The 121,896-nt window shown below is 45.0% G+C and overlaps 1 protein-coding gene across 3 annotated transcripts; it reads right to left on the reverse strand.

Annotated features, from left to right (window-relative positions):
• Positions 1-55,674: 55,674 nt before the first annotated feature.
• Positions 55,675-119,829, reverse strand: NCAPG2 (non-SMC condensin II complex subunit G2). 3 transcript variants are annotated; one of them, XM_026479236.4, is made up of 30 exons: positions 119,724-119,829; positions 119,178-119,397; positions 118,249-118,313; positions 117,851-117,970; positions 112,726-112,914; positions 112,258-112,372; positions 110,363-110,517; positions 108,373-108,507; positions 105,700-105,794; positions 104,105-104,174; positions 101,455-101,541; positions 97,804-97,899; positions 96,654-96,779; positions 90,558-90,737; positions 88,939-89,091; positions 84,467-84,689; positions 84,139-84,236; positions 80,643-80,816; positions 78,339-78,409; positions 76,982-77,135; positions 76,092-76,265; positions 74,584-74,700; positions 74,356-74,496; positions 73,814-73,913; positions 69,056-69,243; positions 67,703-67,843; positions 64,768-64,871; positions 63,834-63,934; positions 62,607-62,706; positions 55,675-56,076 (listed from the first exon to the last, which is right to left on the reverse strand). In XM_026479236.4, the coding sequence occupies exons 4-30, from the start codon at positions 117,926-117,928 to the stop codon at positions 56,025-56,027; spliced, it is 3,417 nt and encodes a 1,138-aa protein (XP_026335021.2). In that variant the 5' UTR covers positions 117,929-117,970; positions 118,249-118,313; positions 119,178-119,397; positions 119,724-119,829; the 3' UTR covers positions 55,675-56,024. The 3 variants fall into 3 exon arrangements, with proteins under 3 accessions (XP_026335021.2, XP_057160380.1, XP_048069031.1); XM_057304397.1 differs by lacking the exon at positions 74,356-74,496 and having other exon boundaries at positions 119,724-119,810; XM_048213074.2 differs by lacking the exons at positions 118,249-118,313; positions 119,178-119,397; positions 119,724-119,829 and adding an exon at positions 117,085-117,216 and having other exon boundaries at positions 117,851-117,940.
• Between the last annotated feature and the right edge of the window lie 2,067 nt (positions 119,830-121,896).

Here is a 121,896-nt window from a genome sequence, read left to right on the forward strand (position 1 = left end):
TGCTAAAGCATGCCACAACTGAGAATCAAAACAGGCTGCAATGCTCATAAAAGGAGGAAGTGTTAGAGTGGGGGAGGGGCACCCAACTTCAGGGAAACAGAAAAAGACAGCAGAACGCAAAGACAGCCAAGCTTCACTCATGTGCATGGATGGCACTTACACAGAATTTGAGATTAACTCAGAACTGCTGTTAAATCAGTTTATGAAGCAAACCGGTCTAAACTACCTTAGATCACAAACACTGCTTTATTACAAGAATTCATTTACAAGCTACCAATTAATGTGCCAATTATTAACATTTACATATACTTCAAATAACAGAGCAAAGAAAGGAGACAAAAAAAATGTGTCTATCTGGCTTTAGTTAAATTCTTCAAAAAAAATGAAACAACAAATTTTCTAGGTTTTTCATCATTTCCAAAAAACCAGCACCCTTATTTTTGTATTTCTTACTGATTTCTCACTCTTATCTGGGGACATCATAAAGCTACGCACATACCAGCTGGGCACGTGGTCTTACTATTCTGCTGTGCGTCACCTGTGGGTGAGAATGAACCAAAACACAAACCAGGGCTCTGCCCGCAGCCACTCAGGTTAGCTGGCGAGGAAGAGCAGCACGCACCCTGCCACGCTCCAAGCTTCATGCTCAGCCCCAAAACCTCAGACTGCTGGGAATCCTGCATACCTTATTTTTCTTCTCCTAATATTAATTTTTTTCTGCTTGTCAAATGTTAATGATGAAAAACTTCAAAATTATGTTTTATACAATACTAATACATGTTGATAGCAAATCTGCACCTTTAGGTTCTATTCGTGAAGAAGGGCTCCTTTTCCATTTATCAGCGTTTTGCTGTGGAATTCCAGAAGTCTCTATGAAAAGAAGAGCCAGACCATTGTTGAAAATCAAAACTTATCGATCCCTGAGGTCTAAAGGGCACTGCCCAGGGAGAGACCTACAGTGGATAAGGGGTGTGCCCCCCTGTATGCCCCCACATGACCACCCCCTCCCCAGACAATGAGTACTGTGGACTGGAGGAAAGGTATGAGGAAACACCATAAAACCACATTTTCAAACTGTTCATTTGAAGGAAGAAAAGGTTCTTCTGCTTTATGTGGAATTTAAGAAACAAAACAAAGGATCAGAGGGGAAGACAGGAAAAAATAAAACAAGACGAAATCAGAGAGGGAGACAAATCATAAAATCATAGGAAACAAACTAAGGGTTGATGGAGGGGAGGGGGTGGGGGGATGGGATAACTGGGTGATGGGCATTAAGGAGGGCAGGTGATGTAATGAGCATGGGGTGTTATATAAGACTGATCAATCACTGACCTCTACCTCTGAAACCAATAATACATTATATGTTAATTAATCGAATTTAAATTTTTAAAAAAGCAGTGGTCTGTTCAATCCATTCATTTTTCAAACAAGAAAACTGAGACCCAGAGGGATGAGGGTGTAGCTGAGGTCCCCGACCAACACTTCCACGTCAGCCGTGCTCACCAGGCACAGTCCTCTCCCACCCTCACATCCACAGAAGCTAATTGGGAAAATGGGTGAAGAAATAGACAGCGAGGGGAAGGCAGTCCTAGCTCAGTGGCCCATGCACCTCAGTGGCCCATGCACCATCACCACTCAAACATACCTCTCTCGTCATAGCTTTGACTTCCTAAACTCTCGAAAAGGTCTGCATGTGACACATGGCACAATTTTTTTGTTTTTCATTTCCCTTTTTATGGTAATTGAAAACACCCTGATACGTAATGAAAAAACAGGATAAGGGTAACTGCATCATCTGCATCCAAGATGGCAGAAAATTTTAAATTATAATATTGGCACTTTGGGACATGAAGATATAAACACGAGCCTACATCAAGTGCTGCATTATCCAAAACCACATTTTATTTGTGTATGAGGCCTAACTGCAAATGCAATGCCTCAAATACTCAGACCCTGCTCACAGGCCACGCCAAGCCCCATTCAGGGTGCCCGGCACACAGTAGAGGGAGGGGACAAATCCTTCATGTGTTGAATCTGTAAGTGACCTCAGAGTTCATCAGAGGAAAGCATTGGGATACCCCCCAGTGTAAGTCTTTGATGTCCTTTGCCCAATCCTTAACTTGAAAACCCAATTTTACTTCCTATCTAATAGCTTACCCATCCTTTGCCAAAAGCACAATCAAGTGTGCGGGCTGTCCCAGGCAGGGCTGACTTATCTGGACCGCTCCTCAATAGCCTCTGAATGTCCCTAAGAGAGGAGCACAGCCCTCCACACACACACGGTACTCATTACTAAACACCAGAACCCATGATCACCAAACTCGGTGCACGCCTTTCCCAGAAAGCACTCCAAGTTCCAAGACCTCAGAGAAGGGTCTGGGGCTAAGGTGCACTGTCCCCTTCAGGTAGGGATAAAGGCAAGGGGCAGCACTGGAGGGTTTGCTATGACCCTGGCATTTAAAGAGTGAGCTGTGATGGGGCGCCTGGGTAGCGCAGTCGTTAAAGCGTCTGCCTTCGGCTCAGGGCGTGATCCCGGCGTACCGGGATCGAGTCCCACATCAGGCTCCTCCGCTGGGAGCCTGCTTCTTCCTCTCCCACTCCCCCTGCTGTGTTCCCTCTCTCGCTGGCTGTCTCTCTGTCACAAAAATAAATAAATTTTAAAAAAATAAAAATAAAAAAAAAAATAAAGAGTGAGCTGTGCAGATTTCACGCCGGAGCTCCCCATTCCCCCACAAAACCTGCCCAGAATAATAACCCCAGATGAGGACACGCCATGCTGCCTCAGCGGCCCATTCAAAATGTGCAGAGCCCTCCCACATCTCCCGTGAAGCTTGGTTAATGCCATTGGTCAGAAAGCCCATGTCCACCAAACGCTTGGCCATTATCAATCACCACTGGAGTCAGGAGCTTTCTCATTATCTAGTCAGCTTTTTTTTGGAATGCGATAGGTCCCCTTTTCAAGCTTTTACTTAATTTTTTAAAATTTATCTCACCACCATCCTTTTAAAGAATTAAACAGGTGTGCCTGTTGGCTCTATCAGTTAAGCATCTGCCTTGGGCTCAGGTCATGATCCCAGGGTCCTGGATCTCCCTCTGCCTGCCACTCCCCTGCTTGTGCTCGAGCTCTCTCTCTCTGTCAAATAAATACATAAATTTTTTTAAAAAATAAATAATTAAACAGGGATAGTTTAACTCCCGAAATCCCAGTACTTAACCCTCTATCCAGCTGAGTCGCAACACAGAACAGTTAGACAAGCAAAAACATGTAAAAAGTACATTAAGTCAGCTGGCTGTTTGAGGAGCTACCATTCTGCTTCCTGTCTGGTTTTCATCACTTCACACGGACACCACCAAGAGGATCCTTCCAGGGGCATGACGAGCAGGTGGCACATGTGGTTCCAGCAGCAGCAGCCTTTCCAAGCTCATGCCACAACCACTGAGTCAACACCCAACTGAAACCAATGATGGTCCAAAGAGTGGGGCACAGCCATTGGCTAATTCCATGTCAGTGTTTCATCGAACACTTCACCTATCCCCCAAAATAATTTGTCAGACCACATGTAAAGTCCAGTAAGATTTCTCAATCCCTTACAGAAACTCTACTTTCAAGTAAAACTTCATGGCGTCATTTCTTTCTCTTTTCTACACCCTTCCCAGGATTGATATGGTCACTTTTCCATTCCCAGATTGGCATCTGCGGGGCCATCTTAAAATATCATCCATGGAACTGCTTACTAACCCTTTGTGCCAGTGAACAAAGAGGTGTGGTAACATGAGACCCTTGAGTGGGGAAATAAGAGGCCCACAATGAAGGAGTGACCAGCAAATTCTCTACTGCTCCAGAACCACTGGGACCCTGGCAACTTACTATGTTCCTTTTTCCTTTAAGACTCAAATTTTACAAGATCTAATTTAGCAATAATTGCCTACAAGGGCTGAAGACCAAATTTGGGTGAACTGGGACCCACTAGACAAAGGAGCAGGACTTGGAGGCTGGACCCTGCCCTCCACACCCTCATTGTGGGGGACCATTTGTCCTTCTTTGTGCAGCTGGACACACTTCTCGCATATAGGGCTCAGTTCTGGCTTGAGGCCAATTCAGTGAATTCTTCCTCACAAACTCAAAGGTAATTCCCATGTCCAGGGGTGGGGACTTTGCCCAAAGAGAAGCACAAGTCCAGTTTCTTTGCAATGCTTCCTTGGATCAGCCTGTATAAACCATGGAATCTGTTGAGGTGGTTTTGTTTGTTTGTTTGTTTGTTTTTGCTTTGGCTACCAGGAAGATCAGAGCTCACTTCAACATCAAGACACAACTGTGTCACCAATGTTAAGAAAGCATTTCCATTGTAACTGAAACATCTGCACTCCAGGCCTTTGCCAAAATGTTCAACCTTGAGCAGCTGGCAACTGAACTCCAGACGACCAGCTTGCTGACAGTGATCTTTCGGCCCACTGACTAGTTCCAGTCTGCGATGTGCTCTACATTATTTTCTTTACTCTTCCCAGCCTTACAGGGTAGGCCCTGCAGTCCCTATTTTCCTTTTGAGGAAACTGAGACTCAGAAATGTAGCTTAAAGGGGGTATGTCAACCACACGCGCCAGGAGGAATTCCAGGTCCTATCCTAACATCCAGCAGATCTCAAGGGTGCTACACCTAGAGCCTCTCCCCTTCAACCTGGGAGAGTCCCTCCAACAAGAGGACAGCACTGTAGCTGGAGACTAACACCCAACCTACCTCATGTTTTAAGGAGGACTTTCAGATGGCAAAGGAGCGTATGGACAAGAAATGAAGGATCTGGAAACTGGCTGTGTTTCCTCTGGGAAAGAAGAAAGGAGTCATGGTCATTTAATTCACCCTTTTGGGTGAAAGGTATCAAGGACCTGGCTTCAGTTCAACATATAGAGAACTTTCTAGCATTTTGACATTTCCACCTGTCCCAGAGATGGGAGGTCCCTGCAGCATGATCTTTGAGCACAGACTCTGACCTTGTAATAAATTGTTGCCAGCAACACATAAATGCCTTTGCAGGTGAGTCCAGCTAGCTGCCTTCCATGCTGCACGCTAGCGGTCACTGGACAGACAGCCTCTGTCCCCTGAGTAATAATAAATGCATTATCTCCAATGTACTTAGAAGGCCAACTGGAGAGGAAAGCAACTGGATGGAACAACCCTCGATAGAAACCCCAGCCATTGGCCCCACCCAGAGGCCCAGCTGCCCTCCATGCCAGCAGCCAGCAGGCAGGAGGGCTCGCATGTGTCTTCTAATGTTGGGGCCACCAGCATCACACAATCACTGCCCAGGGTGGTTTCTACAGCGGGTGTGAATAAGGAGGGTATTTACTGGCTGGGTAGGAAGGTAGACCAGGTGTCTCCAGTCTCCTCACCTCACAGGTAACAGAATCCAGAGGAAGTGTGGGAGGGTACACAGCTAAGTAGCCCCCAGAAATTCATGGTGCTACCCTCCTGCCTGCTTTTCCCGTCTGCAGAGCCCATAGTCCGTCCCCAAAGGCTTCTTCCTTCTATACACCACTCACTAGCATGGGAAGTCAATCCCATGGCATTTAGTTCTGTGCAGAGAAAGTCAGCATTCTTTCTACTACTTGACTTATTATTGTTTACTTTTCTTGGAGATCAGCACCCCTTAAAATCACTCCTGTGATCTTCTAATAGGTCAGGCAGACAGCTGATTCATGTTGGAAATACGAGGACCCTTTAATGAAAAGAACTCCTAGGAAAAGTTGAGTGTGTGGCTGTATGCCAACATTCTCCGTCTGGCTTCTGAAGCTGCCTCAAATGTCTTACGCAGCAGCATTGCTCCACCCACAGTAGTTTGGAGACATTTTTTAAGGACCATACATCAAGACTAATCAAAATGCCCTGGAAAAGCCAAGATTCCTAGGCATGACATTGCCCATCCAGGACATACCTTGCCCACCCATAGCACTGGGTACCCAGGAGCGGGTGAAAAGCCTAGCAGGGAGGTGCCATGAACCCAGAAGCCCCCAGGCTGAGGGCCTCTCTAAACCCAGACCAGGTCAACTGCCCTGGCCACCACCGAGGAGGCAACAAGAGTGAATAGGCTGAACCAGGAGGGGGAGATTTAGAGACTACAGATAAAAGACTAGTATCCAAGATCTACAAAGAACTTCTCAAACTCAATACACGGGAAACAAATAATCAAATAAAAAAATGGGCAGAAGATATGAACAGACACTTTTCCAATGAAGACATACAAATGGCTAACAGACACATGAAAAAAATGTTCAAAATCATTAGCCAGCAGGGAAATTCAAATCAAAACCACACTGAGATACCACCTTACACCAGTTAGAATGGCAAAAATAGACAAGGCAGGAAACAACAAATATTGGAGAGGATGTGGAGAAAGGGGATCCTTCCAACACTGTTGGTGGGAATGCAAGTTGGTACAGCCACTCTGGAAAACAGTGTGGAGGGCCCTTAAAAAGTTAAAAATTGAGCTACCCTATGATCCAGCCATTACACTACTGGGTATTTACCCCAAAGATACAGATGTAGTGAAGAGAAGGGCCATATGCACCCCAATGTTCATAGCAGCATTGTCCACAATAGCTAAATCGTGGAAGGAGCCTAGATGCCCTTCAACAGATGACTGGATTAAGAAGACGTGGTCTATATATACAATGGAATATTACTCAGCTATCAGAAAGAACGAATTCTCAACATTTGCAGCAACATGGACGGGACTGGAGGAGATAATGCTAAGTGAAATAAGTCAAGCAGAGAAAGACAATTATCATATGGTTTCACTCATTTATGGAACATAAGACCTAGGAAGATCGGTACAAGAAGGAAGGGAAGAATGAAGGGGGTAAACAGAAGGGGGAATGAACCATGAGAGACTATGGACTCTGGGAAACAAACTGAGGGCTTCAGAGGGGAGGGGGGTGGGGGAATGGGATAGACCGGTGATGGGTATTAAGAAGGGCACATATTACATGGTGCACTGGGTGTCATACGCAAATAATGAATCATGGAACATTACATCAAAAACTAGGGATGTACTGTATGCTGACTAACATAACATAATAAAAAATCATTATTAAAAAAAAATAGAGACTATATCATAAGAATGAAACTCAGCAAACACCAGAACCTGAGGTCTGTACTAATAGCATCTTCCAGGAAAGACCTTGCAGGACCGTCTGCCCTGATTCCTCCTCAAGGCAGCAAAGCCCCGTTCACTCAGAGAAGGACCAGCCCTCTGCCACAGAGCCACTCTCTGATGTGGAGTGCAGCAGAAAGCTGGCACCCAGGAGAGAGGCCTGGGGACAGAGTCTAAGGCTAATCAGTAAGTTCTCTTCACCCAACACAAGGACAAGCATGCACGAAAAGGACCTGGGATACCACAGGAGAGAAGGGAATACTGGGTAAATAATGCTTGCATGGATGATTCAGGCTTTTTTTTTTTAATGAAAGACAGAATCTTATTTTTGGAACCAAAGCTGACATGAACCTCCCACGGTGAGTCACGGGGGGGTGATTTCTCCCACCACAGTTTGGTAGCAAGTGAACTCCCAGGCAACAACTGAAGGCCTGTCCCAGTCAACCCGAGAGGTCAGCCAGACCCAGTGCCCAGCTAGGATGGAGCAAAGGAGGGTACTGTGCCAACCTGTGGCTGCCTCAGTGCGAACTGTGTCTCCGCAGCATCCAGGCAACAGCAGCCAACACCAATCCTGGACATCTCTGCCCAGGCCTCTCCCCTGTTGAAGAGCCTATGGAGTGGGTGTTCTTGTCCCTACATAAAAATCTATTTTTAAGGGGTGTCTGGGTGGCTCAGTCGGTTAAGCATCTGCCTTCAGTTCAGGTCATGATCTCAGGGTCCTGGGATTGAGTCCCAAATTGGGCTACCTACTGAGCAGGGAGCCTGCTTCTCCCTCACCCTCTGTCTGCTGCTCCCCTTGCTTGGGCACACTCTCTCTCTCCCTCTCTGCCAAATAAATAAAACCTTTAAAATAATCTATTTTTAAGTCATGTGTGCACTCGAAGGCAGAAACACAAAACGGAACACTTGTCCCTCCTCCTCCAGGAGATTTCTCTCTGTGGATCCAATTCCTCTGTAAATAATGCAAAGGCAGTGGCTTCACAAAAGGCCAACAGATCTATAAGACGCCAAGGGAAGGAAACCCAGAGGGCACAAAATATGGGCCTATATCAGTTACAACAACAGCACTGAGCCAAATCTAAGACTAGCAAGGGCCAGGCAGCTGGGAATGGGGCCTAGGCAAGCACTTCCTGGCCTGGTCCCCACAGTCAAGCCCCCAACCCAGGACACTCACTGTGCAGGCCAGGAGAAGGTCTGCTACTACTCATCCAAACTGACATGGAGCTCATATGCTATCAAAGGATTCTGATGAGACCAGGGCCATAAGGCTGTAATTAAAAATGAACAAGATAGTGGTGCCTGGGCAAACAATCAGTTGAGCGTCTGACTCTTGGTTTTGGCTCAGGTTGTGATCTCAGGGCCCTGATTTCTGGGCTGTGAGATCAAGCCCCACGTCGGGCCCCATGCTCAGCAGAGCCTACTTGAGATTCTTTCTCCCTCTGCCCATCCTGCTTGTACGTGCTCGCCTGCTTCCTCTCACTCGTTCTCTCTCTCAGATATACACATTTTTTAAAAAAGTAAACAAAGGAAGCATCTGCTCATGGTTCCTCAGCTCCCGGAGGCTGACCTCAACACACCGTAGATTCAGGCCACTCCCTGCTCCTGCTCGTCTGCACCCCACAGACCCCCAGAGAGGCCCCCCGCCACCAGGTAACACAGACCCCACCCCTTTCAGCTCAGCTGCTGAGGCTCTAATGTTATCCTGAGGAAGCCAGTCCCGAGGAAACCAGTACCAACCATGGTATCTCAGCATTCCCCATGGAAAGTGCCTCTGTAATCCCATTCCCCTCCATGGAATCTCCTGAAGACAATGCAGGTGGGCCCCAAGCAAGCTCCGTCTCCACGCCTCGTCTCCTCTAAACACACACCCACCACTTGTGGATAAGCTGCCCCATGGACAAGCTGCTGTTCTCCCACATGTTGGGGGAGGAGGAAGAGGAAAGAGGAGGGGTAAGGGAGGGGTGCCTGGGTGGCTCAGTCATTAAGCGTCTGCCTTTGGTTCAGGGCGTGATCCCAGAATCCTGGTATCGAGCCCCGCATTGTCTCCTCTTCTTCCTCTCCCACTCCCCCTGCTTGTGTTCTTTCTCTCGCTGGCTGTCTCTCTGTCAAATAAATAAATAAAATCTTAAAAAAAAAAAAAAAAGAGGAGGGGTAAGGGAGACAGAGAAAGGGGAGGGGAGGGGAGGAGGCCCACACAGCAGGGTGAGGTGGGAAAGCAGTATAAGCACAGACTATGGCCATGGGCAGACCTGATCAGGTCCCAACTCTGCTGCTGTTTCCTCATCTGTACAAATGAATTTATTGTGAAAATAACACAAAACTGTCCATAGAGCTTTTAAGATTGCTATAAATGTTAGTTACTATTATTGTGTGGATTTCAAAGTGTATTTCTATAACATGCCCTTAACTAAGTAGCCGGTTTAGTTTGACTCTGTGCTTGTTTAAAGAGATTTAATCATCTCGGGGCACCTGGATGGCAGTCGGTTAAGCACCCGACTCTTGGTTTCCACTCAGGTCCCGACAATCTCAAGCTCATGAGATCAAGTCCTGCGTCAGGTCAGCATGGAGTCTGCTTCAGATTCTCTCTCTCAAATAAATAAATAAATCTTTAAAATAGAGAAAGAGAGAGAGAGAGAGATTTAATCCTTTCTCTTAATTCTAGCCTGATGGCATGGCAGGCTGATTCGAACCAAAACTGAGAGCCTAAAGCTCTGAAGTGCTTCCATCTCTGGTCCAGAAGGAATGTGAGCCCTGAACAAAGGCTGAAGGTTGGGATTTTCTTCCCCTGCCTGCCCTCAATCCAGGAGCTCCAACAAGCCAGCTCCACTGAGAAGGCTGAGAGCCAGGTGATTCTAGGATCACCTTCCACTCACAGGCCTTCCCTTGGAACCCTCCGTATCCCCAAGGCTTTGGAGCTGCAGCCAAAGCCCAGGGTACCAAGTACTCCAAGTGAATGCAATTCTTTTTGGGGAACTGTTGATGAAAACTGGACACAGCATCTCCTAAGATGGGCTGTTTCTGAGCCCAAAATGAAGCACACCCCTCAGTTTAACAAACACCCCCTCTACCATCAGGAAATAAAATCCCAGATAATCCACAATCGTGCTGCAGAGTAAGAAAAGTCAGATTCAGCCAGAGGACTCTGCCCACCCCCACACTAAACTCTCAGGACACAAAAATCAGAATCTGCCTCAACAATGAAAGTTAAGAATAAAAGAGAGCTATGGCGGGGAGTTCAATATAAGTCATTTTTAATAGCTCTTTATTCCAGAGCAACTGAAACCAGGAGATAACAAAAAAGCCTGATGAACAGAGGTTACTCCTGAATTTGGGAGGGGTGAACTAAGGACAGACAAGATGCAGAACAATAAAATCCAGCGGGGTCAGGGAAACCAGGCTTCCTGAGGCTGGGGACTGCATCTGCTGCCTTTGGTGTCCAAGTGCCCAGCCAAGCCCAGAATGCAGGAGTGGGCCCATAAACATGGGTGTTTCAAAGATAATTCCAGTTTTCTTTTCGTTTTTATTCTCTTCCAAAGAACTTATGATGGGATGAAACTGTGGTCCTTCCCTGGAAAGCGGAACCCTCGGCCCTACTTCTCCATGCACATGCTCTGTTCTAGCTCTATGGGAAGCTACTCGATCAGTGGGCTCTTCGGACCATCCACCCCTACAGAACCAGTGTTAGCATTCCAAGAGCTGTGCAAGCCTTAGCATCAGGCAAATCACATAAAAGAAGCAAACAGGGCTGAGTTGCTTTTCCCACATTTTCTATGGATGAAAACTTCATCAGTTTGTTCTCTGGGTGAGGCACTAATCTCCCACCCCGCCCCCGGCCGCCACCCTGGCCTCACGACTGTCCATCTGGCAAACCCCCTCTGAAATAACTCCTACAGGACGGTCACGCTCCTACAGGAGCACTAACGCTCCATTCTTGGACTTAAAGCTAATATGTTTGATCACCTTTAACCAAGATACCCCACTCAGCCTGGTCCCTCATCTGCAGATGCTGAGGCCCAAGGGCACAGCCTTCCAGCCTTAGCCTTTGTCGCTAGTGAGCAGCCCTGGAGAGTGTCCGAGCAGCAAATGCCATCCAGTGGGTCCCAGAGACAAGGTTCAGCATGGGCACCCAGAGGGCCATCTCCACCGATGTTTACAGGCACCAAAAACAAGTAGGTCGGTCTGAACCAAGGGAGCCTGTTAAAGCACAGCTGCCAGAAAAAGGCCCTGAAGGCAAGGGGAGGAGCCCTGTCCACAATTCAACACGGAGAGGAGCAGGTCCTTCTCCCTCAGGCCAGTCCAGAGCGGATTCCCAACCCTCTCTACACATCAATACAAGAAAAAAGCAATTCTGGAACCCTATGAAGGGGTCTCCACTTCCATGGGCAGAAGGCTCCCAGTGCATAATCAAAGACACCAGGCCCAGGAGAAGGAAGAGGACACCTTCTCCTGCACTGCTCATTAATCTTCACAGCAAACGGGGATTTCCTTACTGTATTCACATGAGGAGCCTCATGCTGAGATCAGTCAATAGATCAGAGCAGCCTGGGTCCCAAGGCCCAGGATAGCTCAAACCCAGACTCTTGATGCCACCCACAGGTCCAGGAGGGCAGAGGTCACAGAGGGCTGAGGGGCTGGCTCTGCCAGAACCACCCATGAGAGTAGGTCTAGTTCTGAGAGAAGATTTTTCTCTCACAATTTCTTTGTTCTTCCTTAACCCATTTAAAAAGAAAAGTTATACATTCTACATTAAAAACGAATTTTTAGAGGCACCTGGGTGGCACAGTTGGTTAAGCGTCTGCCTTAGGCTCAGGTCATGATGCCAGGCTCCTGGGACTGAGTCCGGAGGCTGGCCTCCTTCTCAGCAGGGAGCCTGCTTCTCCCTCTGCCTGCGCGACCCTGCCTTGCGTGCGCTCTCGCTCAAATAAATAAATAAAATCTTTCTTAAAATACTAATTTTTGTTGTTCTCATTACACAGTGTTTTCTTAAAATAATGAGAAGTAGGGGCACCTGGCTGGCTCAGTTGGTAGAGCATTGCAGCTCTTAATCTCAGGGTCATGAGTTCAAACCCCACATTGGGGGTAGAGTTTACTTAAAATAAATAAAGAACTTTAATAAATAAATAACTAAAATAAGGAGAAGTAAAAAGAAAAAACAAAACGCACCCCCAAGTCCTGCTCATATACAGATATATATATAACACCGTGAATGTATATAATTTTTTTAGCCCAGAATTGGGTCAGATGTCTTTTTTTGAGACCTGGTTTTTTCCCCTCTTCAGAATTACATAATCCCACCATTCAGGCCAATAAATGGCCGAAGAGGACTCCATTATGTAGGTATATCCATTTATTTACCCGATTCTCTCTTGTTGAACATTCATTTCCAATGAAAACAATGACTGGTCTATCATATGAAGGAAACCAAACAACTGCACAATACGTGTACAGAAAGGAAACAGTCTTGCTGACTTAGCACCTAACTGGAAATCATTTTAGGAACGTGGCCCAGCATGCAACTAAGGGAATGCCTGGCCCTCCATGACATGCTGTGTCAGACCCTCACCACCAAGAACTCCCTCTGCGACCCATACCAGGCTCCAATCACCCCACGTCCCCATGTTCTCCCCCAATTCAGGAACAGCAGCAGAGAAGGAATATGGACCAACTAACCCCCTGCTATGATCCTAGGTCCCCAGAACTCCACAAGGCCCGGAAGTAAAGGAGGACTCTACAAGGACATCTAAGCAGTGGGGATATGTTATAAAACTGAATTCTACTTGCTGCTTTCTTTCCATTTACATATTTTAATTTTGTATTGTGTTAAGGAGCAAAAACCACAAAATTTACCATCTTAACCATTTTTAAGTGCGCAGTTAGTTCAGCAGTGTTAACTATGTGCACGTTGTTGTGTAACAGATCTCCAGAACTTTTCCATCTTGCAAACATGAAACTCTGTCCCCATTAAACACTAGCTCCCCATCCCCCTCCCTCAGCCCCCAGTGCCCACCCTCTACTTTCTGTCTCTATGAATCCGACAACTCTAGCGACCTCATAATAAGTGGATTCATATAATATTTGTTCTTTTGCGCCGGCTTATCTCAGCATAGTGTTCTCAAGGTTCATCTATGTTCCAGTAGATGGGAGACCTTCCTTCCTTTTTAAGGCTGAGTAATAGTCCATTGTTTGTACAGACCACATCATTTGTGCAGAATTGCCAATTCATCCATCAGCGGACACTCGGGTTGCATGCACATTTTAGCTCCTGTGAATAATGCTGCTGTGAGTTCGGATGTACAATATCCTGGTTTCAGTGCTTCAGGGTATAGACCCAGAGGTACGCATGCGCTGAGTTTTACACTGTGTGGTTTCTGATGATGCATGAGACACGCAGAGTAACAAGTAAATGTTCTGACCTAGCCAGGGGACAAAATAAAGGTGTTTTTTCCTAATTAATTGTTAGATGAAAGTGGAACTGATATTTACTGTGAACCAACTAAGAGCAGAACTCTCAGCTTAACAGATGAGAACAGTGGACCTTGCTCACAGCACGCTTGGGATGGGGCATTTCATCCAATCCTCAGAGCGATCCTTTGATGCAGGTATAGCCAGCCACTTGCCTGGCGTTCATATGAGGAAACCTACCATACGCAGCAGTAGAGAGAACAGAGCTCTTTATATTAATTCATCAATCAGCCTTTGAGAACAGAAACTGACAGGCACAAACCGCGTCATCCCTGAAGGCAGAGTTGAAAATATCTGGTTTGCCAAAAAAATGAATGGAAAGCTGAACCAAATGTCCTTAAGTCAGCTGACCTAACTTTTGCACCCTTCCAAGGGGCAAACAACTACCACAGTAACTCAATTTGCATTACAATAGAAATCTTGCCCACAATTGTGTTCCTTCAGGTGTGACTGGGCATTGATTAATTACCTCGATGTTTGGTTCATCCATGTCAAGAAGGCTCACTGATCCTGGCACACACGAGGCATTCCATAAATAGAAGCTCTGTGTATGGCTGGGTCTGGAGTCAGGAGCCCTAGGTTCGAATTTTAAATTCCCCCAGCCCTGCAAACTTGACTAAGTCAATAAATCTCAAAAATTCAGAAAGATTAAGGGGATTAGGGCAGGCGTAATTATTCCTGTAGTTCCTTGAAGTCAGAACAGGCGAATGGTTCTAGAAGTAACAACCCCAACAATTCCGATTAACATAAGGATAAGGATATCTTCCCAAGTATAAATCTGCAACACCTATTGCTACAGAAAAGCAAATGCCTCGGGTCTAAGAGGTAAAGACCTGCCTGGAAAACTGGTCCCTGGCAGCTATTCGGGGAGCGGATTCTCCACACAGCCTTGTTTTGTAACGTGGGAAACGCACAGCCTCCATGGGCAACCTCCAAAATCTGTACAATCAACTTTTTAAAGAAAAGACCAAGCAGTCTTACACACATACCAGCAGGTTTTAGTGTTATTTCATTTTTTCTTTTAAAGCAAGTTGAAACATTTTCCTGATCCCCAAATAACAAGGGTTTTAATGCTTAGTTTATTGGTTCTAACACTGATTAGACCTCACTTTATAAGTGTGTCCCCAGAAATGCAGACTTGAGGGTCCAAACTTGAACCAGAAACTGCATTTTAAAACGTTCCCCTCCAACTCAACCGTATCTCAGTTTGAGAATCCCCATGCAAGACAAGACACTCTCAAGGGGCAGACAGACATTTCTGAAATCATCAGCGTCCCTGAGGCCACTGCTCCACTGAAACTCCACAGTGTGGCTGAGCACGGTCACAAGAAAGCAGCCTGAGGGAAGCTCACAGACCAAAGACCCTTCAGGTATGTTTCAACAGGGGCGAGACCACTGACCTCTGATCTCCCTCTCCCTGGTGCCAGGTGGATAAGCAAACAGGCCGATGGATACATGTCTTCAGAGATTTCGTGACCCCTGGGACAAGTCTTCCGAGTTGGGGAGACGGGCATATAGCCCCACATCCACCTTTCCTTTGCTTGAGAAGTGACTGTGAAATCAACAGCAACGACAGCAGCTACGAAATCCAGGTGGGTGCAGCGACACCCAGGGCCTGTCTGCATTACGACAACTCCTCCGTCTCCCACAAATAAAGTCAGCGATACGTTAAAGCTCCTGATTATTAACAGTCCGTTTAGCACTTAAAAGCAGCACTGCTGACCCTCAAACAGACACCCTGAGCACTTGGTCTGGAGCCCGAGGAGGAACGTGTTGAGTAATACACCATGAGAGTGAAGCTCTTCAATTACCGCTGGCCTTAATAATTCAGGAAGTGCATCTCCTGTTGTACCACCAACCCCACGGGTTACATGGAGCTGGAAGGCTCGCAGCAGGCAATTCAGGATCGATGATGTGATGAACACTGCCAGGAGCCCATGCCAAAACAGAATGGAACCAGGCTCAAAATCCCATATGTGGACGGAAGTGGGTTAACTAAATACCAAGCCAAAGACATAAAAAGCCTTCTTTATACTGAGTACAGGTCCTTCAAAAAAGAATGTTTCCCTGATCCTTCCCAGCACCAGCAGACAGCAGAGGCTGGAAGCTCAGTCTTTCCCACATCAAATGCCCCCAGGGAAAGAGCGGTCTTCCCGGCTGCAGAGGACTGCCCACCACGGTCCAATCCTCATGCACAGAGAGCCCGTGCTGCCTTGTGCAGACGAAGAAGGCAGCCACCGCACACAGGGACCTGACAGGTGAAATCCTTGCCACCAGAGCAGGACCGCAAACTCACAGCTGAAGACCTAGGGGTGGGAGGGGAGTACCCTGAGGTGGAAAAGTCTTCTTAGACAAAGCAGAAGCCCTATGATTGATGTGCAGCATTAACTATTCACCAATTGCCTTTTCTTGAAGTTTGACAGAGGAAAGACCAAAATGGAATGGACACAAGGTGGACCAGGAAGAACCAAAACACAACAAAATACAAGTCTGTTCATACGGCAGTTTGCAAATTGACCGTGATGTTTCATAATTTGAAGTCCGGGTGAGGCAGTGCCAACACCCAGCTGGTACAAGCTGAGAAAACAACTAGGCTGTAAAACCCTGGAAATACGACTTGATTACAACAAATATTTCTCCCAAACAGAGCTAATTACACAGTATTCAGCTGCTCCTGGCAGCTCGAATAAGAACGCTGGACGTGCATTCCTGATGCCAACATCTGGACATCCTTGTAGGCTCAGGCCACACCCCTTCTGCAAGCCCCAAGGTCTGAGACAGGTAAGTGGTGTGGCTTCAGGAGAGGAGGGGGCCCCAAGACCTCACAGGGGACTCCATAGGCCCAATCTCACCCACCTTCATCTTATCCGCTAATAAACTTTGAAAAGATGGTGGGGTCTTTGATAAGATTCCTGTTTTTAAATAAATGGCCCTTCTTATTTACAGGATCCAGTATATATTTTTAAAACCTGCCAGTGGGTTTACACATGCATATTTATTATGGTGGTTAAGAGCTCAGGGTCTGAAGCCAGTGTCTGAGTGTGTGAAACACACATCACAGTAGCTCCTACCTCATAGGGCACTGTGAGGGTTAAATGAGAAAAAGTGAACAAAGGGCACAGGGAAGTGCCAGGCACAGAACCAGCTCTCAATGGGAGTTAACTGTCACTCTAAGTATTATTAACCAAATCTCTGGAGACCATTCCACCTCATTCTTTTTAACAACTGCAACACTCTACGGTATGAATACCATACACTTAACCAGTCTCTTGTTACAAAACATTAAATTGTTCTTAGTATTATAACAAAAAAAAAAGCAGCAATGAAGTTCCTGACACAAACACACGTGAAAAGGATTTTCACACGTGTGTAAGTAGACTGTAGGGCAAATCCCTAGAAGTGGAATTTCCCGTCATAGAGTGGTGTATTTTGTGATGAATACAATCAATCACCCTGTAAGAGGTTAAGGTGACTCCACTCCCACCAAGAAGGCATGAGATTGGGGCCACTCCATGCCCTCGCCACTCACCCCAGTGCTCCATGAGGCCTGGAGACAACACATGAACACAAATGGCCTTCAGCCTCAGGGTGGCACACCCCAGGGAGCCAGGTGGTGGGTGCCTGCCAGTCTCCTACCCCCAGCCCTGATCCCAGCTGTCCCCAAGTACCCCTGGGAGCACCTGCCTTAGTCCCCTCATCTCCCCCTGAAACCCCATCTCTGTTTAGACCATTTTGCTGTAGCTTCACCTGGCACACATTTGTTTATAGGGCAGGTAAGAGACTGATGGGTAAGGCCTAGCAGAGTGCCTGGCTCAACCGGCAAAGAAGGGGTCTTTCAGGCCCAGGAATAGCTCCCTGGCATAAATCAGTCAGGAGCATGAAGGAGGATGAAGGCCTTGCTAGAACAAAGAGAAGTACATGCAAGCCTAAGAATTAGGCCATGGGACATACAGGGACCCAAGGCGGCCCTTTACGTGCATGCTTTCTCCTTAATGGGATCTGCATTCATGAGAAGCTATAGGGAGACCCTTGGTGCAGACCCTGCTCTCTATGCTGCCTTTATACAAATCATACACAGCTCCAGGAAAGCTGAGGTGTCTTGGAAAACCATATTGTGGGGAGAGGGGCAAGGATAGGGTAAACAAGCATGAGGTTTCTCCTTTATAAAACCATGAGACCCCCAGGACAAAAGGTAGCCCAGCTGCATCAGGGTCTGAGTATCGGGATCCAACTGTATTTGCAGCAGAGCTGCAGTTCACAGGGGCAATATTTGTGGCTACCTGCCACCGACTGTCAGAACAGAGCTGAGTAAGCAACTTTCAAATGAGCCATATGTAAGGGGAGTGTTGCAGATGGCCAAGACCCATCCTGAGGGGGGACACAGAGCCGCCCCTGCCCAAACCGCACAGGCCATCGGGCTCCATCTGGTCCAGCACTAAGTGGCTGGGATCACATAGCTTCCCTTGGAATTCCAGGGTGGTGAGGAACCCCCCAGTTGACATCAACCCCCCCCCCGTGGGAAATGCAGCCTCAGCTGACAAAGTAGAACCCACTGGGAGCAGACCCGTGGGTAGTGGAGGGCCAGGATGCCCCTGTCGTGTCATTCTTCACGTAATGAACCGAAACACTCTGACTCGAGCCTCACAACAAGTGTCCCCCTCACACATGAGGGGGCTGCAGCATGGAGGTGCTAAGGGACTTCCCACGTCACCAGACTCTGGGCCCACTCACTAACCACAGTTCCGTCCTCTTAAGTCATTTTCTTTGTCTTGGCCATTTCCCCCCACCCCTTATAAAACCTCTCCCTGAGATTATGAATGGTTTTGATGACACTGCAGATCAATTATTTGTCTTGTCCGCAAACATCAGAAGGTCCTCTTAGTCCCTGAGCACTTCGAGAACCGCAGTCGGAGAAGCACTGCAGACCCCTCTCTAGGCCAGCGGCAAAACCCCCGCCCCCCACCCTCCCTGCACTCTGGCCAGCACGGACACGTAACTCCAAAATGCCTGACATACCTGTGTGCCGACTTTAAAAGTGAGGGGGGCCTGGACTGCTGCAACTAGGGTCCTTTCTGAGCTTTGAGGTTTCCTTCCTTTAAGCATCTCCAAAAAAGAGGATTTTCATCTTCTTCACCATTTCATCTGGTGGGAGGAGGGTGGGAACAGCCCCCACAGGAGGTGTCACACCTGTCCTCCTCAATTTAGCTGTCCTGGTTTTCACAGGTTACCTGACAGTCCTGTCACCATGGCAGGTCCAATGGCAAACGCTAACACCACAGAAATGATAAAAAACCAAAGGAAGCTAAATGGCTTTCCTCCACCTGAATGAAGGAAATGTATCTTGCACTGTGCTTCCCTGGGTATTTATGGGTTTATTCCAATCTTTTCTAGGCCAGAAAATTCCTGAGCTCACGACAGGCCGTCCTGTCACCATGACAAACAGGCTGGCTGAGACCGGGCTGTGCCTGCGATTGCGTTTTCCACCCTCCAAACAGAATATATTAGACGTTACGCAGGCAGCATTTATTTTAGGAAGGCTTTTCATTATGGCGACGTAAAATGTCAAGGCTGAGACTCAGCGGGCTCTCTCCAGACCTGCAGGCTCCCTCGTTATCTGACAAATGCACAAGCTCCTGCCACGTGATGAGTGAGCGGGCCCAACCCTCCAAGCAGGCAACCCAGCATCTAAGTTAATGAACCACTGGGAAATGCTGGAGGAGGGAGGACTCTGACATGGACATAGCCCTCCAGGACAGAGGCAAGAGGCATCAGGCTGCAAGCAGTCAAACAGTGAAGAGCAGGGAAACGTCAGGGTGCTCTGGGGGAGGGGGGCGGGGGGGAGTCCGCAGTGGGTCCTGGCCCAGAACACAGGCACCGTGCCCTATCCCAGACATGCAGGACAGAGGTGCAGATCATGCTGGAGGAAGAAACGACTGGCATGCTGCTAGCTATGTCCAGTGCCGTACTAAGGCATGCATTAGAAAAGGTGACTCATTTATTAAAAACTAGTGTTTACAGGGGCACCTGGGTGGCTCAGTCGTTAAGCGTCTGCCTTCGGCTCAGGGCGTGATCCCGGAGTTCTGGGATCGAGCCCCACGTCAGGCTCTTCTGCTGGGAGCCTGCCTCTTCCTCTCCCACTCCCCCTGCTTGTGTTCCCTCTCTCACTGGCTCTCTCTCTCTCTGTCGAAAAAATAAATAAATAAATAAATAAATAAATAAATAAATAAATAAAAGCTAGTGTTTATAAACTGCATACCTATTAATATATTTAGTTCAGCCTCCTTAATTTATAGATGGGGAAAAATGAGGCCCAGAGAAGTAGATAATTTGGTCATTCATAATATAATGAACCCCCTTACTTTTTTCTCGTTACTCCCAGAGAAGGTAGAAACATTAAGTGATTCCTTCTGGGGGTGTTGGTTTGGGAGAAAAACCAACAACTTTTAGACTGCATTTCCTTTTTCCAACACACCGAGGAAATGTGCAGGGAAACAAGGTCTTCAAATACTGGTGTCAATCATACACCTGGTTTATATTGCACAAAATTGTGATATTTACCACAAGTACTCTAAACATGTTCCTGGAGCAGACATCACTCACCTATCACACTTCATAGAAATAGTCCTTCAACATGATGACTACAGTTAACACTGATGCATACTGTGTGTGCGTGTGTGTGTGTGTGTGTGTGTATATATATTTTGTTTTTTGAGAGAGAGAGAGAGCGTGCACACAGGGCAGGAGGGGTGGCAGAAAGGGAAAAGGAAATCTTTTTTTCTTTTTTTTTGTTAAGATTTTATTTATTTGAGGGGCGCCTGGGTAGCGCAGCCGTTAGGCATCTGCCTTCGGCTCAGGATGTGATCCCGGCGTTGCGGGATCGAGTCCCACATCGGGCTCCTCCGCTGGGAGCCTGCTTCTTTCCCTCCCACTTCCCCTGCTGTGTTCTCTCTCTCGCTGGCTGTCTCTATGTCACATAAATAAATAAAATCTTAAAAAAAAAAAAAAGATTTTATATATTTGAAAGAGAGAGCATGAACCAGGAGAGGGGCAGAAGGAGAAGCAGGCTCCCCACTGAGCAGGGAGTCCACCACAGGACTCAATTCCAGGACCCTGGGATCATGACCTGAGCCAAAGGCAGACACTTAACTGACTGAGCCACCCAGGCGCCCCCGCATGTATATTTAAAAGTTGCTAAGACAGTAAATCCTAAAAGTTCTCGACACGAGGGAAAAACATTTCTTTTTCTTTTTCCTTTCTTTGGTATCTGATGAGATTACGGGTGTTTTTTTTCGTTTTGTTTTGTTTTTTTAAAGATTTTATTTATTTATTCAACAGGATAGAGACAGCCAGCGAGAGAGGGAACACAAGCAGGGGGAGTGGGAGAGGAAGAAGCAGGCTCCCAGCGGAACAGGGAGCCTGATGCGGGGCTCGATCCCACAACGCTGGGATCACGCCCTGAGCCGAAGGCAGACGCTTAACGACTGAGCCACCCAGGTGCCCCGAGATTACGGATGTTAACTAAACTTAACGTGATTATCAACTCACAATGTATGCTAAGTCATGCTGTACAATACCTTAGACTTACACAGTACTGTATGTTAACTGTATTTCAATAAAACTGAAAGAAAAAAATATTCCATAAAATAGTGGTTTCTATCTTTTTTAAATTTCATAGACAAGTAACCATGCTTGTTTGATTGTTTTTAATCACAGGGGAACCTCTAGAAAGTTGCCAAATCTTTAGGTTTCCAATTTAAAATGCTTAAAAAAACCCCACACCTACCACCTGCTATCGACAGTCACTACCTGGGGCGCCTGGCCGGCTCGGCTGGCAGAGCGTGTGACTCCTCATCTCAGGGTTGTGTTCAAGCCCCACACTGGGTGTAGAGATTATTAAAAATAAAGCCTTTTAAAAAGAAAAACAAAACAATCACTAACTAATTAATAAATAAAATCTCGGTATTTTAAAAAGTCTTTAAAAGTGAGTGACTCTGAACTGATGGGAAGGAGCCACTCACCATCGTGCAGCGTCAGGGCCGCCACACCTGCTCCAGCCTCACCAGGTGACCAGGTTTGGTCCTCCGGGCAGCTCAGTGCAAATAATCCACATGGCTACACACCCCAAAGGCACTACACTGACCTTCGGGTTACAAACAAGGCTTTCTAAGGGAGTGTGCACTGAATACACCCAGAACCAGATCATTGCTGAATAACCTAGAAAGAAATCAAGTTTGGGCCTCCACAAACCCAGGGCAACTCCAGACACACTATGCTCCACTTCCTTGTTGCTCAGGGACCTAATGCAAATTTCATCACTGCAAGTTGGGGCAGAGAGCCAGACAGAGGACAGGGCGGAAAGCCTGGGGTACGGAATTGTGTGTGTATCCACCTAACCTCACTTCCCACAAAGAAGATGCCGGGCTGTTCACGATAAAAAGGACAAACGCAATCAATCACCCTGTCCAGGAGACGGAGGAACAGTAAAGGCTCATGCAATGCAAACCCATCTGTTACCCTCCCTGCTGGAAGAGCCATAGCCTCACCACGGAAAGTCAAGAGAACATCTTTTCCAAAGCCTCCCAGGGCACCGGCTGCCCTTTTTGCTCACCAACAGCACAGCTATCCTGTGCCATTGCCATGACCACCACTATCGCCCCCTATGTTCCTTCCTCATTTTCCTGAGCATCCGAGTATACCAGCAACAAGAACATACTCTTCGTCTAACTTCTAACCCCTCTACTGCCGCTTTACGCCTCGGCCCCGTCTGAAAATGCTGAGCACCCGACCCGCACACAGGGAAGGCTGGGACAAAACTGGGGGGAAAGCCCTGCTTCAAAAGATGGAAAAGGATATGACTCAGAGTGATGTTTCCTTCCTGTCCTTGGGTTAGAAAGAGTGTATGATGAGTCCAGTTTCCAAGGCCTTCACTCATCATAATGCAGGTGCCCCTGGGGGTGCCTAGGTGGCTCAGTTGGTTAAGTGTCTGCCTTCGACTTGGGTCATGATCTCAGGGTCCTGGGATCGAGCCCCGCATTGGGCTCCCTGCTCACCCGGGAGCCTGTTTCTCCTTCTCCCTCTGCCCCTCCCCCTCACTCACGCTCGTGCGCCCACTCTCTCTCAAATAAATACATAAAATCTTAAAAAAAAAAAAAAAAAAAGCAGGTGGCCCTGTTCTTCCCTCCTTTCCCCCTTCGCCCTGTGGCTTCGCCCACTTCAGGTCCCAGGACTCATGCCCCTCCACCAGGTCTTAGGGAAGGGGTGCTGCCCCCACACGTGGGACCCACATATCAGAAACACAGGGAACCTTTGGAGCAATGAACACAGGGTCTCTGAGTCAAACTGAAGTCACCAAGGAGGAAAATCGTGACTCTGGGCCCCAAATCCAGTACAGATTCAGGTGTCACCCTCACTCACTCACAGCCTGGACCCCAGGCCCAGAAGGTCATGACTCAGCCAGCGTCACAAGTTGTTCTGTGCAGTCAGGACAACGGCTGAGCCCTCACACCCCTGCCACATAGCCAAGCACGCCAAATCTAGACAAGAGTTCTTCCTTCTCACTCTCATTTTTGTTCCATGAACACTTCACCTTCTGCTTTTTCTAGCTGTTAATTCAGGACATAGCCCAGAGAAGAAGCCAAAGGTCATCAATTCCAAAACCAAGCCATGCAGACCACAGAGCAGAGAAGGATAATAACCCCACAGGCCCTTCAACTCATCCACAACTTGCAAAGTATCTAAAGATGATAGGTACTTTTAGCCCTTCAATGCTGATCTATGAAACACCTTATAAACTGGTAGACTGAGGTCAACTGTAGTTTGTGGTTGAGGAAACAACTCATAGCACTGAACCTAAGATGTTTTTGTATCTTTTTAGGATAGCAGCCACCCCATGCAAAGCCCCACAGGACCCAGACAGAAAGTCACAAGCACTATGAACAAGGAGGAGGTGGGGGAGGAAGGCCAGGACATAAGACCCTTCGCCTGCTGCCCTGGAGCCAGCATATTCCCAAGCATCTCGTGTGGTGTGTTTTCAAGCTGGACCTGACACTCCACCCAATGAGTCTCCAATTTTTAATCAGTTCCCTGTTTCATTTCATTTTATTCTGTTTGTGTTTGTTTTGTTTATTTTTGCACGTTGTTATTGTGTAATAAGACCCATATCTGTCAGCACATCTAATGGAAAGCAACTATTTCTTAAGGATCCCAAAAGGTAAAAAGCCGGCTTCATAGGTGCTACTTCCATTTCCTGGCAAGAATTAGGAAGCACAATGAAATAAACATGGAATAAAAATATAGATTTTACTTTCCAAAATCTCACACAGATAAAAGAGCTTCCCAACCCAAGAACAGTGTATCTGGCATTGAAGAGTCTCTAGAGTTAAATAAATTAATTTTAAAATTGTTATTGCAGAATAAGCACTGGGAATGCACAAGAAAGGTCCTACTGGGCTTCTGGAGGCAAGGAAGGTTCTGGAAGTCAGGGAAGGTTTGGGAAGGTTTGGGAGGGCAGAGTAAGTTCTAGATGACAAAGAAGGTTCTGGAGGGCAGGGAGATGTGAAAAGACAGAAATTTTTCTGGAGGCAGAGAAGGTTCTGGCGGGAGGAAACACAGGGAAGGTTTTGGAGGCAGGGAAGGTTCTGGAAGGCAGCAACACTGTCTTGTTCACGTGTGCATATCCAGTGTCCAGCACAGTGCCTGGTGCATAGTAGGTACTCAATCCATGGTACTAACCAGAGGTTTCCCTACCTGCCTAATTTTATAGGTCAGTGGGAAACTGGTACTCTTTATTCACAGTGAAAATGAAGAATCCGGACAAAGAATAAGTATCTCAATTTCCCTCAAAATGTCATTTAGTTTGGTCCTGGTCATCAATGTGAGAAACCGTGGAGCTACCTCAGAACTCTAACGATGCCACCCTCTTCCAAAGAAGACTGGCTCTTGCTTCTCCCTGGTGGCTGAGGATCCAAGGACCCCTAATCGCCTGATCCAACCAGAAACTATGATGATTCACAGCTGGGTCTTTGTCCCTGGGAGGAGGCCTGTCCTGTCTCTGTGGAACCATTTCTCCCAGTGTGCAGCCCACTGGGGTCCCAAGTCTCATCTGGGAGGCAAACCAGGGACCCCCTGCAGTCCCTCCCCAGAACTGGTTGACACCCTGGTCTTTCCTCTCTTGGGTCTCAGCCCAACAACTCTTCACACTGATCCTTCTTGTATTTCCTACTTTTTGTCCAGATTCTCTTGTGTTCTCAGTGGGTTAATCGAACGACTCAGTCCACCACTACTGGACACAGAACTTTATCCAGGATCTTTGGCATTGAAATGGCTTTCGAATTTGTTCTCCAGCAAAGCTGGAGCTGATAGTGAAATGGCAGCTTCTACGTGGACACGAGAGTGTGATATATGTCATTCAGCTCACTGACAGCTGCTACTACAGCAAGCTCACCAATACGAATTTGTATTTTCTGAATGATCTACATTTTATTCCCACTGAATAAAGTAAATCTCACCCCCAACACTGTCTAGGCTGAAGAATTGTCATTAACCCATTTGGAAATGTTCTTAGACTGAGAATCTAAATTTTAAAGGGTTGTTCTAGAGGTTAGAGGGAGGCACGATGAATACTAGCAAGAAAATCTGACGCTTACAGCACAGAAATGTATTTCTTGCCCTCATCTTACTTTTATAAAGTTAACAACAGGAATGAATACTGTTCCTGGTACAGATACCTCAACTGAGAATCAACATTCCTTTGTACTTCATTAAAGTTTTATGCTGACCACCAGAGAAATGGGTGGCTCAGTGGTTAAGCGTCCGACTTTGGCTCAGGTCATGATCTCAGGGTCCTGGGATCAAGCCCCGTGTCAGGGCTCCACGCTCAGCAGGGAGTCTACTTGTCCCTCTCCCTCCGCCCCTCTCCCCAGTCATGCCACTCACTGTCTCTCAAATAAATAAAATCTTTAAAAAAAAGAAAAAGAAAAAAAAATCAGCTTTTACTGCTGATGAGGCCAGATACAGCTAATAAATTTTCAAGATAAGATTATGTTATTTGTGATTACAGTCAGTTTTCAGTATTGCTTTTGAAAACAGAGTCCAACCCTAAAGTAACCGGAAGGGACTCTGGAAGTATAACTAGGCCACGTTCCTGACTCTAGCAAGGGCTCACCACACTCTTCATGTTCATTCTTCCCTTGAAGACTTTCAGACCAAGAGACTACCCCCAGAGCCCTGACATCCCTAGATCTGAACATCCTCACTTAGTATTTACAAATTGCTGAACCAGGAAAACTTTTCCAGCTCTGTAAGTCTGTAATTGTTTTATTTATTCAGCAAAAATTACTGAGTATATATACTGGGATATGCCCATACTTACACTCACAACTAAATATACCTGATACATGGGCAAACTCTGCAGCCTCAGGAGGCCCTGGCAAATGGCCCACTGAGTTCTGGTGAAGGAAGGATGAACGACCCTCTGCTGGTTGTCATGAGGCACCGCAGCCCATTGCAATGCATTGTGCCTGGTGATGTGATTTATGGACTAGATGACCCATTGTAACTAACACAATATGAGCCAGAGATCTGAAAGGATCCTTGCAAAGAAATCATGCATTGTTAACAACCACAAAAACAAAGAAAATGGAGGTGAGCGCTGATACTTCTCTTAGCGGGAACTGTCCTTCAGACACATTCTGAGTTCAAAGACATAGCAATTTAATTAGACCCAACAAGAAGGTGGCTAAAAACATCATAAATCATCCTTCAGACTTTTCCAAATATGGATTTACATATATTATCATCAATAGTAGACATTGTTCTAACTGTATTTTGTGACCTGAGATAGTAGATGATAGCTTGAAGCCATTAAGATTAAAGACATTTGAAAACTAAGCATCTGAAACATTATTAATAATAATTTTGATGAGTACAGAGGAGTTTTTTAATTTTGTCATACTCTTTTTTTTAAGATTTATTTATTTTAGAGAGAGAGTGTGTGCACGAGCAGGAGGGGCAGAGGGAAAGGGTCTTCAAGCAGACTCACTGCTGGGCATGGAGCCTGACCCGGCTCACAACCCATGAAACAGAGTCAGATGCTTAACGCCTAAGCCACCCAGACACCTCTACAGAGACGTTTTCATACCTGCAACAATAGCTTAATGACTAGTTAATAATTACTTTAACGATTATTAATCTCTCATTCTTTTAAATTTGTTTTTTTAACTTGTTTTATAATAATCATTAGTTCAATACAGCATATGTATAATTTGTAAATAAGTGTATGTGTCTGTGTGTGTGTGTGTGTATCTGGTAATAACTGTACATTTCTATTGGGCATGCCATCAAACCTGTAGACCCCACTGGGGAGAGGTGGAGAGGAGAGCATGTGCCTGGGGGACAGGTGTGGCGTAGAGGGCGTGCGCCTCCTCCATGACGTTTGGGGAGGTTTCCAACCGAACAGTGACAGGATCAGATTTTCATGGCAGTCACTGCCTGAACTGGAGAAAGGCTTGGAGGAGGGCAAGACTTCTATTACAATTTGTTCTGCCATATTTCAGCCAAGCTCTTCCTCTTCCACACAGGAGCACATGGCCGGCAGCTGCCTCCCACGACTACATTTACATCAGGTCTTCTGGTTTCGCGTGGCTGACATGAGGGCCAGTTCTCTGCAGACGGTTCTCTGGGGTGGGGACATCTGTGCCCTGCAGGACGTTCAGCAGCATCCCTGCCTCCACTCTGTAGGGCCCAGTAGCAGACCTGCCACCCCAGCTGCGTCAACCAAAAGACAGTGGAGACCACTGCTGGGAACCACTGGGTTACATGAACGAACCAACCACCGGCTTCTCCTCCAGGCTGCAAGTTAAAACCACCCTCTGTCCTTTCTTCAGAGAGGGTATTCTCCCTTCCATTAGTCATTTATTTTACACAGCAAAGCAGCATCTTTTGAAACTCTGGAGAAAGTACTACAACATTAGGAACACGATAACAATATATCCAGACCTGGGGAGAATCTTCCAAAATGAAGTTTTGATTTTGGAGTTAGTACCCATTTCATTACAATCTTTGCGAGACATGTTATTTTATGTAATATTGCCTCTAGCAGTCTGGAACATTCTTTTTTCCATAGTGCTTAACTTTAAATTTACCCTGGATATCTGGTGTTCTTTCAGAGTTTCTATGAAAAACATTTAATCATTAAACAAACACTATATATTCTTCAAAAGCATTTAGACCAAAAATATCACTTTTTAACATCACTAATAGACTTCTTCATTAATGTACTGATATTGTCCTAAAATGGGTTTAATATCTATATTTCAGTCCTTCAAAACCTTTGAAAAATAAGAACAGGCATATCTATATAAATATCCAAATTTTCAGCTTGGTTGCACATTTTTATCTTCTCAGAATAGCACTAAATCAAGATGTTCTTTCAGAAGTACATCTTACTTCCCAAAGAGACAAAATACATATAACCAAGCAAAATCTAATTTCATTGCTAACATTCGGTACTCTTTTTGTCCCTTATAAATGTCTCATGTTTTTTACTAGTAATTATTCATTCCCAGACTGTTCTTTTGATATTGCCTTGGTCCATCCCCCTAGACATTTGCTTTCCATATGTGAATTCCATAAGATGGTTTTCAGCAACCAGCAATGCAATTTACACATTTCTAGTTACTTGATCTGCACGTATGCACTCCATCCTCTGTGACAACAGTAAATTAAAATCTAAGCTCACTTATATGTGAGGAAGAGACAACTATTAAAAATTGTCATAGAAATTAGAAAATAAGTAGATCTCGCTTCTTAGGGGACTAAACTAAAAATCTAATGTGTATTCTGAAAAATAATTTTTCCATTTAAAAAGGTTTATTGGGGTGCCTGGGTGGCACAGTCAGGTAAATGCATGACTTGGTTAGGGCTCAGGTGGTGATCTGGGGTTGTGAGATCGAGCCCTGTATCAGGCTCTACACTCAGCGTGAAATCTGCTGAAGATTCTCTCTCCCTCTCCCTCTGCTCCTCCTGCTCACACACATACACGCTCGCGCTCTCTCTCTCTCTAAAATAAATAAATAAATCTTTTAAAAAAATACAAAGGTTTCTCTATTCAACGGTCAAAATGCTTAGACTCTCAGCAATTAAAAATTCACGTAAAAGAGTATTCTCTGGGTCTCGAACATCCACACTTACTACGCCCTCCTGAAGTACTTGCTTCTTGCCGCAAACAAAACGAAAGCAAACCGGAGACCCAAGGCCTGGTGTGATCACTCACAAGAAGACATGCTCAGTGAACACGTGGAGTAACCAGCAGGCTGGGCACAGCCTGGGCACAGGGCCATTGTGCCCAAGCACCCTGCCAGACTCCTGCCAGAAGACGCATTTCAGCCCAAACCTGGCTCTGCAAATAATGAAAGTCTCAGCACAATTTTGCTTCTGACATCATAGTTTCTCCATTCCAACTCAGCTCTGTTACAAAGCCTTTTTTTAAAGCATATTCCAGGCCACAGGAATAGAAATAGATATTAACAGATACTAGGGGCTCAGAACATGGGGGTTCTTGCTGGGCAAGCCCCAGAGCACGTTCCCCACAGCACAAGGGCTTCAAGTGGGGATGCCGCATCTCCCCTGTCTGCCTACCTCCCACCAGCACCTCCGCTTACCTCATCCCACAGGTATTTCTGCCAGGTTTTTTCTGGGGAATCGTGTGCTGCAGACCCAAGCCACACACTACAGAAGTTCACCAACAGTAACAAAACACAAGAGCACCATCCCTTATACATGGGCATAAAAGCTGGTGGTCAAGACGGAAACAGAGTCAGGGCAAGGTGGAAGCACACATGGCTCAGCTCCTGACCCTCCCCACTATCCCACAAACAGCCCAGGGGCCTGCAGAACCCAGGGAACCTCACAAACACTGGAAGAGCAAAGGGAGAGCTTGTCCTTGTCTTTTCTCTGAGAGAGAGGCTGCTGGGAAGAGACAGGTAAACTACGGGGAGCAAACAATGGAATGACGCACAGACCCAGAGGCCACGGATCCTCCCTGAGGAATAAGACACAGCCCCAAGCAGGTCAGAGAATGCACAGGATTCTAACACACCAAACTGCCAGGCTGCCCTTCTCTCCCTGCCTTGCCACAGGCCAGCCAAACACTGAGCCCACAAGAATCGCTCCCTCCAACTGCAGCTCAGAGGCAGGCAACAGACCACAGAGTGACCAAGCTCCGGGAGAGCAGAAGAGCGGCCCGCAGAGGCGCACTGACAAGCAGAAAGAGACAAACTGTACTGACTGCTGGATGCCAACAAAGGGAAGGGTCTAGAGGTCAGGGCCCTCCCTGCAGAGGGGGACTTGGTCCTGGCAGGCCCACACCCCGAGCCCCAATCAGAAAGTCTGAGCCCAGGGCCCACAGAGACAGATGCTAACGGAGTCAGAGCTCCAGGAGGCACTTAGCCTCCCACTCTGACCCCACCGTCATGGCCACCGCAGCCTCTTCTGAAAGGGCACAGTGGCACAGCCTGTGCGTGCTCCCACAGCCCCAGGTCCTCAGCTACACGGCACAGAACGCGGTGGACCTGGGAGCCCCTCGTGGGGGTTAGAGCATGCTTTCCTCGCTCAGCCCTCGCTCCGCTCGAATAGAGGCCTCAGGATGCAGAGGGCGCGCTTCGTGTCACGCCCTCACAGTGGGTGCTGTCTTCTGTATTAGGCTGCGGAAGGCAGACGTGCACAGCACTGTGGGACCCCAGGTGCAGTCAGAGCTGTGAGTGACCCTCAGAGCTTTTACCAGAGGTGAGTCCTCTGGTCTCTATCGTCAGGTATTTTTCATGCCTCAGTCACAAAGACAAAAGTCCAGACACCTAGGAACAGTGAAACCTAGACATGTCAAATATACTGAAAAAGTGCTCTGATTTTTGCATTTATCAAGTATTATATAATACTTCAAAAGAAAATGTTTAGTGTACCTGAAAAAGAGTATGTACTCTTTTTCTTATACCTTCCACTCAAACATGTAAGAAATGTATATAACTATTATTCAAGCACAATTTCTTCTATACAAGGGCTTGAAGCTCTTTGAAGGCATGATGTGAAATACGTTCCAGATGGTGCTATCACCATTAGTCATTCTCATTAGAACATAATTAGGTCTGCATCCTAACTGTGTATAACTATTTTTTAATATGTTTATTAAAAAACATAAATGATATTACTATTTAAAATGTAATGGTGGGGCACCTGGGCGGCTCAGTCGGTTAAGCGTCCAACTCTTGATTTCAGCTCAGGACATGATCTCAGGGCTTGAGATCAAGCCCCAAGTTCAGTGGGGAGTCTGCTTGAGATTCTCTCCCTCTGCCTCTCTCCCGTCCCACACCCCATGTGCACACGCGCACGCACACACACACACTCTCTCTTTCTCTCTCTCTAAAATAAATAAATCTTTTTTAAAAAATAAAATGTACTGGTAAGGCTTTAAAAAATCTCAATAGTCAATTCAGCTGAAACTTGGATTCACCGAAGAACTAGTATTTTCAACAATAACAATATTCCAACCTGTCTGGCCACCAAACTCCAACATTAAGTGGAAAAAAATGGAGCTCCCAGGAATAGTAACAACCAGGACTGCCATTACCAAGGACTCTCCACCATCTCATATAATCCTCTCAAATGAAGAATTTGGTATTTTGCTCATGGTATAAATTCAGAGAAATTACAGGTGAAGTCCTTTCATTTCCCTTGATTTTTTCCCCTTGACTTCTGAGTGTAAGTGCAAACTGTAAAGATTACCAAATTGGGAAGATAAGGCAATCTTTCAGTCTGTCAACATGCTGCATGGAAACACTCACTATCTTTTGCCATTTAATTTGTGTTCTAGACCCATATCCACCCATTCCCCACCATGCTTTCAGAAATAACCTACAGTATTTGTTTCTTTCCGTGTTTATTGTTTCATGGAATCAAAGACCAAAACACACTGGTGAAGCAGGTAGAGAACATGGGAAGACTTGGTCACAAGGATGGATACCCGTCCCTTGGGACACACCCTGGTATTTCCCACATGGGCTTATAATCACATCTGTGTGCTGCTCATATAACACTTAAATCAGATGGAAGACGAGTGACCTTAACCTAGACCTCTTTTCAAGCAGAAGCAGACAAAGAGATTCAAGAAGTCCTGAAGTATGTTTTGGTAAAAGCAGATGTGCCTTTGCAGGACAAAACATGCCTTGAGGTGAGAAGGTGGGTAGATAGAGAGTGGCCCATGCAGCTTCCTCGCCCAGTTTCCCACTCCCAGCCCACCACTAAGAAAGAAGCTCTCACCAGTATGCCTCAGCCGCTGCCATTAAAATACCAGCTATTTCGGAGAATATACAAATCACTGAATTGGCTTCAGGCCCTACCACAGGTTAATTACTGCTTTGAGCTGGATTAAAGCCACGGCCCCAAATGGAAAAAGCATCAGCCTCCCATGGCCAGTTTTACTGGCTGCTCTGTCCATTTACAAGTTGACTATATTTCACTGTTGGAATCAGAACTGACTTGCACCATTAATATAAAGTCCTTTTCCTGGGGTGCCTGGGTGGCTTAGTCGGTTAAGCATCTGCCTTAGGCTCAGGTCATGATCTTAGGGTCCTGGAATCGAGCCCAAGGTCAGGCTCCCTGCTCAGCAGGGAGTCTGCTTCTCCCTCTCCCTTTGCCTCTCCACCTGCTCATGCGTGCACTCTCTCTCTCTCAGATAAATAAATAAAATCTTTTAATTAATTAATTAAAGTCCTTTTCCCTTTGGAAACCAGGTCAGCCTTCCTCCTGAAAATTCCTTCCACCAAACAAACCATTTCCAAACATCTTTTGTACTGTATGTAGGACATTGCCTCAGAAGCCAAAATGGGCCTTCAGAACACACAGTGACACAGAATGCCCATGTCATGGGAGGGAAAGTTTCATTCTTCCTCTACCACATGCCTCAGAAAATAATGAGAGACTAAAATGAGCCATCCCTTTGCTTGTTTGCCACTCTAAATGTCAAGCTTAGATGAAATCTACTCTTAAAATTTTCTAATGAGAATAATTCCTCCTTCATCCCTTACTCTGAAGTAGGCTTTTTCTTGTGACAGGTCTGAAACGAGAGCTAGCTTCTCTGATGTTTGTATTACCACATTTAAAAAACCTGATGGAAGCACAGAAGCATTCTGAACAGTGTTTATGAACACATTAAGCCGTGAACTCTACGGTGGCACCTGCATTCCTGCCATGAGGGAAGGTTAAAATGTCCAAAAACACAGTATCCATTTCCAAACATCAAGATTCACTCAGAGAGGCTAACCAGATAATTGAATCTGACACCAGAACAAGGCCCAAGTCAGAAAATCAACACACACCCCCTCCCCCGCCACCTCAGACCAAAGAGCATTTTCAGATTCTCTCTCAAACAGGCCCATCAAGCTAGTGGTTCTGAAGCTCCTTAGGGAAAGGCAATCTGACAAGTGAAAATCACCTCTGTCCCTATAATAGTAAGAGGCAGACACCGCTGTTCTTGTGGAGTTAGAGACATGTTCTTAGGGGGCACAGGTTCCTCCTGCTGGGACCTTCTGCTGGCACCCTAAGGAGCTATCCCCGCGCCTCATCCTGGGGTCGCCTGCTAGAGAGAAAAGGAAACTCCGAAGACCAGAGAACTAGGACCCAATCCCGGCACCAAGTATCTTACTGTACTCTTCCTAACCACTCTAAGCCTCAGTCTTTCCATCCGTAAAAAGGGAGCTATAAATTCTCACCCATCAAGGTGTTTCTAGGGAGTACACGTAACTGCATGTAGAGGGTTCCAGAGGCTCAGAGTAGTCTGTCACTACAAAGGGAGAGCACAGGGCAATGTTGGGGGGAAGGAACTTCCATGAGCTGTCATCAGAAGCTATATCTAGAATGATACATCAGAACAAAAAACTCAGTTTCACCATATGATCACTTTTAATTAAATTTAAAAAGAGAAAATGCCCCAATCTATTTTATAACTATCCCCCTCCTGCCCGTTCAACTGCCCTCACAGAAACCATTACTAGTCCCATTGTACTGAAAGGGAGTGTCCTTGCATTTTCTGAACCATAATCGTAGGACTGAGGGAACAGATAAATGAGAGAAATAAAATGCCCTGTTATCCGCCTCCACACTGGGAGTTAACACCAAGAGATCGCCACAAAACCCTGAAGAGCTTCCTTATTTCTTCACATCATACACACAAAGACCATTTTAAACACAGATTGGCCCTGATGTTTCACACATCAGCACCTCTAGTCCAAAGTTCAGGGCCTTACACTTAGGGGAGTCATCGGCTTCTCAGCGCTGAGGCCAACTAACAAACAAAAAAGTCACCTAACATGTGAACATAAGTGTTTCCAGGAGAACCGCACCCCTCTTCACTTCCTGCCCTAAATATTTAAATAGTGGTCGTGGCAGACTTGCTGGAGATAGCACAAATTAAAAAAAAACTTCCTTCTTCCTTCAACAAACTGTTTCCAGCCAGCAGAAGAGTGCACTGATTATTTTCTGCTTCTTGAGTTTTCTGTCCCCCTATCAACCAAGATTAAAAAATAAGTCCAGCTGGGTCCATATTCATGAAGGTCAATTTAGACTAATGTGGAAACAGCTGCCAGGTGCTTTTATGCAGAGCAGAGACTTATCTGCTACGAATTCAGCTGTTTGCTTTCTCAGGAAATGGAACATCTTGTCAGTAGAGATAAGACAGGTTCCTGGTTAACTGAGCCTCACTGGGCCTGCATCCACTGGGATAGATCTGGATTCAAATTCTTTCTGCCCATTTCTTAAAGGTTTTTGGTTTTTGGTTTTTGCCTCTCCACACACAAAGAATGCTTAAACTAACAGTATTTACACAAACCTAAGCATATCTTAAATATATGCCACCCAAAGCCAAAGGGTTATTTTTAGTTTGGGTCACATTAATTACGTTTACAAACACAAAAAATTCATAAGGAATTTTTAAATTCTAAGGTAATCTCCAAGAGCTCATGGTAACAGAAACCTTTCTTAATAAGATCATGTATAAGGATGGCTCAGCTAACCCCATCCCTCTTTCAAACTTCTCCTCTTCCTCACCCCATATTCCTAACTTTTAAAAATTAAAACGTGGGTGAATAGCTGCATTCACAAGTAAGGTAATACTGCCTGCCTGGAAAAAAGAGAAGAATGAGAACAAAATTAACTCAGAATGCAGCAGTTATTATCACATAAAAGAAACAATAACTGCCCTAGAGCTCATTGAAACATCACTCTGGGTGATCACCCTGGTTGCACGTCTCATCTAACTGCGGATTCACCATACTGCTACTGCCCTTCTGCGTGGAAAGCCAGGGACTCAGCAAGTCTGCATATTTCATGGTCTACAGAAATGCCTGCACGCATGCCATGATGGGACCCAACACCACCACAGAGGAAAGTAGAAAGCAGACTACCAAAAATGTAGCACCCCTCCTCCACCTACTTGGTGGGCACCACTGATGATGATCTTGGTAACCAGGTGCAGAAACAGATCAGCTTTTAAAGGAAGAGCTGCAAGATGCTGAGATGCACAGCTGAGCTTAGCACGGAGAGGAAGCCATCTCAAAACCTCTTTTATTCCCCACACATTCCTTCCGAGTCTGACACGTTTAACGGCAGTCTCTGGACACAGGAGATAGCAGCACCACAGTTCCACCCAGTGCATCTGGTTTCGTGGATGAACCCGCCGTCTGTCACCTCCCTTCCACAGAAGCCCGAGGTTTTCCATGCACCCCAATCCTTCTGCATGGGGACGTCGGCACCAGACTCAGAAAGAGCCAGAGCAGGGGGGAAGAGACAAGCAAAGAAAGACTCACAGCCTGAAAGGAGGTAGCAGGGTTTTTGCTCCAGGGGAGGGGCAGGCTGCTCATTACCGTACACCCAACAAAATCAAGGGCTATGGACCCTAAGAAGCAAAGATGGATGTGTGCTTCTGTGGCAGAAAGGATGCTCTGATTTAAAAATAAACAATCATGCTATCTAGTTCCCAAGCAAGGGACTCCTGCTCCTGGCTCCTCTCTCCTCAGCTCTGAGTGGCTCACCGGTGAATGAAAAATATGTGTGGACAAATCAGGAGACAAAAACAAGGGAGAAAAAGAAACATTCACCTGTCTCAAAGCTAGAAGCACTGGCTAGCTTTGACTCTGGATTCTCTAAGCAACATTTGCAGGAAAGGTTGATTCTGTCTTTTGGCAAATGAGATTCTTATTTCTTTAGCAAGAGAAAGGTCTTTTATATGATTGCTCTTAAATGTGGGGGCTGTTCGAGCAGGTTCACAAACTGGCTTCCCTATAACTAAAAAAATGGCTCAAAGACAAACACCTTGCATTCAAATCAGACTTATATGGTACTGGGCACCTGAACAAAAGGTTGTCCTGAAATCACAGAGAAAGGCAGAGGGAGGGAGCAAAGGAGCACCCAAAGATGGAACTATAAGAAGAGAACAAAATCGCTAAACTATCCTCGACAAGGCTGCCTGATGCAGAAATGGTATTTTGAGTAGAAGCAAAGTTGAATCATACCATTGATGGGGGTGCCATTATTCCCAACCTGTTCAGCTCTGATAATAGTGTCAAACATAATAGAAAACTATGTGTCATGAAGAAGCTTTTTGCACCAGAAAGACATGGACATATAGGTGGTGCAAGGGCAGGAAGCTAAAGTGATTAAGGGGGGAAGGATACCCTTGAAGAAAGGGAAAAGGTGAGACATCCACTGCCGCTGGGATGTGCCAAGAGCTGCTGTGTAAATGCGACAGTATCATAGAATGTGGCTCAGAATAAGGAGAATAAACTCATATTTTAGTACTTTTGTTGACTCTGGTTTTCATTAAGAGCTCCTTCACTGTCTAAATCTGAAGAGGACTCTGGCTCAAGTCAAGACAGCCTGTACAGAAAGACCTGGTCTTAGGTCTTACTGGTATAATGGAGACTCCTCATTCTAACCCATAATTTTATGATGTTAGCAAGGAGCAAAAATTCAGATCTCCTTGAACTGTGTGTGTTCTTTAGGCGTCAGCCTGAGCTAAACAAATAAAAAGAGTACACGTGACATGGCTGGGGCCAAAACTAAGGTCTCCAGGTGATCTTTCACTGTGCATTGCATCATTTTTGGAACAATGTACTTAGTGTGACCATTACCAAACAAGATCCAGAGGGCTGAGAAAAAGAAACATGGTAGCATATACTTTTCAGAGGTGACTGTGGTTCCCCCCTCACATATGAATTCTGAGACTATGGCAGCAGCATTCTGGGTCAGGACAGTAGGATAGAAGGCTGAGTGGGCACGATGCAGGGACTTTACACAGGTAGACAAAGCTACATGCTATTCCAGGTTTGGTCCCAAAATGAGAAGAGCACACTTACATCTTATTATCTGTATACACTGCCAGGCAATTTCCAATCACACGGGAAATGTAGCAGGTTAACCCTATCACCCGGAGTCCTTGAGACAGTTTGAGTGCTGTCTGGACCCCTAACGTCCCACATGAAGATAGTATCCGGGAGACTCCCCTGAAATACACAGTAAGCAGAGGAGAAATAAGCCATCCTTTTTTAATATGATTCAACTTTGCCTGTAGCGAAAATACCATTGCTTTGTCAGGCAATATTGTCCAGCAGAGTTTAGCTATTTTCTTCTCTTCATATCCTTCCAATTTTGGGTTTTCCTTTGCTCCCTCCTTCAGCCACCTCTTCCTTCTTCCCTTCTCTGTGATTGAAGCAAGATGCTATGAACTGGGAATTCTAATGGAAAAAGAGTAGTCAAGGCCCAGTGTCCCACTCACCCCATAGAAACCGCCTTCCCTAGAACACCATCACCCGACTCGGTTCTCCCTGGCCCGTGTGCCTGCGGACGGTCATCAGGCCAACTGAGCCAACAGCTCTCCCATGAGGTGACAGGCCTGAGAACGGGCACACAGCTCAAAGGCCATCACTAGTTGGGGGCAAGGTCCTGGAGATGTGGCAGAGTGAGCCCGGCCCCCAAAGCTCGCTGGGCGAGTCTCCCTCACAAAGATGGCCCTCAGCACCCCGGAATGTGGGGGGCACGCCCCTCCAGCCCGGTGGGCAAGGCCGTCCCTCAAGTCACCAGCTCTCCCTCTCACTGCCACGCTGCCCGCCAGGCCGGAGGCACGCGTGAGCAGACGAGTGAAGCAAGGGAGAAGTCGGGGCCACGGGTCCGCATTAGCCAGGAATCTGGGGAGACGAGCTCTCCTGGCGGTGTCTTTGTCTGGGACCACAGGAGCCCAGAAGGGCCGGCCCGGGACGGCAGGCGGCCGCGTGGCGCGCCCTCCCTCCACGACCCGGGACCGCTCTCTGCCCGCACCTGTAGCGCCCATTCACCACCTATGATTCCAACCCGCGGCGCTCAGGGACTGCGGCCTTTGAAGCGACCCGCCACGAAGCCCGGCGACGACGGCGGCCCCGCGGCCCCGCCTGCTCGCCGGCGACACGGTCGGTCTGCACCGGGCGGGCTCCGGCTCGCTTCCCGCTTCGCTCCACCTCAGCCGCCGAAGCAAAATGTCCGTCCGCCGGCGAGGCCGTCGGCAGCAGCGGCCACGCGCTGACCACGCACGCAGGAGTCCGACGCGCGAGCGCGAGGGGGACCCACGTCCGCCGCTTGCCTCCGTCGCCCCAGGCCAGCTCCAGCGCCCCCGGGACCCTGCCCGGCCGCCACACGCACGCGCGGGGCGCGCCCTCCGCAGGCCGCCGGGGCCGACCCGGGCGGAAGTCCTCGCGGGGAGGGGCGCCGGGGAGGAAACTGAGGCAGGGCGCTACGGTGAGGACAGGGAGGCGCCCAGGGCAGGGCAGAGACCCCGCGGAGCCCCCCGCTGCTCCAGCGAGCGCCTCCCACCGCACCCCGACCCCCGCCCCCTCACTCACCCGGGCGCCCCACCCCCTCGCGCCCACAAATCTCCTCCCCACCCCCTCCCCTCCCCCTCCCTCACTGAGAAGCCCCCTCCGCCCGCCGAGAGGTCCCCCTCTCCCGCTCCCCTCCCCGCCGAAGCCCCCCTACCCCGCTTCCCTCACTCACCAGAAAGCCCCCTCCCCCACCCCTCACTCGCCGACAACCCCCTCCCCCCGCTCCCCTCACTCGCAGAGAAGCCCCCTCCCCCAGACCGCTCACTCGCCGACAAGCCCCCTCCCCCCGGCCCCCACTCGCCGACATGCCCCTCCCCCGCCCCCTCAGTCGCCGAGCAGCCCCCTCCCCCCGCCCCATGACTCACCGAGCAACCCCCACCCTCGCCCCCTCCCTCACTCAGGCGCCACTTCCCCCACTCCCAGACCCCCTCGCTCGCCGAGAAGCCCCTCCCCCCGCCCTCACAGCTCACCCCCCGACTCACCGCGCCCCCTCCCCCCCACACCTCCCCCCACTCACCGAGGAGCCCCGGAAGCGGCCGGGCGCGGGGCGCGGGCGCGGCGCGCGACAGCAGCAGCAGCAGGAGGAGCGCGAGCAGCGGCCCCATGTCGGCGGCCGGGCGGGCGGCGCTCAGTCCATGGCGGCGCGGCGGGGGCGGCGGGACCGACTCTGGCGAGCACCGCTCCTCCCCGCGCTGCCCGCGCCGCCGCCGCTTCAGCACCGGACAGCGCCGCCGGCCCCGCCCCCGCCTAGGCCCCGCCCCGCCGCGCTCCCGCCGGCCCCGCCCACGGCGCCCCGCCCGCGGCCAGCCCCACCTGCCGGCGCGCGGCCTCCCGGGAACAGCCTGCTCCTTCCACCTCCACACCTGCCTGACGCGAGGGCGCCGAGCGCACCCCTGTCCCGCCTGCCCCTGGGGGCCTTGGCGCCCTGGGGGTCGCCCCGCCCCGCCCCAGCCGCGGCCGGAGGGACGCGGGCAGTTAACCCGCACGCTTGGCTTGGGATGGAAAGACCCATCCCTTCTCTGCTTGGACGTCCCACGCGATGTCCGCGAGCGCGCGGGGCCGGCGGCCATTGACGTGTGGCTGGTGCAGCCAAGGACCGAATGCTTTTAGTTTTATTTAGTTCATGTAAGTGACCAGAAGTGGCTGTCGCGCAGCACAGGCAGTGTTGTGGGCCCATCGGAAAGCGGCCTGGAGCAGGGTCTGGGGGAGTGGGGGTCCTCAACCCGAGTAGGAGCAGACTGTGGGACCGCAGCCTGGAGGATCAGTCCCTCCCGAGCTCTGAGCTCCGCTCCACGAGCTCAGGATCCACAGTGGGGACGTGGCCCCGGTGGGGTCTGCCCGGAGTCCCTCCCTGGCACTGTCCAGGGGTCCTTGAGGGGCGCTGGGGACCTTGTGGACCTCCCAGGGAGACTTCTGCTTCCTAAAGACCTGGGCAGGCTGCAGGGGTCCTGGGAGGGGGGCGTTTTAGGCGTCAGAGGGAGTTGCGTGTGTGTGTGTGTGTGTGTGTGTGTGTGTGTGTGAGAGAGAGAGAGAGAGAGGGAGAGAGAATGTGACTGCTGAGCGTTGTGTCAGAGAGAAGTGGGGTGTGAGTTGGTGGTGTGAGTGGGTGTGTGGGGGGGGTGAGTGTGGCTGTATTATGCAGGCATGGTTGGTGTGTCCATCCCCTCTGTCATTGCCATCGACCTGTGTGGTCCTGCCTGGATGACCCAGTCCCCACCTGCTTCATTCAGCATTTGGGGGTGGCCTGGGCCCCCCACGCCCACCCCTTGCGGTCTGCTGGCCTAGACCAACTCTCATTCCTGCTGTGTGTGCCTTGTAGATTTCTCTTTGCTGCCTAGTCCTCATCAGCCAGCCTTCCAGGTCCTCTCTGTCCTTGCCCATTATCACCCCAACAAAGCTGGCCTGTGCAGACTTTGCGGTGGGGTAGATGGTGAGGGGGCTACAGCTCAACCCAGGCCATCTACAATTGGGACTAAATATTGGGCCCGTTAGCCCCAGCGGTCACCTCTTTGCTGATGCCCGTCCTTCCTGCCAGGTCCCTCCCTCGTCCCGTCCTGCTCAACAGTCTCTGCCCCTCTGCCTAAGAGACAGTCCCTCCTTCTCTGTCACTGCCTGACGTCACCCAAAGGCCCAGGGAACTGTCCCCCCTCCACCCTGTGGGGACAGAGCAGGAGCAACCATCGTCTTTCCGCTCCACATTTGCCCATAAATCTGTGTTTTGTAACCCGCAGATCCCACAGAGCGGGGGTGCCAACCTATTGGGGGAAAGGACGGGGAGTGGGCTTTCCAGTGGACTCGGGTTTCTTTACTCATCGTGTATTCTGAGCACTTAGGACTTAAGGACTCCGGGTTAGCACGGTGCTGCTCCCACCTCTGCGCAAATGAGACTCCTTGACTAGAATTCATCAGTGAGATGATTCATCCACAGACTCTGAGGAAGTGTGGAAGACCGTCGTTCCTCAGCTCAATTACGGCACTGTGCGAACCAGCGTGTGCATGCAGGGCACACCGTGAACCTGAGCTCCCAGGTGTGCGCGGTCCACCTCAGTGAAAGTGCAGGCCAGGCAGGGAGGGAGCACGGCTCGCGCGTCCCGCGTCCCGTGGGAGAGCTCACATGGGGGCGTTGGCCCTGACTATGGAGAGCTGGCTGGTGATAAACGTGGCGACAGAAACAAGAAAACAGGATCTAGCTGGGCTAGAAGGTAAAGCTTGTTCATGACCAGCCCACAAGGTGGCGCAGAAGCAGGAGGGCAGTGCAGGTAACGGGTCAATGACATCACCGTGTGATGACCAAGGACCTGTCCCCAGACATCTACCTCCATTCTCTGTTGGAGATGAGGGTCACTACCCACTGGCTGCAGAGGGAGCCGGCTGTCCAAGGACCAGGACATGGAGGTACTGGGACACTCACCATGGGCAAGATCTCTTGGGAAGGACCTAGAGGAGCTTTGGACCCCTCCTGAGCCCACATCCTGGCGGACTGTTTATTTGGGGGCTGTAGTGTTCCCTGGCGTTGTGAAACGGGTCTCCCAGGAAGGACATGGAGTTGTTCTCGTTGTTCTGTGGCTCCCGACGGCGGTCTCCTGAACCCCGGGCCTGCTTCACCCCAAGGGCTTCAGCTTCAGGACTGTCAGAGTCAAAGCAGAGCAGAGGTAAAATGCCCCAAGAAAGGGAAAGTGGAAAACCAGAGGCACAGGACGGACTGCAAGGAAATTACAGCGACAGAAAGACTGAGGGGCGCCCAGGTGGCTTAGTTAAGGGTCTGATTTTTATTTTCAGCTCAGGTCATGATCTCAGGGTCGCAAGATCCAGGCCCAAGTTGGGCTCCACACTCAGGATTCTCTCCCTCTCCTTCCACCCCTCCCCCGCACTGGCACACAAGCTCTTTCTAAAATAAATTAAATAAATAAATAAATAAATAAATAAATAAATAAATAATTTTTTGTTTTTTAATTTAAAAGAGAAATACTGGGAAGAAGCACAAAACCCACAAAGGTGTGGATGGCTTCCCCAGTGCTGGACTCTACTTCACCTTTCATTTCAGCTCTGCTGAAATGACAGAAGCCGCCAAAGGCAGAAAAGAGCACACACAAGGGAGGAGGGAGGCAGGAGAGTCTGGTTTAGGAGGAACATGGCCAGGTTCCAGGGCTCGGTCTGAGGTAGCCCAGCTTTCTGCTCTGAAAGAGGGCTTGTGCATGGCTCTTTCTGGAGCGCGGGCCAGGCAGATGGCCATGATAGGGACCCCCAGGCACGACCCAGACACGCAGGGTGTGTGCGTGTGTGTGTGTTTGTCCAGTGTGTCCACACACGTGTGTGGGTGTGGGTATGTGCACGTGTATGTACGTGTGCGTTTGTGTATGCTATGTCTGTGTGAGCGCTGTAGGAGGCACGTGTATACATGTGTGTGCTGTGTGTACAGCACTCAAACATTCCAACACATGCTTTCTCCCTGAGCCCTTTAGAGAGTGTATTTACACTCCGTGGCTTTCACTCATGAAATCACTCGATCCATTATTGTCACACTCACTCTTATTTATGATACACACCCATAGTGTGCCAAGGTCTGCTCTGTGTGCGATGCAGTCTTACAGTTCACGTAAGAACATATTTGCATTCATAGGTCCATCTCATCCAAGGAGACTTTCAAGGTCAGACACAGCCCTCGATCCCCACCTTTCTCCAAGGACCTCCTGTTAGGCGGAGGAGGTAAGTGGGGTGGAACTCCCAGGGAGGACACAGGGCTTGGGGCCAGAAGGTCGGGGCTCAGTTCCGATACAGCACGGGCCAGCTCTGTGGCCTTGAAGTTACTGAGCAGTAACAGATCAAACTATTGACCAACCTGATCATTTTGACTGCATTGGTCAGTGGTCTGGAGACATCAGAGCTGACCTCACAGGACAACTGTGACACCTGATCAGGACCAGGAAATATTCACAGTGGGGTGGCTGGGCCTCTGAGTCTGTGTTGAGCAGGTGGCCAGCTGTGGGGAGTTCAATGGGATGGTGAGAGCCAGAGGAGGTGGCTCGGTCACCAATCCCCAGGGCTTGCACCATGTCAACAGTGCCCCTTGCCCTGCCTCGCCCTGCCCTTCAGGTGGAAGCCAGGTGTTCAGTGTGCCAGGCTGGAAATGTTCACTGGATGCCCACTCGATCAGGAATAGCTTTCTCAGGGCAGAGAGGTTTGCAGTGAGATTCGAGGTGAGCACAGACAGACTTGCACATCTGTGTGAACGGAGGCACCTGAATATGCGGTAATGAGCATCCTCAAATTATTAGACAAACAGTTTGGCCCTCACTGAATGCCATAGTAGTATGGTTGAAAATTGGAATTATTGACTGCCAGATCGGCCATTTTTAATTGGCTAGTTTTCATCATTTAAACACAGCTAGCTGCCTGGGTGTCTATGCAAACAGTGCACCGGGGTGTGAGTCATCTGAGGGTCCAGTCGCACCTGAGAGGGAAAGCAGCTGCCAGGCCCGAGAGAGGAGCCTGTGTGGGCCACGAATGAGCCCTTTCCACCCCCACTGCTGCAGAGGGGGCACCCCACGGCACTCAGTCACCAGGAGGCCACCTGCCACTCCTGAGGTCTTGTCCCAAGGGCATCTGCCTCCTCTCACCTCTGCAGCACACCTCCTGGCCCCCAGACAGTGACAGCCCCAGAGCAGGGAGAGGCGAGCTGCAACCCCCAGGTGGCTCCTAGACCCCCAAACTTGGAAGAATTAGGTTGAGCATGTTGGATGCTGTGTTATTGGCCTTTTGCCAGCCGGCAGAGGCTAAGGGGGCAGGAGGTACAGCTGACCTGCATGGTGTGGACTAGGTGGTGTCCACAGGCACTGCTTCCCTATGGCCAACAGCTCTCCCGTTTGTCTCTGTGGCCTTCTCCCACCAAACGTGTCTGTCGAGATGTGCCACCAGGTAAAGGCTTGGGCTTGAACAAGCCCAGGGGGATGCTCTATCCTGGAATGCGACATGGGCTGGACGTGTTCCGGGCTGACCCCGGGGGACTGCGTCTTGGTTCCTGAAGCCCGGGGACATTCCCTGGCCTGCATCTGTGTCTTCCTTGGCTCTGCAGGCTCCCTGCGTCCCGTGCAGCCCTTGGCTTTGCCAGGTTTGCTGGATATCTCTCGGTCACTCTGCTCACAGGCTTGCAGGCCTGTGTAAGTCAACCGGCCTCAGATTCTTTATTACTAATAAACAGTCATGAGTGGTTAATGAGAGAACTGTCTAACTTTATCCAGCACTGGCAAGGTGCCGGACAATGATTGCAACAACGGGTGGGCACTGTGAATGTCCCCATTCTACAAGTGAGGAGACCAAGTTGAGGAGATTCAAACCATCTTCCCATGATCCTACAGCCAGTTTAAGTGGCAGAATCAGAGTTCAAATCCACAGTGTCTGGCTGCAGAGTCCAACATCCCACTTCCAGCCCTTCCTGGTTCACCGTGTGATGGTTTGGTGAGACGGCTCTGGAAGCCAGTCCTTCCGATGGCGTCTAGGCCTCTCCAGAGCAGGGGTCAGCCTGCCCAGCAGGACACTGACTGGGTGCTGTTTAGGGTGGTGATGCCAGAGGTATTTGGCATCATGAGGGGGTTCAAGTTTAAATCAGTGTTGTTTCTCTCACTTAAAGTCAGAAGGGGTTACATCAGGAAAAACCTGAGGAAACATGCCTTTAGTGGACTTGACCAAAAGTTAAACTTTGCAGAAAGTCACATTCTCTCCACAAGCTGGCTAATCAGTATATTTCTGGAAAACATCTATATCCTATGGTGCTTTCCCAGAATGTTCTAGATGGACAAGAACCTGGCTGAAAGTCTCCTGGCAAAGCAGCAGAAAAAGATGAAGCCAGCCTTGGGCACTGCCTCACCTCTGGGAGACCTTCTCCTACCACCTGATTTCCCCCAGGTTATCAGCCAGCATTCATGCCCCTCGACCCACAGGGATCACTGTGCCACAGAAAGGTCTAGCTTGCCTAGAACCAAGTCCTTTCGACCAAGGCTACAAACAGCCTGGGCTTCCTGTCAGTTTTCTGACCAGCTCAGCTCTCTGCCAGCGTGGAAGCCAACCACATGCAATCTGATGAGTCTTAAATGTGTCAGCTTGAGTGTCCTTGGGCCGCTTTCAATTAAAGTAGCTATGAGTGTTGTCATTTGGATTTCAGAACTTGAATTCCCACAAAACAAGACTCTATTGATTCATTGGCAACGAGAGAGGCTCCCCATTTACAATTTGTGTTTCGGCCTGAGGGTTATAGAAGACCCTACAAGCCTCAATTAATTAAATGACAGTCCCCTTTGGAAAGGCAAGTATCTCTCCAACCAAATGGAGCAGAGCTAAGAACACGTGGGGTTGTGGATTAGTCCCAAATCAGAATTCAAATGATGTTTATTGGCAAAGCCAAACCAACCAGCCTTACATCTGAGTTGGACTTAGTTCCCAACAGGTAACATTTGAAAACCAAGTGGATTTAGGGATGAGGTAGACAGGAAATCCCAATTTGAATGCCATGCACTCACACAACACTTTAAGACATTACTAATGCCTTCCCGAGCAGCACCTTAGTGGCCTCCCCATGTGTAAGTTATCAGTGGGTAAGCTTCATTGCACAGCTACCACCTACTCGGCAAAACACTGCGGTGCACAGGAGGGTTGTCAAGAAATATACTCTGAAATAAGGGAAGGGGGAATGTTTCAGAAGCGCTTCCCATCTGATACTGCACTGATGTGAATGCGCATTATCATCCAGATTTTAGAGACCAAGTGAGGCTCAGAGAGTTTTCATAACGTGCCCAAGCCTCGCAGATAATAAGAAACTAAACCAGAATGTGAAGCCAGATTTAGTCTCAAACCCACACCAGAATGTCCCAAGGGTGTCTCACAGAAATCCAGAACTGAGATGTTCCTAGTATGGAAACTTTTAAAGGAGACTGCCGTCTTGTCAAAAAGCCACAAAAACAAACTTGAAAAAGGCTCCTACTAGCCAGATTCAGCAGACTTATAAAAATGTACTGTTGATAATGATACTAAGAAAGCATTAATAACATTCAGTAGTTGCTAGGGCACCAACTCATTCTTCTAAAAATTGGGGGAAAAAAGAAATCAAAGCATTTATCCTGACTCTTCTGCATGAATAACGTTTCAGGGTGCCCAAATGATTTTTGAAGTTCTTCTTTGCAGAAAAAGTCAAAGTGACCAGGACAAAAGAATAACATATTTAGAAAATCACCATTTTGCAACTCCTAGTTAAAAAACAGACTCAGATAACAATAATCAAATGCTGATAACTAAAAGCGGGGCATGGCGGGATGGGTCTACCAGATATAGTCAGAACATCCCATGCTAAAACCAAGAATACACATCATTTTTGAGCGCACATGGAACATTCTCCAGAATAGACCACGTTAGGCCACAAAACAAGTGTCAACAAATTCAAAAAGACCAAAGTCATAGCATGCATCTTTTCTGACCAGACCACTATGAAACTAGAAATTAACCATAAGAAAAAATCGAGAAAGACCACAAATACATGGAGGTTAAATAACAATGAATGGGTCTACTAAACAATGAATGGGTCAACCAAGAAATCAAAGAAATAAAAATATACATGGAAACAAATTAAATTGAAAACACAATGGTCCAAAATCCTTGAGACGCAGCAAAAGCTGTTCTAAAAGGAAAGGTTATAGCAGTACATCAAGAAGCAAGAAAAATCTTGTATAAACAACCTAACCTTACACCTAAAGGAGCTAGAAAAAGAAGAACAAACAAAACTCAAAACCAGCAGAAGGAAAGAAAGAATAAAGATTACAGCAGAAATAAACAAAATAGAAACTAAAAAACAATAGAACAGATCAATGAAACCGAGACCTGGTCCTTTGAAAAGATCAAGAAAATTAATAAACCCCTAGCCAGACTCAAAAAAGAGAGAGAGAATTCAAATAAACAAAATCACTAATGGAAAAGGAGAATAACCAACACTACAGAAATATAAACAACTGTAAGATTATTATGAAAAATTATATGCCAACAAATTAGACAAACTACAAGAAATGGATAAATTCCTAGAAACATATAACCTACCAAAATTGAAGCGGGAAGAAATAAAAAATTTGGGAAGACTGAATACCAGCAATGAAATTGAATCAGTAAGCAAAAAATTCCCAACAAAGACCAAACCATCCAATTAAAATATGGGCAGAAGAGGGGTGCCTAGGTGGTTCAGTCAGTTGAGCTTCTGATTCTTGGTTCTAACTCAGGTCATGATCTCATGGGTCATGGGGTTGAGCTCCAAATCGGGCTCCCCACTTGGCATGAGTCTGCTTGAAGACTCTCTCCCTCTGCCCCTCCCCCCACTTGTGAGCATGCTCTCTCTCTCTCTCAAATAAAGAAATCTTTTTTTTTTTAAATGGGCAGAAAATATGAACAAACATTTCTCCAAGGGAGACATCCAGATGGCCAACAGACACATGAAAATGTGCTCAGCGTCACTCATCATCAGGGAAATGCAGATCAAAACCACAGTGAGACATCACCTCACACCAGTCAGAATGGCTAAAATCAAAACCACAAGAAACAACAGGTATTGGGGAGGGTGTGGAGAAAAAGGATTCCTCGTGCACTGTTGGTGGGAACGTAAACTGGTGTAGCCACTGTGGAAAACAGTACGGAGGGTCTTCAAAAAGTTAAAAACTGCTCTATGATCCAGTAACCGCACTACCGGGTATTTACCCCAAACATAGAAAAACACTAATTTGAAGGATACATGCACCCCTATGTTTATTGCAGCACTATTTAAAATGGTCAAATTACGAAAGCGGCTCAAGTGTTCATCAATAGATGAATGGAGAAAGACGTGGTTAGTTATACATATAGACAATGGAATATTGCTCGGCCATAAAAAAGAATGAGATCTTGCCATTTGCAACAACTTGGGTGGAGCAAGAGAGTATTATTCTAAGTGAAACAAGTCAGTCAGAGAAAGACAAATACCATATGATTTCACTCATGCGTGGAATTTAAGAAACAGAACAAAGGAACAAAGGGAAAAAAAGAGAAAGAGAGAGAGGGGCAAACCAAGAAACGGACTCTTAACTACAGAGAACACACTGCTGGTGACCAGAGGGGAGGTGGGTGGGGGGTGGGTGAAATAGGTGATGGGGACTAAAGAGTACACTTACCAGGATGAGCGCAGAGTGATGTGTAGAATTGCTGAATCGCTATATCATACACCTGAAACTAATAACACAGTATGTCAACTACACTGGAAATAAATTTAAAAACTCCCAAAAATGGGGCAGAACATCATCAACATGGCAGAAGAAGAGTTTTCTAATGTCTTACCCCAAAAGAACATAAATTTTGACAATCATCCACAGAAGAGACAGCCCTTATGGAAGTCCAAGAGTCTAATGGAGAAGTTCCAGCATGTTCTTGGAGCACAAGATAATAACAATATTAATGATTATTCTTTTTTTTAAAAGATTTTATTTATTTATTCGACAGAGATAGAGACAGCCAGAGAGAGAGGGAACACAAGCAGGGGGAGTGGGAGAGGAAGAAGCAGGCTCCTGGCAGAGGAGCCTGACGTGGGGCTCGATCCCACAACGCCGGGATCACGCCCTGAGCCGAAGGCAGACGCTTAACCGCTGTGCCACCCAGGCGCCCCATTAATGATTATTCTTATTCATGATTGGATACACTGGAGAGGGAAGACGGTTTTGTGTCCCCCCTCCCCCCAAGCAGCACAGCTCAGGGCAAGAAAGCCCTTCCAGGTCCCTCACTCCTCCTACAGGGTAGAGGCGGGCAGTAAGAGCTTGAGTGAGCATCTCGCTTCCCCAGTTGTACGGGATGCCACCAAAGAAACACATTTCCTTCTCACCCCCATAGAATACTGAGTGTGCTGCGTAGCCTGGGGAATGTGGGGAGGAGGCAGGAGCACCTGGAGGCCTGCCAGTGAACCATTGGGTCCCCTTGCCTGTGAATCCCCTCAGATGGCCTGCAGGCACCCTACAGGCCCCATGTGTTACCCACATACTCACCAACCCCACGACCAGCTCCCTGTGCGTGCCTGTATGGGAGTAAGCTTCTACGGATCGCTGGACTGTGGGACCAGGAGAAACCAACAAACCTGAGAATTCAGTACTGTCCTAGAGAAAGCGAAAGGGAGGCTGTCAGCACCTGGCCTGGCTCTGCAGGACAAAGTTTAAGAGTTTCTTCTCAAGAGAGCACAAGTGTGGAGCAGCCATATCCACAGAGATGGTCTGAGAAAGCCTGACTTCTTCACAGACCTTGTGGTTCCAATCTGATCCTGAGAATTCTAGAACCAGACTAGATAGGCAGCTTATTAAATTCTTACTTGGTTTACTTAAGCAAAGTAACTCTAGGTCTAGAAAACAAAGGTGACTTGGAACCTCACAATGACATCAAGGCCTCTCCCTCAGTCCCTGTGAATAACCAGATACATAGAGCCTGGGGCTTTGGGGAGGATGCAGGTGTCACCAGCGTGTTATAACTTTCCCTCCTTCTTCCAAAGAACCGTAGCCGTCACTAGTCCTGGACAGGGCAGGGCAGATGCTAACACTTCTCGGGGACTGCAGGGCGGTGACTGTGGGCTAATGCACACCCTTGGCAAGCCAAGATGTCACTATGGCCTGGCACCATGGGACCCCCAAACACACCCCATGCCATTTCCCTGGTGACTGAGTGTACCCCTGGGATGTCAGCCTCAGTAATGGGAACTACAGATTATTCCCCAACCTTGCAATGAAGAGGTACTGAAGTATGGAAGCAAAGAGAAAGTCTTTGAGCGCCCCCTCCCTACAAAGATATTAAATCAAAACCAATCCTATGGATGAGCAACGTGGCATATTGGTAAAACTGAATACCACTCAACAATAAAGAATGATCTACAAAGACGTGCCAAAAAATGGAAGAAGCCGGACACAGAAGAGTATTTCGTGAAGCTCAAGAGCCAGCAACATCCCCCATGGTGATGGGGGTCTGAACGGTGGCTACTTCCTGCAAGAGCGAGGGCCGGAGAGAACTTTCTGGGGTGATGGAAATGTTCTCATCTTGACGGGGGTATGGGTTATGTGGTTGAATATACCTTTTAAAACTCATCAAGCTGTAAACTTAAGCTCAGTAAGTTTAACCACATGTAAGTTATTCAGTTTTTTAAGAAGTGATAGCAGCTTCTCTAGGATTTCAGAGACCTGTACTCCTGTCGAAGATTTGCACGATGCCAGGTGGTGACTCCCATCACACGACTTTTACCCCAGCATGGCCTGCATGGGAAGGCAGAGGTGTCTTGGAATCTTGGAGAATGGAAATATCCTCATGACCATGGCAAAAATGCAAGAGGACAGCAGGCCTGGGTTTGAACTCAGCAGCTGTCACTCCCGAGTCACGCTACAGCTAGCACACGCCACACGGCCAGCCAAGGAAGCGGGCAAGCGTGACCCAAAGTGGGAGAGCCTGTGTATGGCGTGGTAAGCTCTGTGGACACATGACAGCTAGCACAGCCCCACCACTAAGGAAGAGCAGTCCTTGGGAACTCTCAGGATTGGTAGGTATACATTCTTACCATTTCCTGGATAAACCTAAAAGCTGCTAATTACGCAACACCCCAAATCAAAAGGTTTTCCAACTACAGGGCAGACTGATTTGCCATTTGCCTTAAACCAAGCAGGACAAGGTTTCCATGCCGTTGGGGCCGTATGCCGCTGTGGGAAAGGGTAGCATGAGAACCACAGTGTGAGCTCCTGGGTTTTGCAGCACAAGCAGGCACTCTACAGTAATTATTTTCTTCTGGAGGAGATGATTTTGGCTTGCTGTGGACCCTCAGAAATGAATATTTGGGTCACCCCAGCAGAAGACCCCCACCAAACTTTCAGGGGAATGTGGAAAGGTGGCAAGACAGGGTGTCATAGAGCCCCAGCCACCAAACAGTGCTGGTCCCAGGCTGTTTCCCTGCATGTTCCTTTCCTGTCTCTGTCACATGCATTTTATGTACTTCAGCTCATTTCATGGTCCCATTCTGTCACCCACTTCTGAACATATATTGTGCTATTTAATGACATGAATAGCACTGGGCCTGCGGATCTCTGACAGCATTCAGGCAGCCCTAGAGGAAGACCAGAAACTCCCTCCAGCAGGGTCTCCCTGCTGGGAATGGCAGCTCAAATGCAGGACTGCCTCCCGTGTTGGCCAGGAGACCTTGCTGGGTTCCATGTGTACTGAACAGAAAAGGCATTTGGCAGTGGGTGGGCAAGGACACGGTGCACCAGAATGGAAGTGGGAACTCTTGGGGGAAGTTGCCCAACATCTGAATTTCCTATGCCTGTGTGAGTTTTGGTGGAAGATGGGGTCAGTATGAGCTTCCTGTGGCTGCTTTGACAAATTACCACAAATTTGGGGGCTTAAAAACACAGATGCATTCTCTCACAGCTCTGGAGGCCAGCAGTCCACGGTCTCACTGGCATAAATCGAGGTCGTGTGGGGCCACACTCCCTCTGAAGCCTCAGCGGGTGGCTCCACTCATGCTTTTTTCAGCTACTGGTGGGGCTGCCGGCAGCCCTTGGCTCGTGGCCACTTCCCTCGTCTCCGCCTCCGTGGTCACTCTGCCTTCTGTGCATGTGACAAGTCTGCCCCCCAGCTCCCTGGTAAGGACCTTCAGGATGGCATCAGGGCCCACCAGATAAACCAGGATAACCTCCCCCAACTGAAGATCCTCAACTTCGTCACATCTCTAAAAATCTATTCTGCCATGTAAGGTAACATTGACCAGTTCCAGGGATTATAACAAATATTTTGGGAGCCATTACCCAGACTACCATAGGGCCCCTCAGTGAGCATGAATCCACATGGTATGTTTACCCCCAGAAATTTACTTTTGTAAAATGATCTACTCTAGAAACTTATCGACAATGGTCTTAAAGTAAGACAGAGGAGATGTATTTGAATGGGAGCTATTATCCCTGAAAACTCACTTTTCTACCAGGAAAGCAAGACCTACCACTTACTGAGTCTGAGTCCACATAGAGGGTGATCGGGATGGGCTGCTGTGTAGATACATGCGTTTGGTGCGTGATCATCAATCCTGCAGCCAGACAAGACCAGAGCCCATCTACCAGATTCAGGACGGGGCCAAACTGGCATTGCCACAATGTACCACATAACCAGAGGAAACTTCATGCTGTGGGCCCCATCCAAGGAGTGGAAGGGCTGGATGAGGGTAGAGTGTCATGGAGGCTCTTTCTGGTGGCCATGACACATGGGGTCAGCATGCCGTGGGGTCTCTGATACTCAGTAGGTGCGACCGTGGAGCTGGGGTAAAGACTGCCTTAGCTGAACCTGGAGAGGTCACGGTGCGAGAGTCCATTCTGCTGTGCGAGTTGATTTATGGGCAAGAATTGGAAGCCTGACTCGTGTCTGCCCTTCATACACATTTTCCCTGTCACGCCCATCTGTCCGCGAGGCAGGAGATCCAGAACCTTTGAAACTGTTCTGCATGAGTATCTCCAATACACTCGGGCTGCTTATTCACTTTGTTCACCAGTGGGAGAAGCTTCATGTGCCATGAGTGACAGAGGCTGAAGAAATGTCCCCAAGGGACACAGGATTGCCTGTCAGATGCTGGTGCCAGGAATCTAGAGAAATGTAAATCAGGAAATTTCCCCTTCCTGGAAAAAAACACCAAAAAAACGGCCACCACATGGCAGAAAAGCCACATAATATGTTAGCGGGAGAATTAAGACACCTCTGCTGAAATTAATCCTTCAGAAATGTCCCTTATTTTAGAAAGAAGTGTGGTTCAGTCACGAGTTAGCTATAAAAGGCCCCAGAATGCCCGTGAGAGTGCGGGCCTGAGCAGGGCGGCTGCAGAGCCTTCAGCAAGCATGGGCTCCTGGACACTTTTTTAGACGTAGGCTCCTTGTCCAGCCTGGAGCCCAACATGAGGCTTGAACTCACGATCCTGAGATCAAGACCTGAGCTGAGATCAAGAGTCAGACGCTTAACCAACTGAGTCACCCAGGTGTCCCGCTCCTGGACACTTCTACAGGAGTGCTCGGCCCACCCCTCACAGCCACTTTTGCTCTTGGAACACAGAGAATGAGGCCTTCACCCCGCTCTGACACTTGGTGTGACCCTCTGTCCCAGGTCAGTGCCATGTGCACTGTCACCAGTTTTTTTCCAAGGACAAAGGCACGAGAGTGAGCCCTCAGTGGTCCTAAGGGTGGCATCACTATATTTTATGTTGAATATTTTCAAAATAAGATAAGTGGTACAGCCGCTTCTTCCTAGTTTTCTCGTTATTCAATTCTGAGAGTTACCTTGAGAAATAGTTCTCACCTTAGAAATGGTTTATAGTTTAAATGTTTTGTTTTAGGGCAGTTTTTAAAGAACAGTCACCTTTCCTCATAGATCTGCAGTTAGCAAAGGGCTGACTAGCCTGCCAGAGACGATCCCACAACAAGGGACCATAACACAGGCCACTGGGTTGTGGCAGCACGGCACAGCCTCACCAAGTGGGAGTGGAGCCCCCTTCCCTGCCCTGGGGCTGGTTTTCACGCCACCAGGCTAGCCCTGGGTGTCTGATGAGTGAGGTGGGGACACCAACCAATGTGGTCACGTCTGTTGTTTGCTGCCTCATCCCCGGAGCGTGCTTTGCTCTTGAATAGGGCTTTTTGTTGGAGGTTAACACATGGCATGAAGACTTCCGTCCCCTCTTGCTACCTGGCCACTCCTGCCCATGCCCTGGGGGCCTGTCCCCAGGGTAAACATCTGGCTTTGGTGAGCGGTGTGTCCTTCCGTGGGTTTTCTGTCCTTCTGTGGTGCCCACACTAGCACACGCACATCTCTGAGCCTCTTTCCACGGTCTGCACAGTGGTCTGGCATCTTCACTTTGTGTGGCCATCGTGTCTTCCGTGCTTCCAGGAGCTGGCCTAGTGGTGTTCACAGGTGTAGAGATCTGTGTCTGCGTGCCTCCAAGTTGATAACAACATCCTTTGCCAAAGATGTCTATGCTTTCTTTTCCTCACATCTGATTCTGTTTACGTTTTTGTTAAATCATTAATACAAAAGAATATAACGTGTAAGGTTATGAATAGTAAAATGAGCACGCAAATACCTATTCCCCAGTTTATTTCCATAGTTACCGCTGAAGAATCTTAAATGCTCTCTCACCTTTCCCTCCCATACTCAGTGTTCTGAATTCTTATCTTTTCCTTACGTATCGATATACTATCAATACATGTTAATATAATATGAATATATAATTATAATTGATTATAATTAACATAATTATAATATATTGTATTATTATATTGTAATATTAATATAATAGTATATTGATACATGAGCATAAGCAATATGCCCTCTGAAGGGGGTCAGAGCTATTTCCACCTGCTGTTGCAAACACTGCTATTGCAAACACGGGTGTTATGAGTGTCCTCATGCATTCACAGGAATTTCTCTAGGGCATATACCTAGAGAAGGATTTTATGAACTATTTTGGCCCGATAGAAATTGAATTATGTTTTTTCACAAATTGGATTGTTTCTCCCATCAAGACTGACACAAGATAAAAGAGAAAACCTGACTGCTCTGAAAACTCATATATAAATTTAAAAAACTAATTAACCTCTTCCCACACAGAAAACACCAAGCTCAGATAGACTGAGTGTTATAACAAATCCAAGGAACTATTTCTAATCTTACACAAACTCTTCCAGGGATATAGAAAGATGGAGCATTCCTCATTTCTTTTTTTTTTTTTTTAAGATTTTGTTTTTACGTAATCTCTACCCCCAACAAGGGGCTCAAACTCATGACCCCAAGATCAAGAGTGGCGTACTCCACCGTGACTGAGCCAGCCAACGAGGGGCTCGATCCCAGGACTCTGGGATCACGACCTGAGCCGAAGGCAGACGCTTAACGACTGAGCCACCCAGGCACCCCTCTCAGTTCATTTCTTAATACTAAAACAAACACCAGCAAGGACAAAAAAGGAAGAAAAAATTACATTTGCCAATAGAATACATCTTAGCAAAGATGTCTAAAAAGTCCTATGTTCAAAATTAGCTAAAATAAGAAACCCCCACCTCCCATTTCTCAGATAGCTCAGAAAAACCTTACCGTAAATGCTCGTAACTGTGGTAAGCAGTCCATTTCTGTACCTTCTTAGAAAAACACGGTGAAATTGGTGTTTCTTTACTGTTTTGCTGGGGGCAGAGGATAGAATGAGCATGTCCCATCTGTCACAGGCGGCCACTCCGCCACGACACAGGGCCTGTGGCTAAGGGGTACATAGACCTGGTAACCTAGAGCAGACAAGCTGGGGTCTTGGACGATGCAGCAAGAAAGCCCGAGGCTGGTCCTCCACTGGCACATGTCAGCTCTCCAAAAGAAAAGATAAAATAACAGTGATTCACCTTCAGGCTGAAGGACTCAGCTCTTGGTCACTTGTGCTCAGAGCCATCGGGCCCGTCTTGACATCCAGTAAAGCAGCATCAAGAGCACAGGAGGAGGCCGCTCCAGGACCCCACATGGGCTCCTCTCCCTGCACCTGCCATGGCCACTCCCTCTACGTTAGCACCTTCTACTCTTGGCAGAATTCAACCCTTGTCTCTAAAGGGGAAGAGTCATACTAATATTTTTAAATAAAGTACACAAACAGATGTTGTCATTGCTTTTATTACTCATAGTTTAAGCAACATTTTATATATATATATAAAAAATCATTTTTAAAACAACCACGTTTGCTAGAAAAGTCTTTTTTTCCCCTTTGCACCACAGGTTTCTGCACTGCTCCACTGATACCTAGAGTCCTTTATATTAAATATATTATTTATGCAGGCACCAGGCAAAAGCTTAAGAACCTTTGAGTTTCCTACTTATAACTCCCTAAATAAACCCCACCCCTATGATATGGGTTATTAACATTAAAAACACTAGGAAAATACATATTCATTTCACTTTCGCTAAGTCCTTTTTCTCCATTTTCACATGACCAAAGATGTTGGCTTGGTTATGAATTCAGAAGTGCTCCCAGAGTTCTTGATGATGATTCATAGAGAAACCTGAAGCATAAAGAAAGATGATTAACAACAGAAATCAGCGACTAAAATACCCAAACGTACATTTTCACAAAATAAACCTAGAAATATTTTGCAACTGAATACACACTCAGAGAAAGCTGAAATAATCAGTAACTTTCACTAATTAGTTCTCCGAGGTAAGATGGAGTGAGAATCCCCATCACTGGGAAACTGCACTTGGACAGAGCTGTCATCACTGCCTCCGCGGCCAACAGCAGTTCACGGAGTCCCCAAAGCACTCCTCACGCGAACAAAACACCAGGCCAGGTTTTCTATACGTGAACTCTTATTTACTCAGAAGTACTCTCATTTGTGAGGATCTAAACCAGGACTCAGATATAGGGCAGATTCACAAACATGAGAAGTACATTTCACAATCATGGGCTTTATTTCTCTCCACAAAAACACAAGATAAGTGAAAGCAATTTACCCCAAGACTCACTATTACAACGACACTTACTTTTAGACTCACCTCACTTCCCCTGGTCCTCTACACAGCTGTTCCAGGAGAGGCTTGCTCCTCCCTGCCCCGCAGAGCCAGGTTTGGGCTGAGCCCATTCACGACACTCCCCCAAGCCTTGCAAGGAATCTACTTTATGCCAGGAGCCCTCACACGGCAGTCCTCACACGTGCATTTACAAGTGTGTGCTCCCTTCCTCCTCCACCACCTGATAACCAGGAGGGTCCCCAGCACTCAGAGGGGATGCAGGCCCTAAACACAAACACCAGTCTCCATCCCTAGTGACGTCTCAGCTGACTCACTGTTCAGCGAGTGTCTGCCTGGGTCCTGCTCTTCGTGGAGACTAACCCACCACGTAGTCTACAACAGCCCTGTCTCCTATCAGTACAAACAGGGATGTAACCAAATTCTCTACTAGCCTCATTAAAAGAGATCAAAAGAATAAGGTGAAGTTCATCTTAATACATTTTATTTTACTCAATATACTCAAAACATATCAGCCTGTAATCAACATAAAAATAACACTGGCATACTTTACAATGTTTTTTTTCACACTATCTTCAGAACCCAGCGTGCACTTAACACTTAGGTGCATCTCAGGTCAGACTCGCCACGTTTCACGTGTTCAATTTCCACATGCGACAAAGTGGCCACTGCAGGGGCAGCACAAATCTAGAAAGATTTTGAGATTTTTCTCTTTACCCCTGGAATTCCATAATTTTATCCACAGACTTACTCAGGCATGATTTCTTTTCCATTAGTCCCATCCAGGTTTAATGAAATGTGGCGGAAAAAAAAAGAATCTTCAAAATTCCACATTTCTTCATCTCTCTGAAGTTTTCTATTATTTGTTAGATGACTGCTTTTCTTGGGTCTATTTCTCATCTGTCTTTACCCTGTGACTCCTCTTCATCAGTAAGTCTGTGTTCTGAGGTACTCCTCCAACGTGATCTCATTCAGACTGTCTGGAATCTGAGTCTCAACAGTGACAACCTCTGAAGGGCATCAGGGACGTTTTAAATTTAGGGTTTTTCGTTCTACATCATCCTTTTGGGGTATAATTGATTTTTTTCTTTCTTTTTTTTTTTTTTTAAAGATTTTATTTATTTATTTGACAGAGAGAGACAGCCAGCGAGAGAAGGAACACAAGCAGGGGGAGTGGGAGAGGAAGAAGCAGGCTCCCAGCGGAGGAGCCTGATGTGGGGCTCGATCCCAGAACGCTGGGATCACGCCCTGAGCTGAAGGCAGACGCTTAACAACTGAGCCACCCAGGTGCCCCTAATTGATTTTTTCTTTGAAGACTCATATTATTAATTGTCTGACTGGCCCACCACCGTTACTTAGCAATGGCTGTTCTGAATGTTTCTAATTGCTGGGCTACCCTACATGCATGGCTGTTTTGTCTGTGCCCGAAAGACACCTCAGGTACAGGTGGGATGGTGAATGGTGAGAGGCACCAGCCTGTGGAGGCCACCATCTCAGCAGCCAGCTGGAAGGGACAGTGGCAAGCCTTAGCCAAATTACCTCCCTGGGCCAGGGTTCTCATGTGTGTCAAGACGTTTGAACCAAGTAATGTGCTCGCCCACCTGAGCTCTCAAAGCCTTTAAACCTATGTCAGAAGCTGAGTCTTCACCCCATCCACCATCAGGCCCTACTGCCCCGGGAGGCTGTGTTCACGTGCTGAAGAACGTGCAATACAACCACAGCCACAGGATGGGCAGACAAAATCAACTTTCTGGGAAAAACAGTAAGATAAACAATGTCTGTTTTTATTTACATCCAGTTTTAATTTATCTACACCAAGGTCCACTGGGCATTAATGATGATAGAAGCGTGCTTCTAAATGAGTGATAAAAAGCATGCAGTCCCAAAATCATTTTAAAAAGACTACTAAAATTTCATGTAGCAGAATAAAATGGTATTATTCATCAATACTTGATAACCAAAAAAAGGTGATTCTGTCAGGGAGAACTCCTTTCCTTCAAGGTCTAATAACAAGGTTTAATGTTGGGGGTTGCATAGGACACTACCAAAGTTGCCTACACATAGGCATAATTAATATTGGCAAGTAATTTGTGATTACAATCCATTTGCTCAGTGGGAAAAATCCATGATATAACCTGAACCATAAGAAATATTTATACTTCTAAAATTTCTAATTATAAATTTATTGCTATTTTCATACTATTTATGAAAGTAATAAATATAATATACTTGGCATTTAAATGCACCAGCACGCTGGAAAATGTATGCCATTCCTCCTGAGAAAATACGTCCAATTTACAGTATGCTATATTAGGTGAGACAATTAAAGTGCAATGAGAAGCATTTTTTATTTAACACCCAACAGACCAGTTAACAAAATACTGACACTGCTAGAGAGAAAAGTAGTGTATTCCTTAAAAAACATTTGCTTCTGGGGCGCCTGGGTGGCTCAGTCGTTAAGCGTCTGCCTTCGGCTCAGGGTGTGATCCTGGCGTTATGGGATCGAGCCCCGCATCAGGCTCCTCTGCTGGGAGCCTGCTTCTTCCTCGCCCACTCCCCCGCTTGTGTTCCCTCTCTCTCTGGCTGTCTCTCTCTCTCTCAAATAAACAACAACAACAACAAAAATCTTAAAAAAAAAAACAAAGAACAAAAAACATTTGCTTCTGAATTAATGCCCCATTGCCTAAAATATTAACTGGACCAAAGGGTTCCCAGAGTCTTAAAGATGGTAACTTGCCTTAATGCCTCTACCCCAACATCAAATCAGTAATATTTTCGAATTTAGTCTTAAATCTTGTCTATTTTCCATTAGATTGATTTTGTTTTAGACACTGGTTTTCTACAGTGTGTTTCTTGCATATTTACAGAGCCCAAGTTTCATGGTCCAGTCCTATTTTCTTTCCCTTTTTTTTTTTTTTTAAGATTTTATTTATTTGTCAGACAGACAGAGGGAGAGAGAACAAGCAGGGAGAACGGCAGGCAGAGGGAGAGGGAGAAGCAGTCTCCCTGCTGAGCAGGGAGCCCAATGTAGGCTTCAATCCCAGGACCCTGGGATCATGACCTGAGCTGAAGGCAGACACTTCACCGGCTGAGCCACCCAGGCACCCAAGTCCTATTTTCTTAAGATGTTTCCTCCTTAAAGGGAAGAACTCTTTTTGCCATCTGTGTATCAGCTATTAATACCAGCACAGAGCCCAACATGGGGCTCGATCTCACGACTCTGAGATAGTGACCTGAGCTGAAACCAAGAGTAGGATGCTTAACTGACCTCGCCACCCAGGGGCCCCCAGTTTTGAACTTCTGAGGCCTTTTTTTTCTCTCAATATAACTAACGTGATTCCAGTACTCACCTTAAAACTCGGTGCAAGTGGGAATAAAAGAAATTTCTAAGATGGAGCAAATGTCCCTGTTCCCTTACATCTTCACAATAGTACATACATAATACATACATAGTACATACATACCACTCTACACTCAAAAAACTTATCCTTGCAAAGGTTATTTCTAAGAACAAAGAAATCTTGTAAGACGCTTGGACTTCTGGGGCACCTGGGTGGCTCTGTCCGACTCCTGACTGCAGCTCAGGTCATGATCTCAGGGTCATGGGATCAAGCCCCACTTGGGCTCCTGGCTGGGCATGAAGTCTGCTCAAGATTCTCCCTGTCCTCTGCCCCTCCCCCAGCTCACACTCCCTAAATGAACAAATAAATAAAATCTTTTTAAAAAATGCTTGGACTTCTGAGGTTGCTATATCCTATGAAAATAACTTACCATTTATATAGGTTGTAATTCTGATGTGCCTGGTAAAAATATTTACACTGCCATGTGTTTTCTGAAATACAAACACTCCTCATTTCCTCCAACTCAGAAGATCATTTCCCTCTTCCCTGTAAGTGTCTAGAAATAAACAAGCTCATAAAACCTAAGAGACTTTTGGGTTTCTCCTTCAAATATACAGTTGCAAACCAACTTTATTAAAACCGCCTGGTAAATATTCAATACTTTTTAGGATGAAGTATATAATTGAACCCATTCCCTTTGCTCTCAACCAAGGTCATGCAAACCCCTACCTACTCTAGTGCTCGAGTCAATGCCCTGGTCTGTGGGGGCTTTCTCTTCCCCATTCTGGCCACTGTAGAGACCACAGGCTTTGTGGTGCCAGGTTCCCACAAGGCCCAGCCTTCTCCAGGAGACCCTGACAGTAAAAGCGGCACCTCAGGCCGCTGCCCCTATCGGGCCCCCCCGGGCAGCTGTCCAGCCAGCAGCTACCTCACTGGAACAGCACACGGAAGCTCACAGCATTGGCAGAGGGCTCCAGCTTTGCTTCCAGCAGCTCGCCGGCATCTCCCCTGTCCCATGGAGACTGGATGCCCAGTGAGTCCCATCAGAAGGCCACAGGACTTTTCCATCTATGGGACAGTCTCAGCTCTGGGGTGTACATTCTCCCTAGGAGCAGAGTTGCTCCTCGCATCTGCCTTTCCTCTCTACTTTGGAGTTCGTTTTAACCCTCACTAGCCGATAATCCGTTTACACCAACACCCTGATAAGAATTATTGACATTGAGATTTTCCTGTCCTCGTCATTGTGTGGTTTCTGTCTTCTGACTGGAATGCCACAAACACTCAGGAAACACTTGCTAAAGGAGGCTGGTACAGTTGTCTTAATACCAGACAAAATAGACTTTCTAAGTAAAGCATTAATAGAAATAAAGAGAGACCCTTCCTAAAAATAAAATGGTCAATTCATCAAGAAGATATAGGAGTTCTAAATTCATATGCACCTAATATCAGGATCAGAAAAGATGAAGCAAAACCCCTCTTATCAGAAATGCACAGATCCAGTAGGCAGAAAATCATTAAGAACACAGTTGAACTCAACAGCACCATCAATCGACTGCACATAATAACAATAGTGTATAAAATATTTACCATGACCAACTGGGATTTATTCCAGGTGTGCAAGTCTGGTTCGACATTCAAAAACCACTTAGTGTAATCCATCACACCAACAGACTCAAGAAGAAACAGCATATGATCACATCAGTAGATGCAGAAAAAGCATCTGACTAAATCCAACACCCACTTATGATAAAAAGTCTCTGTAAACTAGGAATGGAAGGGAACTTCCTCAACGTGATGAGGGACATCCACAAGATATCGGCAGCTCATGTCTACTTAACAGTGAGAAACCAGAAGTTTCCCCACTAAGATCAGGAACAAGGCAAGGGTGCCCCCTCTCATCAAACCGCACTGCAAGTCCCAGCTAATGCAGTGAGCAAAGGAAAGGAAAGGTACACAGGGAAGAAAGAGATAAAACAGTCTCTATTCATGAAGGAGCAATTTAGGGTTTTTGAAGCCTTTCTGCAAAGGAGAAAGTAGCTAAGAAAAGTGGCTTCTTTCCTAGGCGTACATAAAACTATTACCTAGTTCAGAGCTCTGTAACACTTAACCTTATGAAGTTCACAAAACAGCAAGAAAAACACTGCTTTTGAGGTTGATCTGAAAATCAAACACAGATAATAACAGAGTCTACAGGAAGTTGCACAGCATGTCAGACGCCAAACCTAACAACAAAGGCAGTCGGCCGGGGGAGCCCAGTGAACACCTTCCTCAGAGCAGTCCCCGTGGCAGCAACGAACCACCCAGGAAGCAAGAAACGACCAATATTTCCTCAAAAGTCTGGAGGAAACTTTCTCATCCTCATTGTGGATGCCTGGGGACTGGGCAATTATGTCTTAGAAATTTGAAGCCTATGGTTTCAAAAACATAGCAAACCACCCAAAATAATCTGTCTAGTTTTAAAAGCATATAAAATAAGTTTGTATGCCTTTACTTTTCTGGAGTTGAATTTACCAGATGACAATTTTGTTTTTGTTTTTGAAAACAAATTAGGGAGTAAATTAAACATATGCTCAAGGGGTTTTCCAACAGAGATGTTTCTGTGCTTACAAGCCTGTTTTCTCACTGCCTGGCTGTAAGTAGCAGCAATGAGAACAGGCTCTAAGATGTACCCACGGAGAACCCACAGCTCTCAGAAAAGTCCATCTGGAGCACATCTAGCGCTTTACCTCTCCGTGCTGTCCTCATCCAGAGTGATTTCCATGAATGTCTTTAGTTTTCTGTGAACAGTGGCTGCAACATCCTTCACTTTTGAACTCCTCTGCTTACCTAGGGGAAAGTTCCAGTAAAGACAGAGAAAAGATTTTAACATGCCACTGCAGTGTTAGAGCAAGCATACTCTGCGATCAATGTGGGCACAAGTTCAATAAGACGGAGCCTCCCCACCCTTCGAGTTAATCTAGCCATTGACCTGTGCAAAGGTAATCGTCCCCTGACAGGGATGTGAGAAGATCAAGCAGACATTTTTGGAAGCACCTCATTAGCTCTGAGGGACAGCTCCAGTGGGTATGACCCGTTATGTCTGTGCTATCAGAGACCCGATCCTGACCTATACCTCCATCACACATAACAACCACAATGCCTCAGTGTCATCATCGTGTGGCACAAATTTAAGTACCTGTTAAGTACTAGGTGCCCATTAGCACCCTACCTCCCACCCTCACTCCTTCACGTGGGGAATGTCCCCTCATTCTCCAGACCACAACTCAGGTGACAGTCCCTTAGAGAAGTCTTTTCTGATGTCCAGCGTGGGTAACAATAGTCACAAATTATTATCCTAAACCCGTAGATGCGCCATGCATTAGGGCTTATGGGGAGAGCTTGTTTCAATAGGAGCACTCTTTCTCTATAATACATCTTAGAAAATGATTTCAACATTAGTAAACCTGAGTAAAAAATAGAAAGGTTAACAGTAGTATGCAGGGACATTACTGCATTTTATACTGAGGTGAGCCTTTTATAGGTATCTTCATTTTTCCGGTACTACTTCAACTGGCTGGGATAGTCAGAACACACAAGTATAAGGCTTAAGTAGAAAAGAAGATACATTAAGTATTAACATCAAAAACACACCATCATTAGCAAAAATAAATTTAGATTTTTAAGCACAGGTAACACATGACAAATCAATAGAAATTCAATTCTGAAGCACAGAGAGGGACACGTAATAGATCTAGTGGGGGAAGGTGAAAAGTGGACAGGACTGGTTTCCAGGCTAGTGCAGGGTCAGCTGGGCAGAGGGAGCCCAGCAGACGGCGTGTGCTGCAAGAGCTGGGGGAGCCTGAGTGGCAGGGGACATGGAAACATGGAACTGAGTTCCCAAACATCCCGTAACACTTCTGTATGAGATCACATCCAGCAATATCCCAGACAGTAGGAGAGAAAGTTTAACCAACCTTTATTCATAACCAAAATAATGTGCATAACAGCTGTGAGACACACAATGCCTTCAATATCATCAGAAGTAACACACGCCTTTAATTCATCTAAAAATGACCTGCAAGAAAAAGTTAATAAACATCTGGAATTATTCTACAGTATATATCCTAATACTTTATAGAGAGACTAAGCTAACCATGATTCCTCAACCACCATGAATTCTGGCTTTCAGGTAGTGGAACCTGATTAAACTGCTCTCATACTTTCCACTATAAGCATGCCAAATCGCAGCACAGGCAAGATATTAGCATCAGATGTTGCTAGAAAGAGAAGAGGGACGTTCTGGTAATTGAGAAAAACTACTGTGTATACCCACAATGCACACACAAAAAATTCAGTATCACTGAAAAATAACTCATGGCTGCTAAATATGATGCTTTAACGTTTTCATTGACTCTATGTACTGCTGCCATCCCTCCGGTATCCGACGACGCGAACGCTTTGCTGCGCACTCCACCAGTCCTGTGCGTGCCACAATAAACCCCGGGCTTCAGCCAAGTGACACAGGAACAGCAGCATGCCCCAAGAGACCACCTGGCATTGAACCCAGGCAGGTGCTCAGAGCATACTTAATAGGAAGTATTTTACTACACAGTGACATTTTAAATGTTTCCCTCTAGCTGAATTTTAGTTATGATAAGCACAACTGGGGACTTTTCGGATGGATGTATTTGAAAGAAAGTTACAGTTTCTCTTTGTGGAAGTATAATACAAAATTTTAAAATAATGCAAATATTTTTAATTGCTGACGAGAGAAAACTCTACGAAACATTTTTCTCATGAAAAAAAAGCACCTTTGAGAAATTTTGAGAGCTGAAGGAATACAGCAAAATTTACTGAGAGCTTCCAGTCACAAGGAGAATCTCAAGACAGTAAAGAGAACACGGTTACCTGATCACATCCAGAGACTTCATTATTATTCCTATTAAACACCTTGAAAATGGTGGGAGGTCTGAAAGAACCTCGGGGGTGGTGAGCTCTTCTACATTAGAAACCTAAAAAGAAGTTCCAAATCAGTAATTTCTAAATTGAGACTGAGATAGGGCTAATAACTCATTTTATACTGCTATGGGTTTTCAACCAGAAACTCAAAAGAATAGGTTTTATTAACTGCTGAAATGTCTACAATAATTACAATTAATCTATTATTGTAGAAGTGAAAAGATACACACACTCAACAAATCTTTTGTCAGACACCCTTTAATGCGGTAGCACTTTCTGTAAATAATGGGTTTTTATGCAAGGCTAACTGGCTATTCTTAACACCCAGGAACAGGTTTTCTCAGTCTCAGCATGACCGACATCCTGGACCGAACAATTCCTTGCTGTACCACTGGGTGCTGAGCAGCGTCCTTGACCTCCACCCAGCAGATCCCAGAGGTGCCCCCTCCCCAGCACTGCCAGTGTCCTCTGGAGAACCTCCCACAGTGCAGTAACATTGGTCTGGACCCATGTCAGGGGCTCCACCTGGATCTATGCCCCTCATCACCAACCTTACAAGTTTAGAGTCATCCATTAGTGGCAAATGAACGCCACACGCAAATGGCTCCTTGGAAAATCTAAATCCAGGACCCTGCTCTGGAAGGGGTGGGGGCCGGGGGGGGGTATGTCTTTGTTTCCTGATCCCACCCCCCATCTCCTCCCCACTCCGTCCCACCTTCATACATCCCACACTGTCTCTCGCCTACTTCTCAGCCATCAGGGGACTCAACTCAGGTGTAACTGTACAGTACTTCTAAACAGCCTTCCCATATGCCCTCTGGAGGGTTCACAACACTAATTTGGATATTGAAGTCCAATCATCATTATGTTTGAAATAGCTCTGCTTCTCATTAAAATGCTTTACACCTTAAATGTTATGATGCATTTCTGATATAGACAAATGATTATTGACTGGTCAAAATAAAAATGTATCTTGGGGCGACTGGGTGGCTCAGTCAGTGAAGTGTCCCACTCTTGGTTTCGGCTCAGGTCATGATCTCGGGGTCGTAGACCCACGTCGGGCTCTGCACTCAGTGCGGAGTCTGCTTCAGATTCTCTCTCCCCCTCCCTCCTGCTCACACTCTCTCTCAAATGAATAAATAAAATCTTTTATAGCAGTCAGATACAGAACAACGGCACGGAGTAGGAGAATGCTACTCGGAAGAACGTTCTTACGACTCTCACAACGCACAGACACACCGTAGCTTCTCAGGGAGACTGATGAGTTAGATACGCGCACTAAAATCTCCAGAGAAACCACTACAGCAATTACACAAAGGACAGAATAAAGTCAACAGAGAAGATAAAATGGAACAGGACAAACACCTGATTCATCAAGAAACGGCAGGAAAAGAAGAAAAGTAAGCGGACTAATAGAAAACAAACATCAAAATGGTCAAATTAAATCCAAACATATCAATGATTTCATTAAAATCAAATGGGCTAAGCACCCCAAGTAAAAGGCAGAGATTATAAGACTAGACCCCCCCCCAAAAAAGGCCTGCCCATGTGGTAATTATAAAAAAACACTTTGAACACATAGAAAAACACGTTGAAAGTAAAAGCCGTCTCTTGAACTATCAGACAGCCAATGCATCAAAAAGACACAGCAGTCCTGAGTGTGTATGCACCTGACCACAAACTCCTACATCCATGGGAACCAACGGAAAGAGACAAGGCCACCAGTGTGCCGCACTTGCATTCATGGAACAAGCAGACAAATCAGTGAGGAGACAGAAGACAGGTCGGCAAATATGTTCTATAAAGTAGTAAAATACACCAGCTTTGTGGGCAGAACAGTCTGTCAGGGCTACTCAGCCACAGAAAATACGTAAATGGTGGGTGTGGCTGTGCTTAAACACAAGTTCCTTTACAAAAACAGACGGTGAGTCAGGGTTGCCCCACAGGCCACTAGCTGATTTATGTACAGTGGTTAGCTATAAAGCTCAATGGAGTAAATAAATTCTAGCTCTTATTCCATGTGTAATCTCGTTACTAGTTTCCTAAACCAAGCTTTAAGCTTTAAGGAGGGCCTTAAATTCTATTAATGTTTTAGGAATTTACTTGGCTGTTCTTCATGGTCTTAAGGTACAGAATTTATATTACACAATGCCACTGACTGTCAGACTGCCTCTTTTCATACTAAGAAAATCTATCACACCTTTCTATCTCTTAAGTCACTACTCTGGAGTGCCTCTTCCCTCAATGCCTCAAGGATCTCACTGGAGAAACAAGTTTCTGTTTGGCCTGAATTACCATCCTGGTGATGTTGATCTTTACACAAGTAGGCTAATTGTTAAAACTATGCCACTGCTAGGAGAACAGCCAGTCCTATACCGAGTAAGAATGAATAAGTTATCCGTTTAACCTGGTATCAGAAGTTCAAATTTTCTACGCTTAGACATGAAAAAGAAACGTAAGGCCTATACTCCAGCAAGGCTGTCAGACGCGAACTACCCCGAACAGCACTGCCAGCGCCATCCTGCATCCCGCTCCCCACTGACCACGGCTGCTTTCGCCTTGTCAGGAGAGCGAGTCTTAAGAAATATATCAACTCACGTAGATATCTAAAATGCAGGAAGGAAAAAAAAAGTTCACGATGGAAGGACTTGCTGGGTCTTAATCAAAAGGGCAACATCCTTAACAAAATTCCCCAGTAGTCACATGACTTGAGTCACCAGCCAGCTATGAACTGTGGGGGGCCGTGGCTGGCCAAGCAGGACACCTACTAAACTCTGAGTTCTTAAAAAACACTTGGGAAAACATGACAATGTGCTACCAGTAGAGAAGAGCGTGTTGTACAGTCAAAAGCAGACATGGTGGTTCCCGGACGAACAGACCTCACCTTTCGTAGCTGGTGACTTATCTCCACCACAGATGCAGCAATCACAGTTGAGAGCACCCCCCGGTGGACGGGCGTGTCCACGTGCCAAGACTGAACAGTCATTATAAATTCATGAAGAGAACTCTGAACTGAATAAAGAAGCTACAAAAAAACACACGTCATTTTTTAGTGGTTAATATAAAAGGCACTTTGCAGGAGAAGTATCCCGACTGTCCTCCCCAGGGTTTCAGGAATCCCGATCTTGTTTGCCCTTTACCGACGCCCAATCCTTCCCAAACCCCCAAGAAGAGAAGTCCCAATACTATAAATAAAGAAAAGATGAAGAAATACCACTGACAATAAAAGAAGACCAAGAAGCCATGTGTTTTGAAAGAAGTTGCACAGCCAATGGTAAAAGATTTGGTAAGAAAATAAAAGATTCTGGTACAAACTGAATTATCATACACTTGAACTGACTCATCAAAAACAGAAACATTTCAAATTAACTCAAAGATGAACTGACAAGCTAGGGCAAACATGGCCAACAACCTCCAATCACCTTCTATCACTAAGAACAGAAAAAAATTGAGTCTTCAATGTTTCATAAACATCCTCCCACTTAAGCATTTTTTAAAGCTTCATCTTAAAAAAAATAGCTAATTTGCATTTTTTAAACCACTGCTGAGGAAAAAAAGCATGGCCCCCTCTGATGACAGTATGATTTTAGAAGTAAAGCAAATGTGGCACATGGGTCAGTATTTCCCACATGAACTGGCCACTCAGAAATCCCACTTCACAGGAGCTTTTATCAACAAGGGAACCACGGCCCCTCTGGCTCTGTGACTCTCACTCCCAATGAGGGGGAAGTTAACATGTGGTGAGAGAGTAGCCTAGGATGGAAATTATTATCTCCCCTTGTCATCTGCAAATAATCAAAATCAGCATTCTCAAAAGTATATTTTAGTTGGAAAATTCTATGAAATAACAATTGGGCATTCACAAGCTGGTTGTAATCAATTATGTTTCCTGTCCTGCCAGGCAGAAGACTCTTGCTGCTGGCCTGTTGACCTGGGCTCAATAAAACCTGTTCCAAGACTAAGGGTCAAAGGTGGGTTCTTGGCCTTCTTGCCCCAGGTGCAGACAGCACCACCTCTCTGCCTGCGCCACGCTCTGAAGATGATCAGCAAGCACCACTTCAAGGACAGCACCTGTAATTATCCCCCATACAGAAGTGCCCCCACCCAACAGCCCAACGGCACAAGCGAGTGCTAGCTGAGCCTGTGTGTGAGGTGACGCATCCCCATGCACCCTTGTCTGCTGGGTGAGCACTGTCTGTCTAACGACTGACAGCCCATCCTGGAAACGCGTCAGTACCCGTAGGCCTTCTTCTGGTTGCTTCCTGAAGCTCCGTGCCATACATTCCAACAGTTTCTGAAATACTTTCTGGACCATATCAAACAGTGTTGCAACTTCTTCGTCTGAGTCTGGTTTCTGCATCAAGGAACTTCCAGTTATCTCTTTCAGAATGCCAAGAAGTAATGACACATAAAAGAAGCCCTTCACTAGAAAGAATATTAGAAAAATCAGTTATCTAACCATAAAATTTAGCTGAAATTATTACATTTTTCACACATGTGTATTATGGTAACTGGAAAGAAATTACTACTGACAAGCCAATACCAGATTGATCAGAATAATCTAAATTTTAACACAAATAAATTTAAAAATAAATAAATAAAAATTTAAAACTTGCTCCTTCTAAATATAACACCAACACCTTCAACAACAGTAGCAGTATATTTAACTTGATCACTAAGAACTGGGCTCACCACACATGTGGACAATGCGGCCCCTCGAACATGTGGATTAGAGAACATGTCTCATTTTCTCACATAATGGCAACTTTAACACCAGTTCTCCCGTCACAAGTCTGAGGATGACCCAAGAGCTTTCAAAAAATGATTTACAAATGTCCCAGGCCAACTCTGCTAAATTTCTAACATTTTGTAGTTTATCGTTGTCTTTCTCTTCTGAATCACTTCCTTTACTGTACTGCATTAATGGTAAAGTGTTGGGGCGCCTCAGTGGCTCAGATGGTTAAGCATCTGCCTTCAGCTCAGGTGATGATCTCCAGGTCCTGGGATTGAGGCCCGTGTTGGGCTCCTGGCTCAGAAGGGAGTCTGCTTCTCCCTCTGCCTCTCCCCCTGCTCATGCTCTGCGTATCTTTCTATCTCAAATGAATAAATAAAATCTTTTTAAAAAATAATAACTTGGCAAAGCATTTTCCATATGTGAGCCTAATCCTACAGTCCATCCTAGAGATCTTGAATTTTCATTTCAGTTTCTATCCTACCTTGATTTTAAGTTGAGTTATAAGAATAGAGCTGGCGGAGGGTGTGTGTGTGGTGCCTGGGTGGCTCAGCCGCTTAAGGATCCGACTTTTAATTTCCACTCAGGTCATGATCTCATTATTGTAAGATCAAGCCCCACACTGGGCTCCACACTGGGGGTGTGGAGACTACTTGGGATTCTCTCTCTGTGCCCCTCCCCCTCCCCCCTCCCCCACCCCCACCGCTCACATGCTCTCTCCCTCAAATAAATAAATAAATCTTAAAACAAAACAAACAAACAAAAACAAACAAAACCCACAGCAAGGGGTCTTACCCTTCAGGAAGCTTCTCAAGCATCCTCACTGTTTCTTACTTCTCTCTGGACCCTAACGCTGCCTGACACTCACTGACCACCTTTTTGAGGTCTGTGTGCTGTGAGTGCCTCCCCATTTAGACAGCATGCTCTCCCTGGGCAGGAGCCATGCTGAATGATTCTTTCTTGTATACGTTTAAAAATATACACTACATAAACACACAAACAATATACTACATAAACACATATATAAACTATAAAAATGTATATATTTTTAAAACTTGTCATATGGGAAAACACAGAAATAATGTTCCCCATTAATAGACTATTATCTAGATGACACAGAGGTATGACCTCTTTGACCTTATAAAGGAATCATATGACCTTACACAGGAGATGGACCTGGGCATAGCATGCAAAGAACCTCAGTTTATAAAACAAATTAATAAGATACAGTAAGCTCTGCTTGAGACAGAGATAAGAAACTAACCGCAAACCCAAATTTACCTGCTAAAGTAAGTAAAATAACTGGTCATGTCCCAGTCGAGTTTACCCCTCAAAAGGTCTATGGCACTACCAGAATCAACAAAGTTTCTAAAATCACTGCAAAAATAATAGAACTTTCAACAAATGAATGTCTTTTATTTAAAAGGCAGAGGGGCACACACTCTCCACACAGGCAAGTCACTTCAGTAGAACAGGCAGTAAAGAATGCTAGGCTCTGAAATCGAAGTACGGACAGCTCAGAGGAGGCCCATGTGCTGAAGACGAAAGGCCCAGCAAACAAGAGCGCTGCCCTTTTTCATCCATCCTCAAGGTCACAGTGCATGGGGGAACCACACACTTAGCTGGTATCTTTAATTACTGACAAAACTCGAAAAAGCTAAAAACCTTAATTCAAAGCTATTTCATTGTATTCAAGCAGTATGTGCCTTATAACCAAATATAGATAGACGGTGGTTAAGTAAAATACAACACATTACTAAAGATAAGCCAGAATTCACAACTACACAGAACAGACGACCCTGACTTTGGAAGACCCTGCTTCTCTAGAGGGAATCGGTCCAAAGCAACTGTTGGGAGTGGCGTCAGTCTGCCAGGGACGGCATCTGCAAACAAGCAGCAGCTCACTACCCCAGCCCACGGCAGCAGCTACAGGGAAGCAGCGCAGCATGGGGTTCCAGGGACCCCGTCCTCCTCTGGCTCTGGCTCAGCTTGCCATGTTTTCCTCCCTGCAAGTCCCTCTGGCCCAGCTCCCCCAGGCTCAATGCCAGAGGCCCATCCACCTTTCAATTAAGACAAACCCCAAGGTTTACTGTACTTACTCTTTATTTGCTAGAAATGTAACCTCCCTTTTTAAATGGGCTGATTACTTTCTGGAGGATGACCACCTCCTAGTGCTCCGGCACACAGCACTGTCTTAACCACCTGCCCCAGACTGTCTTTTTCCACAGGCCCTGTTACCGTGTGGTCCCTGATTTTGCAGAACACATGGTGGTTTTTCAAAACGTACATACTGCATTATAGCTGAAACACCTGCACTTGTACGAGCTTAGATTTCTACATTTGGGTTGTGTGTAGGGACTCAGCTCTACTCAAGGACCCCTCCTCTAGAATATGGCCTTCAGCGTGGAGATGCCGTATTATAATATTAATAACATAAATGTGATTGGTTTTAGAATCAAGAAGTTTTATCAGAACTCTTTCAAGTAGAGCAAAAAGCCCCGTGAACAACAGACTCTGGGTATATCTCGCTAAGTTGCTAAGTATAATCCTATTTGTGACAGGGTTCCAAAGGATGGCCACAGCTGATTCTCCCCTGGAGCCTCTAACTGTTGGAATGTATAAATGCAAAGATCATTTCAGTTTGGGTCAGGTAAAGTCAGCTGCTTACGGCCTTATTTTTGGGGAACAGATACTTCTATGTAATGAAACTAGCAACATCACACATCTAAAATTCTGGTTAACTCCTTGGAAGTATAAGTTTTACAAATACTAAAAGTAGAGTCAGTCCTTAGGAGAAAATAATTCCTAAATGCTAAATGAAGTTTTAAAAAATACAAATCATTTTTCATTGTTTCAAAGATTAAACTTAGGTTAAAAATGTTTTTGCAACAGAAAGTAAAAGTAATAAAGGATTCTACAAAGAAAAGCCAGATTTTGAAACAAATAGTATTTATTCTAGTTAACGTTCAGTCTTTACCTGTGGGCATTTAAAACAACTCATACACAGTGTTGCTTATAGTACAGGTTAATTTCAAGAAACACAGACTTGAAACGGCAGAGCAGAGTGGCTGGCACCCAAGCACCGACCCCACCGGCAGACCCCCAAGTCGGCCTGCATGACAACATTTAATGTCACCAGGGACTCACTGCAAACTTAACTGGGACTCACTGACTCTATGTCCAAATCTTAATGTGAATCTACAAATCATAGTTATTTTCAATGTCTTCTGGCAGATATATAGGCTTAAAGAAATTTAAATATTGAATTTTCGGGTTTCTAATATAGATCCCAGAAACACCCAGATGTAGTGTCAGGATATACAGTGAGAGCAGTTCAGAAACAGTTCTATACCCAGGGGATGGTGGGCGAGGAGGGGTGGGGGTCCTAAGCCAGCAGTACTCTCCCCAGCCAAACTATGATGAGAGGCAGGGGAGAAAGCCCGCCTCACTGCCCCACTCTTCACGCCATCATGTGATGGGGCTGTGAGAATCTGGCCCTGGGGCCTCTGGTCAGGCCACTCAGGTAATCACACAGCCCAGTTCCACCCAGACCACCTGGAAGGAGGCCGACCTCTCGCTCACTCACTCCACACATTTAACACAGTGCCTAGTATGCAGCAAGCACAGACCCAAGGTATTAGTTACTGCAGGTTCCACTGTCACCCTGTCCTTGGGGGGACAGCAACTTCCCAGCGCTCCTGACGGGGGCATGAAACAACCCGACTTACACTCCCCATGAGGTGAGCAGAGAGGCTCGGGGCTGCCACTGCACTAGCCCACCACACGGCAAAGTCACCTGACAACCAGGAAACCACTGGGGGAATCCGTGAAAGAAGCTCTGGACTCAGGCACATCTGACACCAGAAACACCTTTGAACTTCCTAGCTGCATCCGCCTATAAATTCCTTTTTTGGTATGAGCTAGTTTGTTACATATCTGTCACCTGAAAGCAAGAGTCCCAATCAGCAAAGGGAGGGAGGGTGAGAGGGACTGGTTTGATTATTAATTGCTCTAAAAGAGTCTTTTTTTTTTTTTTTTTTTTAAGATTTTATTTATTTGACAGAGAGAGAGAGAGAGCCAGCAAGAGAGGGAACACAGGCAGGGGGAGTGGGAGAGGAAGAAGCAGGCTCTCAGCAGAGCGTGGAGCCCAATGTGGGGCTCGATCCCAGGACCCTAGGATCATGCCCTGACCCGAAGGCAGACGCTTAAAGACTGAGCCACCAGGCGCCCCACTAAAAGAGTCTTTTGATGAAAGAAGTATACCTGTTTGCATGATTCGGAGACTCCATTGTAAAAGTTGTATCTGAAACTTACAATCACCAAGGCCAACCATCACAACATCCTTACATACCGTCAGGTAGGTCTGTAAGAGACACAGATGTGCTGGTGTGATTTACCAAGAAACTGAGAGCCAAAAAAGGAAAATAAATCCAGCCTGGTAAAGCTTCTAATATCTGATTGCACTACTAATTATCTCCTAAAGCAAATGTTTATAAAGATGTTTTACAAAGGAATTTCCAAAAAGATACATTAGTTCTCATTTTTTTCCCCATAAGAAATCTGGAAGCCCATTTTATGTCATCCCACGAACATTAGTGAAAACCTATTACATGAAGGTGTAAAATGCCATAAAAACTATGCGGTTTACGTTTTGGGAAAACACAAACTCTGGATGTTGAAATGACGCCATACTGAAGAAGAGCAACACGACGGTCCAAAGTTACAACTTTAAAACAGGAAATAAAATCTGGGAGCACATCACAAACTGGGTGAAGAGAAGGTTTGCATGTTGTCAGACTTCTAACCTGGATGATTTGCTGATAAACAACCCTATGAAGCTTCAGATATTCTTCTTCTTGATCTTGGATAAAAGATAGAACTTTGTTTTCTAACCAAAACCCAGTGTCTTCCAAAATGGACAGGTAAACTTTCCCTTCTGAGCAGAACTGTCCAACAACAGAGAGACACATTAGTAATGGAACCAGCTTTGCCAACGTGCTTCTATTCGGTCGCACAGCCAGGGACAGACCCACCTGGTGCTGAAGATGAATACTCAGCCGGCAGTGGAGGCTGAAGGCTCGCAGGGCCATCGCCTCATTAAAGTTGTGAGGTTTCCCACCTGGCAACTGCAAAATTGATTCCAGATCCGCCTGCAAAATAAAAAAATCTGTGGCCATGTTCCAACTACTATGTCACCAGCACACCATGTACGGTGAGGACTATCTGAGGAACCTGACAAACAGCGACACTGGAGGGTAACACCTGAACAGTGGAGGTGATTTAATAACACAACAAAACTGTCTGAGAAATGTAGTTTTCCCTTCCTCTTCCCCCAACAGATCCTCCCTTCTATGTTCTTCATTTACTTAATTTAGATAGTTTTGTTTTGAATTTTTATTTAAATTCTAGTTAGGTAACACATAGCGCAATATTGGTTTCAGGAGCAGATCCTCCCTTCTAAAGGACAAGATAAAAACTCCTAACAGTCACTGCTCAAGAAACTGTCAGGTCAACCACACAAAGCATTTGCCCCTGGGGCAAACTGTGACCTGCTCCCAGGCAGGGGGCTATAAGCAGAGACCAACAAAGGAAAGAGAAAGAAGGGCAGTCCTCCTGAGAACAAGAATGAGAACGAGAATGATGCTCTCACCACCTAGGCAGGGCCAGAGCCTCAGCTTGCCCACAGCTCCCTCACCGTGTATCCTAAAAGGAGGAGTGCCTTAGCGTTGGGAAACGTTTGGTTGTCACGTGGAGAGGCAGGAGGTCCCACCAGCATTAGTAGGTAGGGATATGATCTGTGCCTCCACTAGCAAAGCCTGAAGGAGAATGCACCCACCCATCTTTCCCAGAACCCCAGAGAGCCCTACTTTGGAGAGCAGCACAGCCAGTGCACAGCTTAGCCCATGGACAAAATCCCAGCACTTCCTACCCACGCCCCGCCACCAGCCCTGGCCCATTTCCTCCCCTGGAAGGTTGTGCACCTCCTTCTCCTCCTTCAGACCTTTCCCTCCCCTTCCCCATCTGATGCTGGTGCTAAGCACTGGAGGCTCTGCCTTTGGCATGACCAAACTCAGCAGCAGTCACAGAGGCTGTCTCTGAGGGCTGGCCCTGGAGGAGATGGCCAGAGAGCCAGTAAGGAAGAAGGAAATGCTGAATTCAGAGGAAACACCCTCCAAGATTCCTAGAAAAGCTTGCCAAGGACTGTGAGGAGAAGCTAGTATTCCCGTATCACTGCCTGAGGAATACACGAAGAGAAGTGTAGGAAGAAGTCTTCCTACAGACTGGTGTGTTCGGAGAAAGAAGGCTATCCACGGGCCCGAAAACTGTAACCTGGCTCCCCTTTTGCCCCGCCAGTTATTCACCTGGGTGTCCTGTTCTTGTCTGCAAATTGAAGGAATGGGTTAGATAACTCTCAGCTCCTTTTCAGCCAGAAAAATTTTATACTCTAAATATGAAAAATTTAGATCTTATTTTGTCACTCGTACTAATTACATGGACTCACTCAACTTTCATAATGTCCGTATCTGTTCTGTAAAGTTACCTTTGACATTTCAAGTGCTTTCAAAAGGTGGTTAAGTTTCTTCTGCGGAGCAGAGAGCAGGCACTGTCGATTCTTTGGGTGGGTCAGCAAATACTCTATGTAAACCAGGGCCAATTCAGGTTTTACTGGGCGTGGGTCATGGATCTGCACCTTCCGTTTAGATGCTGAGTTACTCTGAAAGAACAGACCAATGAACTGACAGTTAAAACACATGTTCTGGGGCCCCTGGGTGGCTCAGTCGTTAAGCATCTGCCTTCCGCTCAGGGCGTGACCCCGGCGTTCTGGGATCGAGCCCCGCATCAGGCTCCTCTGCTGGAAGCCTGCTTCTTCCTCTCCCACTCCCCCTGCCTGTGTTCCCTCTCTCGCTGGCTGTCTGTCTCTGTCAAATAAATTAAAAAAATCTTTAAAAAACAAAAAACAAAAAACAAAAAACACTCATGTTCTGGGCCGCCTAGCTGGCTCAGTCAGTTAAGCGTCTGCCTTTGGCTCAGGTCATGATCTCAGAGTCCTGGATCAAGCCCCGCATCGGGCTCACTGCTCCAAGAGGGGTATGCTTCTCCCTCTGCTCCTCACCCCACTCATTCACTCTCTGTCTCTCAAATGAATAAATAAGATCTTAAAAAAAATAATAAAACAGGGATGCCTGGGTGGTTCAGTCGGTTAAGCATGATCCCAGGGTCCTGGGATCGAGTTCCACATGAAGCTCCTTGCTCAGCGGGGAGCCTGCTTCTCCCTCCACCTGCTGCTCCTCCTGCTTATGCTCTCTCTCTCTGACAAATAAATAAATACAATCTTAAAAAAAAAACCCACATGTTCTCAGGAAAGCATATGATTTCTAATACACACGTATCTTCATTCAGCAATTTTAAAGAAACATGACAGAAATATACCTTGCTCTGGGGCTGTTCTTCTGGCAGCCAGTCACAGATGAGTTCCAGAATGTGTCCCACTTGTCCCCAGGAGCAGAGACAGTCCAACAAAGTACAATAACGCTTGTCTGCTGCTCCCTCCTCTTGGTTTCTTAATGTGGAAATCACACCGCAGCTGAAAATGTCAAATATAAAATCAGATCTAACATTTCAGTAACAGTTTCCCACTTCTCAAAAAGGTGAAAAAAAGGGGCGCCTGGGTGGCACAGTGGTTAAGCGTCTGCCTTCGGCTCAGGGCGTGATCCCGGTGTTATGGGATCGAGCCCCACATCAGGCTCCTCTGCTATGAGCCTGCTTCTTCCTCTCCCACTCCCCCTGCTTGTGTTCCCTCTCTCGCTGGCTGTCTCTATCTCTGTCAAATAAATAAATAAAATCTTAAAAAAAAAAAAAAAGGTGAAAAAAAATTAGGAAGCCAAAAACTGAGGGTACATAAGGCCCTTTTATCGTAGGAACTGCTGGACATTCTCCACTGCAGGAATAAATATAGTTTCCCACAATTACTACACAGAATAAGTTCCAACACAAAACACCGAATCTGAACACAGCTTGAAGAACACTGAAGTCAAGGCAGTCCGATATGAGTATTAAGTTACCAAAGACGTGCCAGTTCCACAAAACCCCCCGCTTTTCTTTTCTCTGTCATCTCCATGAGACTCTATAGCAAAGATTCCTGGTTTTTTGGGGAATAATTTTTGCTTAGCATCAAAACATTCATTTTTTCATAAATATGAATAAAAATGAATCATTTCTACTGAGATAATAACCAACACTCTAGAACAACACCATGTTGTAAAAAATACAACATGAGCCACAAAACTAAGCTACTTAGGTCATTTTAAATTTTCTAGTAGCTGCCTTTATAAAAGTAAAGAAAAACAGGTACAATTTCGATAATATATCTTATCCAACCCACTGTCTCCACAATGTTGTCTTCAGGTGTAACTGACAGAAAACCACTAGCTTTTCACACTCCTTCTTCCACACCATGCTCCAAGCCCACTCGCACTCTGCACCCTCAACACAGCTCAACCCAGACAGCCACGTGCCAAGCACACAAAGCAGCATGACTCCGAAGCCCCTTCATGCTGGACTTGAAAAACACCCCCCAGACTTTAAAGTGGACAGCTTCAGTTCCACGTAGGCTCTTCCTATATTCCTTAGCAACTCTAGAGCCCACTGGAAACTGCATCCTGCTGCTTTCCCACCACCACCGTGAACTTAAAGCTGAAGCATGAGAGTCTGCTGAACGTCACATTAATAACTAAGCACAACGATAGCAGGGTTCCCATTCACGACCCTCCCGAGAGACAGAGGATACCTGAATGCAGGCACAGCAGAGGCTGGCATAAAGGACATGAGCATAAATAAAGGGATCTTGCAGCGATCATCCTAAAAACATAAAAAGGGGGGGAAAAGGGTATTTAAACGCAATGACATTTTGAAAGGCAATCCACATAACTTCCTAATAACCTATCCTCAGAGCTGCTCAGTAGGAACTAGAGACCCCTTTCAGTGTTCAATGGGAAATTTAAACCTGCTGGTAAGCCTCGTATTTGAGAAACAGTTTTAAAGTCTTAAATGACATTTTTACCACTTTGTGTGATGTATTAATTTGTGCAAATATTTATTAAATACCTACTGTGTACGAATTGCCAACCTAGATCCCGGGGGATACACCAGTAAGGAGAATAGACAAATTCTTTGCTTTCAAGGCATGGACTTCTATTTCAAAAACAATACTGATTAAAGGGGGAAAAAAATTAACTCTGGGGGCGCCTGGGTGGCACAGCGGTTAAGCGTCTGCCTTCGGCTCCTGGCGATCTGGGATCGAGCCCCACATCAGGCTCTTCTGCCATGAGCCTGCTTCTTCCTCTCCCACTCCCCCTGCTTGTGTTCCCTGTCTCGCTGGCTGTCTCTATCTCTGTCGAATAAATAAATAAAATCTTTAAAAAAAAAAAAGAAATTAACTCTGTACGCTTGGTATTCTGAACATAAATGTCAAGAGAATGAGAGAAATTTTTTCATAGAAAAATTTTTCCATAAAATAATCAGAAAATCTTTGGGAAGACAATATAGTTTAATGGAAAATGTATAGGCTTAGGAGCTACCAAGCCAAACCTAGGTCCAACCAGACTCCATGGTTTTACCAGCTGGATCAGCACAGAGCAAAGAGGCAGCACCAAGGTCCATTTTCTCCTCTGCAAAAAGGGAGGGCGCTGCTGGGAAGACGGAGAGAGGCACATCACAGCACCTCATCCGAGGCGGCACTTAGTAAGCTATAGCCACGCCAGTGTTACTGTGATTACACCATTAAAACAAAGAGTAGATCAGGCTCAATCAAGAATACTTAATAGAAAATATCCTTGGTTCATTGGGAGAATAAGAGATGGTGGACCCCAACAGAAAAACTAACAATTTTCCCCAAAATATACATGAAACAGAACCAGGGACAACATCAAAATTTGATCTGCTTACTCTGCATTCAGTTGGAGTGGACCCACCCCTCCCCGAACTCTCAATACAAAAAATGTTTTCTTAATGTTACAAAAGTAGACTGATAATTACCACTAATTCCACTCTGTCTGGATTAGAGTGTTTATTCATTTATAAAGAAGACCACAATGTTCTCAGAGCAACTGAGTGCAGAGAGGTTCTCTTGCCAGAATCATTTGAAATTAACTGAATTAATTATCATTAACTACCTTCCTCCTGTCCCTAGACACCTGCAGGCCACACTGCTTATCTATCACCTCATCCAGTATTCTATGGGCTTCTGTGTTATCATCTGAGAATTTTGAGATAATGCTGGATTCTCAGCCCAATGTAATTATTTGAGAATTTAAAGGTACTAATAACTTTGGCAATTTAGGTTATTTGCCTTCCTGAATAGGTCACAGTTGCATTTCAGGGACACAACGAAGCTCAGAGCCTTGACAGCCACAGAAATGCGGCTCAGAACAGCTAAGGGGCCAAGGTCACATAAGCAGTTTTGGAAGAGCCCAAAAGTAAAATTCATCAAGAAAAGCATAGTTCCTAAAACTTATGATCATTCTATATTTAAACCATGCTTTCTTTATAATTGGGAGAACATTTTCATATCTAGCTCAGTCTTACTTCTATTTGTTTTGGAAATATGAACTTTCCTCAGAAGTAAATAGTCAAGAAACAGGTTTCCTTCACCCAAACAGAAGTTACATGCATGGTTCTATTTGCGGACACAACTCAAACACTTCAGAAACCCATTTGCTTACAGTACGCCATCAAATGCCTGAAAATGCCCACGAAACTTAGCCGCTATGGTATCACGTTTGCCAACTCCTCTTTCTCAATTCCCAGCTAATCAAATTAAATTCTCAAATGGTGTCACAGACCATTGAAGACAGAAGAACCGAGCACTTACCCCCACATTTCCCTGAGTGCTGGGAATATGAGGTAGGAAGACATACGGCCTCCACCCTCAAGAAAGGCAAAAGGCCACTTCCCCTACCCGGTGAGCGCTGGCTCAGCATCCCCCCCTTACAGATGACCAACCAGGTCCTGCCAGGTAAGCGTGTTGGGCACTTCGGCTTATTCTGCACAAATGCAATCTTCATACACCCACCCACAGTGTGAGCAGTCTTACCTTGAAGACTTTCAGGTACTCAGGGAGCACAGAGGCAAACTTGTTAATGGTGTAAACTCTGGCTTCCTTATTATTTTCCATACTTCTGTGAATACTTTTCCAAAGAATCACAACAATTTCTAACAAACCGGCCATGGATGCAACATCGCTTACAGACAATGTTTTGTCCAGAACCTAAGATACAAATAATTCGATTGTGAAAGAATCAAATCATAAGAGTACATCTCAGAATTTCAGACCTGAAGCAGAAATGTAAAGGATATCAAGTCTATTTTCATTACACGAAAATGACTTTATCTTCTATTTGAAAATCTCTAGCAGAGGTAAATGCCTTTAAAAGTCCACTCAAGAAAGAAATGCTAACTGAACCCTATATCCTTTCAGTCAACACTATATGAATTAAAAATCCTCTAAAAATCAAAATGTATAAACTGTTGTCTTTAGGGACATAATACACAAGTACAGAGCATACTTCTACTGTATCTTCTGAATTGTTGCAAGATGTCACTTCTTGCCATAAAGTTTCATGTGAACAGACTTGGGGAGGAGGGAAGGATTTCCTCGATGTGATTGCTACTGAGACTCAGCTACAAACTCGGCCCATCAGATCACCCCAGGCTGTCTGCCAGCCTCTCCACTCTGCGGGCCTGGTGAGGGCTGATGATGACCAACTGCCACTCAATCAATGGCTTCCTCAGTTTGTTCTAAAATAACACACCATTCACATCTTCTGAGCTTATGCTGGCCGTGAGCAATAATCGTGGCTATGTTCTTCTGAGTGCTCCATTTAAGCCACAAATGCACTCTGGCAAGTCTTCTGCACAGAACACCGGCCCCAGAACACAACCAGTTCATACATACACTGATGGGGTCTGCTAGCCAGCCCTACAATGGGACTGTACAAAAGACAGTCTGATAACCTCCAAACAACCACTTCAGACAATTTCCTGAAGAGGGACTACCTTGAGATGCAAAAGAAGATTCATTTCAGGCGTTGGTACTATAATGCTATTTACTCAAACACAGTAGAAAGACAGTTTAAAAGAAAACAAACTTGGGGTGCCTGGCTGGCTCAGTCAGTAGAGCATGCAACTCTTGATCTTGGGGTCATGAGTCCAAGCCCCACATTAGGTGCAGAGTTTACTTAAATAAATAAACAAACTTTTAAAAAAAATAAATTTAAGGAGAGTACACAGAAAAAGCAAAGGTAGTTTTGACATAAAGCTAGATTTTTCATTATGCACCTAATACTTTGAATGAGCTATGGACAAATTTAAAAAGAAATAAAACTACTAAAGGCTTAGAAACTACTGAAAAAATGATACAAGTAACAGATTGACAAAATTCCCTTCTGCAATTAATTTTACTTTTTCCCATTCCAATGTCTAGCACAGCAGCCTTATTATTAAAGCTGCATGAGAAAGCCACCACTACCTCCTTAAAAAATGTGCTAAGTTCCTAAGTCGGAAGCAAACTTTTTATTTTAGCGGAGAACGTCTTTGATTTTTAGTAGTTAGCAATGAGAAAAAGTAAAAGAATGACTTCAAAATTTTGCTTTTAGCCACATAAACATTCTTGGAATGAGAATATCCACATGACAAAGTATATTTCTTGTCTGGCATAAACTATAATGGACCTACATATTTTTAAATTCTTGTGTTTTCTAATGGTACAGAAACTGACCCAAAGTGTTATAAAGTGCAAGCTTTCTCAGTAATACCTAGCTTTTTAATAATAAGGGTGGAGGGTTCCTTCAAAATTTACAAAACGTAATAGTCTCTCAACTAATACATCACGAACTATGTTTTTGCTCTTCTGCAAAACCGTTTCCACCATCAGTCTGAGTTTGCAGTGGTGGCCCAGAGAGAAGCTGTGCTCTCTCCCTATGCATCACTGCATCCGTCTCCCACACTGCGACCCCACGTGCCAGAACCATGGAGTGAGGCCGCCATGCCGGTCTCTCCAGCTGAGGTTTCTGAAGATATACGGCAATGTGGTCACCTTCCTGAAAAATTCTGCCCATACAATCTATACTGAGGGAAAAACCCTGAAGAGAGGAACTTAAACTCCACCAAAAATAAAAGCAGAACCAACTCCAAATTCCCTGGGCCAAAGGCTTTCCAAATCCAAGCTGAGATCTGTGAGTGGCTAGAACTGCTAATCGGGGTCCACTGTCAGGATAAAACCCAGTCCCACTCTTTCTGTGCATTTTTCTCCTTGATTCCACACCTGCCTCCCTGACTGGGATAGAGACGAGGACTTGTTTAAACAGGGGCTAGGCTGGTGGAGTGGTGGCCCTCCAGCTGCAAGCCCATGGGCATAGGTGTCCCCGGGGTGCATGCAGGAGTTATCAGGCCAGCATGAGACCTGTGAGGAAACCTGGCAGCTTCTCCTAGAAAGAGGCCTGTGTCAGAGGTGGTGGGACGCAGGCTGGGACTGAGGCAGGCTCATACTGATGCAAGGACCTCGCCTTGGGGCCAGGACCAGGTCTCAGCGAAAGGACAGGCTGTCTCTTGCAACTTCTTTTAAAGGCCAGTTTCCTAATCTATTTGGGTACTACAAAACTACCCCCAAATTTTAGTTTAGATATACATAAGCATGAGAGCTTGTTTATAAGCTTAAGATACTGCTTGTAAGTAATGTGTGTCTAGGTCTTAAATTTCTTATAAGTGGTCACTCTGGATCTGAAGAAATAGCAGCTAATCAGTCCCTCTGATTAACTACTTTTTATTTTTCAAATTTTTATTGTTTTTTTAAAAGATTTATTTACCTATTTAAGAGAGAGAGAGAGAGAAAATGTGTGTGCGCACACAGACTTGAGGGCAGGAGAAGGGGCAGTGGGAGAGGGAGAGAGAGAATCTCAAACAGACCTCCCAGAGGCAGACTCAAGCTCGATCCCAAGCTCAGCCTGCTTCTGCCTTTCCCTTTGCCGCTTCCAGATAGTGCTTGCTCTCTCTCTCAAATAAATACAATCTATAAGTAAGTAAATAAATAAATAACAATTCTAAATAAAGCTCATCCCTAGAAATTCAAACCCCAGATGTTTCTAGTAGAATCTCACAGCTGTGGCTATGAGGAGATCCTTAAGAACAGTAACACCCATTAATTATAGATATGGTAACATCCAGAATCCAATCCAGGTGTATGGTACACCCAGGTTGAATTAAAATATACAGAGAAGCTTAAGGCCAAGAAAACTTGGGACAGGGTGTTACCAGTAATAAACTTCCCTCTGTTTTAAAACCTACCCGAACTCCACGATGAACTACAAAGGGTATAGAGCAGTCTTCCAAACCAGTGTTTATGATCCTCTACGGTAATCACAGAATTATCAATACTGAGGGAATAATGGAAAATCAAAATATTGCTAACATAACAGTCCATGGAAATGCCAACATTCTGCCTTTCTCTAAGCATGGGACACAGGGGCCTTGTCCTCCCTGAGGTAACACAGCCGCAGGCGCGGCTGGGCCAGGGCAGGCCCGACCACACTCACGTTCTCCTTCTCCCTCTCCTCATGGCCCTCGTGGCACTCACGCATGGCCCTCCGGATGCAGGCATTCAAGCAATGGCGAATCACATGAATCAGCTTTGCTAAAATGTTTAAAATAATTGATAATTAATATACATGTTTTTTCAACCAAATTATCCTTCTAATTGTAAAATTATAATCCCAAACAATTAAAAGTATGATTTTTAAAGGAAACCGTTAAGAAATGCACTAAAGCGTGAGGCTGATTAAAATGACCAACACTGAGGATACGTGACATTAAGTAGCTTTAGGGAGACAACATAACGAGCACTGAAATGTAGGTGTGCCACACCTATATTAGTGCAGGCGGTGTGCTCATGGGCGTGCTGATAGAACTTCCTGGCTGCTGCATGGTTCATCTGGACCAGCGTGACACAGCGCTCACACCACACCTCCTCGGGCTGGTTCACCGGCAGGAAAGAGTTGAAGATGAGGTTCACCAGGCGCCGAGACACGGGCCGGGAATCTGATTCCAGACGAACCAAAATATGCTCCATGGGGCAAATTTTCCAAAACTATGTAAAGCATACACAGAAGGAAATAGTCAATTGTCCCTATAATCTTGAAAACACTTTAAGCAAAATTTCCTGAGCAAAATCAAAAAGGAACTAATCTTTATACTCAAGAAAACTCACTTCAAATGACTATAACAGAAACTGTGACTCTTCCGTAGAGAAATTAGAATAAATCCATATTTTAAAAAGCACTGACATTATAAGGTACCAAAGTATTACACTGTTGGGAGGGTTAATTACAACTAATTAGTGTCATGCTTGGTGTAAACTCTCAAATAATTATGATTATCAGTCTCATAATTTAAAAATCTCCTAAAACACCATAACTTTTGGCCCATTAATGTGAAATGTGAATAGAAAAATTTACAACAGTTTTGACACAGAAAGCTAACGTGGCTAATCCGTTCCCTACGTTGGAGACACAGAGACATCACTCCTAACCCCAGGGGTACCTGGTCCACCACCCATGGCTGGCAGCACCCTCTGGCACATTGCTGCCTCCCGTCTCCAGGGCCAGCTTGCCTAGATGACCACACTGGCCTCCTCCAGCCCACCTTACAGCTGCTGCATGACCACAATTGTCCTAGAGCCCCTCTGCTCAAAAGCCTCAAAGTTGTCTACTGCTTAAAGAGGGCCAAACTTCTAAGCAATACATTCCACACAAGAGAAAAATAGTAGTAGAAAGAAAATAGATTCTAATGGTGAAGTGTTCAAATCCTGCCCTAGTCAACTTCTCAGCTGGCAAACCTGTGCAAACAGCTGTACCTGTTTCCTCCTCTGTATAATGGGGTTAATATCACTGACGTGCATTCTCCTCAAGGACCTGGCTCTAACAATCTGTCGCCTTTCCAGTATTTTCAACTGGATCTTTCTCATCAGCATTTAAGTATTTTCATGTCATTCCAACTCTCAAAACAAAAGCCTCCCCACAAAATTCTGCCTGAATTTCCTGTGTCCTTGCAGTTCACCTTCCCTCCTGCCCTGGAACCTGCTTCTGCCCCCACCTCCACTTCCTCACCCCACTTATAACTTAGCCCACAGTAGCATGGCTTCTACCCTCACTGAAATTGTTCTTGCCAAGGTCATAATGACCTTCAGTTAAAAATCCAGATGAACATATTGACACCTCCCCCTCCAGGAAATCTCTGAGCATCTGATGCTATGGATAACTTCCCCCGGAACCTCCTGGGACACTTCTACTTAGACACCTCTTGGTATTTCTGAAAAAGTTACTGGAGTAAAGACAATAACTAAACCCAAGTCCTACACCAAACACTTCTACTCACAGTGGTACTGGGGAGGCAAGGCACCACAGCGCTGCCAGCAGTAAGTCATGCAGAGAGGATGGTATGGTGGCCCAACTCTCAGCGCCTGCCCCACCAGAGGCAGGTGGCTTCACAGAAGAGAACCTACTGCCAACTAACTACAAAACTGACTGAGGCTGGCAATTAGGTGACTGGAGACTTGTACTCAAGGGTGAGAGGCAGTACTTTCAAGGTTCAGAGGTAGTGATGAGTCTGAGGATCCATCTGGAGGCTGTAACAACTTCCCTCTTCCCTCACCTCCCCTGCTCCCTTCCTGCCTTTGTGTCAGTGCAGATGGGCTGCTGGTTGTGAATGTGAGTGTACTGAGGTGTAATCCTGAACAGCACACCCGGGGCTAACACCACTACCAGCTTTAAAAACACTTGCCGAAACACTCAAGTGCACCTAGGTACACGGTGCGATTTCACAAACACCGCGAAAGCAGATTCAACCCAGGACCAAAATGGCCAATGAATGGGTTCACCATTCACCTGCTCTCCTATGCTGCCTGCAACGTCACAGAAAGGCGGATGACAGTGGTGCGGAGGCCATGCCCCGACGCAGATGGAAGCAGACAGAGCTGACACGGCCAGATTGCCGAGCTCCTCAGCAGGAGCGTCACACCCCCCACGTGAGAACTCACGGGTCAACTCTGCCATTGGTAAACGTCAACTTCAGAACATGTGCAGCAACAGACCATTCCCAAGGGGGAAAAATCCAAGAGGAAAGAGAAAGCCCTCCACTTGAGAACTCAGGTAAGCAAGGGCTCTTCAAGACTCCAGACCTCAGCGCTTCAACCTGGCTGCGAGAAATAACAAGAAACATGCCAAATCCCAGCACAACAGCCCAGCCACAGAGCCAGTACCCGAGAGGTTCTCCAGGGTCTGTCCCCACTCATATTAAAAGGTGGACTCTGGAGCCTTCATGGAGACTAGACCATCTTGAATGGGAACTAGCCATCGGCACTCTTACCAAATGCTAAGGTTCCGGGGTGATTCTTACAACTAACATTTCCTGTGCATCTGCCTTTCCAGAAACTCCCCATATTACCTTGTTTTTCTTTGATTCACTTTCCTCAAATAATGCAGAACAAATCGGGATTCCGATTTGTTTTGTTTCAATTACCTGAGGTTTTATTTTACCCAAACCTATCACCAGCAGGTTGGGATCTGCAACAGACAAGACTGCAAGCAAATCAGTAACCGGTCTTTCACTTCAAATGTTAAGTGTGTCTATTACTAACACAAGCATGACCAGGGTCTGACAGCGTGCAGAGACCCCAGTCACTCCGACAGGGTGGATGACCAGCCACTCCCACATCCTGTTAGCTGCTTCTCCACCGTTCCAGAGACCTCACAGCTAAATCATTCTCTGTCTGGCTCTTGAACAGCTAAGATTTAAGATGAAAGAACCACTCCAGTAAAACATTATGCTTTCTTTCTTGCTACTCTCCTAAAATCCAAACTTCCCAAAGAACTTTTGTCCTCGTCTTACTTGGTCTTCCCCCTATTGTCTTGGGTAGACCTATTAATAAAGAGAAAACACTGCTCTCTCCATTTCCTCCCCAGTCAGCACCACAATAGGCCTCTGCAAACAAAACTGTACTTCAAACACAACACTAGGCCAAAATTTCCCTCTCAGATTCAGAACTACTCAGTTTTATTAAGCTGTTAATAACAAATGGGATAAAAATTACAGCCAGCTTTTTTGTTAAAATGGACATGTTGATTCTAAACTATATAAGGAAATGCAAAAGACCTAAAGCAGCCAAAAAGCTCTGAACGCAGAACAAAGCCGGAGAAGGCACTCTCTGAGACTTCATGGGAACCTGCAGCCGCGCAGCCCAGGGCCGAAGGACGTGCAAACAGATGAAGGAGCCAGAGTGGAGCCCAGAAACACACCACACACGCGCAAAGGACTAGAACCACCAGGGAAGGGCGCTGGGGCGTGACATGTGGGACGTGTGCTATGGAGGGCATGTAAAATAGTCTCTGGTTTTTAGTTTTTAACAACAAAACTCACAGTTCAAAATTGATAAAAACCATAAAAAAACATAAAGCAATATGTATCCTGGCCTCCCCCGTTCCCCATCCTTAGACATCCAAACCCCCTCACCTCAGGCAACTGTTATTAATTTCTCGTTTTCTTCTAGAAATATTTTACACTATTTGAGCAAATAGCTCACCATTTTATACAGCTGGCGGCATACTACGCACAGGTCTACACCTGCTTTTACTCATATCTCAGTGGAATTTCTAGGTGAGCTCATTCCTTTTCATGGCCACAGAGCATTCCTTCATTGCGCGAACACACAACAGGTCTGTGTGGTTAACCCTAGACTAATGGACATGTCAGGTGGCTCCCAAATTCTGTGCTTGGACAAAATAGCATTTTAAAGCAAATTTCAGAAAAGTAGTGCATGGAGGAAGAAAAGACACAGTGTTATCAAATGAAGTTAAAAACCTTCTAGCCAACATTTTTAGCCAAAAGCTGAATAGGACTCAAGCTAAAGGAGCACACCCTCACTCTGAAAGTTCACACCATGTTAAAATGTACATAATAACACAATTATCTCCCTGCTTCCTTCTGTAAAATGTGAAGGGAGTTCTCCTAGTAATAGTTAAGTAGTTACTGAGTACCAAGTATTACAATATTTGAACAAAAGCTTTCATGCACATGATAAAAATATAATTTAAGGTGGGGGCTGCTTACATTAATGTCTTTCAAGAAGAAAATACATTGATGATATTTCTAGAAACTTCAATGAAAATCACAAAACAAATAAAATTTTTGACACAATAAATTGGCAGAATATACCAGACATCAACTAGTTTAAATGTGATTAATAAAACTCTTGGAATTAAAATTACTTTGTCTTTTTTGTTGATGAAAACGAATGTACTTCTTTATTTCACATCTTCAATGATAAAATCCTGCCGTCCTACCTTGGCAGCCCGCACGGCTTTGACTTTCAGCAGCATATCAACAAAAGCCACTCTCACTTTCTCTGAATTGTCGTGGAGACTGTATTTCAGTGCTGGCAGAAGCTGTTCTAATAATGGGTGGCTTAATTTGTTATCCAAAATTATCGGCAGACACTACCAAAAAGGGGAGATAGAAACAATTTGAATTTAGAACATAAAAAAAGTTAAGAAAATATTCAGTTCCATCCTTACTAGTGAACTACTAGCAAAATAAATATACCTATAGAAAATAACTTTTCTAAAACAGTTTCATATAAAAAGCATACTTTAAAACGAATTAGTTTAGTTTCAACACTGATAATCAGTTCATTCTTGTTCTATCCAAACAAAATTAAAGCAGTCATAAAATAATCCTGCAATGCTTTCTCTTAGTCAAATTTTAAAGGATTTTTAGAGTTGAAAGAAACACACAACAACTACTGGTGGAGAGGGCTCCAAACCAATTTGTGTCGGATCCAACAATCTTTTCACATTTTTTTTAGTAACCCATGAATTCCATTTCTTGACTCAATCCTGCATGAAAACCAGAGGGCACAGAGCCCCCCTATCGGGGGGACACAGCCAGGCACACCTCAGATGGGTGATCGAGTGACCTGCCCAAGCACAGACCAGTCACCAATTTGAAGATCTGATACAACCTACCTTTGCCTTCCAGTTATTAGGAAAAGGGATTTTTAAAAGAAACCTCTTTTTTATTTGAGTTATAGTGGACATACAATGTCGCATTCATTTCTGGTGTACAACATAATGGCTCCACAAATCTACACATTATGCTATGTTCACAACAGTAAGTTAATTACCATCTGTCACCATGCAATATTATTACAATATTATCATTAACTATAACAAGACCTTATGTTTTAACCATTATACTGAAATAGTTACAGATGAGCTGATACAGTGTCCTGGGTTTGTTTCAAAGTAATCAATAGTGGGAGACAATGGATTGGCTGAAGATGAAACAAGACCGGATGCGTTCCTGAAAACTGTTGAAACCGGATGATGGGAGAAAGGACAGTTTTGTAGGTTCTTGTTAAAAGTACATACAGTATACCAAAAAGTCAATTTTAATGTATAATTTTTAAAAAATTTTAAGTACTACCTACAACTCCTATTTGAAAAACAGTGTGCACCACCCACCCCGGCCATACACTAAAAACTGGTATTTCCAGTAGGCCTTTTTCGTAGAAGACACTTCCAATTTGGTTTTTTAAAATGTTACTCTGGGGGCGCCTGGGTGGCACAGCAGTTAAGCGTCTGCCTTCGGCTCAGGGCATGATCCCAGCGTTCTGGGATCGAGCCCCACATCAGGCTCCTGTGCTATGAGCCTGCTTCTTCCTCTCCCACTCCCCCGGCTTGTGTTCCCTCTCTCGCTGGCTGTCTCTATCTCTATCAAATAAATAAATAAAATCTTTAAAAAAAATAAAATAAAATAAAATGTTACTCTGGATGTACAACAAAGATGTCCACAGTAGTGTATCTATAGAGTAGAATTACAGGTGATTTAAAAATTGTTCTTTTTCTGTATTTTCTAATTATTCTATGATAAATAAATATTGCCTATATAATTTTAATCCTACCTTAAAGACAGAACAGCGCACGTCAGCTGAGCTTGTATCAAATGCCAGTTCCCCGGTTACTTTTTTGAGGAGATCAATAAGAATAGTTGGAGGCATCATTTCCCAGTATTTGGAAGTTATTTTACAAACACCAAGGATCCCTGTAGAACGGACCATTGGATAAGGGTCTTCTAAAAGGCTCTATAAATTGGAGGGGAAAAAGACAAAAATCTTAAATCAGCTCCCGTCATATCAACATTTGCTTTTACACATTAGCACGCTATGCATTCACAATGTAGCAGACATTTCAAATTATAGAAATACTGGTCCTATACAGACTCCTATTATTTATCATTTCTACAGTTGAGCATTTAAAGAGGACAATCGAGACATGGGTGGTGCCATGTCTGCCAATCCCGTCTATAGGGCTTTGCTGACAGCAGATTCTCAAATACCATCTCCACATTCAGTGAGGTATGCAGACTTCAGATGATCCTACAGACACAGCCTATGTAAATCACTTTCTTGAATTTCCAGAACGCTGTAATGCACTAAACCCAGAATAAAGTAATTCTACTTGTAATGAATTCATCCAAGAAATGGTGGTCAGTGGTTGCTAATGATACAAAAAGAGGGGGCACCTGGGTGGCTCAGTCAGTTAAGTGTCTGATTCTTAGTTTCAGCTCAGGTCATCATCTTAGGGTTGTGAAATCAAGCCCTGTGTCAGGCTCCACACTGGGTGCAGAGCCTGCTTAAGATTCTCTCTCTCTCTCTCTCTGCCCCTCCCCTCCTCCTCCCTCCCCACCTTCTTTAAAAATACAAAAAGAAACAAGATGTTGTACATTTCTGGATGGAAGTACACAACAGCTCCATGAAGCATCAGACACAACAAACAAAGTCCCCACAAAAATAACTGATCATCTCTACACCTATTGATATTCAGGAAATACAAAAGGCAAAGGAACATAGTAACACCACCACAGGAGTATGTTCTGTAAAACCCAGAATGCAGGGCCTGGGTGGCTCAGTCAGTTGAGTGTCTGTCTTCGGCTCAGGTCACGATCTTGGGAGTCCTGGGATCGAGTCCCTGCTGAGCAGGGAGCCCACTTCTCCCTCTGCCTCCCTGCCTCCTGCTCTCTCACTCACGCGCACTCTCTCTCAAGTAAATAAATAAATCTTAAAAAAAAAAACCCAGAATGCAAGAAACAAAAGAATAATTTGGCTTCTTCAACAACAAAAATAGTAAGCAAAAAAGAGAGAGATTGAGACTATTGGACAGGGTCTTATCAATATATTGGCTGATCACATGCATGGGTCTTATTTAGACAGATTCACACAAAACAGGGAAAAGTGTCATTGAAATATCACTCAAAAACAATGACCCAGGGATGCCTGGCTGGCTCAGTCGGGGGAGCGTGTGACTCTTGATCTCAGGGTTGTGAGTTCAAACCCCATGTGTGGCATAGAGTTTACTTAAAATAAAAATTAAAAAATTTTAAGTGTTTTAAAAAAAATAAATTACCCAATATTTGATAGCATTAAGGAATTTTTTCATCTTTCTTTAATCGTAATGATGGTATGATTATGCTTTTAAAAAAGATCACTATGTTTTAGGGGCGCCTGGGTGGCGCAGTCGTTGGGCATCTGCCTTCAGCTCAGGGCGTGATCCCGGTGTTGCGGGATCGAGCCCCACATCAGGCTCCTCCGCTGGAAGCCTGCTTCTTCCTCTCCCACTCCCTCTGCTTGTGTTCTCTCTCGCTGGCTGTCTGTCTCTGTCAGATAAATAAATAAAATCTTTAAAAAAATAAAAAATAAAAAAATAAAATAAATAAAAATAAAAAAAATCACTATGTTTTAGCAATTCCTACTGAAGTATTTAGAGTTAAAATGATGATATCTCAGATCTGCTTCAAAACAAGAAAAGAAGAAATAGATTAGACCTGGGTCAGTAAATACTGAAACTGGGTTATAGGTACATAGGGGTTCATTATCCTAGGCTCTCCATGTGCAAATTTTTCTATTATATAAGTTTAAGAACACAAATAGGGGCGCCTGGGTAGCGCAGTCATTAAGCGTCTGCCTTCGGCTCAGGGCGTGATCCTGGCGTTCCGGGGTCGAGTCCCACATCGGGCTCCTCGGCTGGGAGCCTGCTTCTTCCTCTCCCTCTCCCCTGCTGTGTTCCCTCACTCGCTGGCTGTCTCTCTGTCACATAAATAAATAAAATCTTTAAAAAAAAAAAAAAAAAGAGCACAAATAATTCTTACTCTGTATTTAGGAGGGAAAAAGCCTTCAAGTCAGGATGAATAAGCACTTACTTCCTCTCCTCCCCAAAATCTGACCAAAATGACAAAGTAGTATTGATAGCAACATTGGAAATGAGGGATTTTTTTTTTAAGATTGTATTTATTTATTTAAGAAAGAAAGAGCACAGAGGGAGAGGGAGAAGCAGATTCCCTGCTGAGCAGAGAGCCTGACATGGGGCTCAATCCCAGGACCCCGAGATCATGACCTGAGCCGAAGGCAGACGCTTAACCAACTGAGCCACCCAGGTGCCCCTAAAATGAGGGATTTCTACAAGCAGGAAACTGAGTAAGAATAGATTGCATGGAAAGAAGAGCAGAAAAGGTTGTGACCCAGACATTCCTATACCCTTCCAGAGCTCAGACTTGCCCAAACCTGGGGTCATGAACACGGATGGTACCAGGGCTACTGAGAGCTCCATGCATTTGTTCCCACAGTAAACCACCTGCCAGGGAAGAGCTCTCAAAAAAGGCCTGAAGGGAACAGAGGAGCTCAGAAAAGCCAGCAATAACTCAAACATCTCTACAGAGGAAAAAAAAAAGGAGAGAAAGCCACCAAGAGGGGAGGCCCCTCCCCATCTGGTCACCTTGGGGTCACTGGTCTGCCTGTCCCTCAGCCACAGAACCCAAGGAGAACCCGATCTGCTGACAAGCCCTGTCCTCTGTGCAAAACCACAACCCACTTACCAGTCTTAATATGGTCTATTCCTTAAAATCTAACAAAGATTTGGCATTTCTTTTACGTGCTTTCTCAAATAAGAATTTGCCATTCCTCCATATGCACCTCAATGTTCATAGCAGCAATGTCCACAATAGCTAAATCGTGGAAGGAGCCGAGATGCCCCGCAACAGATGACTGGATTAAGAAGTTGTGGTCCATATATACAATGGAATATTACTCAGCCATCAGAAAGAATGAGTTCTCAACATTTGCTACAACATGGACGGCACTGGAGGAGATAATGCTTAGTGAAATAAGTCAAGCAGAGAAAGACAACTATCATATGATTTCTCTCATCTATGGAACATAAGAACTAGAATGATCAGTAGGGGAAGAAAGGGATAAAGAAAGGGGGGGTAATCAGAAGGGGGAATGAAACATGAGAGACTATGGACTATGAGAAACAAACTGAGGGCTACAGAGGGGAGGGGGGTGGGGGAATGGGATAGACCGGTGATGGGTAGTAAGGAGGGCACGTATTGCATGGTGCACTGGGTGTTATACACAACTAATGAATCATCGAGCCTTATATCGAAAACCGGGGATGTACTGTATGGTGACTAACATAATATAATAAAAAATCATTATTAATAAAAAAAAAAAAAAGAATTTGCCATTCCTTTGTATAATTTATTTTTCACTGTAAAACAATTATTTCATAGGTCCCGCCTCTTAAATTTATTAACATGTCCATATTACACATTTGCTAAAATTACATGAAACTTCGTAGCATGGTAACATTTTTATTCACACAATATTTCTACCAACTATGATGTTCTCACAGTAAGATTTCTTCAATTTACAATATAAGAGATTTTTAATGGAATAGAAAGAGATAGAGTTACACCATCCATTAGCCAATATTCTAATATCCAAGGTACCAAGCATTTGACAGCATCCATATCTCTAAGACACCAACGGCTCCCTACACATCTTTCATCTAGTAAATTAGTAGTAAACTCACCGCTAGAAATTCATTTCAGTTTCTAGTACAAGAGACACAGGATTCACTAATATGTTCCTAATATTATATCACATAATCGCATCACTTTACGTATTTTTTAATGTTCCTATGGACAGTAGTAATAAGTGCTGTCATTTTTTTACCTAATATTTTTTAAATTTTAATTCAGATGTAGTTAACACAGTGCTATATTTTTATCAGGTGTACAATTTAGTGATTCAACAATTCTACATATTACTCAATACTTATAAAGATAAGTGCACTCCTAATCCCCTTCACCTATAACCACTGTCATCTTAATGCTAGGGATTGAGCTAAATGTTTTATATATAATTTTTCATTGAGACCTTATCACAATCCTACAGAATATTACTTCCAGTTTTAAAGAAGAAACAGGACTAAAGAGGTTAAGTAAGTTGATCAAGACCAGACTTATTACGTGGGAAGCGGGACATAACACAAAATGTGTGACTCCATGCTCTCAGTCACTGTCAGTCAGGCTAAGGAGGTCCCCAGTAGGACATCCACAGAGGACCGCTCCTAAGTGTTCTGCTCAGGAGCCGGAGGCCCACGCACACACTGTGAATCTGTAAAGCGGCAGGTACGATATAAGACACAGCACACACTCCAACACCACATCCAAGGCAGACACCTGCACATTTAAAAAGAACAGGGGTTCATAGATTTGGACACCCAGGTTAAAAAGAGCAAACACTGGGGTGCCTGCGTGGCTCAGTCGATTAAGTGTCTGACTTCAGTTCAGGTCATGATCTCAGTCCTGGGATCAAGCCCCGAGTCAGGCTCCCTGCTCAGCAGGGATTCTGCTTCTCCTTCTCCCTCTGCCCCTCCCCTGGCTCATACTCTCTCTCTCTCAAATAAATAAGTAAAATCTTAATTAAAAGAAAAAAGAGCAAAAAACTACCAAAATCTAGTTTTGATTTGCCCACCAACATTAGCACCACAAAATCAATGATTCTCAAGGGGAATTTTAGGTAAATATACATGTGGATAAGGCACTTAGAGCAAAATACTAATGACTTCATTTTAGGTGCGTGTGTGTCAGCATATAGGTGTGTATGTATGTATACGCACACGTGTATATGTATGTACATATAAAGAACTAAGTCTACACATAGTCGTTATACTATTATTTCAACTTGCTGCATGTCTGAGATTTGTCATCAAATAAAAAAACCAACAGGGGCACCAGGGCGGCTCAGTCGGTTACGTGTCCGACTTTGGCTTGGGTCATGATCTCAGGGTCCTGAAACTGAGCCCTGCATAGGGCTCCACGCTCAGCAGGGAGTCTGCTTCTCTGCCTCCCTTTGCTCACCGCCCCCCACACTTGTGGTCCCTCTCTCTCTCTCAAAAAAAAAAAAAAAAAAAATTCCTGAAACTTAACAAACAAAAGGAAGTATTTTAGGAATGCCGTGGGTAACCATCTTCATCATGGCATTTTTGCTATCACTTCCTAAAATTTTATTCTACTAACTAGGGCAATAAATAGTATTTTTTAGCTTGTGTTAGGAAGCCTGAAAATGTAAGGGTATGCAGAGAAATAAGCAGAGTCTAGCACTTTCGAACTAGATGAAAAAAATCCCCACAGTACCCTTGGAAATAAATGTGGCATCCTAATGTTCTCATGTCTCATTTGAAAAATCTATTGCAACAGGCATTATTTACAGGCTTGCCTTAAGCATCACCAGTGTTTGTTCATCTACACTACTCCACAACTTTAGAGCAGGCCATACCAACATCACCAAATCAGATAAAAACACAGAAAAGTTAGCGACTTGCCCAAAGTTATACAGCTATAGAGAAGTGGAATCAAACCTACTATAACCACATGTCATACTGCCTCCATGCTGGGTAGACAAGAATACATGTAAAACCTTTACAACTATATAGAGTAATAAATAATTAGATGTTCCAAAGGTGACAAAGACAAAAAGAATAAAACACTATTGGGTCCACGTTGTCACAGAAGGCACCAGGGGGAACACAGGAATGTCAAGATTTGGAAAGCCTGCCTTAGAGGGCAGCACCCAGGGAGTTACAGGGGGAAACCAGGACCCACACCAGGCCCAGAAGGAGCTGACCCCGTAGGGGACTCAGCCACACGCAATACGTACGTAGAGTTCTTCAAACTGTTTCTGAATTTCACTATCCATTTCAATAGCATTGAAATTTGGATCCCTAATAGGAAATGCTTCAATGAACAACAGGGCAGCATTTGACCGGACTTCAGAGTTTCGGGCCTGGAATAAGGAAAGAGTGTTTCAGAATCCAAGGAGCAAACATTCAAAGGCTTCAGTGTAGATTTCCTAAATAATGCTTCGAAGGATCTAAATACAGACGTACTTATAAATTAAAGACAATCAATTTTTTAACTGACCAAACTAAGGAGACCTTCTGTGAGCTAAATTCCTGGCTCAGTAATGACGGATATTAAAAGACTCAGGGGCACCTGAGTAGCTCAGTCGGTTAACATGTGACTCTTGATCTCAGCTCAGGTCTTGATCTCTGGGTCACAAGTTCAAGCCTCACATTGGGCTCCATGCATGGAGCCTACTTAAAAAAAAGAGAGAGAGTACAAACCACCTGTTTTGGGGGCACCTGTGTGGCACAATTGGTTAAGCCTCTGACTCTTGCTTTTGGCTGAGGTCATAATCTCATGGGTCATGAGACTGAGACCCAGGTCAGGCTCCCCACTCAGCGGGGAGTCTGCTTGAGATTCTCTTCCTCTGCCCCTTCCCCCACACACTCTCTCTCTCTAAAATAAATATATAAATAAATAAATAAAATAAAAAATAAAAAATTAAAAAAAAAAAATAAAGACCCGATTCCTCGCCTCGAAGTCCACCTTATGTCACTAAGAAATACTGACTCTCTCTCTCCCAATACTAGGTTTACCATGATGAAAATTACTCATGTTCATTCTAGCACCCCTGGAAGGTAGTCACCTTGTGTCTGTCATCAGCAGAAGGTCCAGAGGGCCAGGATGGACCAGCTCAGCTATGCAGACCCCCAATGCCTCTGCTGGCTTACATGGCACGTAACCCCCTTCCCACTGGGCAGTCAGCGCTAAACCAATTCAGATTCCCAGTCTAATAGGCCTAAAAATGTTTTTAATAAAATAAAACATTTATCCCAAAATTTCACAAAGCCCCCAGCTTCCAGTCTTATTTATACTGCCTTATCACAATTCTGAATTAGAGCACAATAAATTCAAAACCATAATTAGCACGTTCTTAACATGGAAGGAGTATTTAAGAGCTGTACCTTTAGTCCTCTCCAAAGGATGGGTTTATATAATCTGTAAAGCATCTCTTCCACTCCCTGACGAACTTTTTTTTGATGATGAAAATAACACAGCACCTAAGAGCCAAGAAAAGAAGAAAAGAAAGGTAATGTTGTTTTTAAAAAGAGCATTTAAGGATCCTACTTTGAAGAGAGAGGGCAAGTTGTCCTCTCCACCAAAACAGACCCTCCTGCTTCACAAGTCTTGACAATTCTTTCCTAAGAGAAGACACAATGATAGATATACTGACAGTACTAAACACATGATAGAAATCACATGAAAGAAGCCTATGGCAGAAATAAAGATCAATGACCTTGGGTTATAAAAGGTGTGGGTTATAGTTTCTACTCTTCTACCAACAGTCAACCTCAAAACAAGTGCACTGAGACCTCTGACCTTCAGGGTGAAGTGGAAAAGGTGTATAAAGGAGTCAGCCTGAATGGTCTCTACAGCCCCTTCTGGTTCCAAAATGAGCTGGCTGTAAGTCTCTTTGGTTGAAAGAAACTATGAGGAGCATCTGAAACATGCCTATGTCTCCAAAAGGGTGTCATTGCTCAGTGGCCCTTCACAGTACCAGCTTAACTTAGGTATCGATCCTCCCCAAGCTTATGAACAATCAGGAGAATGCGCTGTGCGCTCAGCTTCCACTCCTTTGTCCTTTTCTTACTGCCCTCTTCACCAGCCAGAATCTTCTTGCAACTCTTCAGACTCCTATCTCTAGCAACAACCAGTTTTGCCTTACTTTCTTAATTCACCACTCTTGGAACTAAAATTTTATTAGTGAAAAGTGGAAAGTAAAAATAAAGCAGGTTATCCAACAACAGATTATACTTTAAGTGAACCTGAATCAACTTTACCCTAAAAGAACTACAGTCTGGGGATTATTTCTTCTTCTTCTTCTTCTTCTTTTTTTTTTTTTTTAAAAGATTTTATCCATTTACTTGACAGAGAGACAGCCAGCGAGAAAGGGAACACAAGCTGGGGGAAGTGGGAGAGGAAGAAGCAGGCTCCCAGCAGAGGAGCTTGATGTGGGGCTTAATCCCAGAACGCTGGGATCACGCCCTGAGCCAAAGGCAGACGCTTAATGACTGCGCTACCCAGGCGCCCCTGGGGATTATTTCTTCTGATTGAGAATTCTTTATTTGAGAATTTTTATTGATGGTGATTAAGTGATATTAGACTATAGTTTGTGTGTGTGTACAATACCATCAAGTTTTGGTATCTATCGATGGTATACTCACTTTACAGAAAGATTTTTTTTTTTTTTTTTTAAGATTCATTTATTTGAGAGAGAGCAAGAGAGCACAACACAAGCAGGGGGAGCAGCAGAGGGAGCAGCAGAGGAAGGAGAAGCAGGCTACCCTTTGAGCAGGGAGCCCAATGCAGGCCCGATCCCAGCTTCCTGGGATCAGGACCTGAACAGAAGGCAGACGCTTAACTGACTGAGCCACCCAGGTGCCCCAGAAAGATTTTATTTTTATTAATTAATTAATTTATTTTTAAGTAGGCTCCACGCCCACTGTGGAGCCCAACATGGGGCTTGAATCCACAACCGTAAGATCAAGAGCTAAGACCAAGAGTCAGATGCTCAACTGACTGAGCCACCCACGTGCTCCTTTACAGAAAGATTTTTAAACAGCTTTATCGAGTTACAAATCTCATACCCTAAAAGTCACTCTTTTAAAGTATACAATTCAGTGGGCTTTAGTATATTCGCAGAGTTGGGCAACCATTACAAGTAACTAATGTTAGATTTTCATCAACGGTATGGGGATTTTTACTTTCAAATAACATCTGAAGCATTTCTTAAAGCTTCTTTCAACATATTGGTCAAAATAATTTATCATACAAATGTGATGTTTACCAAAAAAGGGATTTGAGGAAGAAGCTACAATGTGTTATAAGCATTGATAAGAATTAGAGTCCAGGAATATACTGCATTCAACAAGTGAAATTTAATATTCTTCCTTTTAATTCTTTGTATTTTCCCATAGTTTTACCAAACAGTGATATCTATACTTCAAATATTTTAATTACTCAGACTACCAGAGCAGAAAACCAAGTATGAAAAAATCTTGGGGAAAAAAAGTCTTTAGTTATTTGGTGCCTTCTTGGAAGCGATTATGTCACAAACTTATCCAGTTTAACATGCTGCCATTCTTCATGACGAAATAGAATCCGAAACACCAAATAAATGACCCAAGCTGACCTACACCTTAATGAAGCCATACTAGGATTCTGTGTCTTTGGAGGTGGGGGGGCGGGTGACAACTGGATATATTTATCTCTGGGTTTTTTTATCTTTGGATAACTAAAACTAAAGTATCAATAATGTAAAGAAATATCTTCTTATCCTTTCAAGCTTAATTAGTATATTTACACTCTACAAATAATAATTTCACTATATAAGAAAGTAAAGAGATAGTCTTTGTTCATTTAGCTTCTTAATGTACGGTTGCCAAAATTAACAGCAAACACACAAGGCATCACTCCTGGTTTAGGACACTGATCTTGTTCCTAAACAGACCACATTTTCCAATTCCTCCTGCCGAGGTCATTATGATTATCAAACACCTAACAGTGTCATTATGACACTGATAATAAAGCCTTAGTCAGATCATTTACAACAGAAGTATAAAATTCATATCTAAATTCCGAGACTAGTTTTTTAAAAATTTTTATTTTAAGTAAATTCTACGCCACATGTGGGGCTCAAACTCACAACCCTGCAATCGAGAGTTGCGTGTTCTACTGACTGAGCCAGCCAGGCACCGCTGAGATTAGCTTTTAAAAACAAAATCCTTGGGGCGCCTGGGTGGCACAGCGGTTAAGCGTCTGCCTTCGGCTCAGGGCGTGATCCCAGCGATCTGGGATCCAGCCCCACATCAGGCTCTTCTGCTATGAGCCTGCTTCTTCCTCTCCCACTCCGCCTGCTTGTGTTCCCTCTCTCGCTGGCTGTCTCTATCTCTGTCGAATAAATAAATAAAATCTTTAAAAAAAAAATAAAAAATAAAAAAATAAAAACAAAATCCTTGGGGCGCCTGGGTGGCGCAGTCGTTAAGCGTCTGCCTTCGGCTCAGGGAGTGATCCCGGCGTTCCGGGATCGAGCCCCACATCAGGCTCCTCCGCTGGAAGCCTGCTTCTTCCTCTCCCACTCCCCCTGCTTGTGTTCTCTCTCGCTGGCTGTCTGTCTCCGTCAAATAAATAAATAAAATCTTAAAAAAAAAAAAATCCTTAATATCAAAAGAAACTACCCAAACACTTATTCCATTTGGTTTACAAAATATCAAAATGAAAATTTAATGTATGAAAGCAAACAATAAAAATAATCTCGAATATTCTTTTCTGAAAAAGTGGTAGTAGCAGTTAGTAATGATTCTGGACATTTATTTTCATGTCAAAGAATGCAAAGATTATTTGAACAAAGTTCTGACTCTCTTAACAACATACTTTTCTTCTCCTAGTTAAAACTGCCAGATACCAAACATCAAGATTCTGAGGAAACTCTTTAAGGCGATGCCTGTGAGGGGTTAACTTAATTTTTAAATTTAACAAAAACAATAATCTAAAAACAAAGAAGCTGAGACATTATCTAAAAAACCTGTGCCTGGTGTGGCAAGTGCCTGGCTCACCTCGCGCACCCTGGAGTGCACTGGAGACCTGCGCGGAAGGTGGATCCCGTGGTGCATGAAGTCCTGGATGCACCCGTTTTCGATCGTCTGGAATGGCAAGCACAATGTTAGCACTCAGTGCGCGTGTGTGCTCCAACAGATGACAGGACAAGCAGCACAGCCGCTGGAGTCGGCTCTGTTCATCTTCTACTTCATGAGGGAAAGCACCAGGATCCCCTGCTCAGAGCTTTCCCACTTTAAATCTATACCTCTTACAATCCCTTTAGTTTTGATATTCCTTTAGCTTCTTCTATCTTATTTGATGAAATACCAAATCTGTGCTAGATGGCACAGCAAGCTTCTCCCTACCACCTGAGGCTAGTTCAAGCCACATGGCTCAGGGACTGAGCATGGCCTGAGGGGCCTCTCTTCTGAGTCATCCTGACCCAGAGGACCTCAGAGACTGGATCTGTTCCAAGAGCTTCCCCAGAGCTGACGCTGAACTACCTTTAAGGTGCGGGCCAGGACTCCAAAGTGACTGAAACAAGCTCTTTCAGGGCTTCCATGTGGAGGGGCAGGGTTGGGGTGTAGGTGTGGGTAGCTCTTTGGTTAGCCCACAACACCTACAGACCTCCAGAGCTGGGCAAAGGAGGCAGAGCCAACCACTGAGAGCAGCCCAAATCCCCAGTGGACCCTCTGGTCTGTTACCCTATACTCCGCCCCTGGGGTCCCACGGCTTTAGGGAAGGACACAAGGAAAGCCTGCTATTGCTATTAGCCTCCTTCATTATCTCTGAAAATACTTCCTTCACCTGAAGCCACTAAGAAATCGCAGCATCACTACACGTGGGGAACCACACACTGACTTGTGATGAAATGGGGTACGCGGCACTACCTACTGAGTATTTGTGCCACAAAAGTTGAACCTTTAGAGTTAACTACCAGAATATGGACATTCTACAGGACAACTGACCCAGTTTCTTCAACATATCCATGAATGGCACAAGTTTTAAAAACAGAAAAGGAGCTGGGGAGGAATGCTCTAAGAGAGTTAAATGACGTAACAAATGCCATAGGAGACTTAATGGATCCTGATTCCAAAAAAAAAAAAAAAAAAAAAAAAAAAAAACCTATAAAAACACATCTTTGAAACAAAGCAGGGAAATTTAAATATTTTCAAAAATACCCAGAAATTGTTAATTTTGTTAAGTATGTTAATGGCATTGTATAACCATATTCCTTAGCGATGCATACTTAAGTATATAGATATGAGATGTTATATTTGGATCTTGCTTTAAAAATCTGAAGGGAGGGAGGAAGGGGGAAAGCAGAGAGCCTGAGAAGTACAAAGTGCTGGCACTAATTTGGTACAGATTCAATCAGTTATGTTTTTAACTACTAACACCCATTTTTTTTAAATTGGGCTTTATTTTTAATGATCTCTACACCCAATGTGGGGCTCAAACCCACAATTAGACATCAAGAATTGCACACTCCACCGACAGAGCCAGCCAGGCACCCCTACAAACATCTATTTTTAAAACCACTATTGGAGAAAAGGGGGACAAATATTCTTTCCTGCGAACACGTGTCATGCAATAAAACAACGCAGAAATGCAAAGCAATGTCGTGATTTTGCCCTTTCCTCCAAAAAATTTTACACTGCAAGATGATCGTAGATATTGTCAGCAGGGGATATGAGCAATCAAGTTTTATCTTCTAGAAGTGGAAGTCAGTGATAAACCAAGCTTCAGCTGCACAGAAGCACAGTGGACAGAAGGAAGCTCCAGACATCAGTAAAGCACTCCCTGACCCACCAGCTCAGGGCCTGCTCCCTGAAGAGCAAAGACCCCTCTTCAACTTAGAGTAAAAATTTTACTCTTGGAAAGAAAACACATTTGAGAACATAGTATGAGGAAAACATAAAGGATATCAGACAAAAACACTTTCTTTTGATATTTTTACAAAAGGTCCTTTGAGTCTTATTGTGATTGTGAATTATACAGCCACATCTTCATAATGCAGACATTACATGGCCATTCAAGGTTAGCCATATTCAAGATGAATGTCTTTACATTCTCAAAAATAATATAACTAACAGATAAGAGGTAGTTTGAGGTTCCAGAGCAGCACAGCCCAGCAAAAAAACAGAATGCTAACCACAAATGCAATTTTAAATTTTCTAGTAACAACGTTAAAAACAACAACAAAAGAAATAGGTAAAATTAGTTTAGTAATATATTTTGTTCAGCCCAATATAGCCAAAACATTATCACTTCAACATGCAAGCAATATTTTAAAAACACATTGATAGATATTTTACATTCTTCTTTCTCCACTATGTCTTCAGAATCTGGTGTGTTTCTCACACAGCACGTCTCAACTTACACTGGACACATTCCCAGTGCACGGCTGGACGGCACAGGTCTAATAAAGCTACCAAAATGATACGCGGAAAATCTCAATGAGTGGCAGGAATCCTGGGTCTGTGACTGAGTGTGAAAATTTATGGGAATGAGAGTGAAGTCTCTGTCCCATGGAGTCTCATTATCTGGCTTCATTTTGACAAAGAGCATCAACACAGTTTTTAAATGACTAACATGATGACTTATTTAGTAACTAGAATACAACAAAAATAAATGTTAACATTTAATAAAATGAAAAGAAAATACCTCCAATATTTTCCCTGAGGCCTTTTTCCAAGCTCTGAAATAAATTTCTGCAACGTGTACCATCAAAGATCTATGGGGGGGAAAAAAAGTTAATGCAAGTACCATTACACTTTTTTTTAAAGTTTTTTTTGTTTGTTTGTTTTTGTTTTTTTAAGTAATCTCTATACCCAACGTGGACTCAAACTCATGACCCCGAGATCAGGAGGGGCACGCTCTTCCGAGAGCCGGCCAGGGGCCCCCAAACAATCACACTCATAACGTGTGTCAGTTCAGGCTCCCTCCTACCCCCGAGAAGGAGAAACTCCGCTAGTGTTCTGCCAAGCACCTAGGGAGACAGGTTATCTACCTGGAGCAGGAAGCAGAAAAAGGAAGAAATTTTGAGAAGGGGAACTGAATATCAAACGATTTTCTTCCTTCTCAGTCAAGGTTTCCCTGGAACTTGACTATTTTCTGTGAAATTATGAGAACATAAGCTGAGAACCAAATTCTTGAGTAAAAAAATGTTTATATTTATAAATACAATTTTGACTTGGGAATCAATTTTGGACTTTCCAGACTACTAATTCTCTAAAATACCAGAGTTGACTTTTAGAATCAGTTTAGAAATCTACTGGTTTAACCCAAATATTTTGCCAGTGAGGAAACACGAAGAGAAAGCATTCTAGCAAATAGCAGGAGCTGTGTCATAGGGATTCAGATTCAAATCTCAGCTCAGTACTTAACCAGAGCTAGCTACCTGACAGGGAAACTCAGCAAACAAGCCCACCTCAAGAGTTGAAGGATTCCATTTGGAAATGCACACTAAGTACGCAGCTGCAGGGCAGATGAAGCACTGAGCCCTATACCTGGCAAACAGCAAACGTTCATTCACCATGATAGCTCCAGCTGACTGTGAGGTTCCAAGAGGCTGGGAGCTCAGGCTTGTGAGCGCACCCTAGACTCTTACCCTGAAGGACTCTTCCCACCAAACCACATAGCTCAGTCCACAGTAAACTGGAAAGTAGACATTACATTCGAATGGTATCAGAAGTCCTGGGGACATGGAATTTACTGCGACTGAGGCTAAGATTTAACTGGTAAATAATTTTACTATTTAAAGAACGACCACAAATTAAAATCTTAATTTCAATGTCATTACTGAAAAAGAATGATTTCCTATAGCAGGAAAAAAACTATCCATTGATACGACAGTACATAATAAATACATAGTAAAAACAACAGCACATAATAAAAACAGTACATAACAAATAATATAATCTAAGAGATAATTTTTAAAGCTTCCAATATATTAATATAGCTTTAAGAGTCAGGTCAAATAGAATATTTCATAATCAGATTGAGACAGCACAAAATAGGGGCGCCCGGGTGGCTCAGTCGTTAAGCGTCCGCCTTCAGCTCAGGGCGTGATCCCGGAGTCCTGGGATCGAGCCCCGCGTCGGGCTCCTCCGCTGGGAGCCTGCTTCTTCCTCTCCCACTCCCCCCTGCCTGTGTTCCCTCTTGCTGGCTGTCTCTCTCTCTGTCAAATAAATAAATAAAATCTTAAAAAAAAAAAAAAAAAAAGACAGCACAAAATATCAATTGCCTTTAATACTTACTTTTGTAATCCCTGTAACTGGTTTTTAATGGTATCGTGGATCATTTTAATAAAATTTATATTCCAATTGAAGAGAGAACTAAGAAATCTTCTTCCCTATTAAAAAAAAAAAAAAGATATAATGTTGACATTGCACCCAAGTAAAAAGTTCCTGATAACTAAAAACTAAAAAACAAACAATTCTTTGGATGTTCAGTAACATGAAAGTCTGTTATTCCTGGTGAAGGAAGCATACGTAATTGTAACTCAGGACAGCAGTCAGGGCCATGGAGTGACAGAGCTGGGCAGAGCAGGGCAACGGCAAGAAGACCTCCCCTCTGGAGGGCCTAGCAGCAGACACAACTGACCTCCTTCTGTGCTCGACCATAGGATTACACAGACTTGTACCATGCTGCCCAGTAGCTAAATTAAATGGTCCACAAACATTTCATTGTGGCTCTACCTACATAAGCTAAAATCAAAGAATGCTTAAAACCTAGCATTTTGGGGTGGAGTGGAACTGAACGTCACCTGATTTCATCTTTTATAAATGAGAAAACTGAAGACTTGTGAAATTAAGAGGCTAAGTATCTGCCAAACCAGAATTTTCAAATACACATACTCCCCATGTTAATTTATATGCATAGTATTAGATGACACATGACCCTTAAAAGCAGTAATACCATACTTACACTGTATACAGCATATGAAATACGTCTACCGAGAACTTCCCCACAAACAATATCACCACCTCTCCACTGCTTACCAGTCCACCACTACTGTCTCTGGAAACCACAGAAATGCAACACACTTTGATACAAATAGCAGGGTACTCATGCTTGCAACAGGCAAGTTAAAAACAAAAAGTATTTACTGCAAGTAACTTGCCATTACAGCACAAGATACTTGTCATTTATCCAGAAAGACTGGAAACTGAACTAACCAAAGGACTCATTAGGAAACCAAGTTTAGATATCATAAATTCAAAAGACATCAATCCAAAAAAGGGGGGGAGTGTTAACACAGACAAATATTTACGTCTTTACTACCTACTTGCACTTACACACACAGGTTGAGGAGCAGGTCACCAGTCACTATGCACAAGTCACTACAAAGAGAGCTGACTTGTCTGAACCCACTCTCAGCTACTTTGCTCTCCTCACATTCAACCACAGTCCTGGAGATGCCAAGGGCACAGGCCTCAGGTGCAGCCTCTTTTCCAACAACGATGATGCAGTAATAGGAATTAGCAGTTAGAACACCTCCCACATGCTCGGTCCCTGCCAGGTACTGTGCTAAAGTACTGTGTTCTACACACATCACCCCATGTGCTCCTCAGGAATCCTGAGAAAGACCCACTGTGGTTCCTATTTTACAGAAGGAAACATGAGATTCAAAGTAGTCTGATCAAGGTCACCACCTAATAAGTGAACAAGGGAACTAAAAATAGCCTTTCTGGCCTTTAACCTAGCTGGCTGGAGAGGGTGCTTTGGAGTGGTCAAAGCATGACTGTGTCTTTGTCCCTGACAAGCTACAGGACCTTGAACAAGTTCTTCATTTATAAGCCTCAAAACTGGTACTCCTCCTCTTCTGAGAAGTCTTTTCCCACCTACTTCCCTACGACTTCCTCCTTTTGCCTCTTATGTGTCTGTGATGCAACAAGCAATCAGAAACAAAGGCTATTTTCTGTAATATAAGCAAAAATCTTTTGGCATCCCTAGCATGGGAATATAGTCAATGTCCAATAAAGGACTACGTAAGAATCCCAAGATAACAATTCAGAACTGTCCGAGAGAACTATGCAAGCCACTCTATAATTTTTTAATTTTCTAATAGCCACATTAATAAAAGTAAAAAACATTAATTTTAGCAATGTATTTAAGACAACATATCCAAAATATTATCATTTAAATATGTAATAAGTATATAAAAATTTTTAATGAGCTATTTTACATTCTTTTTTCATAGTAAGTGTTGAATCCATGTATTTTATACTGAAGGCCACAATTCGACTGGCCATAGTCCACATGCTCAGTAGCTACATGTGGGAATGACCACCAAAATGGACAGTGCAGCAGTGGCCAGAAGCTTCTCTCTGGATTGACTAGATGGCAGGAAAAAAGAAATTGAGAATATTGTGTGATGATGGTTCTGAGTAAATGCCAATTAGCCTGGAATTAGGGCAGAGGGTCGGGACTGATCTACTGGGAAATGTTTTCTCAACCTTATTTTTAAGTATTCTTTTCTTTTGATTTCATTGAAAAAAGAACTTTTTCTTTTTTTTTTTTTTTAATTTTGTTAGTGAACATACAGTGCAATGTTGGTTTCTGGAGTAGAATTCAGTGATTCAACACTTACACACAAAACCCAGTGCTCATCACAAGTGCCCTCCTTAATGCCTATCACCCATGTAGCCCATCCCCAACCCAATCATTCTTAAAGTGCAATCACAGTTCCCCCAGGATTCACAGCCACCTATTACCATCTGATTTAATGATGAAATAAGCAACGATTTATAAAATGTGTGAATACTGCTATGTGGCAAAAATGTGCAATAAATGTAACAACTCTTGATAGTTAGGCTGACTCTTTCATTAAAGCACCAAGCATGGTACAAGAGCAACTACATGAACTTAGGAAAAACATCCATTAAAAAGTAACACACAAAAACGCCAAAAAAGAAAAACCTAGTTACCTCTTCTTTCTTGATATATTTAACACTTATGAAACACTCAAGTAGCATATCTTTGATTTCTTTACTTTCCTCTAAATCATAATCAAAGCAATATAAAGCTTGATGAATACGCCAAAGCCGACATATGTCTGCACCCTAGGAATGACATAAAAATGAAAGATGATAGTTTTTTAATAAATAATTAAGGTCACGTTTCAAATTTACAACAAGAATACTTTATATAATAAATAATTACGACTCTGGATTATTCATCTAAAAGGAAGACACTGTGGCAAAAGCACACAGAAGCACTGATAGGCAGCACTGCCTGGCTTCTGCGGTGTGGAGTCCGAGTCTGCAATGCCCAGTGCAGCATCTGCCAGTCCCGGCAGGCTACAGAGCATGGACGTGTGACCAGTGCAATGAGGAACCCAGCGTTTAGTTTTCTTCACTACAAGTGAAACTTAAGTAGCCCCATGCTGCTAATGGCGCCCATATACCAACGGCACAGGTGTAAAACACTAGAGCGACATTAAATAAAGCCTTGATTTAAAAGCTAAACAAAAAGGCAGGGAAAATGGATTTTTTTTTTTTTGAAAACAGATTTTAAAAAGATAAACTAACAATGGCTTAAGGATAAATCCTGACATTTTATGGCGAGCTGAGGGAGCAGCCACAGTCTTTTCTGTCATCAAACTGGCAGCTCCTTGGAGGCCATGGTGAGACAGACACACAGTGGGAGTGTGATGAAAGGCAAGTCTGCTAGAAAGCTGTTGGCAGTGTGTAGCAAGAACTCCAAATGTGCATCAAGTTCAAACCCACTGACCCATGAATTTCATTTCTAGGAATCTGTCATAAGGAAGTAAAGGTATGAGGGGGAGAAAAGACAAAGAGAAATTCCTAAACATCTGGAAAATAGGAATGATCACCTTAGGTAGTGGAATTAGAGGATTTTTATCTTCCTCATTTTCCCTTTTCTTCATTTGCTCAATTTTCTAAGATGAACATAAGTATCTGTTGTTCTCTTGATCAGAGGACAGAAACTGTTCTTTTTCTGGATATCTTAACTAGACACCAAAGATGAAAAGCTGAGAAATGGACCAAGTTAAATCCAATCCTCAAACCTACCTAGGCTGCAGTCTGACACAACCCCACCTCCTACGGGTGTGGTGCCTGCACCTGGGCCTGAGGCTTTCCCTACCACTCCTGCCCCCTTTAGCCCTTCATCACATATGACCAATCCTATGCAGTCTGAGGTGGGGTCTGCCTCTCAGAGGACCACACTAACACAGGCAGCCACTTCCACTTACCTATCTCAGTTACCTCATCCCTTCTTTGCTACTAAAAATATCCACTTTCGCTAACAGTGGCAATGTATCCCTTCAAAAATCCCATTTGCAGCAAACAGATGTGGCCATGTGACCTGATTCTGAATGGTGGATACAAGTTGAGAACTTCTGAGAATTCTGGCCCTTGCTGCTTCCCTACCTCTTCTTCCTGCCTGGAACTTACATATGAAAGTGAAGGTGGAATAGCCACCTTACTACCATGAAGTGATAAGAGGGAGGACAAGGACCACACACCCTGGAAGATGGAGGAGAAAGCCCACATAAGACGGCAATGTGGATGGGACACCTGGGAGGCTCAGTCAGTTAAGCATCTGCCTTCAGCTCAGGTCATGATCCCAAGGTCCTGGAATCGAGTCCTGTGGCGGACTCCCTGCTCAGTGGGGAGCCTGCTTCTCCCTCTGCCTGCCATTCCCCACTTGTGCTCTGTATAGCTCTCTCTCTGACAAATAAATAAAATCTTAAATAAATAAATAAATAAAAATTAAAAAAGAAAAAGAAAAAGATAGACTGCAATGCAGAGCCATTGCCCGAACATCTCAAGTTAAAAAGACCCTAATGGGGAAGCAACTGCAGTCAGGCCACTTAGGAGTAAACATAACTCCTAGCTGGTATAAACACGTGCACTATTAAAGAAAGGCATGTGTTTTAAAAAGTAAGCATACTGTTTTAGTCTCTAGGCTCTTCCTTAATAGCATGATAAAAGCAGTCTTTCCCATATCTTCCTTCGCAGGCAGGCCTTTCTCCCACCATATGACACATAAATCCTGAATGGAACTCTGCAGCTTTCTTTCAGATTCAGGTAATGCATATAAAATACCTAAAACAGAGCACAGTAATTGTTCAATTAGTAAAGATTCAATAGTGTAAAGTACTATGACTCACAAAGGTTTGCTAAACAAACATAAGTTTATGTTTAACTTGCCAGAAATTTATATACATTATTTATAGAATACAAAGGATGTTAACTTGAAAAACCTGTTAACTACTTTTATAAAAGCAGACACAACAGAATACAAAATTTTAGAACTGGAAGACTCAGAGGGGTCATACTGCCCAAACCCCTCATTTAAGAGAGGCAGGTATTCAAACTACCCAAATGTGAGTGTTAGGACACCCACAGGTAACACTCGACACCAAACCCAAAACCCAGGTCAGGTGTGGCAACCACTAATCCATAACATCTGTCCTTCATAGGTTGGCCTCAAATTCTGGCTCACTGGTGAAAAACAGTAAAAGCAATTATTATAATGAATACAAAAACCACAGTGCTTTTATTACTAGAAAAGTTCAAGAATGAAATGAAAATACTGATAATATGCTCATAAGTATAATCCATAGACCTCTGAATGCCATTACATCCATGTTAAATTCCTGAATCAATGGGAAGTTAGGAACAACTACAATGTTAGCACTAATCATCTTACAAAACAGTTATTTGGAGACTGTGAAAATAAACTGTAGTAACATTCACAGAGCATTGGGAACTACTTGGGAACTATTTATATACTGATTCCCTAATCAGTATATATAACAACTGAGTGTAACTTCTTAATAACACATTGTATTCCAATGCAAGAATTTTGAATAAAAAAAATACATAAATCCAAGTGGCACTAAGAATGAGAAGTCTCTTGGGGCGCCTGGGTGGCACAGCGGTTAAGCGTCTGCCTTCGGCTCAGGGCGTGATCCCGGCATTATGGGATCGAGCCCCACATCAGGCTCCTCTGCTATGAGCCTGCTTCTTCCTCTCCCACTCCCCCTGCTTATGTTCCCTCTCGCTGGCTGTCTCTATCTCTGTCGAATAAATAAATAAAATCTTTAAAAAAAAAAAAAAAAAAAAAGAATGAGAAGTCTCACAGGAGAGTTTGTCCCATGGAACTAATACATTCACAGGGTGAAGGTCAGGACACTTAGATGATTTTTCTTAAAACGCATTAAAATTACTTTGCATCTTTTATATTGATAAAAGAGTTTTATGTAAATATTTTATAATCAGATATTCAAATTCATAGTGTTCCTCCTAAATTAATAACTACAGTTTCACAATTTAGTTAAAACCTGAAAATCACTATGATATAAATTATAATAGTAAAGGTCCCCTAAGAGTCAATAATTATTCTTCAGGTCATGTTTATAACATATTTAAAGAAAAAAATGCAATGTCACATATGCTTGGTTAAGCTGAAACTTTCTGGCAGTAATCACCAGCTGAGGAATTTATAATCAGACCATTTTCCCTTAATAAGCTCTTACTTATCACTAGGGTCCTGTAGGTCAAATAAGACATTCCGAAAAATTTGAAAACAACAAGCAGTCAGTTGTTCAGTAATGTACATTTTCACCATCTGACATAGTTCTATGTGGCTTAAATTAAATCAGTTCGTCAGGACAGCCCTTAAAAGAATACTTCTTTGCTCCTTTTCTAGCTGAAGTAAAAGAGCTTGAATGCAAAGTTATTCCTTATACTTCCACTTCTACATGATGACTGGTTTCCTTTTACAGAGAATCATTAGATGCCCACCCCTAAACACACCATGTTATCACAAATTCAACTTACCATTCAACATAACTGCACATTCCAGTAAGTCTTCATAATTCTCACTTTCATTTATTACAGATACAGAAGCAAGAACCACAGATGTAATTGCATGAATTATTTCTATGTTTTTTTTCTATAAATGAAAAAAAATCAAAGTTCAAGTGATTAAAGATCAACTTAAAATACAATTTTTAAAAGAAATGTGAAAGTTACTAAATTTATAAAAATCAACCCACACTTCTAGCTTATTCTAAAAAGTGAATTAAAATTAACTACAGGTCAGTTATCCAAAAAGAACAGCAACATTGAATAGTGGATTAATAACAGCAGGATTGGAAAAAGTAAAACTATAATAAACAGACTCCTAATATTCCTAACTTCTAGCTTTAAGTTTCTTCTTAACTTAAAATTCAATTATATACAATAACTAATTATTTTTTAACAAAGAAAAGGTAACAAGTTTTATATTTGAAAGACTACTACTACCATTTTTGAATCATGCTCTGTTTCCATATCATCTTCATCCTGGACTTCCACCATCTGCCACCCAGCCACTGGGCTTTCTAACAACACATCTGTTAATAAATTCCTGAGCCTTTGCCATAGCTCTTCTTTCTGTTTCCTTGATAATTCATCTAGTAGTTCATTTAGGCTGAAAGGGTCAGAAGCATCTTTCTGCAAAATAAATAGCAATTGTTATATTTCAAATACAAAAATTAGTTCTATCCCTTTTATAATGGCATTGAAAGAAAAGCTTAAGTGCTAAGTACCATTTCAAGAGCTGAGTTGTAGTTTTGAAATACTTCTCCTAAAGGGAAAAGTAGAGGAATCATGAGACAGAAAGCAGCAGATTCCAGGACACCTGGGTGGCTAAGCTGGTTAAGCGTCTGCTTTTGGCTCAGGTCGTGATCCCAGGGTGCTGGGATTGAGCCCCACATTGGGCTCCCTGCTCAGCGGGGAGTCTGCTCCTCCCTCTCCCTCTGCCCCTCTGCCAGCTTGTATGCCCTCTCTCTCAAATAAATAAAATTTTAAAATAAAGTAAGATAAAATAAAATAAATAAAATAGAAAGTAGCAGGTTTCTCCCCTACCTATTCAGCCCTAGTAACCTAGTCTTTGGAGTTTAAAATTTCACCCACTTAGAAAAATCCTCTCTCAAAATCAATCCATCCAGATGTCTACCATCTCCAGGCTTATAATTGGGGCAAAACAGTGTGCTCGAGCTATACAGTACTAACTGCAGCTCCAGCCCCTAACACAGCAAAGCCAACTGAGTGTACCTGAAGTTTCTGATCCCTAACCCAACTTGGGCCCTCAACACCCACCTCTTAACTCGTCTCTAGACATCATTCTCTCCCAGTAGCCAAGGAAAGTACATCAGATCCTCTCAACTGTCCTTAAAACCCCTGAGCCAACCATTTCCTCTCACTCTGAGCAGATGACCTCACTTACTCTTTGATACAGCAAACAGAAACTGTTATCAAAAGGGTAGAGGATCCATTATAAAGGGGCTGCCTGCAGCTAATGTGAGTACTGAAACAGTGACAGTAACCCAATGAATTGGGTTATAGCGATTATATTGGGATATAGCGATTATAACCCAATGAATAAAGTAAGAACCAGTGAAACTATACTGATAATAAATAAATAACATAACAAATAGCATCAGCAGGCTTTAGAACACCAACAAATAAATACGGAAGGAACATGTGGCTGGAAAATCACAATTTTATAGCCATTATAGTAATAATTGATTCAGGCAAGAATCATCAATTGATACTAAAACTCGTGGGTAGAAGTATGATGAGGAGCAGGGTATTTATTTAATCTCAACTTACTTCCCCAATGACAATTAATTATGAAGGTGGAAATAGTAGCTTCACAATAGAGGAATCTGGTGGAACCCAAAGTGACTGATTAAAACGAACCTCACCAATAATGGGACAAATGGACAACATTGCCTCCACTGAGGAGGACAGAACACCACTTATGCAGCTCCTGCCAAAATGCATAAAATAAGTTTAATCAAATCATCAAATAAGTGCAAATTGAAGGGTATGCCACAAAATAGCTGCCTATACCCTTCAAAACTGTCAATGTAATGAAAAATGAAGTAAGGCTGAGAAGCTCTCTAGAAGAAGCTAACAAGTCAACTGAATGCAACGTGTCATACTGAAAGGGGTTCTGGATCAGGGGAAAAACATGAATGTGTACTGCAGATGACAGTATCATTGTGCCAATGTCAAATTTCCCGAGTTTTAGAATTTTTATTGTGATTACATAAGAGAATATCTTTGTTTAGGCAAATACACACTAATAATATTTAGGAATGAGACAAATGCCTCCAACGGACGCCCAAATGACTCAAAAAGAACAGGTAAATGCAGGGAATGATAAAGAAAACATGGCAGGTGGTAACTGGCAAATCTGAGCACAGGGGATTCAGGATTCTTCTGCAACTTTCCTTTAACTCTGCAGTTATTTCAGTAGCAAAGTGGCGGGCCGGTAGCCTCTCCAGGGCCCTCCAAGGCTACCTCCCCACCCTAACTCCTACCATCTTCCCTCCTCTCCCAGGAAGCCCCAGCTGAGCTGCCCAGGTGTGCACGTGCCTCAGGGTCTTTCCCTCCCCATCCCTCTTGCCCAGAATTCTCTTCCCTCAGTCTCCAAGGACCCATTCCAATCTCTGACCAAAATCACACTGCACTCCCAACCTCTACCCGGCTTGTTTCTCTCCCTTCATCTCTACAACCTAAGCTCTCTTTGGGCAGAAATTTGGTATGTGCTGTATCCCAACCCCCAGAGCAGAGCCTGGCATCCAAAGACCACTCAGGACAAACTCCTTAAATGGCAGTTATCCTGGGTCCTGACCCTCCTACTCTTGACACTGACCCTCCATTCTCAGAGAACTACTGAGGGCACAGTCAGTGCTGCTCCGTAACACTTGTTTTGAAAAGCAAATTTGTTCCAATGCAATTTCCGCAAAGGGCAATTTCTGGTTTACTTATGTGGGATTTCATCAGTAGGTGAATGCAGAAAACTGCACCCACTGAATGGACCCTCAGAGTCACAGAAAACACACACCCCAGACACGTGTTAGCCCCTGAGACCCCACATGTGCTGCAAGCCACACCATCCACACTCTGGGTCCCTCCCACCTTCATGACCCACCTCAATGCAACCCTCTGACCAATGCTCTCTTCAATGTTCTCTGTCCTCCTAGCCTGGTCTGTATTTTTCTTCTCTGTTCTCTTCCTGTCACCCACAGGGTTGGCAGGCTAGCCCCTGGGAACATGGGCACCCACTTCCACCTGCAAACTTAGGATCTTTTTCAACGTAAATGTCACGTTTACTACGGTATTTGTGTACTTCTTAGTGAATTAACTTGTATAAAACTGCTTTTTATTAGGTCACTATCTTTTTTTAACGTGTCACTGGTGAGGTTTTTGAGTGTTATGCCCTTAACCCCACTTGTCCCATAATCCTTCTGGTTTTCATTGCCTGTTCTGCAGAGTACAGCGATTTTTGGCCATTTTTGGCAATGTGTATGTTGCATTATAGAACGGATTGTATGTGGGGAGGCCCACCTAATAGGCTTCAAACTGACTTAATTATCTGCCTGACCATGTGAAACTGCCATTATTCAACTATCCTGACCTACAGAATGGCATTTCATACCATTCAACTCAAAGAAAACAAGTGAAGCACAATCCTACATCTTCTCATTTTCACGTTTAACTAAGAGCTACACGGTGAGTGAGATACTAAATTATTAAGTGTTAATAAAGCTTGGTACTCATAAACTAAAACGAATGCCTATGAATATGAGGACGAAGTCAGCATCCTCCTGAGATGTCCGTTGCTGAGCAACAGTCCAGGGCTCTCCAGCATGTGACCAGGGTAGTCGGAGGCAAGCACCTCAAAGGGCGTTGTCACCACAGCACCAGTGTGATCTTGCATGGACTGTGCTAACCAAATGCTGCTACTTTGGCCTTTTGATTTTAAATCGATACTAACTTAGCTTCATCATCATCAATTAAGTTTGTGGTATTAGTTAGTACTATGATTAGTTAATACCCGCCCGCAACAATAATCTCGTAAACTTTAAGCCACCTGTGTACTGCACATCTGATATAATACAAATCATCTGTACTCCTACTAAAACAGGCATTTATGTAACATCTAAATAGTTTGCTCTTACAGACACTTCTGTGATGTGCTGCCTGTGAGTTTGTGCTGGTTATTTTTAAGTTTACAGAGTACCATTTTACAATACAAAACCATATAATAAGCTCATTTCCTCTTATAAAGAAAAATGACTTCATAAATGTTGCTAGCAACAAATTTCCTACTAGGTTCTTCTCTACTTCTTAATTACTACTAATTTAATTTTCACTGCATGAGCAGAACAAGTGAGGTATGTATCTCCTGCTACAAAGTCACAAGTGTGTTAGAGTTGGACCTTAAGTGTTGGGGTTCCTCAGAGCTCTGTCCTAGGCTTCTCTTCTCTGATTACACTATAGATGATCCCATGCATTCCCATGACTGAAACTTCCAAGTGCCACTGAGGACACCCAAATCTGTCTCTATCCAGACCTCTTTCCTGGGCCTCAGACACAGCTATCCATCCACCTACTGGACATCAACTTGTGCACATCCCCCTGGCAGTCATCCAGAACATCCCAAATTGAGCCTATCTTCCCGCTCAAACCTGCCTTTTCCCCACATCCTTGATCTCACTGAAAGGCACCACAAGTCAGAACCTAGAATCTGTCTTGGCCTTTTCCCTGACCCATATCCAGTCAACAGCACCAGCATCTCAACACCTGACAGCTCATAAAGGCACTCACATCTTCCCATGTCCATCTCCTAATGCAACCACCATAATGCAGGGCTCTTCACCACTCTCTGGGATCTTGTGTTGCCCTCTTCAATCTATGCGTGTACCAGCGTCCGCACCTCTCAGGATAAATTCTCGGCTCCTTAAAGTGGTAAAGAAGGACTGACATAATTTAAATCTCAGCCCCTGCCTCCTCCTGACCTGGCATTTCTATACCCTAGCCCTACTGAATGTCTTCACGTTAAATACAATGTGCCTTCTCCGGTCTTTAAAGTTATCCCCTCTATACTTGGAGAGGTCCTTCCCCACATCTGTCTTTGACTGGCTGACTTATTTACTCTCTATATCATAGCTTCCATACCCTTTCCACTGGGATAGGAAGCAATCCATGGCTGGATTTGGGCCCCCTCCCATATCCTTGTCCCAGCTTAGCCTTTTTACTCTGCTGTATTTACAGACCTGGATCTACCACAACACTGTAAATAACCTGAGGACCAAAAAAGTAGGTCTTCCTCACTGTGCCATGCACAAAGCAAGAGATCACCAAATATTTAAGTAAACAGAAGCACACTGTTACATCACTTAGCATTCTTACAACTCTCTTCAAAGGAAGCAGGAAATACAATTTGTGAATAGTTGTCCATTAGCAGGTGTATTTGAGCATAGTTCTGTTTTTCTAAATAAACCTTGTTCCCTAAGGATTCACTGAGATGACTATATTTTATTTGTGGATGTAATTAACAATCAAATCACAATAAAGCTAAACATAAACTTACATCAAGTTGAACAAACTGCAAAAATTCTCCAATCAGCTCCTTAGACACCGCTTGTACAAACGTCTCTCGTTTTTCCATGACAGATGAAACTGTTTTTCATATGGCATTTATTCTGTAACCCTAGCAGAAAACACAATCATACTGAAATTTGAATTTGCAAATATATCTTTTCTTACAAGATGTAATTTGGTATTAACATACAAAATTGCAAAAAAACCCAAAAAACTGTAGACAGTTTTTAACAATATTCTGACATAAAACAAGTTATAATATCTAAAAAATAATTCTTACTTTCTTTACCAAGGATAGTATCAACATAACATTACGTTATTATCAATTGTTAATGAAATTACCACTAATGAAGGAAAGCAAACTCCAAAGGGCTGTGGGAGGCTCACCTTCTCTCCTTTCGGTACCTTAGCAAGATGCTCAGGCGGGTCTGAGTCGGCTCAACAAAAGAAGGCTGATTCCATCAAAACATGGGGAAAAAAAAGTCTTAGAATCAATAAAAGAAAGTACTAAAAGAAAAAAGAAAACCAAAAAAAAAAGGGTGAGAGCGAGAGCGAAGGCCGACCCCAGCTGCTGACTCCTGGAGACCGCCTTTCTGAAGGGCCGTGCCTCTACCAAAGCTCCCAGCTGCAGCTCCCGCTCCTCAGCGTGGCGCGGGCCGCGGGGGGCTTGTCAGCCGGAGCACGTGCGTTAGCTGTGCCCAACCACAGCAGGCTCAACCCAGTCCCGCGGGGGCCAGAGCTCAGGGAGTTGTGTGCAACCTCCCTCCTGCCTGTGTTTTCCCCAGTAAGTCCTATTTTCCATTCACACCACCTGGTGCTGGCAGTGATCTGTCTGAAAGACATCCCAAAACATGGAGTAATAGCAAAACGATGGAACATACATGCAGTAAGACCCCTCCCCGCGAAGACAAATGAACACCTCCTGCACCGTTATAAAGAGCAATATGGAAAATGACCGGCACCAACGGGAACAATGATGGGGACAGAGAGTCATCATTAACACAGAGCCCAGATCCTAACGAGCTACGAACACTTCACTTCCTCCCGGCCAAGCAGCAGGGAGGGTGGCCAGCCACGGGCTCGATGACTAATTCTGGCCAGTGTCCACTCATGGACTTAAAAGTAAACATTCCAAGAAGGTGCAGTCAAGTACACGGGCTCACACGTCCTGAACTTGCGTCTGCGAGCCCTGCCCCTGTCTCGGACTTCTGGGAACTTCTCCAAGTGACCCCTGGCGCTGCAGCCCTACGACCACGGACTACGTCTGGCGGACGACTCCCGCTACCGCACCGCCGTTTCCTGACACAGGCCAGTACCTGTCCGCCTCGCGCTCCGTCTGCCGCACGCGGCCCCTCTGCGTCTCCGGTACTAGTGGGGCCCCAGCCGTCGGCCGTCCCGCCAGACGCCGCGCTCAGGGGGAGGCGTCATCTCAGCACGCAGCTACCCGTTCGCAGGGCACACCGGGCTCCGGCACGGAAGGAGCAGGAGCGCGGAGACGCGCGGCGCCTGTCAGCACCTGAGGAGCCTGCCGTTCACCTGAGAACGATGACAGGCGCGTGGGGACAGGGGCCCGGGCACCGATCCCCTCTGGGGCCCAGAGCTGGGGGGGAGCGGGGAGGCGTCCTCTCCCGGGGCCCGGTCCAGCGCCGCGGTCCTCCCTGAACTCAGCCCCGGGCGTCGGCGCGCCCAGGGCCCCGCTGCCCGCCGCCCCGGGGCCGCCTCAGAGCCGCCAGCCGGCCGTGGGCTCGGGTCGCGCCCACGCGGGCGCTGTGGGACTGGGGGCCCCACCCGCCCGACCCCCGCCACGTCCCGACCCTTGCCCTTGCCGGGAGCCCTCCGCAGGCCGGCACCGCGGCGCTCACCTCGTCCCGGAAACCCGCCGTTTCCCGCGCTCGGACCAGATTCAAACCCGCCCGCCCGCGCCGGCGACGCGCTCCGCCGGCGGGCGCGTCACCACGCGCCGCTCTCGCGAGAGCCGAGAGCGCCTGGGCGGGGTCCGCCGGAGGGCGCGCCGCACGCCCCGCCCCGCGCCTCGACCGAGTTCCGAGCCCCGGCCACGCCCCACGCCCCGGCCTCGCCGCGCCCGGCCACGCCCCCGTCCCGGCCCACGCCCCGCAACCCCGCGGGCCACGCCCCACGACCCGGCCACGCCTCTCCCGCGCCAACGCAGATCTGGCTTTTTTAGTGTGAAATCCAGATTTGTCTTATCAGTGGTTTAAGCAGCTGAAACGATTGCGATCTCGACGTCACTATAAAGGTGGACTTTTAAAACTGTGATGTCGCCGTAAGTGTCCGGTGGGATCCGAACCCTTGGACAACCGGGCGCCCGGCCTCCGCGAAACGCAGTCCTCGCGTCGATCTGCTTCTGCTATGCGGTGTCCGACGGTCCTGTCCCCAGCAGGACAGACAGACTCCTTAAATATCTCGTGACCACAATGCTCTAGAGTTTAAAGCGTCCACGTTTATTAGAGATACAAATAGGTCAAAACCACATCAATCAATTGCAGATTTTGATAAGTATTTATAAAACTAAAATTTTGTTTAAACACCTCAATGCTATGATTAAGATTATTTTTTCAATCCATTCATGTTTCCAAGGATGAGTATTCTATTCTGATTCTTCGTGTTTGTATACGTAAATACTGAGAAAATTTGTTCACATAAACAGAAATGAGAAGAAACGATAGTGATGTCACTCAACTCTGCGAACACATTTTAGTTAAATGCCAAAAATCACATATGGATCTATCATCGATTTTTTTTTATTTTTTTATTTTTTTACATTTTCTATCTGTGTATTTTTAAAAATCCGTCCATGGAGAAGGAGGCCGGTGTCAGCCGCCCGTAGAGGTTAGGTTCTGGTGGAGGTCCCGTAAGTCTAGGTGGGTCCCCGTCCTTTCTTGCTCTGTAACAGATGCTGTGGTCCTGTCCAGGCTCAAGAAGCTAAGCCAGCGGCATCGCGGCATCCTGAGACGGCCACTTGTCTTCTTGTCAACCGTGGTCAGTCCCAGATCCTTCCGTCTCTCCTTCCCTCACTGTCCACTCTCCTGCACCTTTGATCTTGTCCCCATCACAGACCCAGCGCTCCACCCCATCAATTCTTTTAATTTAATTTGTATCTGCCAATAACTTGATTGAGCTTTCCTTCAATTTTTGTTGAAAGCACAAACTTGGAAACCACCTGAACTTCAAAAAGATTTTTTTTATCCAGTCACTTGGAATCACTCACTTTCTCAGTTCTTAGGAAGTTTACCAAACCTTTGCCCAGATACAGTGAATTACTATTAATTACGGTATATTGTTTACTCTTTCATTTAAGGCACTTTTGTCAATACCGTTTTTTTAATAAAAAAATAAAAGCTTTTGGGCGCCTGGGGGGCTCAGTCGGTGAAGCATCTGCCTTCGGCTCAGGTCATGATCCTGGACTCCTGGGACGGAGTCCCTGTATAGGGCTCCCTGCTCAGCGGGGAGCCTGCTTCTCCCTCTTCCTCTGCCCTGCTCTCTCTCGCTCTCTCTCTGTCAAATAAATAAATAAAACATTTTTTTAAAGATTTAAGAAATGATAAAAGCTTTTGTCTCTTAATTTACATATGCTTTTCCCACACCTTGGAGCACTACAGATCCTACTCAGTCAACTTATGGAAAATATCTTCTAAACAATCCAAACGGTAAGTCCAGGCCTCACTGTCAAACCAATCAGCCAAATCAGAATTAACTGTCTGAAAGTCTGGGAGAGTGTTTATGAACTACAGAGAAATAATGCACACCTCTCCTAGGATCTGGGCCCATGGGCCCCCTCAGGTCACCAACACACCATAGGCCCCCTCTGGGCTCCCCCTGCCCCTCTGCTGCAGTCGGGATCTGGAAGGAGACTGCCCCTGAGGAGTCCATCATGAAGCAGCTTACCAGGCTATGGGCCCATCTCATCACGCGTTGGCTCTCTTCGTGAGGGGGATGTGGAGCCCCAGAAACCCGCAGCCCTATCTGTCTCGACAGTGTACCTGGACCCTGCTCATGCAGTCACCACACACCCCT

This window comes from Ursus arctos, unplaced genomic scaffold, assembly GCF_023065955.2.
Source record: "Ursus arctos isolate Adak ecotype North America unplaced genomic scaffold, UrsArc2.0 scaffold_3, whole genome shotgun sequence".
Taxonomy (NCBI): Eukaryota; Metazoa; Chordata; class Mammalia; order Carnivora; family Ursidae; genus Ursus; species Ursus arctos.

Bases quoted from the DNA above. Each gene is read 5' to 3' on its own strand.
- NCAPG2 (XM_026479236.4), bottom strand. From the start codon at position 117,928: ATGGAAAAACGAGAGACGTTTGTACAAGCGGTGTCTAAGGAGCTGATT. The intron at 74,497-74,583 runs GTGGGTCTGTCC...GTTGTTGGACAG, and splicing joins GTATTCATCTTCAGCACCAG to TTCTGCTCAGAAGGGAAAGT. The intron at 62,707-63,833 runs GTTGGTTAAACT...ACTTTCCCCTAG, and splicing joins TATTTTGGTTATGAATAAAG to GTAAGCAGAGGAGTTCAAAA.